This window comes from Euwallacea similis, chromosome 11, assembly GCF_039881205.1.
Source record: "Euwallacea similis isolate ESF13 chromosome 11, ESF131.1, whole genome shotgun sequence".
Taxonomy (NCBI): domain Eukaryota; kingdom Metazoa; phylum Arthropoda; class Insecta; order Coleoptera; family Curculionidae; genus Euwallacea; species Euwallacea similis.
The window spans coordinates 3253444-3358973 of record NC_089619.1 but is presented as its reverse complement, the minus strand read 5'-3'; the positions used below and the strand labels follow the sequence as shown (position 1 = coordinate 3358973).

At 34.4% G+C, this 105530-nt stretch overlaps 5 protein-coding genes across 7 annotated transcripts; all 5 read left to right on the top strand.

The window, feature by feature from the left end:
• Positions 1–4702: 4702 nt before the first annotated feature.
• On the top strand, positions 4703–8501 carry LOC136412321 (alpha-amylase-like). Its single transcript, XM_066395349.1, has 5 exons — positions 4703–4912; positions 7015–7160; positions 7212–7393; positions 7445–7987; positions 8058–8501. Exons 1-5 carry the CDS (start codon positions 4742–4744, stop codon positions 8465–8467), a joined length of 1452 nt encoding a protein of 483 aa, XP_066251446.1. The 5' UTR covers positions 4703–4741; the 3' UTR covers positions 8468–8501.
• A 12164-nt stretch (positions 8502–20665) lies between these two features.
• On the top strand, positions 20666–33462 carry VAChT (Vesicular acetylcholine transporter). The gene is made up of 5 exons (XM_066394965.1): positions 20666–20869; positions 23577–23937; positions 25579–25699; positions 25758–25919; positions 27116–33462. Exons 2-5 carry the CDS (start codon positions 23762–23764, stop codon positions 28379–28381), a joined length of 1725 nt encoding a protein of 574 aa, XP_066251062.1. The 5' UTR covers positions 20666–20869; positions 23577–23761; the 3' UTR covers positions 28382–33462.
• Positions 33463–45435: 11973 nt separating this feature from the next.
• ChAT (Choline acetyltransferase) lies at positions 45436–61964 on the top strand. Its single transcript, XM_066394964.1, has 10 exons — positions 45436–45518; positions 56113–56310; positions 58842–59160; positions 59212–59382; positions 59886–60044; positions 60420–60584; positions 60637–60836; positions 60895–61155; positions 61214–61413; positions 61467–61964. Exons 2-10 carry the CDS (start codon positions 56158–56160, stop codon positions 61711–61713), a joined length of 1875 nt encoding a protein of 624 aa, XP_066251061.1. The 5' UTR covers positions 45436–45518; positions 56113–56157; the 3' UTR covers positions 61714–61964.
• Positions 61965–67320: 5356 nt separating this feature from the next.
• Positions 67321–69008, top strand: Bug22 (cilia- and flagella-associated protein 20). Its single transcript, XM_066394863.1, has 2 exons — positions 67321–67677; positions 68312–69008. The coding sequence occupies exons 1-2, from the start codon at positions 67402–67404 to the stop codon at positions 68633–68635; spliced, it is 600 nt and encodes a 199-aa protein (XP_066250960.1). The 5' UTR covers positions 67321–67401; the 3' UTR covers positions 68636–69008.
• Positions 69009–72984: 3976 nt separating this feature from the next.
• Positions 72985–102173, top strand: LOC136412088 (uncharacterized). Of its 3 annotated transcripts, none has more exons than XM_066394984.1 (6): positions 72985–73187; positions 84396–84588; positions 84816–84926; positions 85682–85763; positions 101750–101807; positions 101872–102173. In XM_066394984.1, exons 2-5 carry the CDS (start codon positions 84443–84445, stop codon positions 101804–101806), a joined length of 396 nt encoding a protein of 131 aa, XP_066251081.1. In that variant the 5' UTR covers positions 72985–73187; positions 84396–84442; the 3' UTR covers position 101807; positions 101872–102173. The 3 variants fall into 3 exon arrangements, with proteins under 3 accessions (XP_066251081.1, XP_066251080.1, XP_066251079.1); XM_066394983.1 differs by having other exon boundaries at positions 101869–102173; XM_066394982.1 differs by lacking the exon at positions 72985–73187 and adding an exon at positions 80840–80945 and having other exon boundaries at positions 101750–102173.
• The last annotated feature ends 3357 nt before the right edge of the window (positions 102174–105530 follow it).

The following is a 105530-nucleotide window of genomic DNA, read 5'->3' as shown; positions in this document are numbered from 1 at the left end:
AATAATGAAGAGTTACGTTAATAATTTTTAGTGGTTATGTGTTTAATTGCTCATATGTCCAGAAAATTAAACTTTGTAGTTACCTGAAGTATCTTTGAAACTGTTTTTCTTCCTGATCCTGCTCAAATTCTCTTTTATTCTTCAATTTAGAGAATTTTTTCTTGCGTTTGAAATCTTTATGTTGAGGTTAGCTTAAAATGGACTAATTGACACTAAATTTTCTTGCTTTTCTACATTCTCCCTTTTGTAGCTAATTTAAGTTGTTTGAATTCCTCTTTTCTGATAACTTGGAATTTCTAGCTTACGATCGGTACCGTTACTTTTTTTATTCAGAAATTCATGAAGTCCTCTAAGCAGGAAACTCCTTAAACGTTGCGATTTTAGCTACATCCTTTATATAAGTTACAACTAGAAAATTTCATTCATCCGTAAAATTTGATATATCGCGACAATGCGGGTTTCTCATTGTTACGTTGAAGCAATCACTGGCGAATTATGGAGGTAATTTACACTAGTGCAATTATCACGATAATTTCCCTACTCTCCTTAGCAATGTTGTAACAAATTGAAACATTTTAATCTTGCGGCCGTATTCTGCGAGGATGTGATTTGTAAAAGTCTCTTTTTAACTACAATAAAAAATATACGGTACAACTTTAATAGGACATTCCTAGAATCAAGTTAAGCAAAAAGGTTTTGCCAAATCAAAATTTTATCAAATGGTTACCATCTAAGATGCATACATCTAATTTTATTATTGGCTTACACCCATCAATTATCCGATTTCTCAAAACTACTTGATTTTCTAGCGAAGCAGCATAAACTAACGATTTTAGGTATCCCCACAAAAAAAATCAAACGGATCTAAGTCCGGATATCTAGCAGGCGATAAGTGAAAACCGCTTGCATTAATTTTGTGGTTTTGACAAATTGTTTAATATCGACGCGAAACCAAACTGCAGTGCGCTGGTGTCTCATCATATATAAACCACATATCATTTCTTATCATTAATAGTATATACAGGCTTTGGGTTTGTTTCAAAAAACCATCCCATTCGTGAAGGAAACGCATAACAGGCTTTCGGCGTTCTTAAGTAATTACTAAAGTTTAAATTTTTGATATCTTGCAAGAAAGGAGTTGACAAACTATGAGACGTATCTAGCAAATGAAAAAAATACTTGTCATAAGTAATTGTAATGCTAAAAGGAAAAAGTGTGTTTTTATGAAATTTAATTTTTAGTTTTTTTTTCCGACACGTTCAGAAGGATGTAAGGGCTTGGAATTTAATTTTAATTCCTAAGACCAAGCGAATTAAAAAAAAATCAAGGCCGGAAAAAAATTCTTTTTAGTTGTTCTATTCGAAATTATTATGAAAGTTGCAAATATCTAAGAAGCGTTTTATGTAAAATTCTGACAGATCTGTCTCCTGGGCACACTCTAAGGGAACCACATATTTCATAAATTAAAGAGGTAGCGCAACTTAAAACTAGTTTTTTTAAAATCCAATACTGGATTTAAAAAAAACTCTCAATTTAGGTTATCAAGATATATGATGTAGGTACTCATAGAAAATTCCTATTATTAAGTATTTTGTTGCCGATGACAATCTTATCTCATCATTTTAAATATGAATGTTTTTCTTCACCTTTCGTCGAATTTATTTCACATTATTCGATAAACAGAACGCCTACGGTATATATCTTAATTAGTTTTCAATTTATTTAAGTGTTTCAAAAATCCACTCAAATGCTTCTTGACACCTGCAAATACCTTGGCTTATTATTAATGGTCCACCCAACGAAATATAAACAAATATTTATTTATTAAGATTGTTAAAATATTTTGGAAAATTAAAAATAAACAGCTTATGTTGCTATTTTTCTAGTGTGAAGAGCACTTTACTCATGGAGTTTTGCACGGTTTAAGTCTATAGATTAAGATATTATTGCTTCTGTTAATGCGATTACTGCGTTAGTAAGTTGGTGCACACCGACGGTTTAGTGCCCAATTTTGCATCGTAATGGTCAAACTCTCCATTATGTTTTTCTACATACCATTTTCAGTATTTTACTCATCAATAATATTAAAAGGAATACGTCAGCTTCGTATTAAAATAGTCATAAAACATAATAGTTGCCAATAATGGCACGTACTTGTCGGGAAGTTTTTACATAATAACATAGCGCTGACGAAAAAAATGTCTTAGGTTAAGTCATTTTTGTGAAAGAACTCGATGATTGTTTAAGGTGTCGATGATGGTGGCAATTAAGCTTAATAAATATCGCTTCAATTAGGCTAATTATGGGCAATTTTTGTTCATTTTCATTCTCTTTCAAGGATATTGTCCTGGAACTATAATGGTAGTAATAGTGATGCATCATAAGTAATTTTTTTATAAAATATTTAGTATGAAAAGGTTTTTATTAATAACTCCATAAGGTGACTAAAAGCTATTGGTTCCTATTGCAGCGAAGCGGCTCCTCGAGGTCATTCATGCAATGAATTTATTATCTTTGTCCAGGGTATACAGGGTAAATTTTTTAAAGTGTTACAAGGCGATTATTTTAAATCAGTTTATAGTGCGCTGGAAAAATTTTACGCAAATATTAAAGCCTAATGGGGCGCACCTTAACACTTTTTAGAATTATACAGGTTGGGAAAAAGAAAGTTATGACCACAATGCGAATTTTTTCGAAGGGTTATTGTATTATTTTTTAATCCCCCTCAATATTTAAAACATTTTCATGTGTCATACTCTATACATAACTTCAATTATCTTCGAGAAAGTGGCGTCTAAACTTTTATATTAATTAGGTTTTAACAATTTGTTTCTAAAGGCTTGAGATAAGGTCGAGGGGCTTGCGCCGAACTATTCTAATTTTGACATATCTATCATACGACAATAAAAACTGTGAAAATAAAAAAAATTGTGAAAATTCGAATTTTCCAAAAATCAAAATTTTTTAAATTAAAGCGTTAAATTAACTGGCGCCTCTGGTTGTGCCATTTCCATTTATTTTAGTCTTTTCAATAAATTCGATCGTTCTCGAATTTAAAAACTAGATTTGCTTCAGATTGCGCTTATTTTGTAACTCATAATTTTTAAATAATTTTAGTATTTGTTCATTGTTTCATTATCTAGTGCATACGCAAATACTTTATTAATCTAGTCCTAGACGAGTAAGTTAACGTTTTAAGATATAAATGAGGTGCAAAATCTTTTATTTTCTTATCGCAAAGCGTTTAAAATGTGCAATATTTAAAAATTTGAGCGAAAATTCGCCCTATCAAACGACCACCACTTTTTGACAAGAAGTGTGGAAAAGCTACTTAAGGTGTACCTGAAGTGCTTAAAAAAATTGACACTCTTCAAGTACCATATAATGGTAACGAAACTGGAACGCGAATTCAAGTATCGATCGGTATTCATTGATGATAGATGACTTGACAAATTAATCAGTTTCGCAAAAGTTTATTATATGCTCTGGTATCTTAGATCTTAATGGATGTTTAAGTATCGCACATACAGCGCGCTCGGAAAAAGGAAGCCAACACTTTAACCACAGATTGTGATAGTGCTGCATGCGAATTCCTGACTTATTCGTTATTGAGATATAGTAGTAAAGATATAGCAGTAAAAGCCCAACGAAAGCTTTGGGGTGGCAAAGGGGCGCATGAATCTAGAAAACGTAAGAGGATGTGGATTTTCTCTATGACTTTGAATTTTCGGCTATGCAGAATCCGAGGGCGAATGTATGTCCAAAATTTGAATTTTTCAAAAACTGCAGCTCATTTACAAACTGTACTGTTCACAAATTGATAAGGGCATTTTGCTCGCCAGCTCTTTTTGAGGTATCGTTTCCAGTGACTTTGTTCTGTATTGAACATTTTCTTATAGCTCTTTTGGATTTCTCTCTATTCCTCGACATATCTAAGACGACTCTCTATGCAATATTCATAATTGTGTTTCGCTCCCTATATTCTTCAAGTAAATAATTCTAAACCGCTATTAACATACAAGGGAGAATATGCGCAACGATTCTAAGCAAAATCTAATAAAACATCAGTGGCATTGACCAAGAGCGCTTATTGGCAAATTAACATGGGTCTCCTTTATTCTTCGGTGGTAATAAAACACTTTAATTTCTCACGCGTTTTGTTATGCTTAACACACACGAAACGTACGTGTGCATGAGAAAAGGATTTGCTTTTCATGCATACATCGCTACAGTTACTGTTTATATTAAAATACGAATTTTGAAAAGTTTTTCTTTTTTGGGACAAACTGCTTCAAGTCGAATGCATAATGCACGTGCAAACTGTACTAACGGCATTAAAGATGAATCCATGAATTGGTCTTTAGCAACCGTTGAAAACGAAAAACGTTTGAAATCAGGCCAACGGATATAAAGTTCGAGACGTTAATTTCGTTTCTTGAAAATTCCAATTGCCATATCGTGATCTTAGCCAACACAGAATCGTAATTATACACTATTCATGTCGCCGGTTTTCTGTCTTAGGGAAATTATTTCAAATATGAAATAATCAGGCAACAAAAATACCTAAATCAGGACCATATGACTACCACACTGTATCGCTGTAGAGAAACCCGCACTTGAAAACCACTTGGATTGATAAAATAATAACAACGTTCTTGATAAACGGGGAAAAACAACTCTATATAAGTATTTACGAGCAGTATCTCATTTGACCAATCTAAGTGTTTGAAGATAGAGCAGCATGAAAGTGGTATTTGTCTTAGTTTTGTGTGCCAGTGCGGCTCTGGCCCAACACGAACCCCATTTTGCCGAAGGGAAGAATACCATAGTGCACTTGTTTGAATGGAAATGGTCGGATATTGCCGCTGAATGCGAGAATTGGTTGAGCAAGAAAGGATTTGCAGGTGTTCAGGTACTTATTCTTGCAAACTGCATGGGTATTAAAATACAATTAGCTGGCGAATGAGCGAGCTTGGGATTTTTAGGACTGTGAGCATCAACAGCTCATAGATTTCTGATTGATGCTTTGAAAAAAGATATATGAGTGTGATGTAAATTTTCTATATTCCCAAGAACTCTTCAGCACCGAACATCTGTGTGTAAAAAATATCGAATATATTATAGTTAAAATTAGCCTGGATAATCATAATAACTAAAATTCGGCTAAGCTAAGTTAAATCCTATCCACAGGTTAAATGTGTGTCGTTAGCCATCTTCATTTCATTCTATCCATCCCTTTTTGCACATCATCGAGGTGTGCTCAAAATGCTAAAACGATCCCTTTTTGCTCATGTTGAGAAATTTACCAGAACAAGAAGAACAATCTAATAAGTGGAAGGCTATTGCGAACTATACGGATCAGAGTCCGGTGAGTCAACAATGGATTATTTACATCTTAAAAATGTTTTTTTTTGTACCCTAATCGATTTTGCGTAGGGGGTGATACGCTTCAGTTCGTCAAACAATTTAATTTGCCATATTTTATAAGGAAAAAATGTGAACGCGGAATTATGAGAAAATCCAGAAGCGCTTTCTCAGCGAGAAAAAAGTTTCAGGAAACTTTGGTCACAACAGATATTGAAATGTCTTTTATACATAATCGGAAAAGCTCCTGGTAGCTACGGAACGACTTTAATGTAAATTCCTTGTGGATATAAAAAATTTGGAAATTTCAATACTGGAGCACTTTTTCACAAGAAGAACAAAAAATTTAATATAGACTCCAATCTCCGTTTCGCTAACAACAATTTTTAGAAGATGTGACGTTTTTATTACAAAGGAAATCTTCAAAAGACCCCCCCCCCCCTTTCCGCTTTATCTTCTTGTCGGCCGAATTAGTGTAGGATTTGCCGAGGAGCTTACCCACTAAAAACTTTAGAAATTGAAAGAAAGTACCCTAACTATCTCCCTCTTCTGCGGACTCGGGGAACTGGTCCCTGAGGGGTGATTTTATCGCCAGCGTAAGATAAGATTTTTTTTTGCTGGTCTTCTGCTGTTTCTCCGTGTTGATCCCCCATATCGCGCCTCTAACGTGTATTTTGCCTGAAGGGCGCATAATTTTCCTTTTGTGGTGATGCAGAAAATCCGTGTGCTTTACCTGCGGACCACTCATCCATTGGATAATCACGTCCAATCTCGCTTTACTTCGGTGGTCGTACGGGATCCGACAGACCAATATGGTACCCGGCCAGATTTTGTAGATACGATAGAGACCTAGTATTAAAATTAAGAAAAAAATCTAGAAGTGGAACACTTTATTGTGAGAGTCAATAATTTCCGAATCTTTTGTCTCCAACAGCTCATAATCCTTCTTGAATTTTTAAAACTAGCTCATCAGTTTCTCAAACATTAGAGTTTTCTGTGGATATAACAAAGATGTACAATTTGACTTTTTAAATTATCCAGAGTTGGAGTACTTTTTCCCATAGGGATAAATAATTAGATATATTTTCTCCTCAGAAACTTTAAAATTTATTAGGTATGTTGAAAGCTGGCTGATACGCTTCTATGATCAAACACTCTAACGATCGCTTTTGTGTGCTATATATAAAAATTTTGAAAAATCTAGAGCAGGATCATTTAATTCCAAGTTATCGACGTTTTAGTTACAGACGCTTTTGTGTCTCCATTTGTTAGAGACAAAAATCCCCGTTCAAAGGGATATTTTTATGTGCATTTAGATTAGCTTGATTTATGTTAGCAGGGGACAAAAAATTTACCTTCTAGTCTACTAATGGGTAGCCAGAGTCTCGTAGGTAAATCGTGAGGTAACATAAATTTCAGGTGACTTGAGTAGTTAAGCATACATTTGAATCAAATTTTAGTGGTTTGGGATGTTTGTTTGCATAAAGTTAAAATTTTCGTTGTAAATCTTAAAAGAAAAAAGATCATCTGATGACGAATTTAGTCAAAATAATAATATATCTTAATTTTTGCCCTTTCGCTCGATTTAACAATAAGTTTCTTAAAAGTCACATCAGCATTTCACAACATTCTTTTTCTTTGGGCGATTAGATTTCCCCACCCAGCGAAAGTGTAGTGGTTGATGGCAGACCGTGGTGGGAAAAATATCAACCAGTGAGCTATATACTCGACAACAGATCTGGAAAAGAGAAAGATTTAGCTGACATGATTAAACGTTGCAACAACGTGGGAATTAGGTAATAATTACTAAAACGACATTTAATTTGGACTCAACTCAAAACTCACAGAATCTATGTCGACCTTGTGGCGAATCACATGGCTACATCAATAGGTCAAGGTAGTGCTGGAGACACTTGCGATCCATCAACCAAAGACTATCCAGCAGTTCCTTATCACTCCGACAACTTTCATACCAGTTGTGATATTAATTTCGATGATGCAACTTCTATTAGAAATTGCGAACTTTCAGGTAAATCTCTTCAATTTTCATCAATAATATTCTTTAGAATGTTTTTATTAGGCCTAAAAGATCTTGACCAAAGTCAGTCCTATGTAAGAGAGAAGATTGTTGAATATATGAATCACCTTATCAGCCTTGGAGTAGCCGGATTTCGAGTCGATGCAGCCAAGCACATGTGGCCAGATGATCTATCAGCCATGTTTTCAAGCATTAACGAGCTAAATACTGATTTCTTCCCTGAAGGTTCTAAAGCCTTTTTCTACCAAGAGGTTATTGATACTGGAACTGATCCTATTAACAATAATGATTATACCAGCTTCGGAAGGGTTTGCGAATTCAAATATGGAGCTGAACTTGCGCCCTGCTTTAGGGGAAGCAACCTTCTGATGTACCTGAATAGTTGGGGCACAGAGTGGGGGCTTCTGGAGGGTGCTAACACCTTAGTCTTCATAGACAACCACGATACTGAAAGAACCAATTCAGGCTACTTGAACTACAAAGAAAATAAGTCCTACAAAGCTGCCATTGCTTTCATGCTAGCCCACTCATACAGCGGTATAACCAAGGTCATGTCATCGTATGATTTTGATAATAGTGACCAAGGTAAGTTTCAATACAATATCAAATAACAATCATATCATATCAAATTACAACAATTACTCAAATTGTGCAGGTCCCCCTGCCAATGGAGACGACGTCCTCAGTCCAGGCTTTGCCGAAGATGGTACATGTACCAATGGCTGGATCTGCCAACATCGTTGGTCACCAATTTTCAACATGGTTGAGTTTAGAAATGTGGTAGCCGAAACTGAATTGACCAACTGGTGGGTTGGAGGAGACAACCAAATTGCTTTCAGTAGAGGTGACAAAGGATTTATCGCCATTACAACGGAAGGAGATATTGATACTAGCATTCCAACTGATCTACCTGATGGTACCTATTGCGATGTGATTTCTGGAAGCTTCGTCGATGGTAAATGCACTGGGAAGAGTGTCACTGTGAGCGGAGGTCAAGCTCAAGTCCAGATCTTCAGTGGAGATTTTGAAGCTGCACTTGCTTTACATGTCAATGCTAAATTGTAAATTTTAGAACAATAAATATAAGGTTTGTAAGATACTTAGGTGTGACTATTTTCGTTTTTCTTCATTTTTATTTAACCATGGCTGACGATGAGTGAAGGAGGAAGAAACGCGTATAATGACGTTGATCAATCAACAAATCAAAAACATTGCAGTTCATTGATTGATAGAAAGTAATCTAATCTTGTTTGTAAAGGATCAGTCTATCTATATATCAAACGTTTATCTATAAATTCTTTAATTTACTGTTATTTTTCAGTTATTGCTAAATCAGAGATGTACTGAAAATGGTAAAAAAAGGAAATCTTTTTCACAACGTGAGGCCAACACGAATGATTCGTGTCGTTCAACAACTGTTTGCCTAACTTCTGCCCTTGGGAACGTTCGACGCTGCTGATGTTTGCTCAGTTCTTCTAATCCTCAAAACTTCTGTTAATAGAATTTTTAATTTAATTTTAAAAATCAGGGCTGTATTGGGCTGATAGGCTTGAATAGGCACATGAACGTTTACTAGGTGTTTAAGCGACATGCCACGCCTAACATCATCTAAAAATATTTTACGTTTTGTCTCTGATGAGGTAATTACATGAATCATTCCGTGTATTTATTCTCAGGCCTGATAGCTCAGGCTCAAAGAAGCTTTTCTTGCTGGTTATCCCCATCCATCAAACTTGGACCACAAAGCAGATTTTTCTTTGGTCCGCTAAATAAACTTTTATTTATCCACTAAAACTTGTAATTCCTTGTTATCATATGCAACCAAACTTTGGGTTGACCTTTAATTTTTTTCTGTAACTCGCTCGATCGAAGACAAACTGGGGGCGGCAACTCTCCCTCGAACCAGCACCGCCCCCGTAGGTGGGGGTGGCGGATGTTCGTTCATGCGCCAAAATCAATATTTCTTCTATGTTTACCTATATATGAAATTGCACTTATCGGGATAAAGTAATCCTTTTATGGATTAAATAAGAGGGTACTGGGAGGAAATTGGAAATCCTGAATGTTGCAGTTTGTTTGATTTGATGATGGATTAGAGAAAACTTAGCTATTTCCTTGCAAAATTTAGTTTTCCGCAAAAAGACACTAACATAGTGTTGTACTAAGCGCCATAGATGAATGTTTTAAGCTTGGAATTTTTAGCGTTTCCGGTGAAGAACGTAGAGTAAATATGAACTGAGATATCAAATTACTGAATGGAAATTTGCAAACGATCTGCTTTGCGGCAATTCCATCGGTCGCAATTAATTATTTCAGTTAGATTTGACGAGATCGGGCAAAATTGTGCATAAATAGCTTCAAAACGAAGCAGATAATTGTAGAAATTAAGCAAACAATGAAATGTAATTTTGGACTGTGAGTGAAGATCAATATGTTGATATAGTATGTAACCAAACGTAATTTCTTGTTTAATTTCTTCAATTATCCGCTCTATTTTCCGACCATTTATGCTCAGTTTAATTCTCTATCTGTAACACTCAATTGCAACAATTGGAAGGGCCGCAAATCTACTTTGCAGCCCTCCCATCATACCCATTTATGCGTAAACTATTTCCAATTTCAAACTATTTCCCGCAGAAAATGAATCTTCTTTTCAAATGGACAAATATAGGAGCGACAACTAGGTTGATGACACCACCGTGGAGGTATTCACATTTAAGGTCATAAATTGAAAATCCCATATAATACATAAATATTTGCTCTGTTGAACTATCAACACCATTAGTGCAATCCAGATTCATCTGCAAACACCAATGGTTATACCGTAAATAGAGTGAGTATACCTATTTCTTAAGTCACGATTGAGATGTTAAAATTAATTCAACAACGTAAATCAGTCGGTCGACTGTAAAAGAGAAAATTGCCCGGCAAAATTGTCGCTTTGTGCTGTTCATTGCCATCGAAACTCGAATGCATTGTATGATAAACACTCTCTATAAATATATCGTTCGACGATAATGACACCTTAAGACTGCAAAAATGCAGTAATGCAGATACAAGTCAAGGAAAATACGTTCAACACTAACAATGGATAGATAAATTATTATTTATTAGCGCCAAATATTCAAAGTTATCCCCAATTGAACGACACACACACACAGACCGAGACAAACAACTTCCGCCCTCGAGGGAAACTGTCAAAGGGACACAGTTTCACCCTCGCGTCTGAACAAGGGGTAGGTCAAGTGCCATTCAGCCCTGGAACAATTCAAGTTGTCCCGAAACCAAAAGATGAGTGGATTTGCATAAATTTCATAAGGCCCTTTAAGTTTAATTCGAAAAGGATTTGAATTTCATTTTGACGGGATTAAAAGTTTGGTTTCATAGGGAATTGGTTTTATAGGAACGCTCAAGAAGGATGTCGTTTGATCGCTCAAATTCCAATTACCATAATGTGTTCAGAAGAACTTTAAAAAAAAACACCGATAATTTTCATGGTAAAAAAATCAGCAAGTGATTTATGAGTTTTTTTATGAAAAAAAATCCCTCCGAGATAGAAGAACGCAGGTGCTTTTATGATATGATAATATACATCGCATAATGGCATGATGGCTGATTGGCCTTCACAAGAGAGGCAATAGATTAAAGGATGGATACACTCAAGAACCAATTGCTTTATAGAGCTACATGATAGAATGCCCCTGTTGCAGGTCTTGAAGGTTAAACCAGCAGGATTTTCTATCGAATGAATTAGCAATTCACATTGCAGCCATGGAGAGTGCGAGCAGCAGATGTAGCTGCGGGACGTTCTGAATAGCTAGTAATGGCTATTAATTTAAGTTGACTAAAAAACACTTGAATTTTTGATCAGATACAGCTGCTGAAGATTCTGATTAGTATTGTCAGATATTGGCCAAGGTTTATTATATAGGGGCTGCATTTGGACGACGCAAGTATGATGAATGTGCACAGATTGGTTAGTATAGGGTGTGGCGAAGTATCTGCCATCATCCATAAATTTTCTAGTAATAATGACAACAATGAAAGAAATCAGGGTACTCTTATTCAGGAAGGTGGCGGCGTAAGTACATGTGGTAATTGTCGAAGTAATCGCATGGGTGACAGCTATCCAGTGCATTTGATGCCAATAATTCTGAAGGAGTCGTCCCAAAAATGCTCCAATTATATCTTAATAACATGTTGGGTAAGTGCAATAAGTGGGGACAAGAATCAGATTTCCGTCTGCATGAAGCGATAGTTCGCTGAGTATTCCACCATTTGGTCTAGATGAAGGACTCTTTCAGTTCCCGAGATATTTTGTCCCAAAAGACAAACACTTCAAAGTAACTAGTCACAGTCTAATCTCTCAATCAGTACCTCTTGATATATTTTACGTCACTATTCTAAGCGCTTTAATGGTGCTGATACCCAGTTTCATAAAGCAGATCTGCTATTGCACATGTCTCTCTTAATAATATAATTTCCTCCTACGAAACTCGTTCATTCAATAAATCTCGTTTACAAACGACGGGTAAGTAAGCATCGATAACCATCAAGAAATAATTTTGCAAAATATGGGTTGCTCAAGGTATAATAATTCGTGCGAGCTGAAGTTATTACAAAATTTGACCTTAGCTCGAGTGACAGTTAAAGATGACTTCAGTACTGGCAAACGCAGTCTTATTATTGGTAATAAGTCATTGATTGGTCTCTTAGAAATTATTTTTTGCCCTTATTGTCCTTATTTGCGTTCTTGGAAATGTTCGTCAATTAGGCAGCCAAGGTAGTCAGAATAAGGAGGGATAAGCTGTTTTAACTAAATAAATAAATTCGGAAAGCTGAGATTGCTGCACGTTTAATTCCCATTAGCTACCAAGCAGTTGTGAATTCAATAGCAGATTACGCATTAACACCCCTATTTGGCCATCTCCTAATTTACTCTCTTTAAGAAACAATGGATTTTGCTATGAGAACAATTTGTAATCGTCCCTATTACCATGAGATGGGATTACATCCTCAATATTCAATGCAGTTCAGGCATTCTTTCGAAGTTTCTTCAAGCTAGAAACCATCAATCTTATCCAAGTTCATAGTTCGTTATGGTTGACTAACAGAATTCGATTTAAACGTGCATTAACTGTAATAAGCTGTAATAAACACACAGATTTCATGAAGACGAAGAAGCAGCAGAAGAAGACGAATAGAAGATTGCAGCAGCAGAATGGATGGGCAAATAGTAATTTCGACACAAATATCTTTTTTTCTCGTACCAACTGTGATGCCATGCATGGGTTTCATGGTTCTCTGCCTTTTCTGTCTCAGGATTCTGATTAATACTGAAAGATAAGAGCAGTGTGTATATAAATTGTGTAATTTGGGTGAAATATTTATTATAAGAGGATTATTACGAGTTTGTTCTTTGATGGATGTGTCGCAAATACGTGGACAGACAGGACTTGGTCGTGTGGTGGTTTCGGGCGTAAGATCTTGAGTATTATATCATTGTGCAAAGGGGTCAGTAATGACTATTATTCACTTGATTTTTCCTGATGAAGAAGCCCTGAAAAAAACTTATTTCTCTATTTATTTGAGGACCTAAAGTAAACACTACAAGATGAGTTTTTGTTATAATATTTTGAAAATAAGAACTATTACAGGGGCTGATGGAAGATCTGTAGCTCTTATCTTTCGAATATTTTGGGAATAAGGACTTGGCCCAGAATCTGTAGACTTTATTCTTAGGACTACTGATGGCAGTGATCATTTCCCGAAAAGTTCTTCGAAAATCCTATGATTCCTAGGCATATGGTGATTACCGTAAGCTTCCTCCAGTCAAGATTTAATTACGATGTTATTCATTAAAGGAAAAATCATAATCCATCACATCATCATTGAGGCCAACACATTCGTTTGTGCACCAAAATATTATTTTTATTGGCAGAGCCCCATTCTGATGGATATTTTTACTTGGACGGGCCTTTCTGGTTTAAAAGTCTCTACAATTCACTTAACATTTAAGAACATCCAGAATCCTTTAGATTCGTTTATATAGATCATCACAAAATAATGTTAGAGTGATGGGCGTTTTTTGCTGTAGTGATAACAAATCATGTAGCTCCTTTCACTGTTGTTCAAAGGTTAAAGCGAGCGCTACTAACTTCTCTTATGATAAGGGATCAGCAGTAAACATAAAATATTTCATGATAAAGAAAAGCAGAAACATTTCTTAGATTCGCATGTTGAAAAAAGCCAAGCTGAGTGGGACACGTTTTCTGTCAGATTACGAATATCATGATTCTTCTTGAATTGGGTTACCCGGTGGACTAGTGTGCTTACCAAATTAAGCTAATTTGTTTCTTCAATGCCATGCCGTTTTTCCCTCAAATGAAGCCATCAATCAAATATTACCAGATAATATTTGATTAAATTTTATACATTTGTCAAGTTTTATCTAAATTTGTCTCCTTTCGCATGTTCCCTTTACTGTCTGGTTCACTGTACCAAACTAGTGATTTCTGCCAACATCATGCATTCAAGATATTGCTTGATAATGGCAATAAACTTATCTGCAAATTGACAAGCAGTAAAGAGGATTTAATAACTCGTGACGTTATTACTGAAGAAATGAATGTTCAGGATGAATGTCAATTAGCACACTGTAAGGTGTTAAGGTTCACAGAAGAAAGTAGGAAATTATAAGTTTTTCGATAATAACTGAAGACATTCAAGCTTTTACCTTTGTGCTTATGCAATATCCGGGGTGGGATATTTCTTCTGCTATTTTTTCGCCCGAAACAGTCTAATACGTCACACGATATTGGTGTTTGAGTATTGCGGTCATAGCGCTCGCAGGTCATTGTGATCTTAATGGTCATGATCATCTTGCCATTGAATATTTATAATAGATCCAATTATTTTTAGTAGAAATCGTAAGTGGTTTAAGCCTTTGAAAATAAAAGGAAATTAATCGCTTTTGCAAATACTTACTTCGCCTTGCTCAATAAACTTCTGTTTAAGTTTCCGCTCAACTAATGACATCTAAAAGCCTCGTTTCATAATTCATATTCGTGAATGCTGCATGTAGAATACATACATAATTTAATTAAATCTAATTATATTTTAAATATCGCAATTTGTTATTAATTTTAAGAAACTGATGGGAATATGGTATTTGTGTTGAGCAAGTACCGGTTGCGCAGAAATCGGAAACTCATTGGAACCTCGAGTTAGAACTTTACTTTTATCGCTACTTGACGCGAATCCGAATAAATATCTTCATAAAAAAAATAAGCTTTAGATTGTCGAGATCTCTTTGAGACGATGACCGGTTGCGTACGAGGATAGTCCCAGAAGTATCCAATCTGACATATAGATGGCGATTTTTTGTTAAAAATTTGCTTATATTACAGAAACCTAACCTTAAAAAGCTTATGTGTAAAGTATGAGGGTCCCACGTTGATTTGTATCCTTTTTGATGTGATTCAATACTTTCATTTGAAAGGTTTTAGTCCATCCAACTTCAAAGAGGAGTTAGATTCTACTCCGGGAGAATCTGCTCCTTCGTTAACAACCGTAAAATGTTGAGTGACAGTATTTAAACGCAGTCGTACGAGCTGCCAAGGCTAACTCCGAAGTGGTCAACCCAATGAACTGACCACTCCAGAAACTGCGGTTAAAACCCACAAAACCGTACTGGAAGACCGTCGGCTAAAATTGTGCGAGTTAACAGACATAATAGGTATTTCAAGAAGAACTGTATGTCGCATTTTGACTGAACAATTGGATATAAAGAAGCTGTGCGTAAGATGGGTGTCATAGTTGAACAAAAACTCAAAGGGAAGAATCGTCTCCGAAGAAAGCGAAAACCGTTCCATTTACAGGAAAGATGATGACGTCAGTTTTTTGGGACGCACGTGGGATAATTTTTATTGACTACATCCCTAAAGGAAAGGCGATAAACGGAGAATATTATACAAATTTATTCCAGCGTTTGAGTGAAGAAATTAGGAAAAAGCGACCGCATTTGACGAAAAAAAATCTCGCTTCATCATGACAACGCACTTTGTTTCGAACTTTTTCCTCATCCACCCTATTTACCAGATTTAGCTCCTACAGATTATTTTCTATTTCCAAACTCATAATGTAATATTTTCCAATTTTTTTTTCTTTAAGTGTTAAGTAGACTTCTGGGACCATCCTCGTAACAGTATAGTAAGTATGTTCTCGACGTCAAATTTCCAGCTACATGTAATTTATTCTTCTCGCCTATAACGCGTTTACGTGTCATACCTTTATCACCTCCACTTAAGCTTTAATAAATTATTGCAAACAACCTGGAAATCAAACTGAATTCACGTAAATAATTCCTGAAAAGCTTTTCGTAAACGTAAAATAGTTCCACAGTTCATATCAACCACTGCTTCTTTTTCAGGTGAGAAATTAATTTTGAGGCGTGCTATTCAATGGTTGAACCTTAATTCATCGCACCTTAACGCCCTTATGTTCGTTTATATTAAAAAGGTCTTAGAATCCTTTGATCCTTTGTCAGGTCTATAAATACGGACCAGCGTCAAATGTAAGCTCGCATGATGTTGGTTATAATATACTCGTATAACGAATGTAATCTCAATATGTTCACACTTAATGATTACGATCTAATAGGTTAAAGTTGTTAAGTAACTGACTGCACACAAATAATGAAGTGAAACAACTTTTAATAGAAATGCTTATGCTCCCTAGACGACAACAAAGCAAATTATGGTAATTAAATGGTACGGCTTTTTCTACAACAGATCCTGTTAGAGATTTTTACCAGTGGCGAGGAGAATGGATGTGTTGTCAATAGTGTTCAATCATTAAAGTTAATAAAACACGATTTTTTTTTTTAGGAATTTCCGGTCAGTCATTATACATGAACGCAGCACGCGTAATGAGGACCTAGAAGGACGGCTAAAGAGAATTAAACATAGATCTTTTTACATAGAATGAATAAAGACATAGAAACTTGAAGCTATATAATTACTATAATTTCCATTAGGAAGTATACGTTTCCATTCCAAAGTCAATCAGTTATGAGATCAAAAAGAAGAAAGAGCTCCCAATCTTCCCGGCGGTTCTCATATTATATTTTGCGGAAATCTTCGCCACTAATCCTCTCGCTTTTTAAGGACAATCATCACTGACATCTCTAAGTCATTCTCTGTTACCAAAAGGGACTGAATGGCTCATATAGCGCCCCATTGATGATGAACTGCATTCAAAGGCTTTGAGAAGCCGCCTCGGTCTTGCGCAATGTGCTATGATCAAGACCATGTTTATACAGGACCAAAACCACCGCTGAGTCTACAAGAAGAATACCAAATCGTTGGTTTGGTCACTGTTAGCGGAGCAGGCTGAAGTTTACCTTAATCACATTACAATTGAATTGATCAGGGATCTCAATCCTCAAAGAAAATTCTTCTTCATCTAAGTTTTCCACGAGTCACATTCGATCATCCTGTCAGCAGAGTTAATAATTCCAGAGTTTTGTTAACAAATCAGGCTACTGCATCGAGGGATATATCTCTAACAGCAAGCAATTTGTCGAAATATCAATGTTTTTTGGACTCAGTAAAAACTATCTATTTTCTTCAGGAAAGTGATTGTTGTTGTCAGTTTTGGCCTCGCTCAGCTCCAAAAAATCCCAAATTCCCACAAATTCTAGTTCCATGCTCTACTACCTAAAAACTTTAACCCGAATTCACATACATGATTCCACGTGCAAAATTTCTTGAATCCCATGCTGAAAATATCTCTCAACAAATTCTATTCTTAGGTCTATGGTATAATAATATTTACCTGTCTGTATTCGCCTTGCTTTGCCTTGAACGAAACAAACCGTTTGGGGGATGAATCCAAATCGGCCACCAACCCGGTCGATACACGGGGCTGACGTGTCGCTCCATGAATATTTTAGCATATGCTTGCTTTGTAAATGGAAAAATCTTTGTGAGGGTTGTATTTAGCCCGTGGATCGATTCGGAATCGGGCTTTTCAAATGTTGCATGCATCCGATTTTATTGATAAAGTCAGAAAATGATTAGGTTCATATCCAGTAAACCTGCCGCAAACTACTCAAAAAACGGTTATTCAATTGCAATTAGCATACGAGTGTACCTACCTGCTCTTAATTTGGGCACTAGAAATTGCTGCCTTTTTAAGTATAAATTAATAATATTTTTATATATATTTTTTAATAATTTTAAATAAGCGATAAAATTTCAAATTACTCAATCAAAGTAGCTAAATTAGTAACTAATAATAACTAAATAATTACGTAATATCTGTAATTATAACTGTATTATGCAATGAGCTAAAAATGTAGTAGCTCTTAACGCGCAAGCGTCGAACATTACGCACGAGCGTCAGGCGAGCTCGGCACTCACGCCCGTATTTTAAAAACTTTCTTGCGAGTTACGTACACGGATTTTTCGCATGGGCATGGACTATATAAAAAATTGTTCAAAGCCTCTCCGACTGCGAATCGAGCCAAAGGCGTGCCGGCGACACTTCGTCTTTACAGATCTGCAGATGATGACTTTCATCAGGACCGCGTAGGCGATGCTTTTGGTTGATTTGAGGTCCATAATCGGTGTTTGGTCATTATACCTAATGAAGCCGGTTTTCTTTCATAAAATATCATTTTTCGTGTTAGCTCTATGTAGGATTTATTAATGTTCAGCTTCTTTTTATCTGTAATTTTCCTCCTAACGCACGTATGTGTTATCATTTGTTTTTACGACTACTATCTCCGTTTGTTACGTTTACTTTCGTTGATGGTCGTAGGAAACTTTTTATCAGCAATGCGCCACAATACCTGCCACGAAAGTGGGATAATAATCTAAATTTACTGTGACGATTATATTCGCTTTGGTCCTGTACCCACTTGGCTACAGTCTTCCCGCAGGAAACCATTTGGATAAGCAATTTGGGTCGGAGGGACACAAAGAACATCCCCCTTAAAATAACTGCCCTGCCGCCCGTGGCGTCTTGAAAACGAAAATTCAGGCAACTTCTGCAGATGCCCTGGAGTTATACGTCCGGTGCACCCTAACTCAATTTCGAGTTCTTGTCAGTTTAAATAAAGGTCTGAATGGAAGGGAAGAAACCCAATTTTGGTGTTTAAGGCTATTGCTGTATATCGACGTTAAACACAGAAATTTCCGAGAATTATTGTTGATCATCTGTTGAGTTTCTACCTGTAACCTGAACGTCATGAATACATTATAAGAATCGCGCAAATTGATTCACTACATGGAAATTACTGTCATGGAAATGATTTCGTTCTAAACCTTTCCTATCAATTAACAAGTTCAGGTCAGCGTTATGAGGTAATATTCGTCAAGGCTTTGATAATGAACTCTTAAAAACGGTGACCTTAGACGCGTAAGTTGATGCTTTAAATCATTTATAGACTTTTTCTTGCAGGTGAACGTATAGCTATGTTAAGTAAAAATTAATATACTCGTATTAGAGTCACGTTTTTTCCCCTGAAATCAATGTTGCTAATGGTTTTATGTCTTTTGGCGGTGGCTTAATAAGCGAGAAACATGTGCGTTAACTAATAGAATTTTTTTCATGAAGACGAGCTAAGGAAAAATGATTACATCAGGGGTTATTAGATTAAAGTATTTAGGCAATAGCATTAGCGTTTTTTGTGTTACTCGTGTTAAGCTGCATACGCAGCGTTGATTAATGCCTTTGCAAATCCGGGATCTGGAAAAAATTTAAATTAGCGTTTAAATGCTAATTAAAATGTTAATTATTGGCGTCATTAATTGTGACATGACACTGATGATTAATCTATTATTTTGCAAAAAATTGTAAGAGGAAACTAAAACCAAGAACACGTCTATCCAATGCTAGAATATTCTCTCACTAGCACTGATTGAAGTCTCAAAGCTTTTCAGAATTTTCTTCATTTTGATCAGAATTCTTCTATAGTTAAAGACTTCACCGTGAAAGCTAGTCCCCAGTTCCAGTTAATATTCAATTCCTCGGAGGTTTACCCTGAAGAAGGAATAATCGCAATCTTCCATCCTTATTCCATCAGCTGGCTCTCCATTAATTCACGAAAACTTTAGGGCCGATTATAATAATTTTATTTTGTAAGAGTTTGTGCAGAGGTAGGTAGACCGAGTGTGAAGTAAGAAGTAAAATTGCAAAATCGACTTGCAGAGCAAATTTCATATTTCAAATTTTACATTGTTTGCAAATTTCTATGAATTTTTTAATGAAAATACTCGTGAAATGCACTTAGTGGATCCAAACCAGATGCCCTTCATCACTGCTTCTGAGAGCAAAGGTCGCTTTCCAACTAGGACCGGAAAGTTCGGGAAGTTGTTAGTTAGTAAGGAGAATTTGCATGTTTAAACCCATTGAATCCTCAAGAGATAAGAATGTTTCCCGCGGAAATTTCCTTAGTTTCTGCAAGGATCCTTAAGAATAACTTTATTGTAATTAAAATCTTACAATCCCCATGGAATGTAAAAGGCTCAAATTAATGCTTAATAAATTATTCATTTCTTCCATTTTGATCTCGTATACCTTTGTTTGCGATTTGTTAACAAAAATTATCACTGGCCTGCCTCAGTTGCTAAAGCAATTAACAATAAACATTTCTTTCAATGTTTCTTGAAGCAAGTGTACTGATTCAGCTATAGGCCAATCGAAAATCGATTGGGCAATAACTATTACTTTGTAGGAGAGTTTTAAGGTTAAACAAGTCACCTGCTTATATCATCAGTATTTCAGATACACTGGGATAATTTAGTATTACACAAAAGTGGTTTAATAGTGTGGCCTAGAGTTGTAACAAATTGTTCGATTTCCATCTCAACATTGATGATATTTTACATTCGAATTTGACCGTCAGACCTCGATGATCACTATCAACCACAAAAATCAACAAAGGAGAGAGAAAAAGGAAAATTACACGTAATCAATACCAAGAAAAATTTTCTTAAGGTATGAAGTAATACCGTGGATCGAACACCCTTAAAACTATCCAAACACGCACACAAAAACCTCCAATTCGGGGTACACTTTCTTCTTGGGCCAAAAGAATCCCATAAATTACCCATACCTTCCCTATTCCCCCAAGAACCCCGCCCCCGGGATGGATCAACCGCCAATGGAACAGGGGCGTCGCGGCGTCGCTGTACTGAAACGTTGCCGCCCCAAAATCGACTTCTTGGTGACCTGGACGCTCATTCCGACGTCTCACCTGGAGGACGCCGCGTCGCGTCTTGTAATCCGACCGATAAGGCAAAAGTGTACCTGGGGTCGCAACCGTGGCTTTGAACGGGGAAAAGTCCGCTGAGGACCCTTCGCAGGGGTCCTTCAACTTCTTCGGCGGACGAGGGGTTAGTGTTAACAATATTCGGGGGTTCTTTAGCAGCAGGATTGGATCTGCCATTCCTGATTCAGGTAAGTGACCAGGGCGCATGAGCTGAATAGATGATTCGAGGTAAAGCTGTAGTTCTTTTACGTAATCGGGCATAATCAATGGACCTAATGGAATTTAGGATTTGTTTTACAGTGATCAATAAGGAGGTTTAAGAGTGTTTGAAAAGGATTTGATCAGTAACTAAAATGAATCGCAATACTGTAGTACAAGTGGTCTGGAGATTGTAAAAAAACTTGATTTCCAGGACTGGCAAAACTATAATAGTGATCATTCCCATTGAGTTCATCTTAAAATCAATTGCTTCCTTATTCGTCTTCAATCCTACCGAGTACAGTTTCATTTTTACGAAAACTTCAAGTGGACAACTCCCCATCACTATAGCTCAAATTCACTAAGAAAAATTGCTTAAAATATATAGCGATTTCATTTCTGAAGGCTAATTTTTAACGATTATGAGTAAATTACTAATTTTCTCATTGAATTTTTGATTCTGCAAGGTTTCCATGAGGCTTTCTGATAATCTTTTTTCAGGCGATATTTGGTTGTAATGCTCACTTGATAGTAGATGATGCGAATGGCGTGCAGTTCCCCCTGCGAGGCCCTCTGATCGGCCCTTTGAACAACTCATTTCATTAATTATGATTTTTTGCTTCTTCTTCTATATTTGTCCGCCCATTCATAGGATTAATTTAACGTGTTTTCACTCTTTTGTGTTCCTTTTTAGTCTCGTCTATTGACTCGCAAGTTGTTTTTATCTGGTAATTCATAATTTTGAGGTACCAGTAGTCAGATCGTTGACATCGGGTTATTTCTAGTACTATAAAATGGTTTTATTATCATTAATTTCCAAACCTCTAATTTATATTAATTCTTCTAGTTGTATACGAGTACACCTGCAACACCTCCATAAAAGTTATGATAAATTTCCTTTTTGGGAATTTTTAATTAATTAGTCACAGTTCTTTTGAGCCCTAAAAGGAAGAATCAACGCAAGTGGGTGTTTATACCATCAACGTAATCCATTTTCGAGCCCCTTCAAGCATTCACCATTAACCCATCTGACCCGAACCAACATATTCGCTGTTAACTGGTGAATCGATTTTGCGCTTATCAAAGATCAAACTTTTGGTTTTTTCTTCATTTAGAGAGCAACTGTTTGATAAAAACCACATAGACGTCTCAGACACTACATTTAGCACTCTAAGGGGCAGCTCTTCCAACTCCTTCTCAGATGCTATGAAAGCCGTATCATCGGCAAACAATATAGTGTCGATTCTTGAAACTCTCATTTCAAACGAAATCAGTAGTGGAGCTCCAAAACAAGAGATGTCCGTGCATCGAAACTTGCGGAACTCCACTTCGAATATTCTTGATCGCTAAAAAGTTACTACTAATCGTAGAGTACTGTTATTTACGTTCTAGATACGAACGCAAACGTTCACAATTGTCTTTAGAAAAATAGTAAAACGAAAATTAAGAAACTAAATTAGAATGAGACACACAATCGAAAGCTTCCTGCAAATCGCATAAGATAACGTTAAGGTAACATTACATACAGAAGAAATAGTATCATTTCCACTCAAGGCCTTGAACAAAGGTTATTCCTCTAGAGACCAAGAAACCGACCTCTCCACGACCTCAATCTAAACACTACCATGAAAATTAATTGCCTGTTAAGTTATCACTTTCGAATTTAATGAAGAATTCTATGACTCTTACCGAATTTGCGAGTTTTTAGCTACTTTCTGCTTGAAAATCATACAAGATTTTCAAGAATCTACAAATATTTTTATAAGTTGATTTTCCTTGAAAAGCGATGTTAAAAATACAGTAAAAACTGAAGTTATCAACATTTTGTACTTTTTCTGAAAATTTTGAGGAAGAAGAAACTCCATTGGCATCATTTGTCCTAAGATGTCGATCTGAGAATGTGTCCATTGGAGAAGTACTTCCAAAATAAGGTCTATGAGAGCTCGAGAATCATTCTTGAGAAAACCGCTAAATTAACTAAAAAGTACTCCCCTGAGTCCCTTTGGCCATACCAAGATGTATAGAAAATGTTCAAAAATTAAATCCAGAGACTCAAATTTTTTTTCTTAAATAATTTTAGTTCTATCTTATAGCATACTTCCGAGAAGCTTTCTACTGAAGGCGAATGTAAATTTGATATTCCTACACTGGGGTACAGCTTATAGAATTCTGTCCAAACACCTTCCTGCAAGTATCCTTTCAATACTAGCGGTCCTTAAATTATATCTATAAACCGTGATTTATGTCTGAAAGATTGCAGCAATGAAATATGTTATAATTAAAGAGCTGAATTATGGCTAAATCTCCGCGATGAAAGATTGAAAGTATAATTATATAGCACATTATTTACTACATAACAGATCTATTGTGCTGCAATGTTTATAAGTCTATTATGCTTTTAAGTGAGATTTTGTGGAAGTCCGACGGTTGGACTTGCAATTCTCCTTATTTGGTCAGCATTGATTATTATCAACGTTAATGTGTCCTTGTCTGTCAGCATTATAGTTCAAATACTTTTTAAAAAAACTTATTTAAGCTTCATCTTGTAGACTGAAACCTTACTTTTCTCTTTGAATGCATTGACGCTCCAAAACCTCCATGTTCCATTTAAGGGGGGCTGGGGGTCTCAGCGCAGTGCCTCCCCATCCCCCCATCGATTGGCTACTCATCACCTCTAAACGAGCCTTTTTTGTTCAGGTTAAAGAAGACAAGGCACTGTGCTGAAACCCCTGGGACCGGCAACCCCCAGCTTGGAACCTCTTGGAGATCTGCTTAAGAGTTTGTGCCACTGTGCCTATGGAAGTGCTTATTGGGTGTTGTACGACTATGTGCTTCATAACTTAGTGCCGTTAGTGAGAAACGAAGTTCCAAAGTAAAGCAATATGGCGCCGTTGCCGATAATAAACCTCGAGTTCTCGGAACTCAAGGAAATAGTGTGGACTAAGCTTCAAGAGCCGAATTCGCAAAGGAAGCTGGTGCTTGTGATTGTGTCCATAGCGCTGCTGTTGGACAATATGTTGTATATGGTTATTGTTCCCATCATACCAGACTACCTAAGGTAAGACAAGTTTCACTTTAATAGTAAATGATTGTTCAGATTAAAATTCGGACACAGGAGATCTGTTGGACAGTTACAATTCTCCCGCTTTTACCACTTAGTACCGGGATTTGTGGCCTTATCAAGCGCCCCTCCCATCATCGCTTTTTTAACTTTTATGCAGTTAAGTAGGAAGTTTCGCTATTTATTCGCAATGGCGTAGATGATCCATTGAGGGAACTAAAAATGTTCAAATATTTTCACTTCCTCACCGTTTTGAGTCCTTAAAATTTGCTGCAGGTGCCACTACCCTATGCCATTGACTTTTTGCGACAAAGTACGACGGTCTGTAATTTCTTTCAAAATTTTTCCTCTTTTTCGTAATTTAGAAGAATGATTTGTCTCATGATTAAGTGCGCGGTGGCGTAAGGGGCGCCTCATTAAATACCCCTTTATATCACTGTTTATTCTCCTATGAAAATAAGCATTTTGCTATTCATCCTCACTATTTGGTTAATTCTGAATTTCAAATTTCTGTGATGTAAAATTTCTGATTGGGCAGTTAAAATTTTCCAAACATTCCCATGTTTTTTGCATATTGAAATGCGTTTTAGCTGATATCAAATACCACATAAATTTTATTATTTACACCCATCACAAGTATTTATTTCAGTTCAAGTGCATTTGAGTTCCTCAAATGTACTTTGAAATCATCCTCTCAATTTTTGGAAAATAATCCTTTGAGATTTCGAAATTCATTGAAAAGTAGTGATGTCCATGGGTCATTTTCCAGAATGGTCAGTAGCCGGGAATTTTCGGAAAATACAGTTACAAACAGTAATTTTTTTATTTCGTTTCTATGACTTTTTGTGAGTCTAAAAAATCTATAACTTCACACTTATCACGGAGTCAGAGTAAATTTTACCCTAACAGATTTTCTTGTCCTACTGATTGCCACTGGGCGTTTCTTTTAGAGAATTTTTATTCCTCATTCAAATTAGAGTCTTTTAAGACTTGCAGTTTTTCTACATCTGTACCAGCAGCTTCAATATCAGTAGTAATTCAATACCAGTTCAATCAGGCAATGCATCCATTTTCATTTAAAATTTCTACATCTAGGAAGTTTTGTCCCATATTTTCGCTAATATCTCTAAAACGGTGAAAGTTTATAGTTAAAATAAAGACGATGAAAAAGCGTCTAAATTGAACGGGGGATTCGAATTTTTTGGAAAAAATGATCAATCGCGCGCTACAAAAAAGTTCGGAAGGGTAAAACATTAAAAAAGGTAACATTCTGTTTTTAGCAATTAATCGGTCTAGTGCAGACAAAAATATAAATGATTATCCCCATATCAAATTTTAGAGGAATTACTAATCGAAAACTCTAGAAACTATAGGTGAAATTTGCTTCATTACGTGGTTATCTGCATATTAAGAATATTAAACCGATTAGAAAAATCGAATAATGTACGGGGTGTCATATTTAAAAAATTCAGGGTGGCGCATAGCCACCTACTTTAAAATTCTTGTAGCAACCGTTTTTCCATTGACATAACTTCTTCGGTTTCTTGATTTCTTTAGAACTTTCCACAATACAATTTCATGAGAATTATCGCCATTGATCTGTATGACACAGTACCAGTTACCGTTAATTGGTTTTAGATACATCGGAGCATATCAAGAAGACACTATTCCGGGAAACGTGACCCTGCCCCCCGGGACCCCCTTCAAGCACGACCACCATGGCCAGGACTCGGCCACCGGCATCCTCTTCGCTTCCAAGGTGTGTTTTGAGAGCACCTGATCTTGCCTCAAATTCATCGAATCTCAATCAATTGCAGGCCATAGTTCAGCTCATGATAAACCCGTTTTCCGGAGCCCTAATCGACCGTATCGGATACGACATTCCCATGATGATTGGTCTGTGTATAATGTTCCTTTCAACAGCAGTATTCGCATGCGGCAGGAGCTACGGGCTCCTCTTCTTCGCCAGAAGTTTGCAAGTAAGCCCTCAAACTGAGTTGCTTTATCGTTGTAGGAGTGTGGTGTTCTTGCGTTAGCGATCTGCCGCGAATTCTGAATAAAACCTCTTACCTCCCAAACATGCAGTAATATTTGTTACCTTCATCAGGGACATGTGCAATCTTGGTGATCTTCAATGAAGACCTGCAGGATTTATAAGCTTTTCTGTTTAGGTTCATATCAATGTATCAATATTCTTTCGATCCCTTTTTAGTAATATTGATAATCTGATCGCAGTTTACATGGAAATGACGGATTATTTGTGGTATAATATCAACTTCACACGTTACAGTTTCTATAATACAGGGTGATTCAAAACTCGAGGCGGAAAATTAAGTAACCTATACAGTTTGATATCTTGATTGAAATATGTAAAATAATTTTTTGCTGGCAGGCCTTTGTTTCCCAATTATTACACTTCAAAATTTCTGTATCAAGTGCTATGGCCTGCGAGATCGCCTGACTTAAATCTTTTGGATTATTTTGTATGGGAGCATTTAAAACAATTCGTTTATGTAGTAGACATTGATAACGATGAGCAATTAACGCAAAAAATAATGAATGCAATCGAATACATTCAAAATAGACAAAATATACAATCAGCATACGATTCGTTTGTTTCGTGCTGCCAAGTTTGTATACGCGCTAATGGTGATATTTTTGAGTACTTATTATAATTATATTAGTATTTTTATTATTTAATTATTAATAATAAAAAATGATAATTATTATTTAAATATTATTAATACTAGAAAATGATAACATGCAGAAACTTTGAAGTATAACAACTCAGAAACAAAGTTCTGCTAACAAAAATTTTGTTTTGCATTTTCGAACCAAAATATTGAACTGTACACATTCTTAATTTTTCGTCTCGAGTTTTGAATCACCCTGTATACAGAGATTAACGTTTACATTTTGCAATATCAGACGCTTTTTCCTTTGGTTGCAGGATAAATGAAAATAATTGTATCTCTCCTAGCTCATCAAGTTTAATAGAAATCTATGATTGTCTGCTGTGATAGATCTCACAATGTCAACAAGTTACCTTATAAGTTTCTGAGTTTAGGTACACTCTTCGCTCAGATCGATCACCCAGGAACACCCACTCAAACGTTTTTACCATTAGTTTTTTCATTTTATCACTTCAAGTCTAAAATTTTTCATTTCTTTCTAGGGCGTGGGTTCAGCTTTCGCAGACACTTCAGGTCTAGCTATGATCGCAGATCGATTCACCGAAGAAAACGAACGTTCCAAAGCCCTAGGTATAGCTCTAGCATTTATAAGCTTCGGATGTCTGGTGGCCCCTCCTTTCGGAGGAGCCCTATACCAGTTTGCAGGCAAAGAAATGCCCTTCCTTATCTTGGCTTTCGTGTCTCTTCTCGACGGTTTTATGCTGCTGATCGTCATGAAGCCCATAAAAACGCAGCTGAAGGAAGCCGGGGTGGCCAAGCCGCCCTCAGTACCCATTTGGCGGTTATTTATGGATCCTTACATTGCCGTATGCTCTGGAGCTTTGATGATGGCCAACGTAGCTCTCGCCTTCTTAGAGCCCACTATCTCTCTGTGGATGGAAGACAATTTAACCACAGACAACTGGAAGATTGGGATGGTATGGTTACCTGCCTTTATACCACATGTCATAGGGGTGATTATTACGGTGAAAATCGCAAAAAAATATCCGCATTACCAGTGGTTGATGGCTGCCGCCGGGTTAGCTTTAGAAGGATTTTGCTGCTTTTTGATTCCGTTCTCAACAAGTTATGTGCTGCTGATGATACCGCTTTGCGGAATTTGCTTCGGGGTTGCTCTAATAGATACTGCAATATTACCTACTTTAGGATACCTTGTAGACGTGCGGTATGTGTCTGTCTACGGAAGCATTTACGCCATTGCAGATATATCGTATTCAGTGGCTTACGCCATAGGCCCGATCATTGCAGGAGAAGTGGTGGAAGCTATAGGCTTCACAGCACTAAACATAGGAATAGCTTTATCAAACCTAGCTTACGTCCCGGTGATGACGTACCTGAAGCACATCTATGATTTTAAACCTTTCGAGAATGAAGCGAACATACTGATGGCTGACCCTCCCAACAAGGAGTACCAAACCTACTCCATGCAAGAACAAAAGACTGTTAATGAGAACGTACAAAACCATTTGAACTACAAACAGCAGGAGACCAACTTCAGCAATTATGAAGCGAGTTATGATACACAGACATATCAAGGGGGATATCAGGCGCAGCCGACAATAGGAAACGAAGGTTTCCCTGCCCATACACCAAACTATCCGGACCAAACGTACCAATGTCCCCAAGTGGCTGCTAGGCCACAAGGCAGAGTTTTGCCACAACAACCTGTAGCTAACCCCTTCAGACAGCAGGCACCACCACCAGCACCAATGTCCACGGGGGGCAATCCTTTTAGACAAGGCTTATAAGTGGTATTATTAAGTTAGAAGTTTTCAAGTAAGTACGAGAAACATTGTAGAATGTAAAACACGATTATGAATTGCTGAGTTTGTGAGCTTGTGATCATATTTTGCTTTATCTCTTGAGGTTCTTCAAGTAGGTTAAATTTCTCTTCTTTAATTGTTGAAAAATGCATGGATAAGAGCTGACTCAAAGTTAAACAAGAAATGTCTCATTTTTGAGCTTAATATGAAAATGGTTCTTTAGCCCTTCAGGCGTTTTGTAATTAAAGCATGGCTTTGGTAGCTTCATTGATTTTTTTTAGAGGAAAGATTATTTTGCTAGTGATGGTAAAATGATCAAGCGAAAGGAGGACTACTGACATTATCAAACATTAGCGTCACGCTAATAAGGAACTGTCTAATTTCAAAAAAAATGATCTAAAATACCTTCAATAATTAATAATTAAAAATATCTTTCCAGTAATAATTTTGTTTAGGAGTTAGGAATTCTGTAAAAGTTCATTACAGTTATATGTACATTACATTACATGTACGTGCCCAGAGTAGATTAGGGTGTGTTTATCTTTAGCAAATAGTTTCGCCAGCAAGAGTTGCCAGTTCTAACGATAACATGAAATGACTTGCTATGCAATTTAAAAAATTTCTGAAAATCGCCTCGAAATTCTAAACATACTTTGAGCAACATGGCGTGTTGCAGTTTTCCAATGTTTTCGAGCTAATGAAACGTGAAATCTGGCACTTTTGAAAATCGTAGTCAACCAACAGTTTCAGTTATGTCGAGATACTTTTTCTAAGTTTTTAAAAGACGTATCTAGTTATAGTTATAGATCTAGTATGTTGCACGAAATACCTTCAGAATATCTAAATTCGCCAGACATTTGATTTAAACTCGACTATCTGATAACTTTGCATTGGTAAAACCTCCATCTACGGCACTGTCGTAATATTAAATTAAATATATATAATTGCGCGAATCGAAGGATAGAGATATTTTATGAAAATGCAGTGGCAAGATATAAATATTTTTTCATCTAAGTTTTCTTTTGATTATTACCTAAAAAATTTCTATATTCGAGATTACAGGTGTGGTCTGGACAGGGTGCCCCACCGTGGTCAAAAATTTATTGGCGTTCAAGTAATTTTTTAGGGGTGCTGATATTTATATTACCGTTACTTCGTGGATGCTATAAACGAGAAACCGTTATCTATTATGATCATATACTAAAATTCAAAAAGCTTTTTAGAAATTCATAAGAAATTTTGCGAATACCTTTTATCATCATGTGTTAATTCACTTGAATTTGTAACTTTCCTGAACAATATTTTTCGAAATTTTTTAGGTTGTGTTTTTCTGTTTTCCAAAGGTTTAAAGATTTCCAGAGGATTGTTTGGATTTTTGACGCGACTTCGGGGGAGTTTTACAGATTCCTCAAAAATGATTTAATTTCCTAAACCATTCTTCGGGGCTTCTGGGGATGATAAGGCAGATTTTTAAGAGTTTCGTATATTACTGGACTTCTCCGCAGACCCCTAAAAATTCTTGATTTTCCCAAAAACTTTTTCGGAGTCTTCTAGCTTCTGGTTTTTTCTTTTTCTAGACTTCTAGTTTTTATTTTTTCCAGTAAGTCCCAGGAAGTTCCAGGAAAATTATAGATTCCTATGCGTTTGCTTGCCTTTGTTATTAATTCTTCGGGATTCACAGAAACGTTTCTGTGCGCTAGAGACTTTTGATGCTAACGAATTGTTTTTTTTTTTAATATCTTAAACTCAACTAAACTAACTCCAACGCAAATTAGTAATCATTTGGTTATCACTTGGTCACATCAGCTCAGTCAAAGTGTTGTGTCGAGGCGAAAACACTATAAAAATTTTGTGGTAAGCCGCACTGCATCTACCATAAAAGTTCATAAGGATTTTGTACTTATCTCTTTTCGTCTATACTCTGAAGTAACGCAAAGTAAGCTTTAAAGTAGGTTTCATAGAATCAATAAAAATGCTGTTGCAGACGCAGGCGATCATTTAGAGGAGTTTGGCAATCGAGTAAGAGAAATTGGCCATTTATGTGATTGTATTTTGAATTTTTGAGAACATTTTGGGAACGATTTTTCAAAACTCTAATAGACTTTGGATACTATCAGAGTATTTTCCTGCTTTTTGACCTTATAGTCACTAATCAAGCTAAGCTTCACAAGAGGTTTTCGCGGTTGTACCGTAGTTCTGACTGTCTCGGTGAAGGTATTTTGAAAGAGTTTGTAACAATTCAAAATGAGGAATGGGCAGTTGGTTTCTCTGGAAATAAGTGTTTGATAAAGTTGGTAGTACAGTATTTTTTTGTTCGTAGCATTAATCTCAAAACGAGGTTATATAAAGACAGGTAAATCTCAAAAGAGGTTATATAACATGTAAAAACCATAGTATGTATAGTAATATAGAAGACATTTTGTTAATGGCATGTCCTAATTTATCGTTGTCTAGAAATAAGTTTAGCATAGATAGATTTATGAGTTCAACATTTACCATTCAGTTTAAAACTTTTTATATATTATAAGAAAATATATCAACTGAGATCACATACATATCAGAACCGTCAGGTTCGCCTCTTAAACATATCGTGATAATAGACTTAACTAGCTGGTAAGATGTGTATTAAGTAGCATTAAAAGGGCGTCCATTTTGAGTCTTAGGAGTAATCTAGAGTAGGAAAATGTGTTTATAAATTTTACGATATAGCAACTTTAAAACATATTCTAAATACAGATTTTAAATCATAAAAATTAAACAGAGCGTAAAAACCGAAATTGTCTTGTGTTGAGTATTCTCACTGCTTTCTGGAACCAGAAGGTTTATAGGTGACTTAAAAAAGCGAATTGTTATTCAAGAGGAATGGCAATGTAATCCAGAATTTATGGATCCTAGAAGTAAAAATCAGAAAGTATTTGGGGTGGTCCCCTTGGGAAACGGAGCTGGGCTGAAGGTAACAATGGCTAATAATGAATTAATACTTTTTCTAGTTGTTAAAAAGTGTTTGTTAGAAATAACTGTTTAATCTACATCTAAAGTAGATGTCTTAACGCATATCGTTGTAAGTGTACCTTAAACATTAACTGGGACAACATAGTGCAATTAACTAAAGTTTCTACAGCACCCTATATTCGGGATGCACTAGCTTTCCAAATTGGCAATATTTTAATACATATTAATCAACATATTCTAACGTTAAGGACTACCATGAGAAATTTCCTCAGTTCATCTTATTGTAAGAGGAGGAAATTAATTCTGTTCTTTCCTAAGATAACAACAAATTTTGTGCAATATGTTTTGAAAATGGACGCCACACCAATTTATATACATTTATATATGTATATATATATATATATATATACATAAATATATTATATATGTATATATATAAGCACAATTTAGCCCGCTATCACCCCGTCTATACTATCCACTTAAGTACTTCTTGATAGGTAATTCCGGTAGATTTTATAGTCCACGTGATTTACGTTCTTTTACATAATTTTTCTCCTAAAACCATTCATCTTGCATTAAGACTCTTGGTGTCAATTTAACAGTCATTTGAGCAGAAATGTTGTAATTAAAACATATCTAACTTTGCCTCTTATATGCTATAAAAATACCATGTAATGTCGAATTTTTAGATTTATACATTACCTACAATTTAATGGTAACAAACTTTGCTCACTGTGTAATATTTAGAATTTTCAAAGGCTTGTTTTGGGAGCGAGGTATTTTACATCCGTAGAAGACCTTTTGTTCTTCAGTTCTGATTACTCTAGGAGCTTATAACAACTTAGCTTTAGATAGAATGACATCTAGCAATAACGTCGTCTATTACTATGACCAAGATTAAAATCCTAAAGTCAAACCTTATAGTGTATAAAGTATAAACATCGACTTAAGAAGTGATTTTAGAACTCTTAAACTGTATCACACTACGCGGTAATTATTAATTATTAGTGCTTCTTCGGAAATGGGAGTGTCCAATGCAATTTGTTATGGTAAACATAAGAGAAAGCATGTCATTGAACACACCCCTTCAGGGGGGCTAATAACAATAATTAGGGTAATTATTATTAGTGAACTAGAGCAGGCATTGTAGGCATAATGTAATGTATAAAACCATATGTAAGCACTTATGGCTGTTATAATTCTGTAAATAAAGTAATAATTTTAGTTTAGGCTTAAGTCTGTATAGAACTAGAAGAATATATATTGTAAAAAAGTTGGAAATGTAAGTGAAAGTAGCTAAAAATGGTGCCTACTAGGATTTCGCCAAAGTGAATAATGCGTTCTTCACTGTATTGCACAATAGAAGTAATTATTGGAGTTGAATGAAGTTACCTCTCTATTTGAAAATCACGGAGAAGGTTCCAATACACAACTTCCCATAGCTTAGAGCTAAAACATTAAGAGATTCATCACCTAGATTTACCATAAAGAAAATTTCTTCCATTGTTAGCCATTTTTATGCCTGATGTCTAAATCTTGAAAATGTTGAAATTCTGTATATACCTCCTTGATTGATTCTATATGTGATAGTTTATCTCTGCTGTTCCTATAGTACTTTGTTGTTAAGCTAAGTTATACAGGGTGATCATTGAAAAACCTCAAGTAGGCGTTAAAATATCAGAAGCATGCCTTAACTAAATTCATCAGCTATTATCTATTCTTCGGACGTCTGATGGTAAATAGCAAATGGTTTAATCAATGCCCTACGCTTATTGCCAAATTTTTTATGACCACCCGTTATTATTAAAGTTATAACATAATAAACATTTTTATTTTGCATGAAGCTTGAAATCCAACGAACTCATATCTGGCCATTCCAGTATGTAAACCCTGCTTCCCTATGACATCTTATTAGCTCTAGAATTGTGAAGTTTAGTTTCAATGTATATTCTAGACTGTTGACTTATCTAAAATACCGTCACGTATAATATGAATGTAGATATTTAACAATATGTTGTTTCAAGTAACTAGAACCTATACGAGAACAGTTTCGGTAGTTTCATGTATTCTTGACCCTTCTGAATGAACGTCTATTAAAGTAATTGTTATTCAAACATTTTGGTTTCATTTTTTAGCTAATAATTTTTCTGGGGTGAGCATAATACGCTAATTTATATTCAGAGTCTTCTGCAATTCCTACCATAACCCTGCGGGTGAATATTCCTAGATTTCGTGTTGCTCCCCCGTTTAACGTAATCCAATTTTCCGGCTCTGAGGGGAAAAGCTCATGGGAATGGCCCCGGGCCCTGTTATGCAGTTTTCTTCTGAATTTGCACGTTTGATTTTCGGTTCGAAGTTAGCCGGGAAGGAGATATTAGTGGCATATTTCAGATGATAGAATGAGAACAATTATTCAGCAGGAAGTTACATTTTTTTTTTCATTTTCCTTCATAGAAGAAGATCTAAAAAGACCTGAAACGTCGCGCAAATTTGGGTATCAGGAACGTATTAAACCTGATGAAAAATGTTTTTGAGTCGTTATACAGGATGGGCAGAAACTGCGCTCGGCAATGCAGATCTTCACGAAGTTGACACCGATTTGGTTTAGATTCAGTAATATTTCATGGTCCTTTAGACAGTTTTCGATATCTGTAAATGCCCATTACGTCCTCGTTTCGTAAAACTCACAGAAAAAGACACCAAAAAAGGTGATGCACTTAGCAGTCTGGTTAACGTAAAATTCCATCCAACCTAACCGGTTATCTTCAACAACTAGAAGCTCGAAAAAGTTTTGTTCATTTTTACCCTTCCAATAACCGTGGATTCGGGTTCTTAAAATGCACTGGAGTTGTCTGTAGGTTTAAGGATGTTGATTAAAATTCAGGAGGAAGTATCAACAAACCTTTTCGCTAGCTGTGAGTCTTGTATCCGAAATAAATATATTCCATAAACGTCTATCAATGTTTTGCAATTCTTCCAATATTTGATTACATAGTGGTATTTAATCTTATATAGGTAAACTGACGAATGCTAAGTGTTTTCTACCACTTTTTTCAGCATCCCCCTTGTAATTAGTTCGACTCTATCTCCAGTTCTTCGTTAGATGAACTGGAGGATATTTTCCTCTTCTTCTAGGTCACCTGAGACATCACTGTTATCACTCGGCCCTTTCCAAATACATCAAAACCAGAAAATCGGTAGCGTCATACTGTGCTGCTATCCTAAGGTCGTTGGTTTTGACGAATTTTAAGCCATGTCTTTCGCAGTTCTGTTCGCGTCTTTAATCCAATGTTTCACCCTGTAGATCTTCTAGTAAACGGCTATTCTGAAACGAGAAATTCTCTACACTCGCATTATGATCCTCCAGCACAGTATTATCTACGCAACTCACATCTTATTCTCAATTTAAGTAAATTTCAGGGTTTTTAAGTCGGAAATAATTTTCGTCTGAAACGACAAACAAATGACTAATTACTGAGCCTTTCCCTTTAAAAAAGGAGAGTATTAAATTATCAGATCGTAATTAAAATATAGTGCAAGCGGGGCCGAAAGTAATTGGCTAATTCCGACGGCACAACACAGGGTAACCGCGAGGCAAATCACCCCTCTAGGTCGTTATCTGCCCCTTGAAAGGTCGGCGAGGGTTCAAGCTGGGGCCCACGTCGCCCCCGGTAATGAACGGAAAAGGTGGGTTGTTGCGTGATTCAAATGACAAATTTCGTATACGATGGAGAATACAATAACTTTCGTACGATAACCATCTTGGACATTACTCCTGGAGTGTATAATAACTAACTTTCACAAAATGAGCTGGAAATGCCAAGTGGTTTTTGATAGAGCATTTTTTTGTATAAATTCCTGGTACCTTCAGATCGAAAATCTAAATTGTCTTGCTTTAAAAAAGGGCTGAGCCCGATTAAAAGGGATTTTCACTGATACTCTTTCAAATGCTTCCTTTGCACACCTCATCATTTTAGAAAGAGGATTTGACCCCCTACTGTTCTCCAATTACTTATTTTGGAGAGCAATTAGAGCTACCTTTTGTGTACTTCCCCCAGGTTTCAAGTGTTTGCAGTATAACTCTGAAGTCAGTGAAGTACCTGTCTACATTATTTAACATTCAAATTAGATTCGCTTTAAAAACATTTGCATATTTTTTATCCTGCTTTTTACTTAATGTCTCAATAAATTTCTTCTGCCAAGTTCTACGGCAATACAGTCCAGTTTTGGGACAGCAAAATGTTTCAGAGTTCACTCCGCCAATGATCATGGTTTTGGCATTAAATTCGTCCCTCTGTACACAACGTTATATCGTTTCATTCGGAGCTATGTCAGGAGTGTTGTTATTTGAGGAGATCGAGGGCTCCCAAGGGTACAAGAGGGCCGACGGAAAGTTTTCTTTTCCCTTTTTTCCTGAAGTGACTTTGTCAAGTTGAGCCCCATTTTCGATTACAAGAAATGCGGTGGTTTATCGGGGAATAAGCACGTCTGTTTAATCTCTATAGTTGTTTAGAATAATAAAATGGTCTTCTTCATGATCATGCTTTTTCGTTGGCAATTGATTGAAGTCTTAAAAGAGCTTTTGATGCCTGAATGGGGCAAAATTTCCATACATATCATGGGGTAGCAATTATTGATTTCCTGGATCAGGCTAGTGGGTCACATCCCTTGCTATTCTCAAGGGACATCTCGATGTTACACACACGTTACGCATTTTAAAGCATGGAGAATCATACAAGATTTTTTTGCAGTTTCCAAGGTAGTGTTAAAAGTGACAAGAGTCGATTTTACGAAATCAGAAAATCGTAATTTTTAGTCCTCCAAGAAGTTTAAATTCCATGCCATTTTAGGATTGTATTAAATTTATGGAACCTTGATTAATCATATTTTCTTTGATTGTAGTAAAATTTCCATTAAAAGTTGCGTCAAGAGCATCCACAGGGGGTTCCAGATGAAGTTCCCCTCTGTTTCGTGTCAGCTGGAAAATTGGATTGCATTATTAATCGTCCATGCCAAACACGTATCTGCTCTAGCTTATACAAAGATTAAGGATAGATAATAATATCTGGAACATGTAGGTAATATAAATCATACCCCTAATAATAAGTTATTTCAGAAATAGAATTATAAGTTTAGTATGGATCGATACTTAGCTATTTTTAATGGGAAAATTATAGAATTTCCTACCAAAAACTAATTCCAAATAGTCAATGAGTGGACTTTCGTATAGTCTAATTGAATATGAAATTTTTGGAGTTCGCTACTTTACCCTCATGAAAACGTTTAATGCCCAATAAATTTAGGGTGATATAATAAATTAAAAAACTGACCTAAAAGTGAATGAAATAGAAATGAATTTCGGCATAAAAACTAAAAAGAATGAAAAGTAAATACATTTTTACTAAATAGTCATGCTTCATTGATATTTTCTGGCGCGTTTTTCTCTCTTTCTATGATTCTTTCCTTTGCTGTCTTTATTATTCCCGTGATATTGAATTTTTCTTCGTAATTTCTAAATTCGTTGATATTAATGTAGTATCGGGTTTTGATACTACTGTAGATATAGGATGGTGTTTATATCTTATAATAAAATCACAGATAGGAAAAGACTATAAGTATGCGTTTATTAATGTAAAGTGAACAAAAGAGAGTATAAAGTAACTTGTGAGCTTAGCGAGCGCGGACGCGACTTCTGAGTTACCAACGACAACCGAACCCAGAAGAAAAGAGGGCTTGTATATGCCCTGCAAAATCTTAAATACTAAAACCCATGGTGATAAACCATGGACGTACCCTGGCTAGGGTGCCGTCTGTACCACCCGCCGCATTAAACCGTTACATCTTAAGCTGGGAATTGGAACTGCCACTATAGGACCAACGAAACTTATCAAGGGCAATTCAAATGCCGACAAAGTATATTACAAGCAGTTCCAATGCCGACCCGGTTTATTGCGGGGATTTCCAACACCGACAAGGCATGGCATGGGAAGTTCCCATGCCCCAACTAATGCCCACCAGAGTCGTACCCCAGGGGTATAACAATCTTACAGCTAATTCCTACTATCTAATATGTATCCCATTTAACAGTAACACCTATCTACAAGGGGCGCGATCCTACATTAATTATGCCCATCGTTCATATTTTGTAGAAAAACAAAACTAAAGTTTTGCATTTTAATTTATTATTAAAAATTTATGATTAAAGATGACTCGTTTCCATTTTCCTTCTTTCGCTCTTTTAATTTCAAGAATGTTTTCAAATGCACCTAAATTTCCCTTATATAGACTGAATGGGCCAGGGGAAGAGAACTGCTTCTTGGCATGAAAACGCTTTTTAAGCCTCTCGTTGAAGATTTAATAAGCAGTACCAGGCACGCCACTCGTAACATACATATAATATTCGAACACAAGTTTAGCATAAGATACTCAATGTTATTCCAATAAACTAAGGACTTCTCTTTTATAAGATACTTAAAGAATGATGTTAATAATAATAATAATAAATTGTGGTACTGAAAGCCAACAGGTTTTTCTCTTTCGACGTAAATCCGCAATTTAAAACGCTTCTTAGGAAGGCCCAAATTTCAAATCAAATCATTTAATTCTTCTTAAGTGAATGGTGTGGGGTTTTCAGACTTACATATGTTCACATAGAAATTCTTGAACTAGAATTTTTGACATGTGAGTCAGAAGAAAGAAATTTAGAGAAAAAACATTTCATTGTCACGCGGAACTAATATCATCGCTGAGGGTAAATCTCGATACTGAATTTTTTTTTTTTTTATTAAAACCCACGGTTTTACACAAGCAAAAGTAGCTGTCCTCTAGGCGGTTTAGTTGCTTTCACCATACCACTCTGAAGGGCACTCTGAGGGGAAGCGATTCCTGTTTATTCTGAGTCTACTGTGTTGTTTTGTCTTGATTTTTAAGTTTTCAACCAAAATGCGCAGTTTATACACACGTTGTGGATTTAAATAAAAAGTACTGAAAGTTGACTAACTCCCAATGAATCTTGACTGCTCTTCATCTACCTTGGTCTTCCGCCCTTTTATAATCTAACCACTTTCTAGGTCGTGTACGGTTAGCGTTAATAGTCTATAGAAAAGCAAATTTACACTTTATAATTTTCATTTTTTTTCAATAATTCCTGCATAGTTTAATTCTCTAGTATTTCTCTTACTCGGTGCAAAGCGCGTTTACATCTAAATTTATCCTGCACTGCTTCTTATCCCTGATCCAAAACCGGAAGACATCTCTGGCAAAGTTGCTTCATGCGACACGAGGGGAAATAAATTAGATTTTTCTCGCCAGGAACGTTTTCTATTAATGCTAAAGATTACCTTGGAGGCAGATAATGCGTATTTCTGTTTTATGACGAACGAAACGAAACGAAATTACTCAAACTGAAATGGGCTTTTTTACTGGATGAAAACAAGTAATTTGTCTCGTTCTTTTTAAACTAATGGGGTTGAGATTGCTTTCGAATTTCACGTTTAAGGGAGGATCGATTATCTAGCGTCTGTCTTGGAAATTACAAAATTTTATCACAACAGAATAACAAAGAAATTTGAGATGTACACTCGTGTGCTTAGAGGCAATTTCAGCAAGAATTGAGGGAGGTTTCGCCGTAATAGCCAAGACACATTACTTTTTACGTAAGGTCTCTCCAGAGCTATATTGCCAGGCACCGAAAATAGTTACGAGCATTTGGGGAAACATCAATTTTCCGCTTTGAAATACGAGGACCAGTGCGAACGTTTAGGGCCTACATGTTAGATTAGTTCCTTTTTAGGTCATAATTTTACATGCTTTGACTATCGAGGAGGGTTGCAAGAAGATGAAGAGACTTCACCCTTGGCAGATATACCGAAAAACCGTGCCGGAGTCGCTCAATCCCCAGCAAAGTCAATTGGGCGTGATGAAGGGCAGAATAAAGGAATATTGGCTTCGTTAGCCTTTCTGCCCTTTTCGTGTAGCCCGAGTTTTTGTTATACAGATCGCGGTCATCCAAGCGTTGGTAATTTAATGATGAAAAAGAAGCCGAGACGTGTTTTCAATCAATTATCGGGGGAGTTTATACTACCCTTATAACGCAGAAACAAAAAAGTATAGTGGTGTTGAATTTGCTTAGGATAGTAAAAATGTTAGCTTTTCATTCTCCGTTCAAATAACAGAAATTCAAGAAACAACTCATGCGGGAATTTACCTAATAAATTTGCAATGACACTTCGATTCGCCCACTCGGCTTACCACCCTGCATGGACTTTAATAACGAGAAATGGACTTTGGCGTGGTTCATAAAACCCGTCATAACTTTCCCAGATACTGTTTTGACATCTACAGGCTGCTAAGCCCGCTTTATTAAGATTCCGACAAGCGGGACTGTAATAACCAGGACCCCGACGCCCTCGCCCCCCAATTTAATTGGCGTTAACAGGGGATTGGGCGGCCCCCGTTTCTAATGTTATTACATGGTATTAGTAGATTAAGCGGGCTTATTTAGTGTCCTGAACTAATCTTATTGGCAATTTGGTTTGTTGCCATTCTTTTGTGGTTTTACTACGGTTTTAGTAACGTTTTTTATTGGCAAATTCATTAAGTGTCATCTATTAGGATACAAAGGACGAATGCCACGAGACTTAAATTTATCGGCCAAAATCATATATAAAATTTAAAATACCTGCAAAGCATCATAATAAACCTACCAGATGTTGCTTTTTAGGGAGATACTTCCAGAAGTTTCCGACCTGACATATATGTATATAGCGATTTTTTATTAAAAATTTATCAATATTACAAAGACCTAACCTTAAAAAGCTTATACGTAACGTTTGATTTTTGTTTGTTTTAGAACCATTTTTAATGAACACTTTTAGAGATTTTGTGAACATGGAAAAGATGGGAAACCGCTTATTCGCCAGATTTAGCCTCTTCAGATTATTTTCTGTTTCTAAAACTGAAAAAATTGTTCGGTGGAAAGATATTTGCCAATAATTATAAGGCAGAGTTCGAGGTTGATGCTTATTTTGAAACATTCGAAGCTTCTTTCTATAAACAGGGTATAGAAGACATGGAACATCGCTGGGAAAAGTGTGTCAATTTCAAAGGAGACTATGTTGAAGAATAATGTAATATTTTCTAATTTTTTTTCTTTAAATGTTAAGTCAGATACTTCTGGGACTATCCTTGAATTATTGATTAAATCTATCGATATCCTCTATATGGCAAGTAATGGTTAATCGACTATTCAAGATACCGTAATTGGCTGAGTTAAGGCAGAAAGAAATAGACATTCTTGGCTAATTTAGGAAGGAAACCATTGAGAGATATTCACTCACCGTGCCTGAAACCTCGATTGATACACTAGAGGCGAAAATGTAAAAATGTAAAAAATGTAAAAATTTGAGCAGAGCACATAATAAAAAAAATGTTGAAAAGTGAGAATGTATGGGACAAGGTCCGAAACTACGTAAGAGAAGTAATTAATAAAAAAGAAAGGGATCAAAGAATCGGAAGAGCTATAAATTAAGAAGAGAAGAAAGAAAAAAATTAAGAACAAGAAATATTCGCCACCTCTTGAAGTAATGCTAAATAACAGTTCCAAGCGGAATCAAGGCAAAGAAGGGGAGGTTTTAGTGGGTAGACGTTCCTCACAGAATGAATCCCGCATAATCTGGTCACTAAAACATCTATGAAGGTTTCCTTCTCTATAAAAAAAATGGATAGATTAGATGATGATAAGACTCCTATTAACACGTATAGCCCTTTAATTCTTGCGTAGGACCCCTTGAAGATCCCTTTTGTACAGGTTGTCTCATAAAGAACGAGGGAAGTTATAATTCAGTTATTTATGAACGGCTTTTGATGAACTAAAAACCAAATAAAATGATATTGTTTAGACTACTAAATAACATTAAAGTTGATTTTTTTAACTTAAGTTTTTCTGTTTCAGGTTTCAAGAATTTTAAATAGAACATTTTTTGATAGAAACTATTTTTCTGAATTTGATTATGTATGACAAGTTAATTTTGAAACAATTTTTAACTGAGAAAAATTGAAACATTTTAATTCTTTGAGTACTAATACATTGCGTTGAATATTACAAATAGATTGAGAAGTTGTCTTCTCAACGTTTAAATTTATTACGATTAGTTACTTCTCTATTAGGAAGATGGGTAGAATAAAGGAGCACTGCTTCCCCCGAGTTCTTATTCCTTTGGGAATATGCTTCAGGCATACCTGTAAATTTACTGTTCATTTTCAAATATTTCCGATCAAAACTGACACTTAATAATTGCCGTCAATAATAACACGAATAACTATTTTTATTACACTAAAAAATTAATTTACAATTATCAGACTTGCAGCATAATTGGTCACAAAAAATTATGAGGAAAAATGATGTGGTTCCTATGGTCAAAGAGGGTTTTATCTTGTCCCTTCTCACTGGGTTTTAATGAGCCCCACTTGCCCATGACGCCAGTGATCTTTACACCGGATAACACAATAGAGCAAGATGAGATGAAATGCATATAATCACAGGATAATACGTATAGCCCCACGACAATACACAACTACATAACTCATATTGTTAATTTTTTTTAAATTTTCTTCAGTTAAAAATTGTTTTACCATTAACTAGTCATACATCATCATTAAATTATGAATAATACTTTCTATTAAAAAAATTTAAAAAATACGAAGTTCTATTTAAAATTCTGAAGTAGACACCTGAAGCAGAAGTTGTTTTAAAAAAAAATAACTTTGAAGTTATTAGTGGTCTGAACGATATTTTTTTATTTGGTTTTTAGTTCAATAAAATTCCTTCATAAATAACTGAGATATAGCTTCGCCCGTTTTTTATTTCATTTATGTATTTTTTTACTATTAAGTATTCGCCTATATCGTTTAAATCAATTCGTTAAATATTACTCACCTCTATTTACCATCTGTGAGGGGACTTAGGTAATCATCTGCAGTTATGTCCAGTCTACCATAACGTGTTCGTTAGTGATATTCAGGACAAGGTGGAGATCGCGGAAATATCTCCTGGATATGTACGTCACGTACACATTGTGATCTGAATGGTACATACCCCACATTTTGGCTTCTTAGCTAAATGATTTATTTAGCAAATTAGGATTTTAAGGCACATTCCTTGTACTCCTACTTTCACGTTCTCTCTCCTTCAGGTAAATAACATCCAGCCGGAGGCGATTCTGCGAAACTCAATAATAACCTCTCATATATCTAAGTCTGTGAGGTAGAGTTTCCATTATAGAGCTGAAACCAGAGAGAGCATGAAATTGCGTCTTAAATTAATGCGCGCTGGAGGTCTTAGTTTAATAAGGATTAAGTGGAATTTATTGCGTCTGCGGTGTCATATTTATTTCCATTAGGTTTAGTTTATTCGGTCTCCAAACCTCACTAGTTCATGGTGCTGCGAAGTTAAAAAAACTTACCGCTTAAACTATGTGTATAACCCTCGAGGATTAGATGTTGACAATGGAGACTTTTGCTTTTATCTTCCCAGCAAATCCCTTGCAAATCGAGCGAAAAAATGAAAACCGTTTAGGGGATTTGCAACATAAATGAAATAAAAAGTTTCTGGCATTTAGAGTCGGCTCACGTACGAGTCAGTCGGTATAATCCTTGGGGAATTTCAGGAATAAAAAGTTGCGCCTTGGCACGGCAACTTTGTGACGACGTACAAAAGAAACAAAAAAGGGGCTGCGTACTCTTGAGGGATGGTCTCAGTGGCGTGGAGGAATATTCCAAGTAAAATTACAAACAAATGCTCCCCTTTATTATAGCTTCTTTCTACCATGAGCTAAAACAAAAGGCGCAAATCCATTTGACAATAAAACAACCCGACGAAGCAATCATGCGAGCCTTTCTTTTAGGGGTTGCAGGGGTGAGATTAGCACGATACATCACGGAAACACGAAAACTGGTGCCAAATTGACCGAGCCTCTTTTAGATGGGGTAGATTGGGCTCGCACAAGGGTCGATGGGAAATTATTGCGATAAACTTAATGGGGTCTGGTATAGTTAGAGGCTTGGAAGATGCATTATAAAGGACTAAAATTACGAAAAAACAATTTATTGTCGGCAATGAAGCTCCGGTCGAATAACTGCATAAAAACAACAACCACCCCTCTTGTCCAAAATGACTTTTCACCAATTCTTCTCTGCTTAACAAACTGTCCAATTTCCTTCTAAATCTCACAATTTCGTGGTCAATCTGTCCTAATCCTGACTATTGTCCTCTTTTATGGCTTTCTGTCCGCCTTCAAAGGAACATGATCCGCTGATTTGGCAACACGCCTTTTTCAAAGAAACACATCGATCACTTTTTCGCCCTTCGTCCGGACGCTCAATTTGTCCTTTCCGGATTTTCCTAATAATGCCACTGTTTCAAATTAATTTTCTAACATTCCAAATAATTAACAAAAGAAGCTGGGAATAATGAAATGTGAGGTTTGGCGGAATTGCACTCAATTGACTTTATGAGAACAAAGCTCCGCAATACCGGAAGCCCTTTAGAAATGATTGAAAGGGCTGTATGAGGGGATGGATTATAGGGGAAGAAATGTGTCTTTATCGTAAATTGTTTCGTGACGTGTTTATTACCTCGTTTTTCCGGGAGCTGTTAAGCTCCCTTGACCAAGAGTAAGTATGAAGCATAGAGAGCTCATGAAAGGGCAATATGTTTGTTTGCGCCACATTTCAGAGAGAAATAACCACACCTTGCATCGCTAATGACCTTTAGGTTTAACCCAGGCCACAGAGCACAATAAGCTGTAAAGTTCAAGCACGCACAATAAATTACCTCGAGATTTTATTATTTTCTAAGGGTGGAAAATATTACTGTGCCCATGCCATGTTATCTTATATTATGGTAGATTTACTTCATAGAAAATTCCATGAGGCGAAATTAGCTTACCAGTATCCTGAAAAATTCAGAGATGTTTACAAATATTATAAAATGTTTCTTATTACAGTAAAGATAACAAGCTGAGGTAGAGTGGGTTTTTCTTCTCTTCTGAATCAGACTAGTCAACACAAAAACTGCATTACAGCAAGTGATGATGGTTAGGAGTTCTGTTATATTAAATACGAGCATCGTCTTTGAGACCATAAGATCAATTTTCTAATTTATTAAATCTTCAATCGTGAGTAGTATGTCGCAATTTCGAGAAATTAAGTATTTGATATACTTTAGTATATACCTATTTTAATCCTTTGATTAGACCTACTCCAGACAATTCTCTGGTAGATTTGATAACCACAAATTAGATTGAACGAAAATATACCGCGGAAGGAGTGAACGAGCAATAGTTGATTCTTGCAACAGCCCACACAAAACTGTTGAAAGCAAATATTGAAAATGAAATGAAACAAGGGAAGCATTTTTCTGTATGAAAAATATTGTTTATCTTTTATTTTATCAGTAGATGTTGAATCAAAGAAATGGTTTAAAACAGGTGTAGTGAAGGTAGTGAAGGAAAATATATTCAGCTTAATCTTTCTCTACAGACTCTTTTATAGCGGATAGTAAGAAAGCATAAAAGCTTTTGGGCTTTGACAATTCTCTTTGCCAGACAAATTTCGAGTCAGATTTATTTGAAATCCAGATGATGGAGCATCATTTTGTTGCGACTGTCGGGCGGGCAAAAAACAGAAACAAAAAAGCGAGGGCAAAAAGATTGAATTTTCTGAGCTTGTAGAGCATTCTTTTCCAGGTAATTTTTTATGTGAGTAAGATTCTTGCAAAAACAAAAACAGTAAGAAGTTTCGACAAACTTTTCTTAGTAGATTTTAAACTGTATGACAAAAATGTGTAGGAATCATGTAATGGAGGTATTGAGGGAGGGATTTTTTTAGAATTTAAAATGTCTAGTGATGGTCTCACTAAACAGGAAAATAGAAAATCGTCGAAAACAAATCATTAAGAAAATAATGTTATCAATAAATTGCTTCAAGCAAATTTCTGGTACATAGCATGAAAGTAAAAACCTTCAGATACTTCTAATATATGTATCATAGTGGATATGGTGTTAATCGCAAATTTTTTGCAGGATGGAGGCAATCACTGCTATCCCTGCCCAAGAAGTTGCTATCGGGAGCCTCCCTGGTACACCCCAATTCGAGTTCGGTCGGAAAAGAGGTAAGAAGGAGAATTCTTGATATATTATCACTTGAAAGTTCACCTAGAAATTGCCGTGGAACGTGATTTACATTATTTTATTCAGTAAGTAGAGACATTCCAAAAGTTTTCAGTTACAATCACTGAATCTAAATTGAAATGATAAAGCTGTTCATAGACAGTTACACTGATAAAATGACTTAAGTAAATATATACGAAATTTAATGGAAACAGAAATTATTAAATATGAGATATGAATATGTTTTGGGGCAATCACATGCTTCGCAACTTTCTTATGTACCAGTATGTACAAAATTTATAGGTACTTTGTTCAAGGTTTTTATAGTACTACTACGGAGATCCTAATCCCGGAATCCTAACACTAATTACATCCATGCAGCCAAAGGCTGATAATTTTGGCATAATTTCCTGAAAAATTAAATAAAAATATACGTGCAATAAAACCACAACAAAGATGAGTAAGCAAACAAGCGCACCAAACTTTCCCCACAAAAATACCACCTGCTAACGATGGCAAACTTCTCACGTTCCTCACCCTCTTGGAAGAGCCGTTTTCACCCCCTGAAAATACATTTAAACATGTGCTTTCGTCCCCAAGATATTATGATATACGATATAAATATCTGCGGTTTGTTGTTCGGAGTTGTTGGCTCGGAAAAGTAAATAAAGAGTTATGTTATCTAACGGGAAATTTAAGGGTTTTCATTATCATACAATAAAGTTTTGGGTCTGTAATTATTACCATCACTCAGAACGTAAACCTTCCGACTCGACTAACGGAGTGTCGATAGGTAAACGAAATCTATCAAAACAAACCCTCTTCGGAAATCTCTAAGTTTAAAACGATTCCCTCGGGGGATTGTTGAGATTAGCATTGCGACATCCTAACAAGGCTCGTGATTTATCCTCGCCGACAAGCGTGACAAAAATACTAAGAGAACAGCGAAAACCCATCTACATGTCTGATATCCCTGGGGACCCAAAAACCATCAATGCCATTATTGGTCCATTCTGTTTCCATGATAGGCAGCTGAAAATGGTAAAAAATGTAAAGAACGGAGACATTTTAGAGCAGATGTCTCCTTCAGAGTTGGAACTAGAAAATACTAAAATCATGTAACGTATGAGGGGACAATACCGTTCAATTTACCTTTGTCACGTGATCAGCACGTGTCCCTTGTATAATCAGGAGCCGGGAGACTCGGGTGGCGTTATTAATTAAGCTCGGGGTCAATATAGCGTTGAATTGCCCCCTAAAATTACACGTAGCCGGTTCATTTATCAATATTCTATCTCCGACGAAAAGCGGCTGATGACATAGCTAATTTAAATGGATGATTTCTTTATCCGCTTAGGTCAGAATTAACATTGATTCAAACGCCTTTATGAAAATTGATGGTTATAGTCTGCATACCAAGAACGTTATGCGATAGGCACAGGGTAAGTTTTTTCCGATGATTAGTGAAGGGATGTCGGAAACTAGCAGAGTTACGAAGTTGGTTAAATAGGGAAGGAATTGCAATATTAGGAGACGAATTTAAAGCCACTTTTGGTTTCTTGAAAAAGCCCATGGCTTACTATACATTTACGTATATTTAGCGAAACTAAGCTTTGTTGGTTTCTTTTAATCGATTTAACCGTGTATCTATTACTTTTAGGGAAATTATGTAAATACGAATATTGTAAATAATTTTTCCCTGAAAAAGATAGAATAACCAGATTTTTTTGACTCCGTAATTTTTAAGATATGGCATAAACTTACGTTTTTTTTTAAATGGAAAGCATAGTAGGTCATGACTTATTTAAAAATGTGTATTTTCAAGTTTTAAAATGATACCAATAAGTAGACAGTTATTTCTCAAAACGATGAACTTACAGTTTTTTTTAATCCAACATTGCAATTTTAAAATAGTTGGCCATTAAATAATTCATACTGATTTATTATTTCTTTGACACTGACGGCTCATATCATTTAAGTCAGATATACTTGCGGAACCTACTTAGTAATATTTCCTTTCAGAAAGTCAGTGACGAATTTCTTTTTTTTGCTGGTGCTATGTGTTTTTTGTAGGAATACGGTGACAAATTTGACACCAAAAAATTAACGAGGACTTTTATCCGAGTCCTTAGAGAAGGGTGAATATTCATTCTATTTAGTTGAGAATGGTGTGCCATTCCACCGCTCCAACTCCTACCAGTGTTTCATGCATTATTCCCAAACAAAATAAAGGAAAAATTAATAATTCACTTCAAACGTAGCAAACATCCTATGCAGAAAAAAATGTAAAAATATACCTAAATATGTCTCATTCCCAATTACTTAACCCAAATTTAATGATAATATCTCAAACTGTTTTCGAGATATCGCTTAGCAATACTTATGTGAATCAAATCCAAACGTCACGTCTATTATAAAATTTGGTAGCTGAAAATCTCGAGTATGAACCTTAAAGCCGAGACCTCAATTGAGGAATAAACAGAGGATACGTGATGTGAATTCGATGATGTAAACTCGCAAGGAACTATAATGACTTTGTTATTGGGATTGCAATTTGAGAAAATTATTGAGTGTCTCTTAGCCACTATGTATTTTGCATAGTTTTATACAGGACACTGAATCCTATCATGAGCCCAATAACATCTCCTTTTACAATTTTTGGAAATAATTACTTTACTGCTTTAGAAAATCATCTACGCCACTGCCCTTAATACAGGTAGTAAGTCAGTGATTTCCTCTATTATGCTTGAAATTGATAACTCTGGATTGTGGAGGAAGGAACAGTTAAAACTTGTTTATTACAGTTTTGGAGAATTATTAACTACGTGTGAAAAGTATCTATGCAACTTTTGTGGTCAATTCAAGATATCATACAATTGGTGTCTCAAAATTGACACCTAAGTTGTGAAGCAGACACATTGTGACTGTCTTGCAATAAATCTCATGTGGGGAACATGGAATGCATAAGGAAAAATAACAGCTTTGTTACTACACTCTTGAAAAAATATGACCTATCTCTGGAAGCCTTTACGCCATTGCATTTTATACACATTCAAAGCCAGAAATTTCTTCAGGGATCATTGAAATTCATAACATATTTTCGAAATAAACCCAGATGTTCTTGAAGTGAGTTTTATGATGGGAACTTGGAAGGAGCAATAACCACTTTGTAGTTGCAGTTTTGGAACATTATTGACTTAAAAATAAATTAATAAATATTTAAAAAGCATCAAAACCTGTGTCTTTTACGGGGTGCTGAAAGCAGGAATTTTTTCTATTGCAATTGACCAACTCGGCTGGATAAATACGGATGTTGTTAACTGAAGTGGACCTGAAAGTAAAAATAACATTTAAAATTAAAAAAAGATTAATAAAACATAAAAACCGTCTATTTTTACGTCTTTTCTACAGTTTTTAGATCTGAAATTTTCTACATAATACTAGAAATTGACATAAAAATTTTGAGAATGACCAGAAACGACCTTACAAGGTACAATCTCTAAGGATGTGAATTTGAGTATTAACTGTTTGTTAAAAATGCTTCGCTGTGACATTTCTTTTATAACCTCTAAGTCAGGAATTTCCTCTGTGCGATTAATCCTTGAAATTGAAAAATCAATTATTAGAAAATGTCCATAGGTCTTCTTCAGATCCATTACGTTACCACGAATAAGAAATAATTCTTAATCCATACCTTACTTGTGAACACTGATATTCTCTCGTCTTTGGGAATTACGCATCCAAAATCTTCAATTTTGTTAGGTTGCCTATACAACCCATCTTGCTTACCTGGCTTATTGGGCTTCAGTTTATTGGAAGGCCCAATCTCAGTTTAGAAAGGGGAGATAAATAAAAGGCAAGCGACAGCACATCGAAGGAAGGGCTGCAGAGCCAGGAAGTAGGGTTCACTAATTCGTAAAAGCTCATGCAGTTCACGTAAAATTGAATGGATGTGAAGGAATTGCTGATTTCTAGTTAACATCGCTTAACATACTAAAAAAACAATTATCACCTAAAAAAATGCTTTTTGCAGACCTGCTGTGGGCATTGTGTATTCACTTCAGAATTTCTGAAGAGCCACATTAGGAGCTCCAATTCAGATTAAAGTATTATTCATAATAAAACAAGATGTTCCTAACAGTTCTTACGCAATTCAACTACTCTAAAAAGATTTCAGTTGTATCGTGTGAGCCATCTCAGTTTTAGATATTTGAGATGGGTTACAAATTCATGATCAGTGCTACATTAGCGAAGTTATCCAGCAAAATTTTGCCACATTGGTTAAAAATAGTTTAGTTTATGTAAAGTTTCAGAAATTTCATGTCGGTTTATTCAAATGTTATCGAATTGACCTCAGTAGTTTATTTAACACGCAAAATTCGAATTTGGGGGAAAAGGGAAATTCAAAATTAACTTGAACTTGTGATAATCTCACGACAATCGCGGTAATGTTACCTATTAATTAATCTACAAGATTGTTTTTCATTTAAAGCACAAATTTAATAACTCACCTACTGACAATACATATAAAAATTGTCATTTTTACCTATTTGGAACTCACCCCCTGGGATCTATTAGATGAAACAAGGACAGTAGGGGGGAGCCAAGGTTCTTCAGTAATTTTGCCTATTTTCTATGCCTGAATGGACAAATTTAACTTTTCGTTTATAAATTTAAATCGTCCTTCTTTTTTCCCTTACTTTCTATATTACAAATCAGAAGCTTTAAAAAGTAATTTCCAAATACCCAAACAAGGCTATTAAGTCTCGGCAGGATATAGTGGAGCTTCGAGGGGGACCAGACAGTGAGAATTGCTACGTCAAGTGCAGGTGGGTGCCATTGTATTAAAAACCCTTCACGAACCATAAAGGGCATAGAGCTTTTGAATTGCTTTCGGAGTTGTTATCGAGTGAATCGCGGACTTATTATGGCAACTTTAAAATTTCCTATAATATTAATACGAGTACATTGTACATAGGTACGCTTATATTATGTAATTGGATTTGCTCTAATGCAATTAGGTGATTTCTAAGAAATTTATATAACAATAACAAGCAGTAAACCGTAAACTCTTGAACTAAATTTTCATGCATCTCATTGAGTACTCTTAGGTTGATATAACCTCAAGATGATATATTTTCTTAAATGGAAAAAGCTCCATTGTTATGGTTTTGTACCTATTGCTATGAAGTAAATTTGGTTTTGAGATATAGCTGCAATTTGCGTTGAATAACTTTTTTATTGACTTTAAATTGACAAATTCTCTTGCGGAGTAAATACCTGTACAGGGCACTGAAGGTAAGAAAATGCTTAAAATATATAGGCACGACTTCAATTGATCTATTATTTCAAAAAAATATTCTAATGCTTTCTACTCGTCCTAAATTTGAATAAATTTATTTGATGTCAACAAAGGAAATTGTTGTTTGATACCCAAAACAAGTATTCCCTTTTTTCTATGTAGATTAATTATGTATACGAGTAACGTCTTTAGTACCTGCAGCATGATATAGAAATGGTGTTTTTTTCAAGGAATGTGTTTGTCCAAAACTTGGGAATACAGGAATATCCCCAACCCTAAGTTCATTATAAGTGGAAATTCGAAAACGATCCTAAATGATCATTCACATTAGTTTCATATTCAACTCATCCTAACTCCATAGAAGAACATTTGTCAGTGAGAGAGGCTCGCACATATGGTTATTTGAAGATTCAATTTTTCCCATTGTTCGAGATATGGTAATGGTTGCAAATTTGCTTTTTTAAAAAGCGTTTTCTTGGATGTGATATGATGTGAGTTCAAAAACTTTATTAGTCAATCAAAAATAACTCTCTCCTATTCTCGTATACCTGGCGACAATAGAGTTTCGCTAGAAATAATACGATATAACCGATTTGTTAGAGATTTCTAGAAATCTCCCAATATGAGACTATATAATACTTCCTTTACTCAAGAAATAATATGGAGATTAAGGCTACACTTGCCACGCTGAAGAGATGCAGTGATTTACTTAAGAGGGGCATTTCACTACATCTATTGAACGTGGCAAATGTGGTAGGATTTTGAAGTCCTTGGTATGTTGAAAATCGTGTACTTTTGGGCTAAGTTAAAAATTAGATTAAAACGTGGAACATCAACCTTACATATCCGTCGTAGTTTTTTACAGGCCATTTAGAGATATCCTGCATTTTGAACAGTATCTCAATCTTTCCATTCCCTCCATGGCTAGGTTTCTCACTTAAACTGGTCTTGCTTAATTTTAAGAAATTCTAACTTTTCCATTATCATTCATAAATCTTCAATGAGAAACCTATTTTAGGACATGATGAACTCAAACGAACCTTTATCAAGCAAAATCAATAAACGTCCACAGTCCAAAATTTCGCTTCATACATTATTAGGTGTAAATGAATTATAAGTGGACGATTGCGACCTACAGGGGTAAAAATGAGCAAGCCATAGACGTATGTTAAACAAAATCTATTCACTTTTTTTTTTCTGCGCAAAATTATCTGAGTACTCATCATTATATATGACTCCTATATTAACAGGAACACTTTAATCAAATGCACTTCCAAAACTAACCATTTCTCTGCCCCATATTTGACTCACGAAATATGATTGATGTGAATAATTTGATTATAAAGTTTAAATATAATCATCAATTTATATGATTCAGATCTGTCTACGGCACTGCAAACACCGCACGGGTCACGCCAGGTAACTTTTCCGGGCCTCGGATCCGGCGGATCAATACCGTGCTAAAAATGGCTCTTACAACCCTGGAAAATAACATTTTCCTTCATCTGTTAATGAACAAACATATTTTTTATTCATTATCAAGTAATATATCTTGAGCCACATTTATTAAAACAGTCACGTCGAGAAACAACTCTTCGGAAAAAGAAATATATTCTAGAGGATACGAGATTTTAGTTATAGAACACTAAGACTCAAGCAAAGATCTCTGTTTTCCTGGAAAACCACTGGTGAAAGTTCCTCCTCTACAGAGGGTGCAGAGGGGTGGCAAAAGATTGGGCAAAAGGGGCGCAGCTCCAATTAACATCCCCTGAATTATTTGAATAATACGGTGGTCCCAATTAGCATTGTTTGCCCACCAAATTGTGTAATTGTAGCGAGATTCGTGTTTTTTTAATTAACGCATTCAAAATGGTTTTGCGATCAAACATCAGTAGACTTATTTATGGACGATACTTTAATTTCGTAATCACTTCAGGTGTTTAATTTCGATAAATGCACATATTCATGTAAAAAGCCACATATCGTCTTCTTATGCTACACAACATCAATCGCTACGAATCCTACTACCTATAAAAACCTCCCCTTATAAAAATCATCAAATATTTACTGAACAGAAGGAGGAACGCACTTCGTCTTATTAATAATAAATTATATTCCATTTACTTCCTTCCTGCAGGTAGACTGAGTTCTTTCCAACTGTAGGGGGTTGCAGACGACGACATCATAATGGGGCACCACGTCATTAAACAAACAGGCGTGTAGCAGGGGTGCGTTTAGGGCTCTTTGGCCCCTTTTTATTGCTTCTTGTTTATCATGCAGTCGCGTCCTGGCGTGTTTCAAGGTTAATGAGTAAGCACATGAAGATCGAAATTCAGCTTTTGAAACTCAGGTTAATTCGGATTATAGCACAAAGTAAGCGTAATATGATGTTAGACACTTCACAAATACACCTTTGAAATTGGGATATCCAGAAGAATCAATAGCGATACGGATAGCATACAGTCTCACACATTATCAACCTTATTTGAACCTATGAACTACCTATGAAGCTACCTATGAAAAATAACAATATGAACAATATGAAATCATATGCAATTACTAGTTTTTCACGAAAGAAGGCATTTACTATACACAAAAAATCAAGGACGAAAATATATCTCTCCTCTGATTTATCCTAAAGATGAATTTCTAAGACTAAAAATAATTTTCACACAGATCTGTTAATCCCTGAAAATTGATAGAGATAACTAAAATTGTATCCAGTAAATTTCAAAAAGTGACCAAAGCTTTCATGTTAGAAAAACATTTGTGAGTAGCAAATCACAAATTTAAATGGCTAGCGGATTTGCAAAAATCTTAGAACTAAACGATTACGAATTTGCAAAAAACTCTATTTCATTTCAACCGGGCTGATAGAAACAAAATACGCAATTGCAATCCGCCTTCCGCGAGTGCATGAATTTGACTTAAGGATTTTTTCCAGTTCCCATCTAAAATTAAAGTAATAAATTAGACACTAGGGCTTGCAGATATTACTTATTCAAAAATAAAAGTGTAGCAAAAATTAGGATTATGTCTTGTGAAGAAAATCAGAAAATGGAAAAGGCATGTTAAATATGACTTCAAAAGAAATTATTTATAAGAGTGAAATTAATATTCAGAATTAGTCTAGAAAAATATTATTTAAATTATTATTAAAGATTTTATCTAGTCGAAAAAATCCATAAGAACTTGTATAATTCATTTATCTACCCACTAACTAATAACGATTAAAACACAAAGTATTTACACATTGATTCCTGAAAACCATATGATATTAATTCCATTAAATAGTAAATTTATTACTGATTGTTGAAGTATTAGTAATTAACATCAATATCAATAATGACCCTGACATAATTATTGTATCAAGCAATAAATTAGAAACATGGAAAATTCAGTTACTCAGAAGCTATCATTTTTAAGATATTTCATAGAGAATTTAATTACTCCACATGTCAGTATTTCCCATAAAAAGTAAAGAACAAGCGATTGCACAACAATGGTTACACTTAAAATATTCGTGTGGAGCGAACATCAAGAATCTGTTTTTTACATTTTACGAAGATTTGCTTTCAACCTTATATTCATAAGCACCTCTGAGATTGTGAGTGTACTCAAAAGTTCATCAACATTTTCTCCTTTTGAATTTTTAAAGTGAACAAAATAACTTTTCAATCATCCAGATTGATAAGAAATTAACTGCTTTTTAAAAAATAATCAATAGTTTCTAGTAAGCTTCTGAGTTAGATATGGTAAGTAATGATGATGATGCTGACCATATGCAAAAGTCTAATGCAGACTCAGGTTTCTAACTTTGTTCATGTTTAGCGATACAACCACTATAATTCAACAGTCTAATAACATAATTTTACAGTTAAGTTAAATATTCCTATAACCAACACATATGAATATCAGACTCAACTTTATTGACTCATTTTGGTGACTGTTTTACCGTATTTTTGCGTTACTTAATAACATTCTTAGTTCAGATTAGGCTATTTTAACTATTCTTCTCAGATATGTACATCTATTGAATTCGTGTTTGATGAATATAATTTTTTTTCAATTAGCGAATAGAAGTTGGTGGCATTTAGTATCATTGTGTTGACCGAAGTCTTTCCAATGCTTTCTCAGTCGTTTTGTGATGTACAATAAGTTCAGTGTAGTCAGCGAATTATAATACAGTATACACATGCTGTTTTGTATGGTATAGCAATGCGTTGTATTCCACAAAATCTATTAGTTTATAGGCTTTAGAAAAATGCTAATTAATACGAACCTCCTGCGATAAATTCCATTTATAGTTTTAAAACATATCTTTATTTATAGTTTCAACTTTTTGGTATAAAAGCTTTCATTGTGTTCAAAGAAAGTCCCAAAATCTTCCTCGCACCCTAAAAGACCGCGGCACACTTAGAAACCAGTTGAAACGAGGGAGATAAAACAATCCCCGACACACCCCATGTGAACTCGCTGGTGGCCTAAAACACAAAACAACACAAAGGGATGACGCGACCCCTCTCAGTTATATCGTACCGGCTTATGTCACTTCGCTAATAACAATGCAAACAGAGAGATAGGTATCTCGATTTATCTTGCTTTATCTCTTGGAATATTCGAATAAAGTATAATAACACTATAACATGGATCTACACCCATAAACATAAATATCACCCATATGTAATAGCTTTTATTTTCTTCAAAAGGAATTTTTAGTATAAAATTGTTTAATAAGGGTTGATAGCACTTTACAAAATGAGACCTCGCAGGAACAACCTGAAGGCAAACCTTAATCAGTATAATTACCATAGATCAGACAGCTTTAAGGGGAGTCAAATGCTTTAATTTGTCAAATTAAACTTGGAGACATATTATACCATTAAAAGCGAGCTCTCAGTCGTTTGAGTAACATAATTAAGCTGTTAGATAGATGAATTCGGTACCTTTGAGGTTCTTTTTTCAAAGGGAGATTGTTACCACTGGTGCAACACTGGAAATTCCCTTTATTCAAACTCCCCTGGCATGCATATATGGATGATTCCGAAAGTGAATTACAGAGAAGAGATGTACAAAGCGATACGTGCCTACATTATGTCGTTCAGCCTGCTCAATCCCCTATAGGTCATAAAATATGCAAAGTAGCCCTTTTAAAATGCCATAAGCATTGAAATTTTTTTATTATGATGGACAGTCAATATTCATAATCAATAATGCAAAATGTCTCGGAAATTGAGCAGAAGTTGCACAAATTGAATAAAGTTTTCTTCTATAGAGAAGTGTTTTGGTTTTAGGGCACTCGCCTTCCAAAATTACCGGTTCCTCATTTGGCAGACACCATGGGCAAATATTTAAGAACGCTAAAACCACTACTTGATGACGAGGAACATCGAAAGGTTGCGATGCTAGTTGAGAAGTTTTCTGAAGAGGGTGGTTTGGGGCGGAAATTGCAGCTCTATTTGCTGGATCGAAGAGAAAAAACAGACAACTGGGTAAGTGATATTGTGATTCGACACCCCTAAAACCGCTGAAGTTGCAGTAGGAGCTTTTTGAATTGCTACCAGTAGCCGTAATCAACAAACTTCAGAAGGCAACAAATAGTTGAAATAAACAAATGTTCCAGTGGTCCCTCAAGCTGCTAGTTAGTTTGATTTTTAAGTTTAGATTGCTTTGCTTAACATAATATAAAGCAATATTGATCCAAACAAGTAGTCATCGTTCACCTTTAAATGAGCTCCGCAGAGAAATGTGAAAATAAGACGGTTCTTGATGGAATTTAAAAATAATTTTGAATAAATTTTTATAGGGACTCCGCAATAAGCCAGTTATGTTTGGTATTTTATAAATGCTGCATTTGTATAGAGATTTACAGTATGTTTCAAAAAGCTTTAAATTCCAAACTGAGTCTAAATAAATAAACCTATGCAACATTGATGAACGTTGATAATTGAATGTAGATAGCTGAACACGGATTAGGAATTTTTGGAATTTATTGAAGCAAAAATTAACGTTTGTCCCTTTTCCAGGTCAGATAATTAAATATATCGCAACTTTAGAAAACTCCGCAATTTTATTAAAAAATCTAGATTTTAGATTGTATTTTGGAATTTAAACTTCAAATAGAATTGATGAACACATTATTAAGGCATGCTACTCAATTTTGAGCTGATCTAGTAAGATCGAAATTAGTGTCGAGTTTGTTATATGGGCGATTGCCAGTCTTCTCTACAAGCATATATGATATCTCCTAAAAGTCCCTTGTTAAATCTGTAATTTGCCTTTGAAATTCTAAGATTCTGACCTATCATAGACACACATATACATTTTTTATTTATATACCAGGTATACCGGTATGAAATGAGCGTCAGGATATAAATGTCTCGATATAGGGCATTTGTTGTAAACAAACCTTTTTTTTTGTTTGCTTGGTTGGTATACAAACTGACAAACATATTTAATACAAATCAAGTCCTTGAACAAATAACACTATATTATTTCATTGTGCCAAAAATGTCGAATTTTGTACCACAAAATGATGATTTGCGGAAAGCATTAATTTTTTGCTTTCATTTGAAGAAAAGTGCTGCAGAGTCGCATCGAATGCTTGTCGAGGCATATGGTGATTATGCTTTATCAGAAGCAACATGCAAAAGATGGTTTCAACGATTCAGAAATAACAATTTTGATATGCAAAATGTAGAACGTGGCAGACCACCAAAAAAATTTGAAGACGCCGAACTGCAATCAATATTGGATGAAGATGACACTTTAAGTCAAAAGCAAATGGCAGAAATGTTAAATGTTGCACAACAAACAATGTCTGATCGTTTAAAAGCTATGGGAAAGATCCAAAAATGTGGAAAATGGGTGCCGCATGAATTGAATGAAAGACAGATGGAGAACCGAAAAAACACCAGTGAAATTTTGCTTCAAAGGCACGAAAGAAAATCAGTTTTGCATCGAATTGTTACTGGAGATGAAAAATGGATTTATTTTCAAAATCCTAAACGGAAAAAATCATGGGTTGATCCGGGACAACCATCAACATCGACTGCAAAACCTGATCGGTTCGGCAAGAAGGCAATGCTGTGTGTTTGGTGGGATCAGAAAGGTGTGATGCATCACGAGCTTTTAAAACCTGGTGAAACCGTTAATACTGTTCGCTACCGACAACAATTGATTCATTTAAACAATGCGTTGATCGAAAAACGATCAGAATGGGCCAGAAGACACGGGAAGGTAATTTTGCTCCATGACAACGCACCTCCATACAAAGCAACATCGGTTCAGGATACCATCAAAACACTTGGCTGGGAGTTGCTACCCCATCCGCCGTATTCACCAGACTTGGCTCCTTCGGACTACCATTTGTTTTTATCGATGGGACACGCATTGGCTGAGCAGCACTTCTATTCCTACGAAGAAGTAGAAAATTGGGTGTCTAATTGGTTTAATGCCAAAGAGGCACATTTCTATTGGCGTGGTATCCATAAATTTCCAGAAAGGTGGTCAAAATGTGTAGAAAACCATGGTCAATATTTTGAATAAATTTTATTTTTCTTTCCTTGTTAAAATTGGTGTTTTATTTTCACAAAATAGCGCTCATTTCATACCGGTAGACCTGGTATATATCTATACGGTACAGAGCTAAATACAAATATTTTCTTTAGAATTTCCTGAACGCAAATAAGCTTAACAAGTGTTTATTCGAGCAAACAGCCCCGCCGTAGTATTTGCACATCGATGAATGAAAAAGGGTCGTTACGAGACAACGTCACACTGTTAACTAGGGATCCTGAAGTTTGTCGATCCAGGCCTAGGGAATGAGTGCGTTTACATTACGATCCAACGATCAAACAATTTCTTCCAGTAACGAGATCACTTCAGGCTGAGAAAGCCCATGTGCACACCGCCGTCCTGGAATATTCAATAATTGGATATCGATGTAATAGGGTTAAATATTTGATGACGAGGGTTATAATCTTTAATTTGGACAAGTCTAAAATAAGCTTATATTTTTCAGGCTTACGAATACTGGCTAAACGACATGTACCTCAACTACAAGGAGTCCATTATGATCAACTCTAATCCAGGAATGGTGTTTCCCCCAAAGAAATTTACCACCATTCTTGATGTTGCCAGATTTACTGCCAGGCTCATAGATGCTGCCCTGAACCACAAAGATATTTTGAACAGAAAAGATCTTCCTATAGAAAAAGCTACTTCTCGAGAACCTGGACAACCCTTATGCATGGCCCAATATTATCGCATATTAGGATGCTGCAGGATTCCTGGAAAAATTAGGGATTCCCAGTATATTGCGGAGTATAAGAACGATTGTGGTAATTTATTTAATACCATTTTGAGGACAATTTAAATGAATTTTGTTGTAGATCATCCAAGTGAACATATCATAGTGTTGTGCAGAAACCAGCAGTATTGCATTCCAGTGCAGGCTGGTGATAGGGGTCGGCTTAATGAAGATGAAATTTGTGCTCAACTTTTGTATATATTGGATGATGCCCCTTGTCAAGCAAACGTTGTTCCTCTAGGAATTTTAACTGGTACTTAATTGCCTAACCAAAGAAACCCTTTTCATCCAAGCAACCAAATAAAGCACATCTGATAAGCGTCGAGTGATCACTCGACTATATAATGACGTTCTTCAATGAGATGAAAATCACTAACAAAATCGCGTGAATAAGGCCCATCACAATGAAGTCATATCTATAACATCTAAGAAATGCTAGTAAATAAGTAAATAGTAACGTCGAATTCATTTTTTATTCGAATAGTCAAAAACATTCTGTATCATGCAGTAATGTAATATTACACGTTTAGTATTGATCATATAATAGGCATTTATTAATGCTCAACAATGTATAACCTTTAATAGCCATTATATTAACGTTAAACGTAGTTTGATTGTCTGGGATGATTTAACTACATAATAAAGCTTAGATGTCCGAAAAGCTGCCATATAGCTTTCTTAAACTAATTATATAAAATGCAGGAAGTTTGCTAAAGCAACTTAGAATATCAGTATTTAAGAAAAACAAACTTTCAGGATGGAAGCGAGCACTTTGGGCTGAAGCTAGAGAAGATCTCATGAGAGAGGAGAGAAATCGCAGAAATTTGGAACTAATTGCCAAGTCTCTTCTCATGGTTTGTTTGGACGAGGCTTTGCCAACTATCTTCAATTGCAGACTGCAAAAAGGCGGACAAGGTAAGCTTGAAAATAATTAAAATATTATCAAGTTTTAACCGAGAAATTGTCCGCTTGAAGTTCATTATTAAACTGTTTTTTTAAATATAGAGCATCCCAACACAAATTATGATACCTCACATAACATATTTTTTCTAATTTTGAAATAGAGACAATTTTCTTCAAAATTAACAACACACTCCAGTTGTTGTATTCATATTCTCAATGTTATTTCGACACAAATTTAGAACACGGCAAGTAAAGATCAGAATGTTCATACTTATGCAAAGTATCTGAAAATGTTAACTGTTTGGTCAATTATACCTAAATTTAGGGCTCACACATTATGGACAGCTTTAAGCTAATTAAGAAATCTCTTTACTAAATTTGTTTAAGGATATTCAACCGGAAATCGCGACGAAAGTAATCTAGCCCACCAAATGATCCATGGAGGAGGCTCACAGTGCAATTCTGCTAACAGATGGTTTGACAAGACTGTACAACTTGTAATATCTGGAGATGGAGCTTGTGGTTTATGTTACGAACACTCAATGGCTGAAGGTAAAAACTGTCGTTCATCATCATCTTCAATCAACTTTATGTTTTTTTTCAGGCGTTGCGGTAATACAACTAATAGAAAACCTATGGAATCACGCAGAATCTCTTCCTCCATCATCAGACGTACCCTCAACAAGTGGAAGCCATCTCCCTCCTCCAGAAAGACTTGAATGGATAGTTGAAGCAATGGATTTGAAAAGAATTCAAGACGCCTCTGAAGTTGTGGATAATTTAGTGAAAGATTTGGACTTCCAAGTATGAGCACGTAATTAAAATTTGAAATCACTTAATTAACCCGAGTTTAATATAATAGGTATTCAGATATACAGGCTATGGTAAAGAGTTCATAAAATCTTGCAAAGTTAGTCCAGATGTCTATATCCAATTAGCCCTTCAACTAGCTTATTACAAGCTTTATGGAAAACTGACTGCTACATATGAAAGCGCCAGCACTAGAAGATTCTTGTTGGGAAGGGTTGACTGTATAAGGTCAGCTTCTCTTGAGGCTCTTGAATGGGTTATGGCAATGTCCCAACCAAAGGAGGAGACTGATTATGATATTGGAAATAAGAAGGTTTTACATTATGTGAATTGCATAAGCAGAGGATTTACAGGGTAGATAATGATTGTAGGTAACATTCCATCTGGTAAGCGACGATAGGAAATTGGAACTCTGGAAAAGTGCAGTCGAGATGCAAACTAAAGAAATGGTGGACAACATCCTAGGACAAGGAATTGATATTCATTTATTAGGACTACGAGAAGCTGCAAAAGAAACTTCCCCAACTGCAGCTTCTCCACTTCCTGAGTTATTTTCTGATCCTTCTTATAGGTTAGTTTGATGGATACCGCGAAAACTTCAATATTCCTTAAAACCGATTTCAGGTTAGCCAACAAATTCCTCCTTTCAACCAGCCAAGTAGCTACGAGCACAGATTCATTTATGGGCTACGGACCAGTGGAACCAGACGGATATGGGGCTTCCTACAACCCAAAAAAGGACCACGTGATATTTTGCCTATCCGCATTTTGGTCTTCGGAGGTGACCAGCACGAGTAGATTTGCACAATCTTTAGAAGAAAGCTTAAATGTGATGCATGCTTTATTAAATCGACCTATAACTGGAAACTGAAATGACCAGAATTGGTAGGTCAGATTAGCAACGTATACATATCAAATGTGTTGAAAACATATCATGACTATTAGAGAACTTGTTACCAAATTATTAGCTATAAGGAGTAAAATTTTAAGGGTTTTTTCGGTGTCGAATTTACAGAGAGGGCATATCGTCAAGGGAGAACTTTTAAGCGTGAGGGATTTGTATTATTTATACCCTGTTGATTAAGATAAAATTCTTGTGTCCTCTAATTTGAATATTTTAACAGAAATAGAGTAGGCAAGAAAAAGTAGTTTCACGTTCCAACTGATTTTTCCAATATGAGAGAAGTAAACTAAAATTAAAAGAACGAATTTATGGATCTCGCTGGTTAAATAAGCGAGCAACTAGCTAAATCCGGCACTGATTTTGAAGTAAATTTTGCAATATTAATTTTTGCATTTAAATAGTAAGTATTACGTAGATATTGAGTTTTTGTCTTTAATGGTTGCTGTCGATAACACAATTGAAAAGTTGTCTACATTTTATTATTCCATAAATATTACAATCTCCATACCTATATTCAAATTTTGTTGTTAAGTAGTAGATATAAAAAAAATTAAGAGATTTGTTACATTTTTAAGAGTTTATCACAATGAATAAAAATATTAGGTATTCTTTATGCAAAGCACGAAGGATCGTTGCCCCACATAAAAAAATCAGACTATATCAAGAATGAACAATGAATGTACGGCTCCGCATATCTCGAGGTGTACATATTATGCTATCCTTGTACTGAGAATATGCGCCAATGGATATACAGATGTTCAATTCTTACATTCAGTGGCTCATAGGCATGAACAGTCATGAACACTTGGAGTACAAGCCCATATGATTTATGGAATATATTGATGATGGATTATGGCGCTCATTTTCTGGACCCTTGACTCGAATCAAACTGGAATTTCGATTCATCATTCAATCTGAAGGTCAAATAATTTTTGTAGTAAGCACATTCTTGACGATAGTGTTGTTCAATTGGCGTCAACATTTTAATACATAACACTACGAATATGCGCGACATATGAATATTCTTTTGCTACTGTCGTGGGATATAATAAGTACATCTTTAAATGGATATATTTTTGTTTATATCTTATGAACTTGCACTACATATGAAAATACTTTCGATTTCACGTGAATAGCATATTTTTGAAATTTTAAAAAGTCCAGAAATTCTTGATATTTTTTAAATTTTTATAAGTGATATAGTTCCAAAATTAAATAGAGGCTTCAAAATTAATATAGAAAAGGAAAAACCTTTTTGTTCCATCTCAAACATGTTCAGAAGAAAGTGATCCTTAAAGGGGTAAAAATGTAAAGTTTTCCACTGAAACATTTCAAAAACTGTTGAAGGTTGATGTAGAGTGTGCTAATAAAGACATTGCTTAGAATCTCCTTTAGAAGACATTGATAAAAATAATAAGTGTGGCTCATTAACAGAATCTAATGACCCCATAGGTCTCACTATATTTAAAACATTTTTTTAAGTTTTTTTAATCATTTAACTAATTTAAAGTATTATTAGATTACAAGACTCCAAGGGATTGTTAAGAAGACACTCTTTATTGATATTTATTCACTTTAATAAAACACGCTTATTAATTGTACTTATTTATAATCTGTGATGTCTATACCTGTCTAGTCGTTTTCAATATGCATCATATGTGTTATTTACTGTTGATAATTTTATTATTGTCTATCGGATATATTTTATTTGTTGTAAGAACTCTTTTTGTTGTTGCATTTTATAGGACTTTTCTATTTCACGACTAGAAAGATGTCAATTCTGTCTCGTCAAATTACGAAACTACGTTTAATACAATACATATCATATTAGAGCTGTATAAACAATAAGAACATTTGAGAATTTAGACATTTTATGTACCTATAGAAAATTATACACCGCATACTTATAAGATATAAAGGCCATAAATATAACATAGGCAACAACTAAAAAACTATTTAGATAAAAATATCTATGAAATTCCTAAAAAATGTTAATCAATTATATTAAATTACATACATATACTATATGAAAATTTATATTGATGATTAATAGAAATAATCAAATAAAAATATTACTCTAGAATTTAGAAAAGATATATCATTAAAATAGGTATTAAAAAGGCCAATAAGCTAGCGTCAATAATAATATTAAACGCAATGTAATTTTTTTGCATCAGTAATCACATTGGCACTAACGCCAATAAACCATGCATATCGATATCCTGCGATTAGCTGGGTTTTCACATGCAATCATTAGTGACACAGATGCTATGCCAGTTTATAGCCCAACAAGTGTTGAAGCGAGGAATCACTTCCAAACAAATTCAGTTTTATGTAGGCACATGATTTTATCTGTTGCAAAGCTTTGTATATCAAAATTCCATACTGAGTCAGAATTAAATTATTTCTGCAATTGCTCCTTTTTTTTCATTTATATCATTTTTATTTCAATCCTTATAGTCTTCTAATTAATTATTTCATAACCATGGATACTGGTCATGAACCTCCAAGAAATTAATAAAGAAAGAGGCTATATTTCTTGGTCAAAACTGGCATTCTTAGCACAACTTCACGAAACCACAACTGCACTTCACAAAAACTCTTGTTCTTGTATACTAATTTACGAACTTCCCTAGTGGTAATGGAATTAGTTCGTTAACATTAGCTACAGTTGATTGGTGTCAATTTTTTTTTGTATACAAAAACAAGTGTGTTTTTGAAAAGTTGTTGTGTTAACAATATCGGTCTCAACCAAGATATTTTCTGTTCGGATAATTATCAATTTTCTGAAAGCTCAGGGACAATTTCTGTGTTTATAGAACAATAAATTATTAGTAGAGTATAAAGATAGAAGTATAATTAGTATTTTAATGTGATCGTAGATATAATTCCTGATACAGTCCTGAATTGTCATGTAAATTTTGCCAATGCCAATATGTGTGGTATTTGAAATGCATATTTTATAAGAAATCCTACATAAAATTGAATTTCCCTGGATGCGACTGTCGACGTAATGCTTGTTCTGCAAGTAAATGGGCATAGCATTATTGGAGCCACTAATCTTTGCATGTGGAAGCCCAGCTTTTACTCCATCGCTGCAGTTGAAATTCCCTACCCATAAGCATACATACATATTATGTACACACATAGACATAGATCATGAATAGTGTTATTTGATAGTTCAAAATGTATACCAGGTCGGTTGGGCATATTTTAGTAGTTTGTAGATAGTAAATAGTATTAGATCGGTCGTGTATTAGCAATATTTGAATCAGTGGTTCAATAGCACCATGTAAAATGTATAATTTCCAGACCGTACTGCTCTATAGGTCTATTTAGATTTTACATTTATCATATTGGTACGTTTTATTAGTATTTTATAGGGACTACACATTCCATTGCGAGTATTTTTACTTGAAATAAATAGGTAGGATCGCATGCGCCTCTTTGCTCAGGTGCTGACTGTAATTCAAAGTAAATTTTACTGAGGGTACTCAAATTATCTAACACACTTGAATTTTACAGGTCGATCACACTATGGCCTATTTACCTTCAAGATGGACACAGTAAAAATAATAATAAAAGATTCATCCACCACATGGCCAACCGGTGATTGGTCTATACCTGCAGGTGACGAATCGTTTTACAAAGTTGCAATCAGATTTATTTTCATTCCTTTTATACGTATCTACATACTTGTTGTTAATTGTTATTTATTGTTGGTTGAGATTTATTGATATTCTCATATACAGGGTGTAACATAAGTAAGGATTTTCCTTTTAACACGACATAGATCTTAAAAAACTAAGCAACATTTTTATACATTCAACATTTTTTCGAAATATCAAAAAAAACGAAATAAGCGCAGATAAGTTTTAATAAATTTTTATATAAAATCTAAATACATTCCTGCACAAAATAGTAAATTCAATGTAAAGGAAATAAAATGTCCCACAAAAAATTATCAGCTATCGTAAAAACGCAAAAAACTTTTACCATGCCGCTTAAAAATGAGTCGTGAATATTAGCTCCAGGTGTTATTTTGATAAACTATCACTATTAATACTATTAAATTGGCAGTTATTGTTCATTATGCAATGCTATTGCACAAGAAATAATTAGAGGAACACCATCTCTTCTAACAAGATGCACAGAGTCGTGGATAAGGCGAGCGACAATTTGTGCAAATGAAACCAATGGAGACAATTTCGAACACCTTTTTTGTAGCCAGTCCCAGAGTGAGTAGTAGCTAAAGATATGGTACTTATTAAAACTTTCATAGGCGCATCGGTTGTTTTTGAAATTTCGAAAACATCTTATATAAAAATATTACTTAGTTTTTTGAGTTTTATGTCGTGTTAAAAGGAAAGCCCCTACTTATGTTACGCCCTGTATTTCAACTTTCAATTTATTAAATCATTCTAGCAACGAACTCACATATCGTCTCTTATTACGTTTTAAGAGCGCTTAAGTCAGTTCTTGTTCAATATTTTTGCTGTGACTGAGCGTCCATTTGATTTGATCGCGTCTATCTTGAAAATAACTAAATTAAAAACCACCGCTTTTTTCCAAAAAACTCCTTATACATTACTATAGTAGAATTTAGTTTAGAATTCAAAAACGTTATAAAAACTGTATCGTTGCTAAGGTTAGTTCTAAGCTAAAGAAAATCCTGGATACTTTACATGTAATGTTTCTCAGTTGCTTTGAAAATAACGGACAGGTTTGAGAGTGCACCGGAAGTTTGAATGCCTTTGTAACCCATCTTGTACTTTATATACCTATTTAAAACCGTGTATTTCCTACACCAACTTTAATTAAGCTTCTCGTTTATTTGTGTAGGTAGCACTTACATACATATATGTATATTAAATTGAAAAATATTTATGAGAAGTTGATCTTCATAAATGTTTTCTGTAAACACACATACATATCTCTTGATGCCTAAATATTAAGATGTAAGACGTTATTTCAAGGTGAAACCAAACATATCAACATACATATCACTAAAGAATAAGGGCTATATGTATAGAAAATAATAACATTAATAATAGTGTACGTACTCAATATTGACTAATAATATATTATATAAATATTGCACAATTTTTATTCGTATATCCTTCAATTGAAATTGTAAATCAAAATATGCATTTCCATTATTTATATTCGTATTAGCTACGTAAAGTAAAAATTGATCAATTAGCTGTAATAATGAAGAGCTATACTTACATACAAATATATGGTTTTATCACTACCTGAAACGCAAAGTAACTTGGAATTAAATTAAGATATTTAGACGCGCGTGCTTAAATTCGTATAATAAAATCATATTAATTTAATAAACGACTTTTATGTTTTTTATTGTTTTAGGCGAGCCGATTTACTTTTGTTTATTTTTAGGTATTGTATACTTATTCGACATAATTTACTTCTTAGGGTTCCAACAAAACATAAAAATATCTAACTTTTCTGAACATTGGTCTCTCTTTCTACTCTATAGCAAAAAAGGGAGATAGCTTATATACCGGTCCATGGATAATGTGAAAACGCATGACAACTAAAACATAACCTCACTCAAAGCCTTTTAGTTTGTTTGATCGACAAATTGTTGTTTTTAAAGCTTTTTGTAAATGTTGCTCATGAAGCTCTACCAAAATGTTTAAAAACACATTTCAAAGCGGTTTTCTCTCTATATTATATAGTATTGGCAGTAAGCCACTTCAGATTTGGGATAAAAAGGTCAAAAATGGGCACATCAAGCGAATCACCGATGAAGATATTCAGTCTTTAGTCCTGGAAATTGTGGGATGTAATGTTAGTACCACATATATAACTTGTCCAGCGGACCCCCGGAAGACTTTGGGGATTAAATTGCCTTATTTGGTGATGATTGTCAAGAATTTGAAGAAGTATTTTACTTTTGAGGTTCAGGTTAGTAAAATATTTGATGATTTCAGAGGGGCAGATGGGCAAGGTATTTCCAAGGTACATATTTTGAGGTACTTCTGAGGTACCCTGGTGTACAATGCAATTTGTGGGCCTAATGGTTTGTATACATATTTCTTTATGATTAGAGACTTGATTCTATTTTGGCAACATTAGGTACTAAGGAACAACAATATTTCTTCTCATCCAGTACTAATTATTTATGGTAAGGCTAGAATTGAGGGTAGGATTTTATTTTAGTAGTAAGCCTTTTTTAGAACTGATTTAGGAAATTCACAAAACTGTTTATTTGCAACATGTTTCTAATACATTCCCAGGCAGCTTGTATTCCAATTTATATAATTAGTGTTCATATTATATTAATTAGACTTCATTATTCATAATTTAATTCAACTCTAAATCATTTTCAATTTTAACATAGCAGATTGTATAAATACTGTTTTCTAATATTACTTTGTTTGTTTTTCTACAACATTTTCTTAACTATTATGAGAATTTTTTTTTATTTTGTTGCCATTTATTCTCATTGAATGGATATTGTATTACTTATAATAACCGAGAACCTCATAGGTACCTACATATAGTTTTACTACCATTTTCTGAACCAAATCCATTGCAGATATTAGATGACAAAAATGTGAGACGTAGGTTTCGAGCAAGCAACTACCAGTCGACAACCAGAGTAAAACCCTTCATCTGCACCATGCCAATGAGGTTGGATGAGGGCTGGAACCAGATCCAGTTTAATGTAGCCGATTTCACTCGTAGAGCTTACGGAACAAACTACGTGGAAACCTTAAGGGTGCAAGTTCATGCTAATTGCCGGATACGAAGGGTGTATTTTTCAGATAGGCTTTATTCTGAAGACGAGCTTCCCGCGGAATTTAAATTATTTTTGCCCATACAAAATAAAACTAAAACAGCGGTGGCGACCACTAGCTAATTTAAAAGGATAAGGGTGAATTAAATTTTTAGTGGGCTTGTGATATTATTCTGTTTATTTGATTTCTTGAGATGTGTTATATTTGCCCTTTCCTACGATGTCATATTGGGACCTAAAATACAATGGTTATATTTATTTACATGATTATTTATTTCTACTTTTAATAAGTAGAAAGAATGCTTGAATTTAAGAATATGATGCACTGTTTACACCTCTTTCAAATTGAAACTCGTTAGGTAGGTATATAATATATTTTCATTATAAGAGTGAAGACGAGAAACCAGTCCATAATTCAGCACATAGTCGGTGAAATATAAGATCTGGAGGTGCATAAAATACTCTGTACTTTTTTATTATATTTATTCACATTTGATGCACTACTCCCACAACTTCTCTTTACCAGCTATCTATTCATATCTCATTCATCATCTTCCAGTGGTATAACCATTTTACCAATTATGGGAATATTAATTTTTGACAAATAATAAAATTGAAGCTACTTCATGGTAGGTCTGTTTCATTTATCCTCTTTCCATTAGTTGCTATCTCATTTGACCTGTGAATTGGTGAAAATTTGGAATCATCAAGTTTTTGAGTAAGAAAGCCGCAAAATAATTTTTATTTGTGTGATCAAAATTAGGTCAGAGCCCTTGCCTAACCACGCTGCACCTCGTAATTATTGATTATCGGTTTTAGTCCCGGCTTTACGCAGCTTGCCTCTTAAGCAGGAGTTGTTTGTATAGCCTTTTCACTATCTTCCTCTAGATGGATCTAGCATGATTGTTCGTAAAATTTAATTAGATATATTATTATCATCAAACTAGTTACTCATCAGTTATTACATATATAGATTTCAAATTGAGAAATTTGTCATGTTTCTTTCATATGTCGAGTTGCTCTAGTTTTTTGAGCGATTGCCTTCACCACCAAGTAAAAACAAACATAACAAAGACAGCTATATTTACTATTAAATATTTCCAGATTATACAGAGTGATACTAAATGTTTGAGCAAGATCGAGGACTTGTCAAATTAAGAGAGTTTAGGGAAGATTTGCTTATGGTGGCCTCTTTAAATTTGACTCTTATTCATGTCGCAATTTGGTTCATCATTGCTGTCACTGGTCTGCTCATACATTCGTTGAATGAAGTAGCTTTATGCAATACAAGTTTTTTAAATAAAATTATTATTTATTTATGAACATTAAAAAAAAATTCTGGTGGGTGCATTATGAGAATGTGTCTGCTAATGATAACAAACAAGATATTTTCGATGAAAATATATTTATTTACTGTTTTGACAAAAACAAAATCTGAAGCATTCTCCAAAACTTCAGTAATATCTTAGATAGAAATATGGTCAAACCGCTAATTAATTTATTTGTTTTATAGCTTTCTGTTTCATCATTTTAGAATAAAGTTGTGTAAACAGTAGTAATTTTGAAATAAATTAAATGATAGGCAGTGCTCGGAAAGGATTCATATATTGTATGAGGAAATGGCAGATTTCATATAAAAATGTTTTAATATCAATAGATGATTACAGTGCAAAACTGTCGTTTTCGCTGTTTTTTCGAATTCAATTCGGGATTATGGCACTTCCATTATTTTTAACCAAAAAATAAAAGTTTCGTATCTATGTTTACCTGCATAATCGAATAAATATTTCTACAAGGAATTTATGCGCTCGGCAAGTGTTCTATTGGATTTTTCAAAATTAAAAAAATGGGTTGTTGACGAGGTTTTGCAGCGTAACCATCGATTGTATATACGCGCCTTGATGTGCAGTGTTGACCATTGCGAAACGTTTTTATTTGTAACAATAGGCATAAAATATGTCAATACTAAATTTGTTATCTAACTATAACACTGTCCTGTATAGTACTATTAGGTGTCTATTTTCCTCTTATAACGTTAATCGTTATTGCATTCTTCAAATTTAATGGTATAGGTTGATATATACTTATCACCAAACATAGTTACTCCCCAACACTTCCCACGGCTTTCGATAATAGAAAGTTTTTCCACAATTATTAATAAAGAAACTCAAGTTTTTTGTTTATCAACAACCATATGAACAAACAAAAAAAACTCGTAATTTCACGCTGCTGATTCCGGCAACAACCATATTATCGGTTAACTTCAAAGTTGAGAGGCTGATGAACGCACGCGTTCAATATGTAATTATCATTTCCACTTAAAGGCTAATTATTGTATCTTATTGAAATGTACTTTGCAGGAAACAGATGTGGAAGCCAAATACTTTCACTATAAATAGATCTATTATTTGATTCCTCCATGTTGAAACCAGATTTATTCCAAAATTTTCCGAAAGAAAAACCAAATAATTTTGCATCCCCGCAAAAAGCATATTATGAGATGGTAAGTTACTCCTAAAACAATATTATGCCCGATTTCAGTACAAACCATCATGCTTGTTTTCTTGCAATTCAGTAAAGTTTACCAACAACTTTATGATGGTCAGTAATAGACGACGCGATGGGAGCGTCAAGTTTCCGTTTGCCAGGGAAGTTTATGCTGAGGTAATGTGTTTAAGCTGCCAACTTTATATGAAAGTAGGTATTTTCGAAATTTGTAGTGTAAAATGCAGTCAAGTCCCTTCCGAATTCAAGTTTATGAACTGATGACGGTTAATTCTTGGTAAATGCCCTTATAAGTAGTCAATTGATTAGAAAGAAAGTTTTCTGAGATTAGTGTAAAAATGCAGGTATTGGCCAACTTTTATCACCATATTTTCACATTTTTTTAAAAATCTGGATAGCGTCAATATTTATTTCTTAACGCCATGAATATGTTAACGTGAAGCTAAATTCTTTTTCCCCATTTTAACTACCTATTTATACATATTTGATTCACCTGTGCCTGACTTCTAAATTACTTACTTTGTATTGACACATCACAAAGCAAATGAATAGATAACTGAGCAATCAAGCGATTCTTTATAGGTAATTCTATTCTACGTAAACGTTTCATTAAATTCTGAAACCTTTTAAACCAAATTGTATCAAATCGTAGGGCGATATGACGTAGTTTAAGTAATTGGGAAACAATTCTGAAAATAATGTGTTTGTTTGGAAATAAGCTGAATTATTGAGAGATATATTAGAGAGATAGAGAGATTTCTAAAAGGGCATTGAGCACTTTAGTTATATATATTATACACTCACATGCGGACGCTTTTGAGATGCAAAAAGTAATTCCTTTCAAAACTTCAAGGGAAAAGCTTTTTTTTTAAATCTGCTTGTTGTCTGTTTTCTGGAAAACTGAGGTCAATAAATCAAAGTGACATTATCAAGTACATCTCAATTCTCAATATCATATCATATTAACAGTACAGATGAGAAGCTGAAATCTCCGTCGATATCTTAACAATATGGAAAATGTCTTTCAGAGTAATCTTCCAATTTCCGAAATTGAACAGGTTCACTAGGCGTAGGTAGAATTGTTACTGTTATTTCACACACTGGATTCCTGTCCAGTTTCTTGTTTAAGCATAGATAAACACGAAACCACGCATTGGTTTTTATTGAGTAAAATGCATGCACTTCTTTGATTATGCTGTTCTTGGATAATGATTCCTTAATAACGATGCAGAGTATCGTTTCATTTAATCGTATGAAATTTCTCAAAAGCCTAAAAGCCTCTTCGTTTTCATCAATACGTTACTAACATAATTATCTATACCTTTCCCCATTTAATCGACTTCGTGGTTTCGATAGTTTCCGACATCCCAATATATGGAATATTCATTTCGGATACAGTGTATATTTATTCCCTATTTTTGATATGTCTGGGCCCTTTTCTCCTTTTTTAGTGGATATTATCTTCTGGGTAAAGTGGTCCCTCCCTCGATCTATTGGCCCTAAGAACCGATAGATTAAAGTCGTGACAACTTTATCTAGAAGGTAACTTCGACGGAAACTAAGAAATTAATCTGCCGTTATTTTATTGTTGCTATGAAAAGTAGACTCTGATTAAAATTACCCAAGCTTGAGTTTTTTTGCAGCCAATGTTAGGTGCAATTAGGTAGATAGTTAACTGTATTTTTGTAACTTGTAGAGTTTCAGAATTCTAGTGTAAGCAAATAAGTGTTTTTGATCATTCAACTCTGTTCGATTGAGATCGAACTCCTCGAACCTGCCAAACTTTTATTAGTATCAATTTAAATGTTGCAACCACGTGTTTATGATTTCTGTTCTCAACTAAAATGTGCGTTTTCTTTGTATGTATCAGTTCCAAAATACCCAAGAGCAACACCCAGTAGACAATGCAGAAACTGGCTATTCCGCGTATAGATAATGCCACCGACGCGCGTTTCCATCAGCCTGTATAAAAGCGCTGCCCGCGAATGGTTGCCAGTTTCACTCTTTGGGAATCTTTCTGGATCAGCAACAGGTCCCATATCCCGAAGACCTTAACAGCTGCTGCCCCTTTCTCTCCTTCTCCCACTCTCCGAAAGTTTACGAAGTTTTCAAAAGTTTGTGTCGTCGCGGTCACATAACTTCCACTCATCTTCATTTCCGCATCTAGACGGTAAGTTTCATGTTTTACGATCCTACCCTTGGGTTTTTACTGAGTAGTCGTTTTTATGTGTTTTGTAATTACTTATCCTAACAAGGCCGTTTTACGACAGTGTAAGCAGTTAAAAAAACAACATTGAAAGCCTGCAAAAGTGGCTATTTTTAACGCGTTTTTATTTAATGTATGAATCTGTCTAAATAGTTCTTCAAAACTATTTTGGTTTCAATTCCTGATTAATTATCTGTTGAACTACTTAAACATAAATTCAAAGATTTCGAAACAATTAAACTTTAATGTAATGTTGTCTAGTGCTGCAAGTTGTGAAAATTCAATTTCTGTAACATCTGAAATGTTTGCTGAAAATTACGCGAAACCGTACTATTAATTCAGTTTAAGTTCTGATTAGTTCTCGATAATTTTATTCATATTTACCTATCGACTTTTCGATGAAAATAACTTTTTGGCAAAATCATTAAAAGGCCTTTTTTGTATTTATTTACGAAACTATTAATCTTAAGTAAGAAGACTAGCTTTAAAACGATCACAATCATTTATGCAAAAAATATCGTTTATACGATATTAAACACGTGGGGATATTATATGTTCCCTTAAGGGTTTCACAATTGAATTTTTTATTTTGTTTATTTGTGACAATGTACAATTCTCCAAAAAAAAATTATTATTTTCGTCACAACATACCATTTTTCATGTCCTCAAGTGCTGCTTGGATACGCCACTGTTTTTTCTTAATCGTGTTACAATATGTTCATCCACAAGAATCTGTTTCAATTTTATTCTTTTTTTACAGTGAAGTTTTACAGTAAAGTCCATTGTTGCAGATGATCAATTTAGGGAGTAATAATAAAAAAAAATTGTAGGGATTGGTAGAAAAATTCTTTGGCTTCAAATGTGACTCAACTACACAACCATGTTTCATTATTACTCATCTTGTAAAGTTTAGTGTTTGTTGGTAATATCTTAGGGGGACTTCATACCGGAAGTTATTGGTGTAGATGGCCAATTTCGGGGAGTTTAAATTCCTCAAATTTTGTGTAATTTTTTATGGAGACGTTCTTTAATGCAAATATTCAAATGCAATTCGATTATGCCATAGTTTCTTTTATAGCCAAGCTTCAAATTTTCATATTGATTCCTAAAGTTGGCGGGTCTCCTTATATCGAATGTCATCAGCGGATATTGTCTATTTCAAGGGTTATTATATTTCAAAAGTTTACTTTTTTCCCAAATCTGGTAGTGGTACGTTTTCTGTTGTTTTCGAACACAATTTGATGATTATGAATTTCTTCAATACATTTTCAATTGCCTCAGCTTTAGCTCTTCTAGTCACTATGGTAGCTCTGTGTCAATAATTTGTAAGTTGTAAATTGGTAACGTCAAGGCCTGTTTTTCCTCTGAATCTCTTATCCATTTTAATAATTCATTTTATCCCATCGGAATATTTTTATATCATAAAATGGCACTTTTCCATTTAGGATTTGGCGTCAGGATACGGCAACTATGGGTGATATTTGAACCTCTTTATTGCATTGGCTTTCTAAACAATTTGTAACAAAGATAAAGCCCCAAATTTATTAAAATAATCTTAATATGAGGGTAATCATTGGAAATGTTTGTAGTTTTATATTCTGAAATATAGAAATTACAGGAACTTACTGAACAAATAGCTAGCAGTGAGCTTTTGCAATCAAGGAGTTTTTTTTTGCTCGTCGAAACATCAGTTCGCAATTTTCCATGTGAAGCATTTCTTGCATCTCTTCCCTTTTTAAGTCTGATGTCACCAAACTGGTCAATAACTACGGTAAAGTCTATGTTGTGCATTTCTTGAATAAACTTCACAGTAACAATCTATAAATTTTCACCACATTTTCTTTTTATTGAGATCGTTTTCCCCATATTGTTGTCCTAGTCAAGCAAAATTAAACACAACTCCTCTATCGACGTTGTTCTTTGAAACATGTAATCCTTTTTGGCCAGAAATTAGTTAAAGTGTCTCCAAATGGACGCCTCGATTTTTTTATATTACCCAAAATAGATTTTTCGATATTTTGATCGATATTTTTAATGTTTCTATACACTTTAATCAATTTCGCAAAATATTTAAACTCAGATAATTAAAACCGGGTTTATAGATTCACACAACGTAGAGTTAGCATAACGCAAAAAAATCAGTTCAAATATACTGGAAAATTTATACATTGTATGTTTCCTTAGGCAGTTAAGTAACCTAACCGGTCCTTAAGAATTTTGCACAGTGGCAGATTTCTTACCCTGCGTTACGCTAACTTTACGTTACATGAATCTATAAATCCGGTTTAGATATGCTTGTATTGAGCACTAGCTTGATTCACAGCAACATTCTTACCCAAGCATTAAAATCAGGCTATGAGGGTCGTGTCAGGCATAAATATTTAATTATCGCTTACTGGCCGCGTTCCAACAACCGACCTTACCAGAAGGAGGTCTATGCCATTTGCAGCCTTTGGAAAGTGCCTATTACTTGTATTTTAAAAATTTCACTCGAATTTGAAAGTTCCACATTTAAATCTCAGGCCAATAATGAATTTGAGTTTTAGAATGTATCACTTTTTTTCCCAACAGTCGGTTTATCAGCGATTCTCAAACCAACGATTGTCAGTTTTAAACCGCCCGAAGATAAAGCACATTTTCATCTTTATGCTGCTCCTATAATTGTAATTTCTCACACTACCCAACTCAAATATTTGTCTGTTTTTGGAATCAACTGCGAAGAAGAAAACATTTTATTTACAAATTTATAGAGTTACTCCAATCAATTTGTAGTTTTTGAGGTAGAAATTGCGCTAACTTTTAAATTAATAAAATGCCAAGAAGAGCGGTATTAGCTAGCTAAGAAATCCTTCACAAAGTCTTTCCGATGAGAGCTATAAAAATAAATTTAAAACACGCACATAACAGTTAAAGTAAGCATTTGCAAATTAAACTTGCTATTTAACTTGATCCCCTTAGTATTTAGGAGAGCATATATCTTTGTAATTTATGGCTGTATAAATTTCAAGAAAATCAGGAATCGACGAGGTTTACATTGAAATTTCCTCGTTTAATGCTTAAAAAGCTAGCGAAAGTCTATATAAAATTTCCCTCAAAGTAAAGTAACCGCAACTTCATAGAAATCTAAAGGAAATAGCATGGAACTTATAGGAAATTGCAAAGCTGCAAATGGGGTTAAAATACGGAAAGCTTCCACTATAGTACTCATTTAAAGTAGAGTAACAATTATGCGCATTTCCAGGGTTTTGCAGCTCTTTAGTTCAATTCTTTAGTACTGAACTACTTTATAATGAGTGTTGTCAAACACGTGGTGTTTGTGGAACTCAACAGTTTAAAGTTCTCGCAGACGTTACTTTTAAATGTGATGATTGTAATCACTGAAATTTAGAATATTAGTTCGTCTTGATGATTAGTGCTAACGAGCAATTCTACAAATTTTCAGTGGTATGTAATCTAATACCTTAGGGGCGGCAAACAGTATTTAAAATGTTCCAAAGACACCAATCTAATGAAGGTTAACTCGCCAATTGAGTATTGAGATTTACTTCCATACAGTATCGAGATGAAAAATATCATAAATCTTTTCTTTCCGCAGTGAATAAGAGTAGAAGGGTATGCTCATTACGTCCTCATAACGCAAATGAGTACACGTAAAAATAAATTTTTTACACATTCCTTAAAAGTGTAAAATAAGGGTAATTGGGTCCTCTTATGTTATAAGACGAGATAGTGTAAATTTGTTAGAGGCTTTAGAGTAACTTTGTAATGTCGCTGCAGGATGAATTTTAACCCCTGTTATTTCATTGCGAGTCCAATTTGTCCATTGAGAGTTTTAGTTTGTGTCCATTCATACATTCCTCTGCACCATTTAAAAATTCGAAGTTGTTTGGATTCTATATGAAACACTATTGTTCCTAGGAACAACATTAACATTGGAGTTCTAGTAATAGAAGATAACTTCTCTTCCAGCTTGCATTTAAGAAAATCTTACAGATGTTCCTCCTTAATCTACTCTATAATCACCATTTTTCTCCTGCTAAGATTTTCCTTTAAATGAGAACGCTTTTTGAAATGCTTCTGTAATCCATCTTACCAATACTGTTACCTGATAGTATTTCTCCATGTTAATGGAATATGATACTCAGTAGAAAATAGTGTCAAATCTCTGTTTTTGATACAAAGCCTCCTTTCATTACATCCCAAATCATCCTTTTCATGCGCTAAAGTCACAATGGCCAGAAAGTCATTTACGTAATCCGAAACGTCTGTTAATTTAATACGAAGGGTTTTAATCATAAAAGTTTCTGTTATTCTTTAAACGGTTAAATGCAAAGTGACTGATGATAGCTCTAATCGTTGAAGCGATTTAGATTTTTATGTTTCTGACGGCACAGTTTTGATTTGGGTTTCAACACCGTGAGCTCCCACATATTCAGTGAATAAAATGCTGGAACATAGAGAAAGGCGTTTCATATCATTCATTTTCTTCCATTGAATTTGTATGTAATTTGCTTCTATTGCAGATCATTCCGGAATCCGAATGAATACAATTAGGAAATTTGTTTAGTGAGCGTATATGGATTTAATCCAGTTTAATTTGCATAAAGAATTATCTTCTTTCCAACCACTGGTAGTCGCGTTGGTGAAGCTATGTTTCTCCCAGTATGTTATTCCATTTAAAACAGTTCCTTCTCTTGTCTTAGTGCCACTAAGCTATTTGTTCCCATTTGCAAATTATCATATATTAGCAGCGGAAGAATATTCACTGACAAGAAATATCGCTTTCCTTCGACCATTGATCACTGAGATAGACGCCTTGAACGAGGTCCAATATTATAGCCAATATATCCAGAACCCTTCAATAACACACAACAAATCACTAATACAGTCACTTCTTGTTTTATACAAAATTATGCCTACCAAAACTTTATACCTAACTTTCCTAAAGATCGAAAGTGTCTGCCTCCTAGTTAAAGTTTATAAAGTAATTTTGAAATTAACATGTACCACCTGTTCATATTTGCATATAAATTACACGTGTTTAGCGAACGAATAATAGGTGAATGGCAAATTCTTAATTTTCTTTGATCTCTCGTCAAAGTAGTATTCAGATTGTGGCCCGCCCACAAAGTGTCTTGTGATGAATATCAAATTGTAGTATTAATAGCGATTTTTCGTAAGACATATTTTATGGGATTAATATTTGTGTTGTGAAAGTAAGGGAGGAGGTTCAGTTTAAAATTAACATATTCGAATATAACCATAATAGCTATCCATGAAATTCCTACACACAAAAGGTAATTGAACGATGGAAATTTTGTAAAACTCCTGCCCTTAATTGGTGTATAAGGAAGTGTAATGCTTACGTTTATGGCGTTCCTTGTAATAGTAGCCTCTGAACTTCTATCCATCAATTGTGCTTCTCCCCCAGTCTCAAACTACTTTTCCTTGTTTCTGCAGGTTTTAGAGTCTTCCAGGCATCAATAAAACCTGTTTGAAACTTTTTAAAGTCTGATTCCCGCTTGCTCAATACGTATACAAATATACTTCGCTTTTATTATCCTTTCTGGCAAAAAAATCGAAGAAAATGGGCTATTCTCAACAATTTGCAATTTAAAAGCCCGTTCAAAAATAAACCTTCTTGAATCCCCTTTATTCTAGTACTATAAAGTCCGTTTCACACTAGAGATCAAGCGATGCTACGCTCACACTCAAATGAGCGTGGCGTACATTTGAACGCATAGAAGCATGATGCTCACTTTAGTGTGAGTACGCTGATTCCTTTTCAATGTATGAAATTTTGATCTTTGCTTGATCGAAGCTTGAGAGCCGTTATCGCATGAAATTCCTTTTGCACCATCGATGTCTACTCTTCACCAAAGTTTAAACACTCAAATGACAGCTTAATCAAAACAACAACTTTGCAGTACATCTAAATTGCGTTATAGTTTTAATTAATAGTTATTTCATTATAAGGCCGATAACGAATAAATAATGTATGGAGATGAAATTTGTAAACAGACGCATAACAGAGGTTTATAATGAACCTCAGTATGTATATGGGTATTTACGTATGGGCCGTGTGGTTCAATTGCTCATCCCAAGCGTTCTTAAAATGCATCAATATTCATTTGAAATTGTGATATTGTGGAATCTGTGATACTGTGAATTGTGAAATGTGTGAAATTGTGATATAGCCAAATTAAGTTAACTGAACATTTAATAGGTTAAAATATAAACTAAAAATAGCACAATAAATGATTAATAACGACAGAGCACTTCGAGACGTCTAAGTCGAGGCATCAACCTAATGGGGACTTTTAGGAGCACAAACATTTTAAACTTCTATTAGATGTTAAAAGCAACCAACGTTCCAATGTCCATAACTCATGTAATTTCATTAAAAGAACTGTTTAAAACCATTACACTAATAATGAGTACATGTCATTCAGATTCATTGATGATTTCCTTGGAAAAAAGTATATGTTACACATTTGCAGAAGAAGCAGCTCTTCGTTGAGCTTCGCCCAATTGCTGGCCTCAGCTTCTATTCGACCTTCTATCTAAAGGCCTGAAAAAATCTATTTTCACTCTCATTAACATAATCTACTATTTCATTGCATCACCGCAACCGGTTTTAACTGCAACCAAAAAATGTTCTAATAGATCATATGGGACATTCCACCTATCCAGTTCAGTCAAAGAACTTCTTCTATTAGGCAGCAAATTTTTTACCATTAGGCGTGTTCACTAGAAAATTCTTATTTTGGAAGTTCTGTGCATTGTGAATAACCCTCTGAAATATTTGCCAGTTACCTAAAAACTGATAGCGATGTCTTCACTTCAATAGTCTTCAATGGCAACTTGAAATTTTGGGGGAAGGGATCCGAGGAAAATTTTGCTGTAACTTCTTTGTACGCCATTTTTTTAGTAGCATACAGACAAATCATGGAATTTCAAACTACTTTTCATGAAAAAGGTGCTCTTGATTGACACCTTTAGGGTGCACCGTTTTCGAATTAAAGGAATTTGAAAATTTCGTGTCTAATTTGAAACCTAATCTTCATGGCTTGAAATATCCTTACATGATATGTGTCGATATTTTAAACGCCGAATTTAACTATGTATTCAGGAAAATAGAAATATAAAAAAAAATATATTAAAGTAATAGGTTATAATGGCGATAATAAAATGATGTGCAAAAAAGTTACAGCGAACTCCCCCTCAGTCTTCCATCCTCCAATACAAGCCACAGGTTGACATTTTGCAAAACGAAATGTAACAGCTTCTTCAATGTATCGTTAACTTAATACTCCAAATTTGGTGATTTTAACTGCTACCGTTTTGCCGTAATTGTTAAGAAACCTTTGCCATAGCTCCTTCTTTAAAGACCTGTAGCTCGTGTGGAAGGGCATATAGGCTCGTATTTTTGGGCATATGTTTATAGGTACTGTTTTCTTATTTTCGACCACATGATCCACCATTTCTTTTTGGTCCACTAATATCCGGACACTTTGTATGTTCCCAACAGGTTCATACGACGTTGAGTGTTCATTATAACTAAAAATAGCAGTAACTATATTCACTATCCAGTTTTCGGGACTCCGGACTACTTAAATCCAACTTAAGTTTCCAATAAGATGAAATTCTGACATCAATCACGTTTCATCGGCAGGTCTGGCTTCAATCGACAGTATATTGGATTCTTTTGATATTTAATATGTATGTATATTGTCTTTCGTCTTCCTTTATGTGTACGATTGGACGGATTTTGTAAATAGTGTGCTTGAAATTTGAGTCAAGCGTGGAAACTCCCGAAAGGATAGAAGTTATTTTCCTCCTGTCGATCTTGACCTTCAGAAAAGCTTAGAATTTGGATTACTCAAGCTTCAGTTACAGCTCTACATATTAAGTTTAAATTTGCATCACATGGACTTTCTAGTATTTGCTCAAAACGGTTTATATTCCCAGCACGTTTTGTATTAAGAAAAAAATTGATTTTCCCTCATTCAGTCGCAAAATGCAATTTTTCCGGTCTATCTGCATCTTCTGAAGCCTTTATACAGAAATAGCCAATTTCCTGTTTTGTGTGGTTTCGCCCACTTTAACATTACACTTTTTAATCCTCCTTCTGCCTAACGGCATATTAAATTTTAAACTCAGATATAAAAAAGCCCTCAGCTATTTAGCGTTAAACCTCATAAATATGTTTGGTAAACGTGTAGGTAGAGGTCATATTTTACTTTTAAAACTTTGTCAAACATATATGTCTTTCCTCACAAGACAAAGCTCTAAGGATATGATTACCACATTCGTAGAAATGGCGAGAACACCTTGAAGACCATTTTTTCCCAGCAAATAACTTTCTTCCTAGGGACTAAACTTTGAAATAAATGCCAACTGTTATGACTCTAAACAGAATAAACGGCAATTAGAAAACGGGAACTTTCTCTATTTGGGTTAATAGAGTCATTTGAGGCGTTTCGCAGCAGACTTAACTAAATTTATAAAAAACGCGTTAAAAGGGTAATTTATATTTAAAAAAGGAGGTATAATAAAATAACTTAAGCAAAGTAAATATGCCTAATTTACACATGCAAATTTGGAGTCATGTAAATCTCGAAATCCTTCTTAATAAACGGAGGCAGGTGGTTCGTACTGGAATGAGGAGAAGTTATGAATTTTTATGGGTTTTAATATCGTGATAGGATTAAGTGTTTAACTCCCCCTCAATTTCTTAGTACCCATATTTTGCCTTCAGTTTTAATTCACATGAATGTCTCAGCAGGAGCCGTAAAACCCCCAATTTTCTGTAACTAATTAACCCGATTTCAAGCGCGAAGTCTCTTTCCTCCAAAAACTTCATTAAAAATAAATCTCTTCGGTATGCCACTGGCCCTTTTCTGGTATATAATATGGAAAACGGGATTTCCACGGTAAGTCCTCCATAATTATTATTGCACATGGTGTCTTTAGAAAACTGGGAAATAAGTGGAAGGATTTTCCTTTATCCCTTAGCTTGGAGTAATAACAATCGATACTCATTTTCTGTTAACTCGGTCCATTTTTAGGAACCCGAAACCATACACTTTTGAGTCATTAATTTTCCTTTAAGACAACTGGGTAAATTCTACTGACTCCATTGCTATACTTAGTTCTAACTTTCGCTGATATTATGGAAAAATTCTATGCAAACTGGAAATGCATTTGACGCAAAGGGATGCTGTTGGTCCTTTGATGCCTGTTTGAGTTCTCACTTATTTCAAGTTCAGATGATTTAATTTTTTTCTTCTATAATGTCATTCTTTGATTTCATGCCCATCTTCGTTTCTCTTCTCCAGTGCTAATTTTTCAGCATATTCGAGAAAGCTCAGTCAGTCTTATATATTCTCATTTTTTATTGGCTCACTGTGTTCATCTTGATTTTCTTCAGACTCACTGAGTAGTCTAATTAAAGTTTTATATGGATTCCTTCCTCATCGCATCCTTAATAAGAACAAAAATAAGTTATCACTCATTGAAGTAGTTTTCTTTAAGACTTGGTTTTCTGTTTCATATTTTGAGCTTTAAAATCATGTTTTCTTTCATGTTTCTCTATCCACAAATGGCAACGTACTAACCTTTAAATATAACAATCTATTGATATTATCAGTTAATAGTTATAAGTTATCTAACTTTTCATATACATAATTATTATAACAGACGCTTTAGTAGAGCGACCTTGAAAGCTTTATTAATTTGAACAACTCTCCTATGCTCTTCATAAGGTTCTGTGAATTTTTTCATATTGATCGAGACGAATCTGAGAATATAAAACTTACTCATTAGAATTAATTAAATTGATTTTTCCAATACCATTTTTGCTCTATTTTTCTGCAGAGTTTATAATAATTCTTTATCTGTTTGCTTCACTCCATTTTTAATGAAGGAATGATACAAGCAACCTGATTGAAAAGCTCTCTTTCATATAGATTGGTCATAAAAAGAGGTGAAATGGCAAAACAGCAATATCTACGTTTGTAACGCAACGCTTAAGAACACTTCAGAAAAATCTAACGTGAACTAATTTGATTTTCAATAAAAATTCTAATAAGAGCTGCTATATTCGTAATATCCCAAATTTTCTTTTAAACCGATTTTACGTTGATGGCATTTTTCCAGATTTAGAAAATTTTTCACAATCACCGGAATATTTTCTGTACTCTTTCTTTATGGCTCCCATCACTGTTCCTCTGTTGCAAGCATGAAACCTATTCCTCACCTCCTCTTTCCAATTCCAAACGGCCTTTTTGATCTTCAAACACCCTTCATGTGAAATTTTGATGTAAAAATTCTGATTTAGTAGTAGTACAATAGTACAATAGTACAAAATAGTATAATAATAGCCTTGATGGACAAATTTTGAAATTTTTTAAGATTTCTAAAACTACCAAAAATATGTGAATTAATAAATGTACCTGACAGAAATATTAATAAGTTAGTATGGAGGTACGAAAACCTTGTTAATTTGACTTTCAGCACATTTAGTCAGGACATGATGAGTTAGATCGACATGGTGGTTTTAGCAGCAGAAGCCTTCGTTCTAATTCCAAAATCATTATAAAAAAGTGTCATTTTGTAATAAAATTTCATATTGCAGTGCTATAAACTTCGATGTTATTCACAACAATTTTAATATCAAATTTCTTCTCCGAAACTTATTATTAAGTTTCTAACACTTTTTTCTTGACTCCTAACTTCCTTGTGCTCCTTAACTTAAAAAAAAAAATGAAAATTAAAACTCCCAAATTGTTTTACATTCATTCGGAGAAATTCCTGTCCACCTCGATTGAAAATATTGAAAAACTTAAAATCCAATTAACTTAATTTTTTTTGCCCTTTATCCTAACCACTTCCGACCCTCATCACACACCAACTGATTTACGTTTTAACGAGAATGAACATGAAGTTAATGAGAAATCAAGGGCTTTGTTCCCACTAAAAAAAAACCTCTAATAAAAATTCCTCTTTGAAATCCCTATTAGCGCAAAGTGTAACTCGCGTGATGGTCAAACCAATATTCAAAACTAATAATGGGGAGTAGTAGTAATCATCAGGATAGTCTGGTTCAGTAATCCATTTTTAATACTAATATTGGATCATCCAAGAACTAGCAGACTTTTTTCTTTTCAGGTCACAAGAATCAAGTAGATTGAAGAGGATATTTTGGAGAAAATAAGATGTGGTGGTCATCTTTGAAATGGATTGTGCTTGGGATTACATTGAGCATGCTGGGAAGCAACGCCGATCCTTCTCCGAGGAATGAGGATATGTACAGAGAGCTGATGAAGCTGGATCAACTATATTCCTCTATTGCTCGTCCGAGGTATGCAAAGAAAATTTCATTGAAAACCGACTTATAAGCACAAAACTAAAGTTAAGCACAAATTGACTTCAGATTCGCCCTTTATACTTTTAATGTGAACTTTCTGAATTGAAGCATGAAGGTGCGTGAAGTTCTTAGAGATTTATGAGCTACATCAACTAAATATTTGTAAATGTCCTCTTACACGGATGTTGAATATTTTGCTAAGACATTCTGGTGTTAGGCAGTTTGCGCAGTATACCGATGACGCCAGAAGTGGGACAAAAAGTACAAAGGGCGTTGAATATATTGCGACTGCAAGAATTGGACAACCTGTATTCGCCCCGATCGAGGCCTAGGTGAGCAGAAATCGAACAAAATGGACTTATTTCGACTGAAAAATTTATAAGTTGTTTATAATTCCTTGCAAAGTCGAGCACAAGGAAACATTATATAATATAAACTGATACCACTATACATCTCTATCGTTAATTTCAATGCTCAAGGATGATCTAAGTGGAGGACACTGCATACTTTCGTGTACTAAAAGTAAACATTGAAAAATAGGTTAAAATTTCAGAAATTTACACAAAAAAGTCTTCTATCTTGCAAGTATGGACAGATTCCTTAAACTTCCTTGGAGTATAGTCCATATTCAACTTGAAGGTATCGATTTTTTGGAAGTTTTTACTTTTTGAAACCTCAGCTTGAAATAAGTCCTTTTTACCCTCAAAAATACATGTTTCCAGATTATAATGAATTCATTCATTTGACCATTTATGCAACTACATGTTTGTTTTTAACTAATGTTGTTCTGGCCAGTTCCAGACCTACTCACTTCCTTATCGTCTGGAGAAACACACTTTTACTCACTTTTAATTGCACTTGTGCTTGTTAATATCTCATCGCAGCTCTGCGTCACCTAAGGGCCATCGGACGGGGTTTAAACAGCAACAATATCTCTTTTACTAATGGAAATTTGAGCTTAACTTTTGCTAAAGCTCTGTGTCAGTTACAGAATACCTTACCATGTTTCTATTATGTGACGCGGGGCTTTAGGAAAACTGTAATTTTACGGATGAAAGGTAGAATGCATCCTTCACTTTTATTATAGATTTGGGAAACGTGGAGAAAAGAATGACGCACCCCACCGCAACAATCTGATGTCTCTTGAAATGTATGACAATAAAGTTCAGGTAAGTGGCATAGCCGAGCGAGAATTAATGGAGAAATGGATAACAACTCAGCTCTTCTGTGTTGTTTCATAATTTCCCTTCAATATTGCAGTTTTTAGTTTATAAAGGATATTTCAGACTCTCAAACTGTAAAAAAAATACTGCTCATACGATCTCTAAAAGCAGTTTAATTCCTACTTGTAGATTTGTCCTCGATTAAGATTCTTTAACTGAGTCGTTCTACGTTGCTTCCTAATTGCAAGTCGAAAATTTTTCAACTTATATAGAACATTAGGGACCGACTAAAAAGATGTAAAAAATTATAGCTATAGCTCAACTCTTGCTAGAGATGTTTTGAATTTAGCAGTTCCAGGTTTGCACTCGATTCAACTTGTAAGCGCCTCTCTGTTACATTATAATTTCACGTTTAAAATTTATATTTTATAGAAAAGATTCACGACTTTTGGTAATAATGCCGTTTATCTACCTCATATTTAGCAGAAATTATTGTTTTCAAAAACAGTCATTTCTGTTTCAGGGTTGTGCTTTTAAATTCCTTTGACTGAGCTTTTGTATGATGGTTTATAGTCTTACATTGATTATATGAAGTTTTTAGAAGATAGTCAATAGAATAGATCTATAAAAAAATTAGTCGGGCAAGCTCATTTATAGAAGAAGGTACGATTTTTTGAAATTTCTTAAAAATGGTTTCTGTTTTCATATATTTTTTCTCGTCGTACCTGTTGCTCTATAAGTGAACGATACATATTTGCAGTCTACAAAGGAAGTTTAGTGCTGTCGAGCTAAAAAAATTCTTTGATCGAGCTCATCTCTAGAAGTTAAGATTTCTATAAAATAATGGTTTCAGCTTTCAAAATTGTAGTTAGTTTCCTCGTTGTCTATTACTTTATAACTATTTACCTTTGAATATTTGCAATATATAGAGTAGATTTAAGGATTTTTCAGGCTTTAACAGATTTTTTTCATTTTTTAATATTTATGGTTTCTTTTTCTATTACTTTTCAATTCCGTCATATGTCGGAAAAAGTTTGAGAGAACTTTTGTTCACTGTTCCCACTTTGCTGCTGGTTGCTAAAGTTCAAGTTTCTAGGCGAATAAAGCTATAAATGTCACCATCGATGCACAATTCTTCAGGGATTATTGAACAAATAATTGATTGGTCATGAAGGGATTTTGAAATATTTAGAATCAGTTTTATAGGTCAATTTTAAATTTATGAACGTGTTGTTCTAGAGTACATTCATGAATTAAAAATATGCTCAGGAGTTCACAATTTTAAACGGACCACTGTTGCTCAATCCAATTTATTTTTGAAGAAACTTATTATCATCAATCTAAGGGAGTTTGTAGCTTTCAAGCCACAATCTCCATGTTCAAAACCTGAGAAGTTCAAAAGGTTTAAACGTCATTTACTAATACCTGGCAGGGACTTAAACCATTTGAGGTTTACTGTCAATATTTTCACTAACCCACCCACTTACCTTTAAAAAAATCCAATTTCTTCATTGTTGAAGCTGCCATTTTTCATCATTCTTTACTTCTCCCTTGTGAAAACATTTTATAGATATTTCCCAATTGAACTTCCCCACCAACAACTTAATAAAAATTGCATTTTCTTATTACGCCCTTCATACAGATGGATTGGAACGTTAGTTTTACAGTTTCGCTATTTCCTTTAAGTACGTTAATTGGAAAAATTTCTATACCGCCGAAGCAGTACTTATTAATTGAATTCGTCTTGCGTGTGTTTTTGCCCGCTGAGAAGCACTTTTACGGCTGAAACATTTAAATTGAATTAGACTATTGAAAAAGCAAATTTGGCAAATAGCATAAAATCGGTGATACCGCAGAAAGTTTCTACTTCAATTAGCTGACCATTAAAAGTGAAAATAGCGAGTGACAGGTTTAAAATTGTTCTGGTACAATTTGGAAAGCCGAAAAATGTTACATTAAAATGTTGTTAAGTCGTTAGTAGTAGTAGATCAGTAAATGGCTCATAAAACTGTAATATATTTTAAACTTTTTCTTATGAAAGGGAAAGTTTTATATCGGTCCACAATGGCGACGTTTCGTAGGAAGTATGGCAGAATCTATGTGAACGAGTACTTATGGAAACATGATTTAAAATTGGTTCGTGGTAAAGTAGTATCTTGAGGTTGCTGGCAGAGCGTTGATACACTTTAATTGCGCAGGTAAGGAAAGCTTCCAGAGTATTTCTCGCATCCAGAAGAATTTTAAAGGTTTCGAGAATATCATCCTTTCGGTAAAACCTAATAGATTCCTAGAGAAATTTCGAATCTCTACACGTCCGAGAGATATTGATTGGATAAACCTGTGAGATTTTTTCTCAGTTTTTGAAACTATGGAAACTCCTAAAGAAAAATATACCTACTCTCAGAGAAATGTATGACCTTTAAAAGTTTGGCCAGAACCGATTCGTAGGGATTCATAAAAGATTTTAGAGAACAGGTAATCCACAAGGATATTCAACAGCTGTAAAAAAATGTTCGTTCAAAGACTGATAAAGAATTAGACTATTTATCATGGGGATGTAATGGCGAGCTGAAACTAGCGTGGAATCTACAAGCATATTTTGTGGGTTTTTTAGAACTTATAAAGCCCAATAAAGAGTATTTCTACAGAAACTCTGAGACTATCTAATAATTCTGTAAGTGACCGTCAGGATTATTTATAATGAACCCAAGGGGATATAAAAAAACTCAAGAAATGCAAAATCTTGCTGAGGTATTTTGCCTAAGAATTCCTTGGATTAATTTAAGAACATTTGTTGGCCCTGTTTTTCATTCTTTTAAGATGACCTTTTCTGCTGCAACTTTCCCAGTAAATCCCGATTTTTCTAGAAATTCAAGGTGACTTATGGCAGTTTGCATTTTTATTATACCTATATCTGTTTGAAATGTAATTTTCTGAATTTTACAATAAGGAACGTAATTCACTATTAGAATTTGACGCAACATAAAATAAAATTAATAAAGAGATTTAAGCCATTACTATTGACTTATGCAAAAACGTGATGGAAAATATAAGGCTTGGCAAAATACTACTTGCGAAATGGGTAACTTCTGGAGATTATAATTTTCCATACATTTATTTCCAATAAATTTGGTTTTAAGTGCTAAATAAATTTAGTTGAGAAAATCGACAGAAGCAAAAGAAGTTGCAACACTCGCTAAGACACTTAGTATTTCCGTGATTTTAAAAGTTGAAATTTGTGGCATTTTATTGCTTTATTGACTTCTTTCACCTTCAGAAGACTCTGTCAAGCTTATTGAGGTTCAGACTTCTGGCAAATTCTTTTCTTGCTCTACTTAATATCATCTTGTATCCTGAAAATATCACTAGTATGAATCCAATATTTTCAAGAACAACTCTCCTGGTGAGGCCCTGTTATAGTCAGAATTTCTAAATTCTTTAAACCTTTTCTGGACCTCTTTGGAACGATCCTGTTCTTCCTAAACTCCACCACTAAATTCTACATTTACTAAGACCATCTTCGTCGTTTCAAACTCTGTTAACCATTAGCTAACATGACGGTGTATATTTTGACTCTTTGATATTCTAGCTTTCTAAAAAAGCCTGAACACTTGGAAACGCGGGACATCGCATTTTCTTTTAGTGACAAATAGTACACTTTAGTTCCTATTGAGACTATATTGATGTTGGTATGGGAAGTCGATTGAATTAAAGTTGTTCCGATTCCACCTTGAACATCATTATTTTAGATATTAATGACGTAACAAGAAAGCAAAAAAAATGAAAATTTTTGTGTTTTGTGATTTTTCTTAGTATTTGTTATGTTTTGAAGAAGGAAATTTTAAATTAAAATTTAGCGCGCTTATGATTTATCTTTATCAATAGTGGCTTTTAAGTCCTAACATAAAGTTGTGTTTTTAATCGACCACCCTATATATTATTAGATACTTTGAATTGTCTCCTCAGTAGCTTATTGCGTACTTTCTTGCCAACACGTTTCTAAATATCTGTAAAAAACTGAAATTAGTGGCTTCGTTTTTTTCTAACAAATTTCTAACAAATCTCACGCATGTCGCCCAAACATGGCATTTTTGGCTTTATAAACGTTTGGCAAGCAGATTTAAATTTTTTTCTCTAAAGAGCACGCGATGCGACACTTTACCGCACGCTGATTAACTCGAAGCAATGTTCGGGCAGTAATCCAGTGTGGGAACCAGCTATTTAGGCATGTAACCAATTAGAAAATGCATTATTTTTTGTAGTGAATGGAATTTTGTGGGACGAACCAAGCGAAGGCCCGCAATGTGAGATGAATTAACACAATAGAATTTCCTAATGAGTTTTTTACGTAATTTATCCTACGAGCGTGCCGCAAAGTGGTTTTGCCGGACGCAATTACGGGGTGAAAGTAAATTTTATATAAGAATATTATACAAAATATTTATTGTAACTGCGCCAAAATTGTTATTAATCCATTAAATTGTTGAGACGTGCGGAAATTGAAAGATCCAATAAAGTTCCCCTAGTAGATGCGGTACTCCCACCTTACCGCACGCTCGGAAGAAAAACCATGAAAGGTACATCCCCCCAATTAAATTCAGGAGTTGTAATGACAGTACATAGTATAATAATAAGACAAGAAATTCCAAAGTCCTTGCACTGTTTATGTCTTCAGGCATTTTCTTACAGAACCGCGGATTAAATTTTGCTTTCGTTGCATCTAATCCTCGAAAGCCGAAGAAAAAGTGAAAGCGAATGCAAATGATACCTCTATAATAGACAGGCAAAATTACCTGTTAATTCTACCGCAAGTAAGTAATTAATTATCCACAAATGTTTACTATTATGGCGTCAAATTTGAAATGTGTGCTCAAAAATTTCCAGTTAAAACCGTCTAATTAACGTGAACAATTTAACTGAACAAACTCGGGCGTGTTACGTTGATGATAAGCCAGCCAGACACATAGTTATTTGTCCTGATTACCTAAATAGCAATTTTTGGGGTTGTTGGCCAAATATCCGAGTGAGACAGGAGTTTTTCCGTACGGCAACAAAGGCAGAAATTTTGCGAAGAGTAATTAGCGTTGAGATGCTGTTTTCGCTTAAAGAATATGACACTACTTCGTTAAATACTGTTGATTGGTATGTGCAAATTGGAGCCCTCATTAAAATTTAGTAATCGGAATAGGAGAAAGGAGTATAAAGAAGAAAACTGTGTGGTTGCAAAATAAAAAAAATATACAGGGTGTCCTCGAATTGCGTGGCCAAAATGATATCGCAGATTATTTAAGTAAAAATAAGTCGATTTAACTAAATTTGTCTTAGTCCAAAAGTTGATAATCACGGAGTTACAGGGTGTTAAAGTTGAAAAAATAAATCGCATTTTCTTTAATATCTTTCGATTCCTTTGAGCTAATTTCACGAAATTTCGTATCTGAGGGTGTTTTAGAGTGCCAAATTTAAATTTATTAACCATTTAGTTGTATTTTCTAGAGGGCACCACAAGCGACCTTTGGGACACATTTAAACCTCTGTAACTTTTTTGTGCCATAGTGTATGTCATTTTGGCATTGAAAAATCTTTTTTCCTACCTTTTATACTTAGAAAAGGTATACTTTATTGAAGTCGCTAGAAGCAACGGTTTCTGAGAAAAACGCATAATTCTAATGCGCCGCACATCTGCGTTATCACTTTTAAGTAAATATCTTAGTTGGCTATGTTTTTTAATTGACATTTTGACACTTGAATTTATTCAAAAATAAAAAATATATATAAAATGGTAAACATTTTGAACATTTACTGTGATAGCAAATTAAATGAAAAAAAAATTAAATCAAAACCTTACATAAGTTAATTTAATTAATTAGTTAATTTTATTTCTCTTTGTTGTTGTTTCTTTGTTAATTATTATTTATATTTTATCTTTAGTAATAATTGTTTTTAAAAAACTTGAACACTTTTTTTTTTAACGGGAAATAATTTTAAGTTAATTTACATGCATCATTAGCTTTACATACCTTTTCTAAGTATAAAAGGTAGGAAAAAAGATTTTTCAATGCCAAAATGACATACACTATGGCACAAAAAAGTTACAGAGGTTTAAATGTGTCCCAAAGGTCGCTTGTGGTGCCCTCTAGAAAATACAACTAAATGGTTAATAAATTTAAATTTGGCACTCTAAAACACCCTCAAATACGAAATTTCGTGAAATTAGCTTAAAGGAATCGAAAGATATTAAAGAAAATGCGATTTATTTTTTCAACTTTAACACCCTGTAACTCCGTAATTATCAACTTTTGGACTAAGGCAAATTTAGTTAAATCGACTTATTTTTACTTAAATAATCTGCGGTATCATTTTGGCCACGCAATTCGATGACACCCTGTATATATCGGGATAACGTTAGAAACGTTCTCTATAGTTAACAATCTTGTATTTGTTTAAAGACAAAAGTAGCAAGGCAAACTAACGAATTTACTACTACTCGACAACTTCTCTGCCCTTCTATCTCTTAACTTTCTGTCCCTCATTTCTTTTGTCTTAACTTTTCCCAGTTCTGGAGGTTCTTCAGACCCAAGGGAAAGTACCTGCTAGTCCCGATTTCCCACAGGCAAATCCCACACATGGCCACTTAACACACTCGTTCCACACTGCTTTGTCTTCAAGACAGCTCTGTCAGACTGTCCCTCATCTCATTATCACTTCCAATGTGCCATTAATTGTTAACAAAAAAGACCTCTTAGTATTTTATCGCTAATGTAGCCGTTTTCAAGATAAAAAATTATTTCTACTTTTTGTACCTACCACAAAAAAAAAAACGTTTGTGGAAGCTCATGTAAAATTTGCTTTATCATTAAGCAAGGTACCAGTTGATGCGTACCAGTGAATTTTTCAGTAATTTTCAACATTTATTATAATTATATTTAGTTTTAAAATAATTTTTGTCTTTTTTGTTAACAGTTAATGAAACATTTGAAAAAAAATCATTGGCGTACCTTTTTTTTCCTTAAAAATATGTCATGGCATGACCATATAAAAACTTTAACACTCTGTATCTTGGCAACTAAGCGTTTTCTGACCTGGGTATGTATAAACTTTTTTACTAAAAAAAACCTCAGTAATACTAACTACACCATTCGAATTGTGTATTTTGATTTTTTGAAATGCCGTCCAAGGGAAGATACCAGATATTCCTAAGGGAACATACCAGTCCTTTGTTATTTAGAGTGTCTTTAGGCTGGAGCAAAATTGAGCCAAACTGCATTTTGCATGGAAACGATTGTGTGGTAAATAGATCAAAATTTGGCATCAATGGGTCAAAGTAAAAAATTTATGTGGGTGTTCCATAATATATTGTTTCTACATATTTACACAGCTTTTACAGTTGGTTGGTTCATTAGAGAATTACAATCATCTGGCATGTGTATACTGTAATTTTGTTATGGTTAACACCATTCTATCGAATAAGCTGTAAAATGGAATATAATAATATGGATTTTGCAATGCGTAATCAAGTCTTTAGTAAATTTGTTCAGCTGAACAAAGACAGAAGTACCAAAAATCGTCATTGTTTCTATATGCATAAATACCGTACAATAATTTTTAGATTTTTATATCCAGGTCTTCGCTTATCTAACATTTATTTCTCACATTTTCCTGAGTAAAATAATGTTCATCCTTAGATGCAAAAACTATTTAAACAATTATTTAATGTTCAATAATATTTTGTCAAGTCAATTCGGTTAATCCAGGTCTCTTTAAGGTTTCAAAGTCAACTTATAACCAAAAATTTATGCTTTTCGATGGAGTTAACAAATTCAACAAAGTTTTGAAATTGACCAAAATTGGATGGATCTTATCTAAATCTATTTTTTAACAATCTGAAATGGTGGTAATCTTAATTTATGTAAAAAAAGTTCTAAAAATGTTAGTTTACCAAGCTCTTCACCTTAGTCAATTCGACTTTAAGCCATCATAAGGAATCAAAGTTATAAAACTTTGACTAATTTAATTAAAAAAGTCATACTTTATTTAAGTGCGAATTACTGCCATTTAAACAAGTCTGAATGTTAATATTATTGTCCTGCTTCGTTGAGTTAAATTTTCTGGTACATTTGAGTTTTGGTCAGCTCTAACAAAGACATCTCTGAATAGCTTCGATTATTAAAATTCTGCTACCAAAACTGGATTAATGTAGACTGAAAATGAACCTTTTTCAAAGTGTTAATCAGTACAAATATTTTTTAAATAAAATTATATATATTTAGACATAAAAACTCAACTATGATGCAAAACCTTTGATTGAGTATCCTCCAAGACCTCTTAGAACCTAAAAAATTCCCTGTCCATCCTCTTTTCAAAATACTAATATTTGGTATTCTTTTTTAAAAAATTTGTAGTTTTGAATCTTCCAAACTAATCTAAAAAGATCAAAGGAAAAATCTTTCAAATGCAGATTCGATGGTCCAGTAGCCGTATTATGGATACTATCAAAGTGGTATCACCTGGTACATTTTCATTAAAAATCTCCCTTAAAATCACAGGAAATTTCCCTTCAACAGTGAACTTTATACCACACTGAAGTTGGTACCTGCTAATAGTAAACCCAACTTAGTTTAGTTTTTGTCAGTACCAATTTTGCTTGATTTAAGCCGAGCATGAACACATTTCAAAACCTAATGAAATTTTTTGCTTAACTTCTTCAATAATCTGCTTTATTTTGTGTAACTATGTATGCTCAGTTTCATTCTCTATCTATCTGTAATAATCAATTGCAACCAGTCGAATGACCACAAAACATATTTGTTTACAAATTTCCATATTATGATATTATTATATATTTCATAGTAATTGTAGTTACTTCTGTATAAACGTTAAAAATTTCAAATTTCAATGGTACATTTAGGGCTGGACTAAAATTTTCCTGAAATCAACGAACTGCACAAAAGATGACTGCGAACACTCATAACTTCAGGTTCTGAGGAACCTGAGGATAATCCACAATTTAAGGATTATTACCAACAAACTTTCTGATAATAGAAGTTAAAAGTAGAATCTTCAAATCTTAAGCAACGCTTTACCGTTTCTAACTTTTCGAACCATGATCAGTAATTTTTTCCTTCATTTAGTAAACTGCAGAATGCGAAAACTCTTTGTAACTAATTATTGAGTACTTCTAGTAAATATTTCTCTTCCCCTTTTTTTCATTTGGTGACCTGAACAATGTGAAGATTCTTCGTAATCAATTGATTACTATTAAGAAGTATATCTTTCGTTTCCTGAAATAGAAGTGAAGAATAAAACTTTTTCCTCGAGTTCCAAGTCTTTTTTCTACCAGTCTAGTCTTCTCTCACCCCTTTCACTCCCACACGATGACTCGTCGTAACGAATTATTGAATCCTCCAATCAGTAAATTTTCTGAAATCAAAAGTAAATAATTAAACTTTAAAAACATCAACAAGCCTTTATAAGTTCTAATCTTTCTAAATACCCATGAACTCAGAAATTCTTCAAAGAACAGTAAGGTGCCTCATGGTTCATTGATTAACATCAGCAAATTTCCTGAAACCAAAAATGAAGAGGTTTTAACCCTAGAATCTCCTAATCCAGAAGAGTTGATCGAGTAATTCCTCTTGATCCTTCTTGGGCCTCTAAGGGGGGCTTGGGCTATCTTTTCCTCGTTAAGATCACGAAGATACTGTAGAAGGTTATCACTGTGATCAGGTTGAATTGCGTCCGTTTTATTAATAATTGAGTAATTGGGTGATAAGTCGGCATTAGTTCAGGTTAGGATTATTGCATGTTAACCAAATTTGATAACTCTAAGAGTTACTATGTCGAAATTCTGGCAACTTCGCCAGCAGTATAATTTCCACGGAAAGGACGAAATCGGAGTATTGGGGAATAAATTTATTTTCAAGAAATTTATCTTGTTGGTAAATTTGTTAGGATATTGATATAGTGGGCCTAAGGGTCTTCCAATACTGCTGTTTATTAACCACATCTATTGTTTATCAAATTGTTAACTAGAGCTGCAATCAGTGTAGGTAGCATATCTTATTACGTATCTCATGCTTTAGTAGATATGCATCTCTCTAACGTTTTACATGTTAACACTTTGAATAGAATAAACCTTTCATCCAATCGTACTCGCAGGAACATCATTTAGTTCGATTATTAATGCCTGCGGCTCTAATATGTAGTATCAGCATGGGACTTTTATTCTAGCTTGTTTAAATTTTTATTGCTATAATGGCAATAGAGTGAAAATAACAATTTTATTACTGTAAAACCCCCTTTATTGCAACAGATTAAACGATCTATATGGTGATTATTGCACGAGTAGTCATATACAGCATTAATTAATTTTATAAGGTGAGTGACCACTTACAAAGAGGTCAAGCTGGAGATCTTTAAAAAAAAACCTTTCTCAAAGGATGATTTTTCAATGCGGCAATAAATTACATCCTCTTCTACGAAATTAATTCTTTGTAACGCGAAACTGGCACTTGCAAAGAAAATATAAGCAACAAAAGAGTGTTCTTATTATTTTCTGGTACATTTTACGCCAACGACCATTAATTAAAGTCCATTAGTATGTCTCGTTTCTCTCACTGGCCACATGCTTTTTGAATTCTAATCCGTTAAATTTCCTACTGCACTGAAACTCTTTTCAAAGTTTCACTGACAACCTCGTGACTATACGGAACTAATTCTTAACCGTTCATTATTAGGTTCCGCGGTTTCACTACTGTTAATTTTCCTTAAACGTAAAACCCATAAATTCTTCAGAGAGCCTAGCAAAACGGGGGAATTCTGAAAATGTCTCCTTAAATCCCATTTACGCATTCTATAACGTGTTGTCCTGAAATTTGTTAAATGGCAAAAAAGCTGTCCAATGGAAAAAACGCATTTGAAAAGCAGAGAAAATGGAACATCAAAATACAAATATTGATCTTAACCAATCAATTCTGTGTTATTGTTTCGACGAAATGTGCCTGTTATCGTCGATCAGTCTGCGATGACTGATTATTTTCGTTATCCTTGTGGCGATACTCTAAATACTTTTTTATTTTCTCAAAATAAGTCATTTTTCTTCTTCGTAAATAATATTCAGTCAAGTGGATAATGACTACTATTAGTTAAAATAAACATATCTACTTCAACAAGTGGATTTAATCTGTGCTGAAAAGATTTATAGTTGCTAGCGCCTACGTGTGCCATTCCGCTAGAATAATGGCAAAGAATGTATGCAAATTCTGAGATACAAACCAGAATTTGTTATACATACGAACGAACGTTTAACCAACCGTGAACAATAATTTTTGTGTAGCTTTTAGTTAATCAGTGGCACTTTCTCGGTTCGGCATAAAAGAGTTTTTGATGTTATCTTTACTTAGAAAATCGGGCGTTACCCGTGTTTGTACGAGAGAAACACCTGTGCTATCTAACATATCTCGATAAAAGCTGACGGACGAGACGCTAAAAACTATATCAGAATTGTTCGTTTAAGAATAAAAAAATCAAAAATTTTTGCGAAATAAAAAAAATTTGGAGTTGCACACTTCGACGATCTGTTGTGGGATCGGCGATTACAAATCAATTAAATTTTTGCTTTACCAGAAATTAAAAATTTCGGAGGAATGAAAATCTTATTAAAGAGTGGTTGTTTCTCACGGATTTTCTATTTTAAAGGGATTTCCGCAAAAAGCAAATTTACAACGAATCTCCTTAGTGGCATGTGAAAAATGTGTCATAATTTCGAACCCCAAAAATGTTTTCCCCTTGGTTTATTTGAGAGGGATGAGAACATTCATAACAAAAAAGATAAAACATAAAACTCGAAATTTATGGGATTTTGGCGTAAATTAACGCTTTCTGTAAGCAATTCGTCGGAAATTACCTACAGGAAAAATCGTCCTTTAGGTAGTAAAAGTGAGGGCCGAAGGATTACTTAGAGAGTTACAAGATTTTGATTTAAAGAGTTCTATTAATATAAATCTAAGGATATTCGGAAAGTCAAGGAGTTACGGGCCTTTGGAAAGTTCTGAGTATCTTTTAGTGGTTTTGATGAATATTCTGAAAACGTCGATTCCCAGAGTTATAGGTAGAATTGAGGGAACTAATCTGTCCGATATTTGACATGAATCTCTTAGTTTATTTTCATTATCTCTCTCAATTACTTTAACAAATTGCCCTGCGGATTTCTTAATTCAGGAAGGGGAAAATTAGTTCTAGTTATTCGACATTACTTTATAATTTTTCCGGTTATCTTCAGTTTGCTTCAAAACTGTTATACATCCGCCTGTTCTCCTTCAAATTCCTAGGCATCTAAAATTTTCAATGAATTGGTAATGATATTTTACTGAGAAGGCATTTCACATTTAGCATTTAGCCTAGTCTTCGATCCTAGATATCATAAGTTGAATTAAATTAGCGTCTTACATTTCTTAAGTTTTAATCAAGAACTTTCTTTGAGTGTTATTAGTCCAGGTGTCTGAAATAGATTAATTAGATCACCTGTTTAATTTAGCATCTGGAATCGCACATTGAAGACTATACAATGATACATATTTGGGCAATTGCAATGAGGATTAAATTGTTAATTAGAATGATTAGTTTTTTAATGGTTTAATAGCTTTTAATTTCCCCACTATCGCATTACTATCTAAATTATATTATTGCAGGTAGTTAATTACATACTGAACCTCCTTTCAACTCTTAAAAAAAAATGTCCATTCAATCAACGACCTCTTTCAGCGTTTTTTGTCCATCAATTAATTAATTAACTTCTAAAATTCTACTATCATCCTCTTCTCTTTTCCGGTTAAATTGGCTAAGTGCGTAATTTAAATAGCAGTCAGTTCATAACAATTATTAATTATAGCTCAGATTTTAAGGCAATGCGAGCCCACAATGTAATTTTGCCCAAAAAAACTGCCAAGCAGTTTGACTGTTTGGCGTAAACAACTACCAAGCAGTTTTTTGTCCCATTAATGACTGTTGGTGGGCAATGTTTTGCCCCCATATTTACTTGAATCTTTACAAATTACCTACCATTTTATTATCCAAATATTCTTTAAATAAACAAATTTCAGAGCCATCAAGCTGTGGCTAAGAACCATTAATTAAATCGCGATAAATTAAATCCGGTTGTTGGTTTTATTACTCTTCAATTCATTAATTTCGGACTCTTCAGGGGGAACGCCGTGTTGGAGGAAATTTGTGTTGGCGGCATATTCTTGCAAAGACGCATTAGAGGAATTCAAGCGGTTTTGCCTCGAACAATAAAAGCGATAATTAAATGGAATAAACATAAATAATTTGCAGGAGGGGCACTGCAATAATTGCCGTTGTTTTAAAACTTATAGTATTTTTATTATCAGTCGAAACTGCGAAAATTCCTCTTAGCGGCACACATTAAATGAGTTCCGAATATAGACATAACAAAAACTATGTTTTTTGAATTATTATTACAAATAAGTTTAGTAGGTACATATTATTTTCTAATTAAATTTAAATACAGCTTTCACCAGTCTCATCGTAAGTGGGAGTCATTATCGATGCTTGGTTGCACAATTATTGAGGGAACAGGGGGTGACTCATAATACTCTCTTTCTTTTTGTAAAACGTGAGCTATATAATTTTTCCCCACTATGTTGTCTAATTCACTTATTACCTGCTGAATATTTTCCAAAGCTTCGCCACTTAAAGATAGTGACTTTTTTTATGATCCCCTAAATTATCTCGATTGGGTTAAAAATGCAATAATAGAGCAGTAACTGCAAAATTGTACGTCCTTATACTCATTTTTGAAATTTAAAGCCTTTATTACGCCTAATAATTCTTTTTTCGTTGTCTTTTTTTTGGAATGTGTACATTTTTGTCCCTCGTAAATTTTATTATGTGCTGTATCTTTGTACTATTATTAGGGGACTTGACTAGTAACCGGAAATGATGAGGCGTTATCCATTACAATGACTGAACTACGGGAGATGTTTGGTAACAATTGTTTGACGATCCATTTTTCGAATAGTTGAACAATCATGTCTTGGTGGTAATCAGTAGAGCATTGGCTTATATTTTTAGCGGACCAGTCATTCAGCAGAAATCCACTTTCAGTGCCAGCGTGTAGAATAATAATTGGTTTGCTTCTCGAACATGAAGTACCTAAACTACAACTTTTTAAATTGTCTACCCAACATACAGGGTGTTTTTTTATGATTGTGAAAATTTTTAACCACGGATTCTACATCGAAAAATAATGCCAGTTCGCTATATAAACCATATTCCGAAAATGCTCCGTTGAAGAAATACAGGGTGTTGAAATTTAATTAAAAAAATATAAATTTACAACTTTTTTCAAAACGAATAGAGATAATTTAATAACATTTTGTAGGTTACCTTTTATTAACAAGAATTTATAAAGCTTTTGAAAATTACTTCCTCCTACTTCAATACAAGCATCTATCCTTCGACGCATTGCTTGTCGAACCCATTCAAAAATTCCAGACGTATGTCGAATTGTCTCACAAGATGCTCTAATACCATTTCTTAATTCATCCACATTTTCTTTTTTTTTTCAAAATTGAACGAGGAATTAAAAAATTATTTTTAATTTTGGAAAATCCAATGGCGTGTTATTTGTTAAATTTCAACACTCTGTATTTCTCCAACGAAGCATTTTGGGAATACGGTTTATATAACAAATTGACATTATTTTTTTATGTAAAATTAGTGATTAAAATTTTTCGCAATCATTAAAAAATACTCTATATTTAACTATATCGTGAATATCGAACTACAGTTTATCTAAATAAACTATATATCTTCCTAACTGTCGATACTCCCTAATTTTACGTAAATAATCTCTTCACAAACCAACTATTCGTTGTGCCTCCATTACCACCACTCTATTATCAATCTTTTTATATTTAAAGCCGCAGTCTATAATAATAACTCGCAATGTTACCAAACATTTGAAATTATAATGGGAGTAGACTTTTAGATTTTCACGAATCATTTCTTGTGTAGGTGGCGTAAATTATTAATCGAATAAAATCTCTGTAGCCATCCTCAATTTGTTTAAATATTCGATACATTTTTTTCCTTTCAAAGCTATGGTCTATAGCATTTTCTTCTTATAAATCGTCAACAATGATAATTTAGTCATTTCGCTTATTCTTGTTACGATACTTTTAACTGAACTATGATGATTTCTTTCTTTAGTCATAAATATCCAAAACGAGATCACTACTAGCCTCTGCAGGATTCGTATTTACTTTATTTTCCAAATGGTCTTCAAAGGGCCTCCATAACGCCATACCTACCAAATTAATATGCTTGTAATAATATAATTAATTCTATGAAAGAGATGCATATAAAATTATGAATGATTTAATTTAACTCTGCAACACTACAAATGGGCGACAAAAATTCAATTTTTAACGCCCTTCGTCGGCGCCACTGGTTCCAGTTTGTTTGCACCTACGAGTACCGGTCTCCGTGTGCAGTGGCGGCGCATCTCAAATATTCATCGTTTCGCAACCCAGGTCGAGGCAAAATTCGTTTTGGTCCGTTGACTTAGGCACCTGAAAGGTTTCTGGGTTCCGTCACCAGATAGTAGATGAATGTATGATTGATTTTGCATCTTCTATAGACGATGTTTTCAATTGATATTAAAAATACTATACATGGTTACTTCTCATCGGCAGAACTCAGTTTCTATTAGTACCATTCTCTGTTTCATTTCACTCAATTGATGTGGACTGTAAGTTGATTTTGGGTTCTTCAATAAAAGGCCAAGGATCTTTGAACTGTTATTAGGCAGATTGAAAATCGCTACAATTCTCGTCCCTTTAAAATCTCGGGAACTGACGGATATGCTGAAGCTAACCTGAATTAATATTCCCAAGTGCCGTTTTAACTATATTAAAATCTGAAAGTGTATTGATAATGCCAATTTCGTACTTACACCTGTTTCCTTGTTTCAGTATCCCCGAAACGAAGACGACGGATCAGAGCCGGACTGGTTACCATTAAGAAGATGAGGTATTTTCTTAGGACCATCTTTCAGCTTTTAGAGTTCATTTTTATTCTTATTGTGTTTCAGTAGACAATCATGATTTTGTTTTGACCCTTGTCTTGGAAAATAATGGCAGTTTGGTATAATTAATTTGTAATTAGAGGCCGTAGTTTAAAAACAATTATTGTAATCAGCTGCGTAGAAATTAAAGAGCAATGAAAAAGTTTTAAAAAGTGATGTCACTTGTGCCATGATGTCTGTTCCTTATTCTTAAGAATTATTTTCAATATATATAGCGCTTAAAATTATTATAAAGCAAGTTTTAGTTTGTAATCCTGGATCCCCATTGATTACATGGCAAATTCGTAGCATAATAAAAATATGCATACAAATTAGACTAATTTTATTCTCCACCGGTGTGCATACGACGAACAATACCACAAAATTGATATTGCTAATGCAGCTCAAACACATATGTACATATTACACGTACAGATATTTTAAATCATGAAATTACATTAAGATAATTGAATTTGGAATACGCATAAACCCACATCAAACCCAGTTAAAGTTAAAAAATTAACGTTATTGTCGCCACTTTCGGGGGAAAGAAAGATTGAATATAACAAGAATTTTCTATGGAGAGCTGAAATTTATAAGAGGCATGCAAATGGATTACATGATAATGTGCTTAAATTGCCAATAATTCTACTGTATTAACAATTGAATTATTGAAGACTGCAGAAATCCAGATTTGGCAAGCCCCGCAGGAATTGAAGTATTAATCGGAGAAATTTGCAACTCCAATTGAGATACTTTGGTATCTAAACTTGTTTGGAAGCTTAGCGAAACCCAAATTAAGGTTTGAGTAAAATGTCACGCTTACTCGAGTTGCGAAGAGCGAAATTATGTTTGAGTAATAGTAATAAAAAGAGGAAAAGAAAATTAATGTCCAGATTCCGAAATAAAAATCTTGTTTTCAGTTTCAAAGGCTTATGGTCTCCATTAAGGTCTTTACTCGCTACTGCTTTCAATTTTGCTTCTTACGAAAAACGCTATTTTTCGCACTCTTAATCGTCTAAGACCAATTAAACTTCTCTTTTCTTTAGGACACTGCCGCTATACTAACCCGAGCAAATTTCCAATGAAATTCAAATTAAAAGTCGAACAAAAAATAGCTCTCGTCAGCAGGTTACAATCAAAACCCCCAAGACGAAATTACAACTCCATTTATTTCCTCTAAACCTCCGAAATACCTAAATACCGTTAAGAAACCAAGGAATGTCTTAAATTGCTTAAAAGCAGCTTCGGTCTTAAATTATGCCCTTTGTGTTTCGCGATTAATAAAGTTTTCATGTTATGTTCACGAAAATTATATTTATCGTTTGGTTTAAGGGATGGAATAACTGAGTATAAGATGAATATTTTATCAAGACAAACGTCATGGACGTCAGAATATGATTTAGTCTTATTATAAAATTTCTAATTTGCAGAAATAAATGGTCCAACATCTTTTTTATTCTTTGCAAATAAGAATAGAGTTTTTGTAAAAAAATCAATCCAGTCTGTATTGCACACACGTGGAGCTATCGGGAAAAACCGACTATGCAGATGAACTTAACATCTGTCGTTGACTGCTAAGAATTCCACAATTCCCTCCATGCTTTGAATATCTTACAATTTTATCAAAATGGCGAATGAGCTTATACTAACTTGAACCAACTAATTTTGATAACATATTCCTTTCCCTTTTCATTCTTTGGTTGGCAGTTTTTGTAGATATCAATCTTCCGCACGGTCAATTCAAAGTAGGAACATTATTATCTTTCTTTATTTCACTCAAAACTGCAGATATTTCTCTGCATTAAATTTCAGTAACATTCAGAATTTCCGCAAATTTTCCTTATTTATTGTTTATCCAAAAATAGCAATTATTAAAAAAAAGTAATTTTCTTTTGGAGACAGCGATCCATTTTTCGTGTATTTCTAACTTAAAAATGCAAAAAATGTCGTCCGGAAATCCAGTCCAGATTACTTCCCATTCTAGGGATACACTTGAATTCGTAATTCTTTTAGAGAAGCTTTTCCGTCCGGCTAACTCATGTTAGTAGAAACTCCTATATTCAGCAAGGATTCTGGAGATTTTTTCTTTCACTTGCCACTAAAAATCCAAAATATTATTTAAATTTAACCTTGTCTAAGAAAACCTCTTTGATTTTAGAGATAATAATTTGTATTGTAATAATAATTTATAACTTAAAAATGCAGAGAATTTCAGTGTGAGTGCCAGCCTAGGTTACTTGATATTTAAAGACGTTTTTGGGATTATTAGTTTTTGCAGAAAAAGTTCCTCCGACGCTTGACTGTACTTCATTGAGCTCTGTTTCACTCAGAAATGCATTAAACTTCGATTCACTTGAAATTGCATTCTTGCTGGATTACAGACAGACCAATCCACAACGTAACAAAATATACTAAGGACACCCAGAAACACAGATTTTCACCTGGCTTGTCCATTGCAATCATCAAAAATATCATTTTCATAAAATTATCTATCAAATATTAATTAACTCTTCGTTCAGAAAAACCTCATCTCCTCAATATAAATAGTATAAAGCATCTAAGTTTTTGATTGAAATTCATAAGACGATGTGGAATTATTCTGGATCAAACATAAACCTACAAAATTTACTGTTTTTCTTTTATTTTGTTTGAGAATAGCGCCTCACATACTAGCAAGAGTTGTTAGAACGGTAAAATTGCGCCCTATTCTCAGTTAAAACTGATTGAGAATGAGAACATGCTTATTGAGGATGAGGCCACATATCGGTTCTAATTTCGCAAAATATATGCAGTTAGTTTGGTTTTACGTTTCTTCGGTAATGGTTCCTTGCTAACCATCCAAAAAATTCTGTGAGTGAACTGTGAGTACCAAAATCGGGACTTTAACCTCAATTCTTGCTGAGAATTAAAAATTTTGCTGTACTGTCCATTCAATCCACTTAAAATACAAGTAAATTTCCATCACTTTTGGACAAACTGAGGTAAAAAAAATGATGGATTTTGTCACAAAAGGGTTTTCCATTATGTATATTTCGGTAAATATAGCAAAATTGAAATCAAGATTTAGAATTGAATTTCCTCGTCTAAGCTTTCTATAGAAATTGCCCTCTTTTCCTCCAATATTGAACCAAAAATTATTATTGCTACTGCAAAGCTTGTTAGGTGATTAGGTATTAAAACCAAAAAACCATATTTTTTTCTAAAATGTCCACACTGCGGACCAGATTTATAACTTCATACTACGTGGTCATTCCATGGGAAATACTGTAGCTATAGATGTAGCTGACTTTTTGATTAAAAAGTGAAAATTTTGCGTAGATGCAAACCACAAATTAAGGCACACTGTTATTCTGAACTTTTGCGTTGTGTTTTACAAATTTAGATTTTTCGTTTTGCTTAATTTGTATGAAGAATAAAAAGTACATATATAATGCAAATATTTTATGTCGCATATGTTCCGTCGAATGGGGAGTTTGTTTTAAACAGGAGAGAAAAACGTTGGAAACATTAGTGTTGTTTTCGGTTCGTACCTACCCATTTCATTGTGTACATTAGTGTGACTGAACCCCACGTTATTTTTAAAATTTTTTCTTTCATTTCGATTGATTACCGAGCAAGATTTACTGGGAGATACTGAAGTAAAATTAGTCGATCAAATAACAAATGGAATATTACTTGCGTTTTTT

Bases quoted from the DNA above. Each gene is read 5' to 3' on its own strand.
- LOC136412321 (XM_066395349.1), top strand. From the start codon at position 4,742: ATGAAAGTGGTATTTGTCTTAGTTTTGTGTGCCAGTGCGGCTCTGGCC. The intron at 7,161-7,211 runs GTAATAATTACT...CAAAACTCACAG, and splicing joins TGCAACAACGTGGGAATTAG to AATCTATGTCGACCTTGTGG. The intron at 7,394-7,444 runs GTAAATCTCTTC...TGTTTTTATTAG, and splicing joins TAGAAATTGCGAACTTTCAG to GCCTAAAAGATCTTGACCAA.
- VAChT (XM_066394965.1), top strand. From the start codon at position 23,762: ATGGCGCCGTTGCCGATAATAAACCTCGAGTTCTCGGAACTCAAGGAA. The intron at 23,938-25,578 runs GTAAGACAAGTT...AATTGGTTTTAG, and splicing joins ATCATACCAGACTACCTAAG to ATACATCGGAGCATATCAAG. The intron at 25,920-27,115 runs GTAAGCCCTCAA...ATTTCTTTCTAG, and splicing joins TCTTCGCCAGAAGTTTGCAA to GGCGTGGGTTCAGCTTTCGC.
- ChAT (XM_066394964.1), top strand. From the start codon at position 56,158: ATGGGCAAATATTTAAGAACGCTAAAACCACTACTTGATGACGAGGAA. The intron at 56,311-58,841 runs GTAAGTGATATT...TATATTTTTCAG, and splicing joins GAGAAAAAACAGACAACTGG to GCTTACGAATACTGGCTAAA. The intron at 61,156-61,213 runs GTTTTACATTAT...TAATGATTGTAG, and splicing joins ATGATATTGGAAATAAGAAG to GTAACATTCCATCTGGTAAG.
- Bug22 (XM_066394863.1), top strand. From the start codon at position 67,402: ATGTTTAAAAACACATTTCAAAGCGGTTTTCTCTCTATATTATATAGT. The intron at 67,678-68,311 runs GTTAGTAAAATA...AATCCATTGCAG, and splicing joins ATTTTACTTTTGAGGTTCAG to ATATTAGATGACAAAAATGT.
- LOC136412088 (XM_066394984.1), top strand. From the start codon at position 84,443: ATGTGGTGGTCATCTTTGAAATGGATTGTGCTTGGGATTACATTGAGC. The intron at 84,589-84,815 runs GTATGCAAAGAA...GGTGTTAGGCAG, and splicing joins TCCTCTATTGCTCGTCCGAG to TTTGCGCAGTATACCGATGA. The intron at 84,927-85,681 runs GTGAGCAGAAAT...CTTTTATTATAG, and splicing joins TCGCCCCGATCGAGGCCTAG to ATTTGGGAAACGTGGAGAAA.